At 42.9% G+C, this 144,179-nt stretch overlaps 5 protein-coding genes across 8 annotated transcripts; 3 read left to right on the top strand and 2 right to left on the bottom strand.

The window, feature by feature from the left end:
• Window positions 1-32,978: 32,978 nt before the first annotated feature.
• LOC311146279 (phosducin-like) lies at window positions 32,979-34,239 on the top strand (the record flags this gene model as incomplete). Its single annotated transcript, XM_084182773.1, has 3 exons — window positions 32,979-33,021; window positions 33,266-33,399; window positions 33,718-34,239. The coding sequence occupies 3 exons, from the start codon at window positions 32,979-32,981 to the stop codon at window positions 34,237-34,239; spliced, it is 699 nt and encodes a 232-aa protein (XP_084038899.1).
• Window positions 34,240-45,780: 11,541 nt separating this feature from the next.
• On the top strand, window positions 45,781-46,302 carry LOC311147201 (phosducin-like; the record flags this gene model as incomplete). The annotated part of the gene is made up of 1 exon (XM_084183839.1): window positions 45,781-46,302. The coding sequence occupies one exon, from the start codon at window positions 45,781-45,783 to the stop codon at window positions 46,300-46,302; it is 522 nt and encodes a 173-aa protein (XP_084039965.1).
• Window positions 46,303-66,747: 20,445 nt separating this feature from the next.
• LOC311146873 (nucleoprotein TPR-like) lies at window positions 66,748-99,159 on the top strand. Of its 2 annotated transcripts, none has more exons than XM_084183490.1 (47): window positions 66,748-66,953; window positions 67,995-68,099; window positions 68,210-68,277; window positions 68,401-68,488; window positions 68,620-68,723; window positions 68,921-69,085; window positions 69,324-69,416; window positions 69,505-69,585; window positions 69,780-69,867; window positions 70,079-70,207; window positions 70,374-70,468; window positions 76,923-77,120; window positions 77,485-77,592; window positions 77,772-77,989; window positions 78,136-78,299; window positions 78,561-78,691; window positions 80,601-80,749; window positions 81,020-81,182; window positions 81,350-81,484; window positions 81,786-81,926; window positions 85,043-85,241; window positions 85,410-85,672; window positions 85,859-85,999; window positions 86,177-86,293; window positions 86,522-86,725; window positions 87,023-87,219; window positions 87,602-87,749; window positions 87,839-87,976; window positions 88,792-88,923; window positions 89,525-89,655; window positions 90,973-91,183; window positions 91,384-91,557; window positions 92,827-93,487; window positions 93,765-93,958; window positions 94,133-94,209; window positions 94,338-94,537; window positions 94,900-95,390; window positions 95,507-95,713; window positions 95,939-96,158; window positions 96,418-96,692; window positions 96,863-96,934; window positions 97,150-97,241; window positions 97,401-97,507; window positions 97,658-97,922; window positions 98,018-98,127; window positions 98,279-98,383; window positions 98,879-99,159. In XM_084183490.1, exons 1-47 carry the CDS (start codon window positions 66,803-66,805, stop codon window positions 98,935-98,937), a joined length of 7,764 nt encoding a protein of 2,587 aa, XP_084039616.1. In that variant the 5' UTR covers window positions 66,748-66,802; the 3' UTR covers window positions 98,938-99,159. The 2 variants fall into 2 exon arrangements, with proteins under 2 accessions (XP_084039616.1, XP_084039615.1); XM_084183489.1 differs by having other exon boundaries at window positions 95,924-96,158.
• Window positions 98,510-107,146, bottom strand: prg4a (proteoglycan 4a; the record flags this gene model as incomplete). The annotated part of the gene is made up of 11 exons (XM_084182772.1): window positions 98,510-99,330; window positions 101,701-101,928; window positions 102,046-102,202; window positions 102,326-102,465; window positions 102,655-102,741; window positions 102,971-104,557; window positions 104,830-104,988; window positions 105,223-105,282; window positions 105,868-105,963; window positions 106,784-106,900; window positions 107,071-107,146. The coding sequence occupies 11 exons, from the start codon at window positions 107,144-107,146 to the stop codon at window positions 99,224-99,226; spliced, it is 2,814 nt and encodes a 937-aa protein (XP_084038898.1). The 3' UTR covers window positions 98,510-99,223.
• Window positions 107,147-113,980: 6,834 nt separating this feature from the next.
• Window positions 113,981-143,417, bottom strand: LOC311146189 (retinoic acid receptor RXR-gamma-A-like). 3 transcript variants are annotated; one of them, XM_084182687.1, is made up of 11 exons: window positions 143,279-143,417; window positions 142,785-142,886; window positions 124,708-125,009; window positions 119,630-119,777; window positions 117,365-117,544; window positions 116,750-116,910; window positions 116,447-116,576; window positions 116,034-116,166; window positions 115,546-115,637; window positions 115,184-115,289; window positions 113,981-114,676 (listed from the first exon to the last, which is right to left on the bottom strand). In XM_084182687.1, exons 3-11 carry the CDS (start codon window positions 124,951-124,953, stop codon window positions 114,529-114,531), a joined length of 1,344 nt encoding a protein of 447 aa, XP_084038813.1. In that variant the 5' UTR covers window positions 124,954-125,009; window positions 142,785-142,886; window positions 143,279-143,417; the 3' UTR covers window positions 113,981-114,528. The 3 variants fall into 3 exon arrangements, with proteins under 3 accessions (XP_084038813.1, XP_084038814.1, XP_084038812.1); XM_084182688.1 differs by having other exon boundaries at window positions 142,785-142,873; XM_084182686.1 differs by lacking the exon at window positions 142,785-142,886.
• Between the last annotated feature and the right edge of the window lie 762 nt (window positions 143,418-144,179).

Below are 144,179 nucleotides of genomic sequence, written 5' to 3'. Positions count from 1 at the left end.
AGAAATGTGTAGGCGTAACAGTAGAATGGGTGCAAGATCTGCTTGTACTCTTGCCAACTCCATTGCTGTCATTAACATGACAGTTCCATAAGGAGTTATCAAAAGAGAAACAAACTGGCACCCAGGCTAGCTTAATGGTAGTTTGTACACAACATGCTATAAAAATATGTATTGTGATGATATACTGTATGCATTGTGACATAGGCCTAAAGCCTTGCTACCTGTCACACATTAAGTCACAATGCCCAACTTTCTGGGTATACAAAGAGCAGAACATAGTGTGTTTAATATATTGTCTATGGTATCACCTGATTTGCCCAATTAGTGCTTGCTTTGCGTAATTAGTGCTTGGTTTGTGGATGGTTTTGGATCATGAATTCTCTGCTGACTCAACTGGGAGGCTGCAGACTGCTGCCATCTATTTGTGTGGGCAGCTCAACCTGGTCTCAGAGCATTTCATATTATTCTGTACTTAAATCCGAGATTCTTTTTTTAGTAGGATATGTTACGTTTCATATGGTATGTATTAATTTATGGATGTCGATCACCCATTTTGTATGATATGTTACGAATTGCAATTTGTATTATATGTTACAAATTTGCAAAATGTATGATATGTTACGAATTCTAGCAAGGTGGCTAACATTAGCTAGCTTGCTAATGTTAGCTAGGCTAGGGTTTAGGGTTAGGGTTAAGGTTAGGGGAAGGGTTAACTAACACGCTAAGTAGTTGCAAAGAAGCTAAAAAGTAGTAAATAGTTGAAAAGTTGCTAATTAACTAAAATGCTAATGTTGTCCATGATGAGATTCAAATTCGCAACCTTCGGGTTGCTAAACATTCACGTTATAGGCCCACCCATCCACCCCGACAAACCACCCTACTTTCATTTTGCCTAAAGTAACCATACCAAACGTAACATATCATACTAATTTGAGCGTCCCGGGTTTTCATTTACTATGTTACTTCTAGTCTATGAGACCAGGCTGGGCAGCTGCAGCCACCACTGGTTACTTCTACTATCAGAAGACCCAGAAGGCCATCAGACCCAAGGAAGAGGTCCAGGTGATTTACAATGAGAAAGGTAAGCTGAAGTCAGTTAGTGAATGTGCAGCAGATAAACATTTAATTTTCAAAGGTTGATCTTTACAACTAGAAATTGTTTGGGCCAAATTAGATAATGTAGCTATGGGAAGACTTGAGAGTTCTCTCACAACCAATTAAATTAACTAAACCATGTTTTTAGCTGTGACCCTGACCAATCACAAGGGACTGGCTGTGGCCTGTCTGTGGGTCAACACAGACCTAGGTCAACTAGACCAACAGGAGCCTCCCTCTGCTGTCATCCCAGAGGTAAGTCTTCACACCAGGAGAGAAGTATGGCACCTTCTAGTCTAGAAATATCAATGTTAGTAGACACTCATCCATAATTCCTTATATGGTATGTCCTTTCAGTGTTCCAGGAGGTGGCTTCGCAGGTGGACCGCTGTTGCCATGGCGGTACAGTCCCCTGTACTGTGGACAGGTGCTGCCATGGCAATACAGTCCCCTGTATTATGGGCCTGTGGTGAAGAAGGTAAGACATGTTTTCCTCTCCTAGCTGGTTTCTCCATGTTCTAGAGTAGAATAATGTTGATTGAGATGATGTCATAAAGGAGAGCAGGAAGTCTTTGATTTTGTCTCCATGGAAACTGATTTAGAATCAGTGCCATTCCTGGCATGAAATACTGTATGTGTGTCTGAAATAAGCTCCATCCACTGACTGTTGAGCTCTCTTTCAACCAATCACACTCCTTCTGCCCTCGAGGCAGAGCTGCCCTCAGAATATCCACTGAGAGTCCATTCAAATCATGGCTGTTCAATGTCAATGCAATATATTACGCCATAGAATTAGAATAAGTTGAATGGACACTCCAATTCAAAGCAATGCACCACGAGATGTGGATTGGCGGCAGCCATGTTGGATGGAACATTGCTTCAGTGAGTTTCAGAACATGATGTCTCCCTTCCTCTCCTTCTCAGATTGTGGAGTTCTGATGCACACACAGCTTTTTCCAGTTACAGAGTCTTCTGATGAGTTACATCAGGGGTATCAGGTACTGTATAACAACCTATGTTATAACCTCCTAACTGTATAAATCAGAACACCGTCAGCATTCTATCATATTGCCTCTCTTATCTGTGAATTTGATGTCATTCAAAGGTGAATATTGTCATCTCAGGTCCAGAATCAAGCTCAAGAGGAGGAATGGGAGAAGGTCATGTGGTCTAATGAGACAAAATTAGAGCTTTTTGGTCTAAACTCCACTCGCCGTGTTTGGAGGAAGAAGACGGATGAGTACAACCCCAAGAACACCATCCCAACCGTGAAGCATGGAGGTGGAAACATCATTCTTTGGGGATGCTTTTCTGCAAAGGGGACAGGACGACTGCACCGTATTGAGGGGAGGATGGATGGGGCCATGTATCACGAGATCTTGGCCAACAACCTCCTTCCCTCAGTAAGAGCATTGAAGATGGGTCGTGGCTGGGTCTTCCAGCATGACAACAACCCGAAACACACAGCCAGGGCAACTAAGGAGTGGCTCCGTAAGCAGCATCTCAAGGTCCGGAGTGGCCTAGCCAGTCTCCAGCCCTGAACCCAATAAAAAATCTTTGGAGGGAGCTGAAAGTCTGTATTGCCCAGCGACAGCCCCGAAACCTGAAGGATCTGGAGAAGGTCTGTATGGAGGAGTGGGCCACAATCCCTGCTGCAGTGTGTGCAAACCTGGTCAAGACCTACAGGAAACGTATAATCTCTGTAATTGCAAACAAAGGTTTCTGTACCAAATATTAAGTTCTGCTTTTCTGATGTATCAAATACTTATGTCATGCAATAAAATGCAAATTAATTACTTAAAAGTCAAACAATGTGATCATCTGGATTTTTGTTTTAGATTCCGTCTCTCACAGTTGAAGTGTACATATGATAAAAATTACAGACCTCTACATGCTTTGTAAGTAGGAAAACCTGCAAAATCGGCAGTGTATCAAATACTTGTTCTCCCCACTGTACTTACTATCTACCCCTTATGGACACAGTCAATTTTACAATAATTCTATTATATATATTTTTTTGTTTGTTTTTGCTCCTGAACTTCTTCTACTCTCAACCTCTCCGATCATTTTCATGATGTCCATCCGGTTTGCTTCTATATGCCATATCTTTCTAACTGTGCTCTTTCCCAAAAGCTCCCAACATACAACCTATATACTTATTATGGACACAGTATGCTTACATTATTAACTATCTTTGTTATTATTTGTTGTTATTTGTTATTAGTTCCATCCTTCAACATCTCCCATCTATCTCTTAACACCATCCATATAGGATTTCTATTTGCCATATATATTTCAACCCTACTGTGATGTTTTACAAAAGTTCTGAACCTTTCTATTCTCATTGCTTCAACAGATTGTGAATTAAAAATAAACATTTTTGCTAAAAGTATTATTATATTATTGATCGATTGACTATGACTTTTCAGATCACCCAGTAGTGCTATCTGCAAGGTTAGCTCCAGGTAAATATTGCAATCCTTTAGCCATTCCTGGACCTGTGTCCAAAAACAAGCTACAAATGGACAGAACCAAAACAAATGATCTAATGATTCTGTCTCTTCACAGCAAAATCTGCAGAGCTGGGAAGATTGTATCCCCCATATAAATAACATTCTATTGGTAGCAAGAATTTTATATAATAATTTAAATTGAAAGATTCAAATTTTGGAATCCGGTGTCGTTTTGCGTGTCAGTTCATAAACACTATGCCATGGGATCGGTACGTCAAAAATCTCTTCAACTATTTTGCAATCTATATGGGACGGCTGTCAATCCTTTGGTCCTTAAGTGAAACTGATATACTTTATTTATCACAGTTTTCCTTAACCAATTATGTTCTTTAATGCAAGGCCGACAGACAAGTTCCTTACTTTCTCCCCCTTCCACTTTCCTCTTCCACTTTTGCGGTAAGGCTGCAATTATTTGGTTGTAATTTTGGGTAGAGCAGACATTTCCATATGTTTTTATTAGCTGCATGTGCGACATAACTCCACCAGTCCTACCGATGATATCATTTACGAAGATTATACCTTTTTTAAACATTCTGTCAAAAAATACAGTTTTTTTGTCAATTAGTATATTTGAATTTAACCACAATATTTGTTGCATTATTTGTTCTGTCGTTTCTGGAGGATTATATTGAAATTGCAACCAACTTTCTATGGCTTGTTTTAGAAATAGTGATATTTGGGAGATGATTTCCTTTTCAAATAACTGAAAATGAGTTGTTGTAATCTGAATAAAGGGAAAAAGGCCTTTCTTGAACATTGGGTGAGACAATCTTACTAATTTGCTTGAGAACCAGTTCAGATTTAAGTATAACTTTTGTATGACTGAAGCTTTTAGTGATAGGTCTAATGCTTTAATATTTAATCATTTCTGTTCCCCGAATTCATATTCATTATATAAATATGCCCATTTAATTTTGTCTGGCTTGCCGTTCCAAATAAAATTGAATATTTTTTTCTCATATAAATTAAAAAACTGATCGCTAGGTGTAGGCAAGTCCATAAGCAAATAGGTAAACTGGGATAATACTAAAGAGTTAATCAGGGTGATTTTTCCACAAATTGACAGGTATTTACCTTTCCATGGTAGCAAGATCTTATCTATTTTTGCTAACTTTCTATTAAAATGTATTGGAGTGAGATCATTTATTTCCTTTGGGATATGTATTCCGAGTATATCTACATCACCATCAGACCATTTTATTGGTAAACTACATGGTAATGTAAATTTTTTATTTTTTAGTGATCCAATACGTAATATAGTACATTTGTCATAATATGGTTGTAATCCAGAGCGGTTAGAAAATGTATCTAGATCCTCTATGAGGCTGTGGAGGGATTCTAGTTGTGGATTTCAAAGAAAACATGAATCATCAGCATACAATGACACCTTTGTTTTTAAACCCTGGATTTCTAATCCTCTGATATTATTATTGGATCTGATTTTAATAGCTAACATCTCGCTGGCCACAATAAATAGATATGCCGATAGTGGACAACCTTGTTTCACTCCTCTTGACAGTTTAAAACTTTCTGAGAAATAGCCATTATTTACTATTTTACACCTAGGGTTACTATACAGTGAGGGAAGAAAGTATTTGATCCCCTGCTGATTTTGTACGTTTGCCCACTGACAAAGACATGATCAGTCTATAATTTTAATGGTAGGTTTATTTGAACAGTGAGAGACAGAATAACAACAACAAAATCCAGAAAAACGCATGTCAAAAATAATGGCTGAGGGAAGGAGGTTCTCACCCAAGATTTGACGGTACATGGCCCCGTCCATCATTCCTTTGATGCGGTGAAGTTGTCCTGTCCCCTTAGCAGAAAACCCCCAAAGCATAATGTTTCCACCTCCATGTTTGATGGTGGGGATGGTGTTCTTTGGGTCATAGGCAGCATTCCTCCTCCTTCAAACACGGCGAGTTGAGTTGATGCCAAAGAGCTCTATTTTGGTCTCATCTGAACACAACACTTTCACCCAGTTCTCCTCTGATTCATTCAGATGTTCATTGGAAAACTTCAGACGGGCATGTATATGTGCTTTCTTGAGCAGGGGGACCTTGCGGGCGCTGCAGGATTTCAGTCCTTCACAGCATAGTGTGTTACCAATTGTTTTCTTGGTGACTATGGTCCCAGCTGCCTTGAGATCATTGACAAGATCCTCCCGTGTAGTTCTAGGCTGATTCCTCACCATTCTCATGATCATTGCAACTCCACGAGGTGAGATCTTGCATGGAGCCCCAGGCCGAGGGAGATTGACAGTTATTTTGTGTTTCTTCCATTTGAGAATAATCGCACCAACTGTTGTCACCTTCTCACCAAGCTGCTTGGCGATGGTCTTGTAGCCCATTCCAGCCTTGTGTAGGTCTACAATCTTGTCCCTGACATCCTTGGAGAGCTCTTTGGTCTTGGCCATGGTGGAGAGTTTGGAATCTGATTGATTGATTGCTTCTGTGGACAGGTGTCTTTTATATAGGCAACAAACTGAGATTAGGAGCACTCTCTTTAAGAGTGTGCTCCTAATCTCAGCTCGTTACCTGTATAAAAGACACCTGGGAGCCAGAAATCTTTCTGATTGAGAGGGGGTCAAATACTTATTTCCCTCATTAAAATGCAAATCAATTTATAACATTTTTGACATGCGTCTTTCTGGATTTTTGTTTTGTTATTCTGTCTCTCACTGTTCAAATAAACCTACCATTAAAATTATAGACTGATCATTTCTTTGTCAGTGGGCAAACATACAAAATCAGCAGGGGATCAAATACTTTTTTCCCTCACTGTACATGATTTTGACCCATTTTATAAAGAGATTCTCCAAAATTGAAATGCTCCAGGCATTTATATATAAACCCCAGTCGTACTTTATCAAATGCCTTTTCGAAGTCTGCTATGAATAGCAGGCCTGGTTTCCCATATTTTCCATAGTGTTCTATTGTTTCTAATACTTGCCTTATATTATCTCCAATGTATCTTCCATGTAAAAAACCTGTCTGATTAGAATGAATAATATCCGACAATACCTTTTTAATTCTATGCGCTATACATTTTGCTAGATTTTTTGCATCACAACACTGAAGTGTAAGGGGCCTCCAATTTTGTAAATGGACTGGATCTTTATATTTTCCACTTGTATCCTGTTTCAGTAATAATGAGATCTTCTTCTTGAGTGTCAGATAATCTACCATTTACATAGGAGTGGTTAAAACATGCTAATAACGGTCCTCTTAGTATATAAAAAAGGTTTGGTATTCCTCGACTGGTATGCCATCCAACCCTGGAGTTTTCCCAGACTTAAAGTATTTAATTGCATCCAGAAGTTCCTCCTCTGTAATTTCACCTTCACATGAGTCTTTCTGTATGGCTGTTAATTTGACATTATCAATAGAAAAAAAAATCTCTACAATTAGCTTCAGTTAGACGAGATGGAGGCGACTGACCATACACTCTTATAGGATAACAAACTCTACACAATAAGTCAGGGATGGGCAACTGGCTTATTTATTTTTTTAGGAACTCAGTTGGGGTCTCAAATTACTGTTGAGAGTAAGAATATTAGAATACGCAAGGTGCCATTTCGAAACTTTCTCTTGTTATGTCAGTCACTGACAGTCACTCATTTAGCCCATGTCAGCTAAAACATTTTTGATTGGTAAGTTAGTCTGGCCAGCTATCTAACTTGTAATAATCATGGTTGAATTACAGACCAGGGGGCCCCCATTGATTTGGTTAGTCACTCTCACTCAGATATCATATTAAAAACTGCAAACTTTTTTCTCCACCCTATGGCAAAATGTGTAGAATTATGTGTAGGAAATTAGCTCTAAAACATCATTTTTTTCTCTCCACTGTCAAGAGCGGGGCCGATACAATGTTTTGCTCACAAAATTTCACTTTGGGCCCCCCAAAAGGTTAGGGTGGCTCTGACTGCATGTGTGGGTATGGTTGTGGGTACGCAGACCTGTGAGAGCCACTGCGCCCCTCATGATGAATTCAGATTTTTTGTGGCCCCCACCCCCATCCGTTGCACATCCCTGCCATACGTCAAAGATTTCACTCTTATAGGAGATAACCAACTACACATACCCTAAGAGCAAAGATTTCATTCTTACAGGATAACCAAATCTATGAGGCATTTGATTTATCTGACCTTTAACTCTCCCCACTCACTGATTCCCCTCTGCTGTTTGTTTCTGCAGGGTGTCCCTTATACCAACACTGTGATGTCAGTAACTGCTATCCAGGTGAGATTTCAACTACACTGCGATTTTGCTCTCGTTTCCATTTTAGAATAGTTGGACAAGTTTGTGTGACATTTCCCGCTCTCTGTTTTAGCTTGTGGCCGACCGGGTGAGCCAGATGGTGTCTCACCTGTGCAACAAGGCAGAGGTCACAGTGCCATACACCCAATACATGGTCAATATAACAGTTTATGTTGTAGCTACCCTGTTATGTTACAATAAGTCACCCTCATGGCAGCTGGGTCATAGATGCTCTCGTAGACAGCTACAGTCTTCAACATGTCTTTGTGATGTATGTAGAGATGCTAGGCTTGCCAATATCTCATGTCTAACATAGCATTAGCTGTCACAGCACCACACCGTCTGACAGGTTGGTGTCTTAAACAGAACACAGACGTGTCTGTGACCAGTCTGATAGTAAGAGAAGATGGGAAGCTGATCTCCACTGCTCGTACTAATTCAGGGTCCTACTCCAACATCACCCAGACTCAGACTCGAGTGCTTCAGCCAGAACTAGAGGCAAAGGCAGAGGAAGAGGCTGAGGATGAGTCTGGTTTCGAGTTGGGCTTTTTAGTCTGACGAAGAGTGGGACGAGGGTCTGTGCAGAGTCCCCATGCTCATGTCAGTGTACCCAAACTCCCTCTTATGTTCTCTTCCATATGCGACTCCTACAGTACATGACGCCGTGCTGTGATTTCCTAGTATTCTTCTATGTATTTCATTGTCTCACGACTCAAAGAGCATTGGAAGAAGAGAACTTAAACTGTAAAATATGTTGTTCTGTGACCAACTGTAGTTAAAAGTGAAATGATGGGTCATGACTGACTTAGCTAGCCAACATGGATGGAGTTCAAATATGAAGATTTTCAAGTGACCCTTATGACCCTTATGATCCTTCCTGATGAGTCCTCAGAAATGATCTTTACCCAGCTAACAATTCTAGAGATAAAGAACATTTTTACAATGTTCTTAGAATATACAACAATGTTTTAGACACGTTTCATGAGAACGTTGCAAGAACATTTGTGTGTCCAGTTTTCTGAGGGTTAGGAGAATATTCCACCATGTTCTGTGTATGTTTGGTGGGACGTTGATGGAATATTCTCCTAACCCTCAGAAAACTGGACATGTCTCCAGAAGATGGAGGTGAGGGGCTTTCTGTTTTGTCCGTTATAGGAGAAAGTCACTGATGGAGCGCTGCACTCTGTGAACCATCCTGTCACAGTCCTTGTAGTGGGACAATTTCTCCTTCTCTTTTGTTGTAGACAGATGTCTACATTTCTTGACTCTCATAAAGTGCTTGTCCCAGCATGCACTAAATCAGTACGTTTGCGTCTTCTTGTTTTCAGGAGATACGGAAGGCATTTTTGGATGCTCTCTTCTCCCTGCCTCTGGAGAATTACACCTCCCAGGAGGCACTGGTATTGGAGGTGCACGGTCTGCTAAAGCAGCAAGTAAAACATCTGTAGGAGAACATCAAACTTTCTCCATTGACACCAAAGTCTCCTCTCTTCCTTCTCATTCCTCTATTTTCTTTTTGCCATCCCCCTCATCCTTTCACCAGGCCTGGCGCTTGCCTATTGTGGGCCCCAAGTGAGATTTTTAAAGTTACTTTCCTGCAGTTCTAAATATTTTGCCATGGGGCAGAGAGAAATTGTTGAAATTGTACAACACATTTCATGCAATTCTACTAATTTTGCCATGGGCAGAGAGACAGTTTTGCAGTTTTAAAGCTAATTACCTGCAATTCTACACATTTTGCCATGACTTATGTCATGTTAATAATATCCGAGTGAGAGTGACTAACAAAATCAATGGGTGACCCCTGGAGGTCAGGGCCCCTGGGCCCCTCGGCCATTATTACTACAAGTTTAGATAACTGGCTAGCCTAACTTACAAATCTAAAAACTGTTAGCTGACATGGGATAATTGAGTGACTGTCAGTGACAAAACAAGAGAAAAACTGCTGATGCACAACCACATTTTGAACTTGCAACTTGTGTATTCTACTTTTCTAACTCTCAACAGTAAGTTGAGACCTCAACTGAGTTCCCCCTCAAAAAATGCCTGGAGCTGGCCTTTCACCCTTCTGTCATCAGAAGGCAGCCTAGGAAGGTGGCAGATAGCCTAGCGGAGCATTGGGCAAATAACCGCAAAGGTCACTAGTTTGAATCCCTCAGCCGACAAGGTGATAATTTTTGTTATACATATATATTTTTTATTTTATTTATTTTTATGTATTTTTTTTATAAATCGGTCGATGTGCCCTGGAGCAAGGTACTTAACCCTAATTGCTCCAGGGTAGCTGTTTATAATGGCTGACCCTGGCCGTGACCCCACTCTCCAAGGGTGTTCCAGGGCGAGTTGGGATATGCAAAAAACAATTTCCAATGTGTATAATGTACACTCTGCATTAACTTATTTTTTGCAATGAAAAACTGAATATTTGCTAATGCTTTATGTCTGCAATCATAACTTCCAATCTAAATCCAAACGTCCATTCAAATAGTTGGTGGAAGGCCATGATCATTACTCTGAAATGACATGTTGTTGGCTACTATTTTTTTCAATATTCAATAGGGTTCAATAACGTTGGTTCAACAGGTTAAAGTAGCATAGCCTTGTCGAAAACCAGGCTTCCTAGGCGTGACAACGGCGTGATTTTGGAGGTATGGCTACGCAAGACTAATAGTAGACAAATGGACAAATGAGCGGTCTGTCTGTAATGTATTTTTCGTTGTGTTGGAACCCCTGGAAGACTAGCCTGTAGCTCAGTTGGTAGAGCATGGTGCTTGCAACGCCAGGATTGTGGGTTCGATTCCCACGGGGGGCCAGTATGAAAAATGTATGCACTCACTAACTGTAAGTCGCTCTGGATAAGAGCGTCTGCTAAATGACTAAAATGTAAATGGAATGGGGATCCTAATAAAATAACATCTAAACCAGCAGTGTAAAGCGAAGGAGGGGGACGGGAGTCTTTTTGTACTTTCCCTCGTCTGTGATGCAAAGACAACACTGCGGCACAGGAGAGCGATGTCGGAATGTCAGATGTGCTTCCGAGCACGAAACTGGCTGATACAGGCATGTTGGACTTGAATGGGATGAGTCATGTACTGGAAGCAGCTTTGCAGGGTAGTCATGCCGCCAATAACAGACCTGGAAAAACCCAACTCAATGTGTGTGTGCGTGTGCGTGTCAACAAGCCTCAGTCCACTTGCAGGCACCCTTCTGGGAAAGTTGTACTAAGCATCTCTGAATGCTGGAAGAGGCATTAGGGAGTATATGGAAAGTAGCAGCACCACTGCACCAGTAGCAGCTTTTCAGAAATGACACTCAGCACAAAATGAAATAAGATGATGGCTATCACCATAAACAAACAAACCAAATTAACCTTGGAAATGTATTGTGGTGTACATGAAGGCTACACGTTGCTGTATGTACCCACTGGGCACAGACGTCAATTCAACGTCTATTCCACGTTGGTTCAACATCATTTCATTGAAATGACGTGGAAACAACGTTGATTCAACCAGTGGGTAAGGACCCAGTGCTGGAAGTGTGTAGCCTGTAAAGAGTCGTGGTCCCAATTCAAAGCAAGATAATTACCTTTGAGATTAAATTGAACTATTTTCCAAATGATTCCAAACTATTTTCATAGGTAATTCAATTGTAGGACCATAAAATTCCACGGAATAACATGGTCTCACTGAAGCTGTGGAAAGTTACAGAGGACCTGTTCTGTTTGGAAACCCATCAGCCAAGTAATCTGTAAAGTCTGTATTTAGTAACGGTCCTTTGAGATAAGGTATGCGCTCACATAAATTAAATTAATAATTTACCTAAGACGTTGGAGCCACCTTATCAATGTCATGTATTAAAGGTCTAATGGTTGAGTAGGCCTACCAGCACAGCACATTTAATACAAGAACAGTAGGTTTTGACCACAACACAACGTTTGGAGTAGTTACCAATGCCTCTTTGTTGTAGCTCTCCCATAACATTCATTTAGGATGCTGGAACGCATCCCACTGGGCAAAAACTGGTTGAATCAACGTTGTTTCCACGTCATTTCAACCAAAAAATGAAATGTGATGATGTTGAATCAACGCGGAAAACTGATTAGATTTGTAAAAAGTCATCAATGTAAGGGAATTCAAAAAAAAATTCACCCAACTTTTAACCTAAATTCAAGGACATGGTGCCATATTTTTGCTGATTTCACATTGGATTCACTTTAGTTGGCAACTCAACCAAATGTAAATCAAAACTAGATGTTGAACAGACAACATGACCTACCATGGCACAGACATGTGCAGTCAAAAGACTCTCCTGTCTCTTCTTAAGAACTCCTAAACTGTAAAGGATCTGACTAAGAAAAGGAAATAATCTTCTTAATCTTCAATCAGAAAAACATCCTTTACAGAGGCATGCCTGTGCGCACTGCTTGCGTGCAGACACAATCACACAAATGCGCCTGCCCGCACACACACACACAAAGGGAGTGTGTTCGACACTGCAGCAGACTTTAAAGGCGAGGCAAGCCTGACGAATCTACAAGTCATCTTGCATCATAAATAACTACTCAATATAATATGTAGATCAGTCAGTCAGTCAGAATTTACCCATGATACATCATGGTTTTGGTGCTCTCGAACACGGCCAAAGACTCGCGTGTGAAGGGATAGTCAGGCCTGACTGACTTGGCTAAGAATGGTGATTAGTGGAATGGGAAATTGACTGTCCAGCAACAGTCAAATCAAATGTTATTTGTCACACGCGATGAATAGAACAGGTGTAGACTTTACCATGAAATGCTTTCCCTTCCCAACAATGCAGTGTAAAAAAATAATTGGAACACAAGCGAAATAAAATACACAACAATGAAGCTATATACAGAGAGTACCAGTACCAGATCAATGTGCAGGGGTACGAGGTACTTGAGGTAAATATGTACATAAAGGCAGGGTAAAGTGACTAAACATCAGGTTAGATAATAAGAGTAAAACATGCGCTGTGACTAACATAAGAATAGCGAATAACGGAGGAATTAAAAGATGGAAAGAGTGGTAGCAAAAAAGTTATGTTACAGGAAGAGGGAAAAGGGGATCAAACCTGCTGCACAATACGTCATGAGTCACAGCCTCACACTAAGGCGATAATGGCTATGCAGCTTATATCTCCCAAACTAGGAGCGGCACCATGCAATTCAACAATGTGAATTACACTGAACAAAAATATAAAACGCACCATGCAACAATTTCAAAGATGTTACTGAGTTACATACAGTGCATTTGGAAAGTATTCAGACCACTTTACTTTTCCCCAAAAAAAATTATGTTATAGCCTTATTCTAAAATGGATTAAATAGTTTTTTCGCCTCATCAATCTACACACAATACCCCATAATGAAACTGGTTTAGACATTTTAGCAAATGGATAAAAAATAAATAACAACTGAAATATCACATTTACATAAGTATTCAGACCTTTTACTCAGTACTTTGTTGAAGCATCTTTGGCAGCGATTACAGCCTTAAGTCTTCTTGGGTATGACGCTACAAGCTTGGCACACCTGTATTTGGAGAGTTTATCCCATTCTTCTCTGCAGATCCTCTCAAACTCTGCCAGGTTGGATGGGGAGTGTAACTGCACAGCTATTTTCAGGTCTCTCCAGAGATGTTCGATCAGGTTCAAGTCCTGGCTCTGGCTGGGCCACTCAAGGACATTCAGAGACTTGTCCCGAAGCCACTCCTGCGTTGTCTTGGCTGTGTGCTTAGGGTCGTTGTCCTGTTTGAAGGTGAACCGTCGCCCCAGTCTGAGGTCCTGAGCACTCTGGAGCAGGTTTTCATCAAGGATCTCTGTACTTTGCTCCGTTCATTTCCCCCTCGATCCTGACTAGTCTCCCAGTCCCTACCGCTGAAAAACATCCCCACAGCATGATGCTGCCACCACCATGCTTCACCGTAGGGATGGTGCCAGGTTTCCTCCAGACGTGACGCTTGGCATTTAGGCCAAAGAGTTCAATCTTGGTTTCATCAGACCAAACTCCAAGCGGGCTGTCATGGGCCTTTTACTGAGGAGTGGCTTCCGTCTGGCCGCTCTACTATAAAAGGCCTGATTGGTGGAGTGCTGCAGAGATGGTTGTCCTGGAAGGTTTTCCCATCTCCACAGAGGAACTGGACCTCTTTCAGAGTGACCATCTGGTTCTTGGTCACCTCCCTGACCAAGGCCCTTCTCCCCCGATTGCTCAGTTTGGCCAGGTGGCCAGCTCTAGGAGGAGTCTTGGTGGTTCCAAACTAATTCCAATTAAGAATTATGGAGGCCACTTTGTTCTTGGGGACCTTCAATGCTGCAGACGTTTTTTGGTACCCTTCCCCAGATCAGTGCCTCGACACAATCCTGTCTCTGAACTTTACGGACAATTCCTTCGACCTCATGGCTTGGTTTTTCGCTCTGACATGCACTGTCAACTGTGGGACCTTATATAGACAGGTGTGTGCCTTTCCAAATCAATTGAATTTACCACAGGTGGACTACAATCAAGTTGTAGAAATATCAAGGATGATCAATGGAAACAGGATGCACCTGAGCTCAATTTCGAGTCTCATAGCAAAGGGTCTGAATACTTTTGTAAATAAGGCTTTTCTGTTTTTTATTTTTTATTCATTTGCAAAAATGTCTAAAAAAATTGTTTTCACTGTCATTATGGGATTTTGTTTGTAGATTGATGAGGACTTTTTTTATTTAGTCCATTTTAGAATAAGGCTGTAACGTAACAAAATGTGGAAAAAGTCAAGTAGTCTGAATACTTTCCGAATGCACTGTATAAGGAAATCAGTCCATTGAAATAAATTATTTAGGCCCTAATCTATAGATTTCACATCACTGGGAATACAGATATGCATCTGTTGGTCACAGATCGCTTTTTTTAAATGTAGGGGCGTGGATCAGAAAACCAGTCAGTATCTGGTGTGACCACGATTTGCCTCATGCAGCGCGACATCTCCTTCGCATAGAGTTGATCAGGCTGTTGATTGTGGCCTGTGGAATGTTGTCCCTCTCCTCTTCAATGGCTGTACGAAGTTGCTGGACAGCTTACACTCTTCCAATAAAGAATCAGGAGGCATTCGTACCATTAAGCTGCAAAATCTGGACCCCTACAAAATCAGCTGGGCTAGACAATCTGGACCCTTTCTTTCTAAAACTAGCCGCCGAAATCGTCGCAACCCCTATTACTAGCCTGTTCAACCTCTCTTTCGTAACGTCTGAGATCCCCAGAGATTGGAAAGCTGCCGCGGTCATCCCCCTCTTCAAAGGGGGTGACACTCTAGATCCAAACTGTTACAGACCTATATCCATCCTGCCCTGCCTTTCAAAAGTATTTGAAAGCCAAGTTAACAAACAGATCACCGACCATTTCGAATCCCACCATACCTTCTCCGCTATGCAATCCGGTTTCCGAGCTGGTCATGGGTGCACTTCAGCCACGCTCAAGGTCCTAAACGATATTATAACCGCGATCGATAATAGACAGTACTGTGCAGCCGTCTTCATCGACCTGGCCAAGGCTTTCGAATCTGTCAATCACCGCATTCTTATTGGCAGACTAAATAGCCTTGGTTTCTCAAATGACTGCCTCGCCTGGTTCACCAACTACTTCTCAGATAGAGTTCAATGTGTCAAATCAGAGGGCCTGTTGTCTGGACCTCTGGCAGTCTCTATGGGGGTGCCACAGGGTTAAATTCTTGGGCCGGCTCTTTTCTCCGTGTATATCAATGATGTCGCTCTTGCTGCTGGTGACTCTCAGATCCATCTCTACGCAGACGACACCATTTTGTATACATCTGGCCCTTCATTGGACACTGTGTTAACAAACCTCCAAACGAGCTTCAATGCCATACAACACTCCTTCAGTAGTCTCCAACTGCTCTTAAACACTAGTAAAACTAAATGCATGCTCTTCAATCGAACGCTGCTGGCACCCGCCCACCCGACTAGAATCACTACTTTCGACGGGTCTGACCTAGAGTATGTGGACAACTACAAATACCTAGGTGTCTGGTTAGACTGTAAACTCTCCTTCCAGACTCACATTAAGAATCTCCAATCCAAAGTTAAATCTAGAATCGGCTTCCTATTTCGCAACAAAGCCTCCTTCACTCATGCTGCCAAACATGCCCTCGTAAAACTGACTATCCTACCGATCCTTGACTTCGGCGATGTCATTTACAAAATAGCCTCCAACACTCTACTCAGCAAATTGGATGTAGTCTATCACAGTGCCATCCGTTTTGTCTCCAAAGCCCCATACACTACCCACCACTGTGACCTGTACGCTCTTGTTGGCTGGTCCTCACTACATGTTCGTCGTCAAACCCACTGGCTCCAGGCCATCTATAAATCACTGCTAGGCAAATCCCCGCCTTATCTTAGCTCATTGGTCACCATAGCAGCACCCACCCGTAGTCTGCGCTCCAGCAGGTATATCTCACTGGTCATCCCCAAAGCCAACACCTCCTTTGGCCGCCATTCCTTCCAGTTCTCTGCTGCCAATGACTGGAACGAATTGCAAAAATCTCTGAAGCTGGAGACTCTTATCTCCCTCACTAACTTTAAGCATCAGTTGTCAGAGCACCTTACCGATCACTGCACCTGTACACAGCCCATCTGAAATTAGCCCACCCAACTACCTCATCCCTATGTTATTTATTTTGCTCTTTTGCACCCCAGTATCTCTATTTGCACATAATCTCTTGCACATCTAGCATTCCAGTGTTAATACTAATTGTAATTATTTTGCACTATAGCCCATTTATTGCCTTACCTCCATAACTTGCTACATTTGCACACACTGTATATATATTTTCTGTTGTATTTTTTTACCCCATATGTAACTCTGTGTTGTTGTTTTTAATCGCACTGCTTTGCTATATCTTGGCCAGGTCGCAGTTGTAAATGAGAACTTGTTCTCAACTGGCTTACCTGGTTAAATAAAGGTGAAATAAAAAAATTAAGAATCTTTAGTCTAATATATTTTGTTTGTAAAACTGTAAACAGATACAGAAAGGAGGAAATGTATGAGAAAAAGTCACTATATACATTCACACAAATGGATGCAAATAAAGAACAGCATCTCTATCACGAGTTAGCAACAAGAAAACGAGCCTAGCTAGCCAACATGACTGTGCAGAAATTATGACAATTTACATCACAGGAAAGGGGCCACTAAACATATACACACAATCTAAGTGTCCATATAGCTTAATAACTATGCTTTAGCTCTGTCACAAGAGAAATCTGAACACTTAAAGTAGCTAGATACATCCAAAACCCAAAGAAGCTAAATTCCGTCAGAAAACGATAACATTGTGTATTAGCATGGTAGCTAAGTGAATGGGCAATAGTTAGCGCAATTAGCTTAGCATCATCAGAACTTAGAAAACTACAATAAACATGTAAAAAACAAATATTCTAGAAACACAATTAGAATTAGCAAAAGCATGTTCTAATAACTCGAAAGTACTTATCTTTAACCAAGGCCTAGTAAGATGGAAAAATAGAGCTTGTCTGTCTGTTGTTGTCGCTCAGATTGTTCTGACAGGAAATAGGTCTGACATTTTAGTCATTTAGCAGACGCTCTTATCCAGAGCGACTTACAGTTAGTGAGTGCATACATTTTTTTCATACTGGTCCCCCGTGGGAATCGAACCCAAAACCCTGGCATTGCAAGCGCCATGCTCTACCAACTGAGCTACACAGGACTGGTGAGACTGGTGAGTATGCAGGCAATGGAAGAACTGGGACATTTTCAGCTTCCAGGAATTGTGTACATGGGGCCGTGCATTATCATGATGAAACATGAGGTGATGGCTGCGGATGAATGGCACGACAATGGGCCTCAGGATCTCGTCACGGTATTTCTGTGCATTCAAATTACCATCAATAAAATGCAATTGTGTGCGTTGTCCATAGCTTATGCCTGCCCATACCATAACCCCACAGCCACTATGGGGCACTCTGTTCACAACGTTGACATTGGCAAACCGCTCACCCACACCAGACGATCCCGCAGGTGAAGAAGCCGGATGTGGCGGTCCTGGGCTGGTGTGGTTACACTTGGTCTGCGGTTGTGAGGCCGGTTGGACGTACTGCCAAATTCCCTGAAACGAGGTTGGAGGCGGCTTATGGTAGAGAAATTAACATTCAATTCTCTGGCAACAGCTCTGGTGGACATTCCAGCAGTCAGCATGCCAATTGCACGCTCCCTCAAAACTTGAGACATCTGCGGCAATGTGTTGTGTGACAAAACGTAACATTTTAGAGTGGCCTTTTATTGTCCCCAGCACAAGGTGTACCACCAGTGTAATGATTATGCAACAACATTTTTGTGCGTATGGAACATTTCTGGGATCTTTTATTTCAGCTCATGAAACATGGGACCAACACTTTAGATGTTGTGTTTATATTTTTGTTCAGTATACACCATCCATACACATGCATTATGTAATAATCTAACGAATCAACACTTTCACTCTGATATTATAGATAGTATAGGATACATCAACCAAAACAATTTTAAACTTGGGGCAAATTGTCCGGTTTTCTTTTTGGCATTCTGTACATAACTATTTTTGCTTCTCTCTACTTACATTTAGAATCTCTGCAGTCGAGTTGGATTACCATTGACAGAGAGCAGGGATTCTGGGTTGATGGGTTCAAATCAGGCAGCCTCCAAACCCTCTTGCATTTAATGAAAGTGGAACAAGTTTGTTGACAGTGAGGTCGTTCATCTGAGAAAAAAAATGTGAGCAGTCCAAATGGTTCAGATAATGATTGGATAATGGGAGCGGAAGAATAATTAATTACAAAGTGTCATTGTGGAATGCCAGGTGCCGTGTGCGGTAGACCAGTTTGCCAACTAACATCAGTCAGCACAATGCAGACAGTTGGGGCCAGGGTAGTTGGGGCCAGGTTAAGGGTGGTGAGGAGACCGTGGAGCCAATGTAATGGGGGCAACATTAAGGCAAGCTAGGATAGTGATGGGGCTTGGACCAGAGAAAGAGACTGGGGGTGGTGCTGGGGTACTGCTGAAATTAGGAGCCTGGGAAATGGGTTGGGCCAGGGCCAGTATAGTGCTGAGAATACAGTTGAAGTCAGAAGTTTACATACACCTTAGCCAAATACATTTAAACTCAGTTTTTCACAATTCCTGACATTTAATCCTAATCAAAATTCCCTGTCTTAGGTCAGTTAGGATCACCACTTTATTTTAAAAATCTGAAATGTCAATAATAGTAGAGAGAATGATATATTTCAGCTTTTATTTATTTCATCACATTCCTAGTGGGTCAGAAGTTTACATACACTCAATTAGTATTTGGTAGCATTGCCTTTAAATTGTTTAACTTGGGTCAAACGTTTCAGGGAGCCTTCCACAAGCTTCCCACAATAAGTTGGGTTTGCGACCAAGCTTTAACTTCCTGACTGATGTCTTGAGATGTTGCTTCAATATATCCACATAATTTTCCTTCCTCATGATGCCATCTATTTTGTGCAGTGCACCAGTCCCTCCTGCAGCAAAGCACCCCCACAGCATGATGCTGCCACCCCCGTTCTTCACGGTTGGGATGGTGTTCTTCGGCTTGCAAGCATCCACCTTTTTCCTCCAAACATAATGATGGTCATTATGGGCAAACAGTTCTATTTTTGTTTCATCAGACCAGAGGACATTTCTCCAAAAAGTACAATCTTTGTCCCCATGTGCAGTTGCAAACCGTAGTCTGTCTTTTTTATGGCGGTTTTGGAGCAGTGGCTTCTTCCTTGCTGAGAGGCCTTTCAGGTTATGTTTCGCACCAAAGTACGTTCATCTCTAGGAGACAGAACGCGTCTCCTTCCTGAGTGGTATGCCGGCTGCGTGGTCCCATGGTGTTTATACTTGCGTACTATTGTTTGTACAGATGAACGTGGTACCTTCAGGCGTTTTGAAATTGCTCCCAAGGATGAACCAGACTTGTGGAGGTATACAATTTTTTTTCTGAGGTCTTGGCTGATTTCTTTTGATTTTCCCATGATGTCAAGCAAAGAGGCACTGAGTTTGAAGGTAGGCCTTGAAATACATCCACAGGTACACCTCCAATTGACTCAAATGATGTCAATTAGCCTATCAGAAGCTTCTAAAGCCATGACATCATTTTCTGGAATTTTCCAAGCTGTTTAAAGGCACCGTCAACTTAGTGTATGTAAACTTCTGACCCACTGGAATTGTGATACAGTGAATTATAAGTGAAATAATCTGTCTGTAAACAATTGTTGGAAAAATTACGTGTCATGCACAAAGTAGATGTCCTAACCGACTTGCCAAATCGATAGTTTGTTAACAAGAAATTTGTGGAGTGGTTGAAAAACGAGTTTTAATGACTCCAACCTAAGTGTATGTAAACTTCCGACTTCAACTGTATGGGTTACAGGAGACAGCTGGGTGGAAGAAAGCTAACTTGGTGCTTCCTCACTAGTCCCATTTCACAGTGTACATGGTGATATAATTGCTTGGTCACCTCACCACATTTTAATTTTGGTTGAGTGTGTTACCTGTGTTTGATCTGTTCTAAATCATTTGTAAACATTGAATATAAATTACAGAAGACATGAGAAATAAATTAGATAAAGTTGATTAGTTATGTTGCTTGTCTAAAGCAATACTTACAAACGCTTGTGTGTGAGATCTGTCTTGTAGCATGTGGAGGGGCGGGGCCACCAAGCACGCAGGTGACCATGGTCTGCTCATTAAGAAGGGACACACCATTACTAATTGGGGGGAAAGAGTTTCTGCTCTAGTCCAGCTCTTTAAAAGTATTCTATATATTTTTGTATTATACAGGTTATAGTATCTAAACGGTTATTGTAGAGTTGTTTACTTTGTTAAGTGTTTATTGGCTTAGTTTGATAAAGTGCTTTCTATTAATACAAGTGTTTCCTGTTTCCGGTCACCTGGTCTCTGCCAGGATATATATTCTCTTGTCTCTGCAGGGGTTAGTTAGGGTTGTTCTGAGCCCTAGGGGCTAGTCAGACTGATCTTTACGCTTTATATTCATTTGACACATTTTTTAAAATCAGTTTATTATTTACTTTGAGCCTGGTCCAGCATCTTGTTGGTTGATTTGTATATTTTGTAAATACCTGCATCTGCTCCAAGAGCCTTAAAATCCTTTCACTGGATATTCTGCTTCCTGCCTCTCCGTTCACCAACACCAGACAGACAGTTTGAACCATCCAGGGCAAGTAAGGGGCCTACCATCCACCCTTACACTGAGGTACACATGGGGGTAACTAGATACAGTTGGTCCACAGGCTGAGGTAATAGTTGGACCTAAAAAAGGTTGGAGGTATTGCATAAGCAGTGTGGGGGTGGTAGGTGAGTCATGTCTAACCCAGAGATATGATAAGGAAGACTAGTTCGTTCCATTTAACATCTCTGTCTGGGAATCAGGAACCACGTTGCGTTTCCTTGACGATGGCACACGTTCACAAACCTGACCAATTACTGGAGCTTTCCATGATGACACATTCACTCCCTGACCAATCACCTACATTTCTCAGATTCTCATTAACATGGACACACATTAGAGGAGTGATTAATGTGTTTAAATAACTTTTCACTGTGCCTGTACATGTATATCTAGCTGATTAATGATAGTGATTTAACATTAAATATGAAACCATTATCATTTGATAACACAGCGAGCAATGGTTCTGTGGTTGCCATGGTGCCGTGAGGTCGCCTAGGCAGAGCGCTCCTGTACGTTTTGTAAATATTTAGGGTGCGTTCGTAAATTCGCTCTGGCTATCTACTCCGATTTCAGAGCACTCTCGTCTGAGTGTGCCAGAGCGCAGAAAAACGGATTCATTTACGAACGCTCAACACCCGTTGAATATGGCCGGTATCAGTAAACGTCGGCAAAAAAGTGTAAGTAAATTGTTGCCAGCAGCACAGTTACAGCCACCAACGATCTGGATAACATTAAAATGGTCAGAGTGAGGTGTTCTCTCATTTGTGTCTGGAAGTAGCTAGCAAGCTAGCCAACGTTAGGCAGTTAGCTTGGGTGCTTGACTGCCGTTGTGAGGTCAGAACACTCAGATCAACCCTGCTCCTCCGCCGGAGCGTCCAGTGTGCGCTCTGAACGCTCAGAGAGCGAAACGCTCTAAATTTACGAACGGACAGTCAGACAACGGTCTGAATTTACGAGCGCTCAGAGCGCACTCTGGCACTCCAGATTGAATTTAGGAACACCCTTAATCATTTTTTATACTTTTTTTGTCAAATGTTTTAATCAATACCTTTTTTTGTTGATAACTGTTTTGATCACATAAATATCGTGGTCTTCAATGTAAAAGTTACAAGACTTTGATGTTGAGTCTGTTTGTTTGCCTTGGCTAGCTAGCTAGCTGGATGGCTAATGTTTTCATTTAAATAATACAGCAGCAGCTCCGGCTTTTTAGTTTAATCTGCCGGTTGGAAGGTGGAGACCACTGTGTCTGAGGTATCAGAGAGGCAGATGGACTGTTCCTGACCACTGCTGATGTGTGGTTGAATTTCTGGCGCTTTACTGCAGCTGATGCATCACTCTGTTGGGTCCTACACTGTCGACAGTAGAGGATCAGCTACGGATGAGCGGCTACTAGGAGGAACTGGTAATGCCGGACAAAGCGATGGGCCTTGATGAAGAGCTCCTGGCTTGTCTGACAGACTGACTTTCTCCCTGGCTGTAATGTACAATCGATGCACCCTCCGCAAGTCATACGGACATTTCCAAACTGCCTCAACTCCGTTCGTTTTCCATATTTAATTTGTTGTTCATTGATGAATGGTGTATTTTGTTAACAAGAGGACCACAATGGAAATACGTTTGTAGACTTTGTGTTATCCTCGACTTCAAAATGCATTGTATCCACGTGTGTGATAGTATTGTACATTTCATATAATCTCCCTTATCTCATTCAATGAACTTGAATGTTTCCTCATTTGTAATTCCTGGTGTCACAAGTTATCAAAAGATCTGATGTTATTAGGATAGTACTGTGTCACCATTTATGGTATTTCTGTATTATGTGTGTGACCTTTGATGATTGTTTACATCTGCTAACTTGTGTAAAGAATCTACAGCTCTTCTGGGTGGCACATCTGTGGTTTTCTTACAGGAGACCTGTGGCCTATGTAAATGGTTTGTGAAGTATTCTTATGACATCTATGTAGTGCTTTCGCAGGGTACGGATGCAAACAGGTCAGCTGCCTTATATGGCAGTGGAAGGAAGTAGAGGGAGGTGTGTATCCTGAAAATCACTCAACCAGGAAGTGACAGAATAACTGTATGACATCAGTGTATCAGAAACTTCTGTTGTCCTCGTTCAGGTAGGCTAAAACTGACCCTGACACACAATTTGTTCAGACAGAATAGAGACAGAGAAAAGTATGGTAAGAACTGGTTGGTATCATCAAAGATGGAACAATACTGTTTTTTTATACTGACCACAAGACAACTGTATTCTCTGAGTGTGTGACCCTGATGAGTTTATGTTGCGGGCATAAACAATGGTTGAAAGGGACAAAGATTAGCAACAAGATTACAACCTGTAAGATGTCATGTGTCAGTATACATTTAGTCTCCTCTTCTTTACATCTAATGGATGCCACTCCTTTCAGGAAGTGCAGAGGACAGAGTGACAACCTCAAACAAATACTCAGCTACTGTAATGTAAGCAACATGACATTGAGGGTTGTTATAAGGACAATGAGCTCTTTATTATGCAGAAGTAGGGATTGACATTAAGGGTTGCCTTATTGCCTGGGGAAAGTGAACTGAGCAGTCGCACAAGTTGAGCATGTTCTGAGGTTGCTCCATTGGGCCACTTTTTTTTTTTTTTAAACAACCAAACTGCAAATATTTCCAGTAGCCTAAACAGATCTTTCTCGTTCCTCCCCATTGTTTAAATGAAAGACAGACAATTTATGGTATTTATGGCAGTCGGGCAAGTTGAGCCTGCTCTGAGTTTTTTTTTTTACTGATAACAACCGAAATACAATGAATTCCAGTAGTGATGTTTCTGATTCCTCCCCTATGTGTAAGTGAAATGCAGGCCATATATGCCACTTCTGCCTGTAAAAAGCTAATTTAAATGTTTGGGCAAGTGATCATAATCTTTGGGAAATCCCAAAAATACTGACTTGCCCGATGGTCAAACGGCTTTCAGAATTTAATGTCAATCCCTGAGAAAATCACGTGTTTCCACTAAAATAATATTACGAAGTAGGTAATTTACTCGTTTAACATTGAATTGTAATATAAAACAGTATATAAACAGTTGTGCTTGGCTTCCGATGACAATGTTTGTAACTTTCCACCCTCCTCTTATCCACATCTGTTTCAGATATTATAACAGCAACTTGCCGGAAAGCAATCATCTTTTATGAAAAACATCTGTCAATCTGCCATTCTGTAATGCGTATACAGAAGTATGCCCAAGACAGCATGAAATCATCGCTAGTGTCAGAATGATCAATATTCACACAGCTGTTTTTAATCAATAGATATACCATCTGCTATTGATGTTTGGCAGCAGTATTGGTTTTGAATTGATAGATGCCAAAGATATTTTTTTCTGGGCCTGAGGATTCCGTCTCGTCTTAGTCATGATGTAATCGTCATCGCTTCGACAACCATATACACGTACATCCCTTTCACTATGATAGAGCTGTGTGAGTCACAGAAAATGTGAGGCAAAGGCAAAATGTAAACCAACAGAATCACAAATATTGTAAATATGACTGGGTGGGAGTTAGGAAATACCTGGTATGAATCATGCTGTCTAGGAAGGAAATTCAATCTGAATTCAGATTGAGATTTGTTAAATTCATCATAGAACAGTCTATGCTATTTGTTTTGCCCTGCAATGTATGTGTGATAATGTGATTTCAAGAATTATTGGAAAATCTTTTTCAGAGGCCTATATAGACTGAATATATCATTATATTCTAATAAATAATTAATCTGTTTCCCATGATACACAATAATGTCTAGTCACACTTACACACCCATGCAGTCAATCACAGTCCCAAAGAGAGAACTGCTCTTTTCATTTCAAAATCTTTCCATTATCATTCTCTTCAATAGATTTCAATAGCAAAAGATTAAACAAAAGTCTAGCAGCATCCCTGCACCACTGGTTCCCCTTGACTCGTAGCCATCATGCATCAGTCCAATGCCAGTTATGCCACATGCGCAAATGCAGTCTCATTTTAACCATTCATAACCATTCATAACTTCTGTCACCTTGTTAGGTTATGCTAATCAATAGACTTAAAATAATGATACATTTGGATGGTCTTCTCTTGCTCAGCTTCCCAGATTCAATATGTGTTATGCTTGGAGTTGGGCAGTCTGCTGGCACTATGAGGGGCCCCTAAAATTGCAGGAGTGAAAAGTTCCATGTCGCTTGTTCTGGGAAATCGTTAAAATTGGGAGTGGGGGGTGCGGTTAGAAAACTGAGGTTGCCATGGTGATTGTGTAGCTTTTTGTCATGTTGAACGTGTGAATGAATCAAACTAGATACACTTTAATGAATTACCAGAATGAAAAATCATGGTATTATTTGCCCAAATTCCCCAACATGAAAACGATGGCCAGTAAGAGACTTGTAGTGGGTCTAATCATTGTAGCTTGATCCCAGATCTGTTTGTGCCTTCTGGCCCACCCCTATGGTAAACTCACAATGAACATTGGAGTTGACAAGACAGCACAAACAGTTTTGGGATTATCTTGCCCATGCACTGTCCAGAGAACACTTTTAAGATGTGGTCTGACTGCGTGCATCGCAGATTTTGTTTACCGAATGTTTACTTACTTTACATCAACAGTGATACAGTGACACATCCACAGAGGATTATTTGGTTGTGCATGTTTATCAGATAAAAATAAACTATTGTGACTCATCCAGTCGGGGGCTCTGTTGCTGATATTATGCTTTCGGAACACACTCCTGAGTCTAAACTACGCATATCCTGGTCTTCTATGACTGACCTATGGCACTGGTGGCGAGGTTTCCCTTTCAAGTCCCTGGCAAGTTATGTTATGTCTTGTGTGTATTTATTATTGCCATAGCAACAGGAAATAAATATATAACAAGCCTGAAGAACAAAGTAAAGATATTGACATAACTTAAGTTCCGCTTTACCCCCTGAGCATGCTGTACAGCAGGGACAGGCAACTAGATTCAGCTGCGGGCCTATTTTTTCAGAGCAGATGGCCCAGGGGGGGCCGGAACATAATTATAATAATTTGTACACTGCAAATTGACCACAACTAAGCCCAATGTATATATATTTTTTTAATGTAACCTTTATTTAACTAGGCAAGTCAGTTAAGAACAAATTCTTATTTACAATGACGGCATACCCCGGACGACGCTGGGCCAATTGCGCGCCGCCCTATGAGACTCCCAATCACGGCCGGATTGTGATACAGCCTGGAATAGAACCAGGGTCTGTAGTGACACCTCTAGCACTGAGATGCAGTGCCTTAGACCACTGCGGCATCCGACAAGCTTTGTAATTGTATTTATTAGGGATCCCCATTTGCTGCTGCCAAGGCAGCAGCTACTCTTCCTGGGGTCCAAACATGTTAAAGCACTTACATATAAAACAGTACATCATATGACATTATTACACCACTACCTATCTACAATATAAAATGTTTAATACCACCATACAACAATATCACAATGTGTGCGTATGCATGTGTCTATACCCCTGTGTGTGTCTCTTCACAGTCCCTGTTGTTCCATAAGGTGCATTTTTACCTGGTTTTTAAAATCTGATTCTACTGCTTGCATCAGTTACCTGATGTGGAATAGAGTTCCATGTAGTCATGGCTCTATGTAGTACTGTGCGCCTCCCATAGTCTGTTCTGGACGTGGGGACTGTGAAGAGACCTCTGGTGGCATGTCTTGTGGGGTATGCATGGTTGTCCGAGCTGTGTGCCAGTATTCCAAACAGACAGCTCGGTACATTCAGCTTGTCAACACCTCTTACAAAAACAAGCAGTGATGAAGTCAATCTCTCTTTCACTCTGAGCCAGGAGAGACTGACATGCATGTCATTAATGTTAGCTCTCCGTGTACTTTTAAGGGCCAACCGTGCTGCCCTGTTCTGAGCCAACTGCAATTTTCTCAAGTCCCTCTTTGTGGCACCTGACCACACTACTGAACAGTAGTCTAGGTGCAACAAAACTAGGGCCTGTAGGACCTGCCTTGTTGATAGTGTTGTTAATAAGGCAGAGCAGCGCTTAATTATGGACATACTTCTCCCCATCTTAGCTACTGTTGTATCAGTATGCTTTGACCATGACAATCTACAATCCAGGGTTACTCCAACCACTTTATTCACCTCAACATGCTCAATTTCCACATTATTCATTACGAGATGTAGTTGAGGTTTAGGGTTTAGTGAATGATTTGACCCAAATACAATGCTTTTAGTTTTGGAAATATTCAGGACTAACTTATTCCTTGCCACCCATTCCGAAACTAACTGCAACTCTTTGTTAAGTGTTGCAATTATTTCAGTTGCTGTGGTAGCTGACGTGTATAGTGTTGAGTCATCTGCATACATAGACACACTGGCTTTACTCAAAGCCAGTGGCATGTCGTTAGTAAAGATGGAAAAAAGCAAGGGGCCTAGACAGCTGCCCTGGGGAATTCCTGATTCTACATGGATTATGTTGGAGAGGCTTCCATTAAAGAACACCCTCTGTGTTCTGTTAGATAAGTAACTCTTTATCCACATTATAGCAGGGGGTGTAAAGCCATAACACATACGTTTCTCCAGCAGCAGACTATGATCGATAATGTCAAAAGCCACACTGAAGTCTAACAAAACAGCCCCCACAATCTTTTTATCATCAATTTCTCTCAGCCAATCATCAGTAATTTGTGTAAGTGCTGTGCTTGTTGAATGTCCTTCTTTGTAAGCATGCTGAAAGTTTGTTGTCAATTTGTTTACAGTAAAATATAATTGTATCTGGTCAAACACAATTTTTCCAAAAGTTTACTAAGGGTTGGTAAAGGGGGCTTTACTATTCTTAGGTAGCGTAAATGACTTTTGCTTCCCTCCAAGCCTGGGGGCACACACATTCTAGTAGGCTTAAATTGAAAATATGGCAAATAGGAGTGGCAATATCGTCCGCTACTATCCTCAGCTATTTTCCATCCAAGTTGTCAGAACCCGGTGGCTTGTCATTGTTAATAGACAACAATAATATTTTCACCTCTTCCACACTCGCTTTACGGAATTCAAAATTACAATGCTTGTCTTTCATAATATGGTCAGATATACTTGGATGTAGTGTCAGCAATTGTTGCTGGCATGTCATGCTTAAGTTTGCTAATCTTGCCAATGAAAAAATTATTAAAGTAGTTGGCAATATCAGTTGGTTTTGTGATGAATGAGCCATCTGATTCAATGAATGATGGAGCTGAGTTTGCCTTTTTTCCAAAAATTTCATTTAAGGTGCTCCAAAGCTTTTTACTATCATTCTTTATGTCATGTATCCTTGTTTCATAGTTCGTAAAGATAACAATCATTTCATACCTTGATTACATTGAGACACGATCACATCTCTTTTTTTATTCGTGGGAATACTTGGGAACAGATTTCCTAAATTATATTAATTTTTAGCCGAATTCCTGGTGATTTTAGTCATTTTATACCTAAAAATGAAAAGAGAATCACTCGCCTGTTGCCGACCCATGCTGTACAGGAAAGGAATTTTGTTCAGCTTTTTACCGCAGGCTGATTTGGGTTCAGATTTCCTTTCCCCTATTATCAAGCATTAATGAGTGAAACTGGTCCCTGATCTGGGCAACAGCCAGCAAGCTCTACCTGCAATCATTATTTTTCATATTGTCTTGACGCTATCGCAATCTAGTGGTGAGGTTCGTGGGAAAGGGTGGGGAAGGGTTGGACTCTGCTCATGCAATAACTTCACTTTAGTGGAAATTCGTGGGGCACTGTGATGAACAGTGAAAAATTCCTGACCTGGGAGGGCTGTTTGGATATGGGTTTCTGGTCCCGGCTATGAGGTCATATCCTCCTCATCACATGAATAAAGCATTCCCATACTGTCTGTCAACTTCCCTTTTTAAGCCAGAAGTGGTTGACGAAGAAAGACATGGGGAGATTCCTTTAAAACATCACTGTGTTTCAATTCCTGCTACATCCATAGACTGTCTTATCTTACGCAACTAGTGCTGAGTGATTACTACTTTTTGAGGTCGGTTCGGTTTCGGTTCAGTTATTCAAAAATAATCACGGGTTTCGATTAAATGCACTATGCATTATGTGGGTTGAATGCTGTAACAACACATAATAAAACAATTAATAAAAGTCCCATGATGATAGTGACTGCCCATTACTGCTTATCACTTATTAACCATCATTTATTCACATTACTTTACTTTAATACAATATTTCAGTTGTTGTGTATATTACATGTGTTTTATTTGATGACTATTATTTCATTCCAAGTATCATCTCATCTCATCTCTATAGAGCTGCTACCTATGCTGTCTGACAAATATCACTATTTTGTAGTTCTTCGAATTAAATAAGGCATAATTTTATGACTGCTGAATACCAACTATTAATCACGTAGATAATGTATTTTCAGGTAGAGATATATCGCGAAGCAACAGCTGCTCTCTATTTCACCTCACGATCGCGCATTCTTCTCTCTTCCATAGCAGGCGTAAAAGAAACACAGACCGGACAAGTAGATGTGCAATGGATTATGGTCGTTGTATTGAAATATATTAGTTTTGTGTTTGTATGAAAGGCATGCATTGAAACGGCAACTTGTAATCTACATGCCATGCCTGTGGTATGAGACATTTCACAAAATTCCTACTTGCTTATATAAAAGGTTTGCAACGGAGGCCAGAGAATTTCCCATTTTCCTTTCTAGATATATTCTAGACTGATGGACAAGCTTCCCCCTAGCTAAACGCAACAGAGTTTTACCTCCACCTAGTGCTGACTATTGCACTGCTCATCTGAAATTATTGGTTGCAAATTTTAGTTTAATTTATTTAAAGCTAGAATCCGCAGTTGCTACATCCATATTTGGACTTAATGATATATACGCATTGATTATTGAAGAATAACTTAGAAATGCCCTATGAACTTAGTTTAACTGTCGTACTCCATCAGGGCGGCAGGTAGCTTAGTGGGTAAGAGCGTTGTGCCAGTAACCGAAAGGTCGCTGGTTCTAATCCCCGAGCCGACTAGGTGAAAAATCTGTCGATGTGCCCTTAAGCAAGGCACTTAACCCTAATTGCTCTGGATAAGAACGTCTGCTAAATGACTAAAATGTAAATAAACCTGCTTTCCTCCATTGTTTGCAAATCATATTTTTTTACATTTTTAGTCATTTAGCAGACGCTCTTATCCAGAGCGACTTACAGTTAGTGAATACATATTTTTTTATACTGGCCCCCCGTGGGAATCGAACCCACAACCCTGGCGTTGCAAACGCCATGCTCTATCAACTGAGCTACATCCCTGCCGGCCATTCTCTCCCCTACCCTGGACGACGCTGGGCCAATTGTGCGCCGCCCATGAATCTCCCGGTCGCGGCCGGCTGCGACAGAGCCTCAAAACATGGTTAAAACTACTGTATTTTGGATTTTGATAGGGTATGACAGTTGAACTAACCTAATAAGTCATTTATAAGTTATATTCTTCAAGAATCAATTGATATATAGGCGGGGTGACTGCTTTGTTATTGTTTCAACTGCGGATTCTAATCTGAATGTGCATTGTAATCCCAGAGATATAAATCATGGTCATTACACCTATCAGAACCCAGTGACACACAATACACTGTAAGACCCTATAAGCCTTTAAAACCTATGACTAAAAGCATGCAGCCAATCTGAGGAATCTCCATGAGGTAGTCATGTTCTTGCATGGTGTACAACAGGCCTACATTATGTAATGTTCGCAGATTGAAGCTTTTGAATGGATGTGGTCCATACTGATATACATTTGAATGACAATGGCGGTGTTGCAAATCACATACATTGAGAAAGTGCACATCACATAGGCTGCGTTTACACAGGGAGCCCAATTCTGATATTTTGCCCAATTAATATCTGATTGGTCAGAAGACCAATTACTGGCAAAAATATCAGAATTGGGCTGCCTGTGTAAACGCAGACAATATTGACAAAAAATCTCATCTACACCCCCTCAACATCTGTTAATATAGCTCATCTGTTGCTCTCTCCATGTTTCTCTCTTACACACACACACAGATAATCTTATCTGAGCAGGTCTAATTCCTGAGCCTATTATACACGTCACCATATTACTTGTTAGGAGAGATGTCACTATGATGATATCTCTAATTAATCCCGCACAGCCTTCCCCAGCTGTCCTCAGAAGAAACCCATAGCAGTGACAACCAGCCTGGTCAGGACTCTAAGGAGACTCAGGAAGGAAGTGCAGCTAACCACACAGGTGAGCATGACGGCCTGCTATCATACTGATTAATATTGATTCTACTTGACATAGAGCAGTGAAAGATGTGGTCTAATTCTCCACTGGGATTGAAGAAGAGAAATAAGTAATGAAAGATGTGATCAAATCTAAAGTGATTGTCCATAATGTTAGAAATTACATGTGGAAGATGTTTGGCATTCTCTATGCTGTTTCTGCAGAGTGAGTGAGATTTTAACATTTTAAAGCTAGAATCATTAGTCGCTACATCCATGTTTGGACTTATAAATTAATTATATATTGTATACCCATTGAGTCTTGAAGAATATAACTTATAAATAAATGCCTTATGAGCTTAGTTCAACTGTCGTACCCCATCACAACCCAACATACAAGCCAGTTTTACTCCATTGTTTGTAAACAATGTGATCGTAAACAAACCCTATATAGCCTCAAGACATGGTTCAAAATAAAATGTTGATATCATGGATGGTCAGTCCTTGCACCCATAGCTCTTTCTATTAAATTGAGAGTGGTTCAATTTGTCCAGCAACATCCCTCAAATTTTTACCAAAACAGTGGTGGGTTGCATCTTTGTTATTGTTTGAGTTGCAGATTTCCCCTTTATAGGCTTATATGGTCTTACAGTGTATTGTGCATCACTGGGTTCTGATAGGTATACTAAGGACCATGTTTCATATCTCTGGGATTAGAATGCACATTTTTGGGGGACAAATGAGGGACAGTGCCTAGAACACTGGAACGTCACCTTGGACACAATGTACACATTTAGTAAGAATGTAGTAAGTGGTGTTATCATCAAAGATAAGGTTTTATTTTCAGCTCTGTAGAAAATATAAGTTCATACTGTATTATGGTGGCCCTACGGGGCAAAGTAGTTTTTCAAATTTAGATCAAATGAGAAAGGTTTCAGGTTAAAACAGAGATGTTGTATTGTAGTTGCTGTAACATTGGAGAGAGAGAAGGAGAGATTTTGGGGGGAGGGTGTGTATATCACAAGGATTGGCATGGTCCGGATGAGGAAGGCTTAGGTTTGACGCATTGTTTTGAGCAGGCCTAGGAACGCTGTCATTACTCATGACACAGACTCAGCAGCAGCATGTCTAAACAAGCTGCTGTTGTATGGCCTCTTTAGATGCTCCACCTGAAGAGTTGCATTGGCTCCCCGATCTAATGCCTAAGCTGTGGCTTAGTGGTTTAGGGGTTCTGTACAGGTCATACATACAATACGTGCCACATTGTTATCTTTATATCCCAGCTGCGTCTTACACACGTAGACCCACGCAGACCCATGAATTAACTCGGTTTTAGAAAACCCAGAGTATTAGAAATAATCTTAATCTGATAATACTGCATCAGCCTGGCTCCCTCTGAATGTCTCTGACAGTCTCAACATGCTGCATACAGCACACAAGCCAGGCACACCTATGAACCAATGCGATGCTACAATGCTGCCAAGGCGACAGCTTTGTAACAAGCCAGTCTCTTTGAGAAAATGGTGATAAGAAAACAGTTTTCATTGATAAACTTTATTTTGTCTCTTCAATCAGAAAGTTCAGTATGTCAAGCCCAGATGAAGATGAGGTGCCAGCAATCCAAACAGGTGACAGACAAATCATGAACCAACATCAACCCTTCTAGTGACCTGACTCTCCATAGGTCTACACCGTTTACAATCCAAACCCCACATGAAATGAGAGTGAATTCTGTATAAACCCTCTTTCTGATGCAGACTTTTTTTCTCTGTAAAACTCAGCTCTTGTTTTCACCTATTGATGGACCCCTCTCAACCCATAGAATGACATATAGAACCCTACGTCTCAACTACTCTGTGGTTTATCTACAAGGCCCCAAGGGTGTGATCAATGACTGGAGAAAGTTCAAGTGTGAGGACCAGGACACCCCTCCCAGCAAGAAGGAGCTTCTCAGACAGATGTCCAACCCCCAGAGCGATGACATTTGCGACAGACTCAACCGCAAGGTCAGTCAGTGTTCAACCACAGGCACAAGGTCAGTCAGTGATCAACCACAAGCACAAGGTCAGTCAGTGTTCAACCACAAGCACAAGGTCAGTCAGTGTTCAACCACACGGTCAGACAGTAAGTGACTCGACCACAGAGGGAGACACAAGTGTTACAAGCTCCTGTGAGAATCAAAACGTGTTTACTTGACCTATTTTAATCCATTGAAATAAAATGACTCTCCATTCAAGTCAATTGTATTTCTATGTTTCAGACCCCTATACCTACTAGACATGAGCCTTGACTCAGCTCCCATCACCCCATTTGTCTCCATACAGATGAGTGTCCAGGAGTATGAAATGATCGCAGAGGAGGACGAGAAGTGCCTGCGCAAGTACCGCAAGCAGTGCATGAAGGAGATGCACGAGCGCCTCAGCTTTGGGCCTAAGTTCGACAGTGTGGTGGAGTTGGACAGCGCTGAGGCCTTCCTGGAGGTCATTGAGAAGGAGCACCGGCTCACCCTGGTGATCGTCCACATCTACGAGGATGGGGTCAAAGGTTGCGAGGCGCTCAACTCCTGCTTGGACTGCCTGGCCACCGAGTACCCCAGCATCAAGTTCTGCCGCATCCAGGCGGCTGCAACGGGCGCCGGCGAGCGCTTCTCAGACGACGTGCTGCCCACCATTCTGGTGTACAAGGCAGGCGAGCTGCTAGGGAACTTCCTGTCCATGACACAGCACCTCAGCGAGGAGTTCTTCGCCACCGATATCGAGGGGTTCCTCAGCGAGTACGGCCTGCTGCCCGAGAAGGAGTTTGCGGCCTGTCCTGATGAGGAGGAGGCAGGTGTGGAGGTGGAGTAAGGGGCTTAGTAGGGGGTCAGTGACAGTCAGTGCACATTTCTGGAACTATTAGCCTACTAGGCTACTGTAAATGCTATCTTTTTACCAGTATCCACTATCCAGTCAAGGACGTTTCAGTTTATCACAGGCAGTGTCCATTAACATCGGCAAAGCTACAGATTTCAGACATCAGCTCAATATGTGTGTAACACTATAAAATGCTTTCCTTCTCTTTTTTGTGTTGTCCATTGTATTGGTGTGTGATTGATAAGTGGATGATATTGCAATCTTTGTAAAAGGTTGTATTGGCGTCACAGTATATGATCCTGCAGTTGGAGCAATGAACCCCCTTTTTAGGACTTGGGCTTGTTTATCATTATTGACCCAATGTCATTGCATTTTGTGCTATATTTTCATAATGTTTGAAATCAAAAGGGTTAAAGTGTTAACCCCCAGTCAGTCATTAAAAGCAGTATTTCCCCATGAAGGTGTTGGTCGGTTTCTCTGTCTAATTGTTATAACACTATTAACAAGCCTATAAGGAAATGAATTGTTTTTTTTGGATAAATGCCGAAAATAAGGTCTGTGGTAAACACAGGCTTAGGAGATCTTATACGGTTTGTTCTATGAGATAATCTTCATCAGCTAATGTACCTGAAGCATTTATATCATCAAAACAAGCACATAAAGCACATAAAAGGCTTCATAATTCTTAAAGGTCTTGTTAACTGACTGATATTATCTCACAGAACAAACCCTTTTAAATACTGTATTCTAAGCCTGTGTTAACCTCCAACCTTATTTTCGACATTTATCCCAAAACCCTATTCTTTCCCCATTCATTTCCCCCATAGGAATGGCTGAACGAACCAGAGGTAACTCATTTCTGGTTTTTAGGACTACAAGCTGGCGAGCTCTATACCAAGCATAACCATACAAGACCATACTGTAGGCCTAGGTCATTGCAAAACTCCTGTTTTGAATACCAATGCTCTGAGCACTTCTTATGCATTTCTGTTGTTCGTTGTGTGAGGAGTGGTCCAATACACATGGTTGGCATGAGGCGTGGGTGGCATGAGGTAACATGTCAGGGCAGAGTGGAAAGTTTGTTGTTGGCACACATAAGAATATCTTATGATGGATGAATGAACTGAAAATAACAATTAACAGGTCAATTTTCCCCATTATAATTAATAATATGGAGGGAATTTTAAATATATGCCTCATCATGTTAATTGGACATACACTTACTGTAAGACATTACACCATATGCTATACACGTTTCTCTGGGTATTTTTTATATTTATTTCTCTCTCTCTTATTCTGCTTTACAATTCATATGAAAATAATTATGCTGAATTATCAATAGCAAACATACAGCTAGCAAATGCTTGTATAATAATCATGTAAACTCAATTTCATGAAGATCTAATTAATCAAGCGATTTAGTCACTCCACATAGCACCAGCTGTTGTTGTTGTGTGTGTGTGTGTGTGTGTGTGTCCTGTGTGTGTCCACCATTTGTCACTCAGGTAGAGCAGCGAGGTGCCTGTGGCAACACCTACACAACACAATGGTATCCGGCTGAGTCAAGAGACAGCTCTGCTACATACCTGAGGATGCTGGTTAATAGGTTGGGTTAGGTGTTAGGAATGTCACAAGAGGTGATTAGTGGTTCACATAAACACAATACGATTACCCTAATCTTTTAGTTATTGATACTTCCTGTACATGCCTTTAAATACACATGCTTCAGTCTTTCTCAATAGCTATTGATATATTGTTAACTCATAAATCATGATAGCCAGGGATTTTTCCTGGTCATTCTACCTCCTGAATTCTGAGGAAATGGTTGTTTGAAGAGAGTATTTAAAAGGAAATACCAGCGTAGTACACTATATATACAAAAGTATGTTGACACCCCTTCAAATTAATGGATTCGGCTATTTTAGCCACACCCATTGCTGACAGCTGTATAAAATAGAGCACACAGCCACGCAATCTCCATAGACAATCATTAGCAGTAGAATGGCCTTTCTGAAGAGCTCAATGACTTTCAATATGGCACTGTCATAGGATGCCACCTTTCCAACAAGTCACTTCCTCAACTTTCTGCCATGCTAGAGCTGCCCTGGTCAGGAGGAGCAACAACAGCTCAGCCGCGAAGTGGTAGGCCACACAAGTTCAAAGAACGGGACCGGCGATTGCTGAAGCGCGTAGCGCGTAAAAATGGTCTGTCCTCGGTTGCAACACTCACTACCGAGTTCCAAACTGCCTCTGGAAGCAACGTCAGCACAAGAACTGTTCGTCAGGAGCGTCACGCTTCACCATCTGGCAGTCCGACGGACAAATCTAGGTTTGGCGGATGCCAGGAGGACGCTACCTGCCCCAATGCATAGTGCCAACTGTAAAGTTTGGTGGAGGAGGAATATTGGTCTGGAGCTGCTTTTCATGGTTCGGGCTAGGTCCCTTAGTTCCAGTGAAGGGAAATCTTAATATTACAGCATAGACGATTCTGTGCTTCCAACTTTGTGGCAACAGTTTGGGGAAGGCCCTTTCCTGTTTCAGCGTGACAATGCCCCCGTACAGAAACGGTTTGTCGAGATCGGTGTGGAAGAACTTGAATGGCCTGCACAGAGCCCTGACCTCAACCCCATCGATACATCTGGGATGAATTGGAATGCCGACTGCGAGCAAGGCCTAATTTCCCAACATCAGTGCCCAACCTCACTAATGCTCTTGTGGCTGAATGGAAGCAAGTCTCCGCATCAATGTTCCAACATCTAGTGGAAAGCCTTCCCAGAAGAGTGGAGGCTGTTATTGCAGCAAAGGGGGGACTTTGGAATGAGGTGTACGACGAGCAGGTGTCCACATACTTCTGGTCATGTAGTGTACATTTTGTGGCTTTTGGGGGCTTCAGTGGGATCTTCAGAGGATGTCTTAGGAGGTGCCTCAACAGTAGATTTAGCCTTCAGGTTCTTCTGAACAACCATGTACTCTAGGTCAATCGTAGGAGCTTCAAAATCAGATACATTTTCAACAAACAATGTCACCCTTACAATCAATAGAAGACGAGTAGATGTATGGAAAGTATAGAAAATGTATATTCAAAACTCTACAATGATTTAGGAAGCTAAAACAACTCATATGATATCACTTCTTAACCAACATACCAAGAAAACAATTAGTTTAAAGAATTTCAATTATGAGTAATGACCATTATAAAATGTCTTTCCTCACATGCCTGACTAAATAGAAAGACAGTTGACAAATATGTTTCCATGTTGTCATGCAGGCGAGGAAAGATACATACTTTCAGTGTGATTGTTTGATCTTTCATAAACTATTCACAGGCATGTAGCCTCAGGTTACTGATTGTGACAGTTTCCCTCTGGAAATCCTGTTTCATTCCTCATAGGGAGTAACACACTTCCACAATCGGCTTTATTGACTCAAACCCGGTCATTGGAAGATTACAGTTGATACTGTAGTAGTCTACATTGTCAATACCAAAACAGGGAATACCCACTTCCTGGATCGTGTTTACTATGGTACATTTGTGTTTTGCTATGGAAAAGGAAAATTAGCATTTCTTATTGGTCAAGTTCAGATTGTACCTCCCTGTTTCACTCAGTTTCGAAAAATCATTTTATCAATCAGCTAGCGTAATATTAGTCATTCTTTGAGTTACTTCTAATCCAAATTAAATTAACAGTCATGGCGTACGGCTACGTTGACCCCTGACCCCTGGTTGTCATGGTAACCCACCTAGAAGTGCCTCCTGGGATGTGTCTATGCTGTCCTCGGGCGTGACCAGCATCTCTTTGTGATGGTCGCTCACGTCGGACACGCACTCGTCACAGAACATGTAGTCACACACAAAAACCCATGCCAGGCTAGAAGGCAAAAACTCTGCGAGGGAGCACCAGCTGTAAACCAACTGACCCTGCCGAAGAGAGGAGAGCAGAAAATCATTATGTAAACTCTGCTACTGATTAAAATAGCTGCAGATTTGATAGGAATAAGTATGAGTCATTGTTCAGTATTTGATTTGTTATTGTTTGGGGGAATATATATCAATACTGTAATGCAGGAGATCAGGTAAATAATTGGACAGTGAGTATAGCGACAACCAGTGAATGGTCAACATTGCCACCTTGTGATTGATCTGCATAGCCTGCTAAGTACAGTGACAGTACTGCAGTTCAGTTCTGTAAAGGAATATGAACCATATTTATCTAAAGTCCAATGCTAAAGTACAGAACTAATAATGTACCTTTGTCCTCTTTCTCTATTAAAATATCTTGCAGGAACATCTCCACTCTGCTGGACACTGTGTTGATATCAGTGGTATAAAGTACTTAAGTAAAAATACTTTAAAGTACTACTTAAGTTGTTTATGGGGTATCTGTACTTTACTTTACTATTTATATTTTTGACAACTTAATAATAATGTACTTTTTACTCCATACATTTTCCCTGACACCCAAAAGTACTCGTTACATTTTGAATGCTTAGCAGAACAGGAAAATGGTCCAATTCACACACATCCCTGGTCATCTCTACTGCCTCTTATCTGGGGAACTCACTAAACACAAATGCAATGTTTGTAATTGATGTCTGACTGTAGGAGTGTGCCCCTGGCTAAATAAAAGAAAAAAGACAATTGTATCGTCTGGTTTGCTTAATATAAGGAATTTGAAATGATTTATACTTTTACTTTTGCTACTTAAGTATATTTTAGCAATTACATTTACTTTTGATACTTAAGTATATTTAAAACCAAATACTTTTAGACTTTACTCAAGTCGTATTTTACTTGGTGACATTCACTTTTACTTGAGTCATTTTCTATTAAGGTATATTTACTTTTACTCAAGTATGACAATTGGGTACTTTTTCCACCACTGCTTGATATCTCTCTTGATGACCTATTGCAAAGGCGGCAGGTAGCCTAGCGGTTAGAGCGTTGGGCCAGTAACTGAAAGGTCGCTAGTTAAAATCACCAAACCAACAAGGTGAAGAATCTGCCGATGTGCCCTTGAGCAAGGCACTAACCCCTAATTGCTCCAGGCTCGCCGTTGATAAATTATTATTATTATTTTTATTTTATTTAACCTTTAATTAACCTGGTAAGCCAGTTGAGAACAAGTTCTCATTTACAACTGCGACCTGGCCAAGATAAAGCAAAGCAGTGCGATAAAAACAACAACACAGAGTTACATATGGGGTAAAACAAAACAAAGTCAAAAATACAACAGAAAAATATATATACAGTGTGTGCAAATGTAGCAAGTTATGGAGGTAAGGCAATAAATAGGCTATAGTGCAAAATAATTACAATTATTATTAACACTGGAATGATAGATGTGCAAGAGATGATGTGCAAATAGAGATACTGGGGTACAAATGAGCAAAATAAATAACAATATAGGGATGAGGTAGTTGGGCGGGCTAATTTCAGATGGGCTGTGTACAGGTGCAGTGATCGGTAAGGTGCTCTGACAACTGATGCTTAAAGTTAGTGAGGGAGATAAGTGTCTCCAGCTTCAGAGATTTTTGCAATTTGTTCCAGTCATTGGCAGCAGAGAACTGGAAGGAATGGCGGCCAAAGGAGGTGTTGGCTTTGGGGATGACCAGTGAGATATACCTGCTGGAGCGCATACTACGGGTGGGTGTTGCTATGGTGACCAATGAGCTAAGATAAGGCGGGGATTTGCCTAGCAGTGATTTATAGATGGCCTGGAGCCAGTGGGTTTGGCGACGAATATGTAGTGAGGACCAGCCAACAAGAGCGTACAGGTCACAGTGGTGGGTAGTATATGGGGCTTTGGAGACAAAACGGATGGCACTGTGATAGACTACATCCAATTTGCTGAGTAGAGTGTTGGAGGCTATTTTGTAAATGACATCGCCGAAGTCAAGGATCGGTAGGATAGTCCGTTTTACGAGGGCATGTTTGGCAGCATGAGTGAAGGAGGCTTTGTTGCGAAATAGGAAACCGATTCTAGATTTAACTTTGGATTGGAGATTCTTAATGTGAGTCTGGAAGGAGAGTTTACAGTCTAACCAGACACCTAGGTATTTGTAGTTGTCCACATACTCTAGGTCAGACCCGTCGAGAATAGTGATTCTAGTCGGGTGGGCGGGTGCAAGCAGCGTTCGGTTGAAGAGCATGCATTTAGTTTTACTTGTGTTTAAGAGCAGTTGGAGGCTACTGAAGGAGTGTTGTATGGCATTGAAGCTCGTTTGGAGGTTTGTTAACACAGTGTCCAATGAAGGGCCAGATGTATACAAAATGGTGTCGTCTGCGTAGAGGTGGATCTGAGAGTCACCAGCAGCAAGAGCGACATCATTGATATACACAGAGAAAAGAGTCGGCCCAAGAATTGAACCCTGTGGCACCCCCATAGAGACTGCCATAGGTCCAGACAACAGGCCCTCCGATTTGACACATTGAACTCTATCTGAGAAGTAGTTGGTGAACCAGGCGAGGCAGTCATTTGAGAAACCAAGGCTATTTAGTCTGCCAATAAGAATGCGGTGGTTGACAGAGTCGAAAGCCTTGGCCAGGTCAATGAAAACGGCTGCACAGTACTGTCTATTATCGATCGCGGTTATAATATCGTTTAGGACCTTGAGCGTGGCTGAAGTGCACCCATGACCAGCTCGGAAACCGGATTGCATAGCGGAGAAGGTACGGTGGGATTCGAAATGGTCGGTGATCTGTTTGTTAACTTGGCTTTCAAAAACTTTTGAAAGGCAGGGCAGGATGGATATGGGTCTGTAACAGTTTGGATCTAGAGTGTCACCCCCTTTGAAGAGGGGGATGACCACGGCAGCTTTCCAATCTCTGGGGATCTCAGACGTTACGAAAGAGAAGTTGAACAGGCTAGTAATAGGGGTTGCGACAATTTCGGCGGCTAGTTTTAGAAAGAAAGGGTCCAGATTGTCTAGCCCAGATGATTTGTAGGGGTCCAGATTTTGCAGCTCTTTCAGAACATCAGCTGTCTGGATTTGTGTGAAGGAGAAGCGGGGGGGCATGGGCAAGTTGCAGCGGAGGGTGCAGAGCTGGTGGCCGGGGTAGTGGTAGCCAGGTGGAAAGCATGGCCAGCCGTAGCAAAATGCTTGTTGAAATTCTCGATTATTGTAGATTTATCGGTGGTGATAGTGTTTCCTAGCCTCAGTGCAGTGGGCAGCTGGGAGGAAGTGCTCTTATTCTCCATGGACTTTACAACTTTACAGTATCCCAAAACTTTTTGGAGTTAGTGCTACAGGATGCAAATTTCTGTTTGAAAAAGTTAGCCTTTGCTTTCCTAACTGCTTGTGTATATTGGTTCCTAACTTCCCTGAAAAGTTGCATATCGCGGGGGCTATTTGTTGCTAATGCAGTACGCCACAGGATGTTTTTGTGCTGGTCAAGGGCAGTCAAGTCTGAGGAGAAACAGGGGCTATATCTGTTCTTAGTTCTGTATTTTTTGAATGGGGCATGTTTATTTAAGATTGAGAGGAAATTACTTTTAAAGAACAACCAGGCATCTTCTACTGACGGAATGAGATCTATATCCATCCAGGATACCTGGGCCAGGTCAATTAGGAAGGCCTGCTTGCTGAAGTGTTTTTGGGAGCGTTTGACAGTAATGAGGGGTGGTCGTTTGACCGCAGACCCGTTACGGACGCAGGCAATAAGGCAGTGATCGCTGAGATCCTGGTTGAAGACAGCGGAGGTGTATTTAGAGGGTAAGTTAGTCAAAATGATATCTATGAGGGTACCCATGTTTACGGATTTAGGGTTGTACCTGGTAGGTTCGTTGATAATTTGTGTGAGATTGAGGGCATCTAGTTTAGATTGTAGGATGGCCGGGGTGTTAAGCATATCCCAGTTTAATTGCTGACCCTGGCTGACCCTGGCCTGTTTTTCTGCAAAGGGACCAGGACGACTGATCCATGTAAAGGAAAGAATGAATGGGGCCATGTATCGTGAGATTTTGAGTGAAAACCTCCTTCCATCAGCAAGGGCATTGAAGATGAAACGTGGCTGGGTCTTTCAGCATGACAATGATCCCAAACACACCACCCGGGCAACGAAGGAGTGGCTTCGTAAGAAGCATTTCAAGGTCCTGGAGTGGCCTAGCCAGTCTCCAGATCTCAACCCCATAGAAAATCTTTGGAGGGAGTTGAAAGTCTGTGTTGCCCAGCGACAGCCCCAAAACATCACTGCTCTAGAGGAGATCTGCATGGAGGAATGGGCCAAAATACCAGCAACAGTGTGTGAAAACCTTGTGAAGACTTACAGAAAACGTTTGACCTGTGTCATTGCCAACAAAGGGTATATAACAAAGTATTGAGAAACTTTTGTTATTGACCAAATACTTATTTTCCACCATAATTTGCAAATAAATTCATTAAAAATCCTACAATGTGATTTTCTGGATTTTTTTTCTCATTTTGTCTGTCATAGTTGACGTGTACCTATGATGAAAATTACAGGCCTCTCTCATCTTTTTAAGTGGGAGAACTTGCACAATTGGTGGCTGACTAAATACGTTTTTTTCCCCACTGTAAGCCCTGCAGTGTACCATTCCGTTCAGGGTGAGAGACCCACTGCACACCTTCACAGACGCTGTCGACCTCTGCTCTGACAGGGGGTCCACCTGAGGGAGAGATGAACAGATATTATATACACACCATATAATTAATAGAACGGGCTTGGAACCTCTAACCCTGGCAATATGACTTGTAAACATATGGTTACACTTGCAATGGCTGCCCAGTATTGTGATGTAATCATTTCCGTGGTAATTTGGAATGTTCTATCAACTGATGCTGGATTTCCATGGTAATGTAGAATGTTCATTCAAATGATGCTAACTGATGTGGCTCATGCAATGGAATACATTTTTTGTAATGTCAGTTGAGTTGACTCAACAGATCTCAGCACAGATTGAAGGGCACACTTCCTGGTTTTTACACACAATGGCTGCCAGTCCACCCACAATGCCACCATGTCTTTAATTGGCATTACCGTTCTATTCATTCTATTTCTATGATACACACACACACGAAATCAGGCACCAACTCACAAAAGCATAACACACACACAGTACACAAACATGCACGCACACATACAAATTAACTTCAGCAAGAAAAACTCTGAGCCCTTGCTATAGGCTACAAAAAAACTCCCTACTCATGACATTCTTAACAATAGGATGATGATCTGGGCTCGGAACGTCTGCTAAACAGCCTTTACGTTATTTTTCTGAACAGAAAAACATTGACTTGTAATAAGCAGTAATACGCTTCTATGAACTACAGTACCAGTCAAAAGTTTGGACACACCTGCTCATTCTAGGGTTTTTCTTTATTTTTACTATTTTCTACATTGTATAATAATAGTGAAGACATCAAAACTATTTAATAACACATATGGAATCATGTAGTAACCAAAAAAGTGTTAAACAAATCAAAATCAAAATATATTTTATATTTGAGATTCTTCAAATAGCCACCCTTTGCCTTGATGACAGCTTTGCAAACTCTTGGCATTTTCTCAACCAGTTTCATGAGGAATGCATTTCAATTAACAGGTGTGCCTTCTTAAAAGTTAATTTGTGGAATTTCTTTCCTTCTTAATGCATTTGAGCCAATCAGTTGTGTTGTGTCAAGGAATTTTATACAGAAGATAGCCCTATTTGGTAAAAGACCAAGTCCATATTATGGCAAGAACAGCTCAAATAAGCAAAGAGAAACGACAGTCCGTCATTACTTTCAGAGGTGAAGGTAAGTCAATACGGAAAATGTCAAGAACTTTGAAAGTTTCTTCAAGTGCAGTCGCAAAAACCATCAAGCGCTATGATGAAACTGGCTCTCATGAGGACCGCCACAGGAATGGAAGACCCAGAGTTACCTCTGCTGCAGAGGATGCGTTCATCAGAGTTACCAGCCTCAGAAATTGTAGCCCAAATAAATGCTTCACATGGTTCAAGTCACAGACACATCTCAACATCAACTGTTCAGAGGGAACTGTGTGAATCAGGCCTTCATGGTCGAAACCACTACTAAAGGACACCAATAAGAAGAAGATACCTGCTTGGGGCAAGAAACACAAGCAATGGTCATTGCTGTAGCTCAGTTGGTAGAGCATGGCGCTTGCAACGCCAGGGTTGTGGGTTTGTTTCCCACGGGGGGCCAGTATGAAAATGTATGCACTCACTAACTGTAAGTTGCTCTGGATAAGAGCATCTGCTAAATTACTAAAATGTAAATGTCATTAGACCGGTGGAAATGTGTCTTTTGGTCTGGAGTCCAAGTTGGAGATTTTTGGTCCCAACCACCATGTCTTTGTGAGATGCAGTTTAGGTGAATGGATGATCTCCGCATGTGTAGTTCCCACGTAAAGAATGTAGGAGGAGGTGTTATGGTGATTTGCTGGTGACACTCTCTGTGATTTATTTAGATTCAAGGCACACTTACCCAGCAAGGCTACCACAGCATTCTGCAGCAATACGCCATCCCATCTGGTTTGGGCTTAGTGGGACTATCATTTGTTTTTTAACAGCACATGACCCAACACACCTCCAGGCTGTGTAAGGGCTATTTTACCAAGAAGGAGAGTGATGAAGTGCTGCATCAGATGACCTGGCCTCCACAATCCCCCGATCTCAACCCAATTGAGATGGTTTGGGATGAGTCGGATGGCAGAGTGAAGGAAAAGCAGCCAACAAGTGCTTGGCATATGTGGAAACTCCTTCAAGACTGTTGGAAAAGCATTCCAGGTGAAGCTGGTTGAGAGAATGCCAAGAGTGTGCAAAGCTGTCATCAAGGCAAAGGGTGGCTATTTGAAGAATCTCAAATAAAAAATATATTTGGATTTGTTTAACACTTTTTTGGTTACTACATGATTCCATATGTGTTATTTCATAGTTTTGATGTCTTCACTATTATTCTACAATGTAGAAAATAGTAAAAGTAAAGAAAAACCCTTGAATGAGTAGGTGTGTCCAAACTTTAGACTGGTACTGTAAATACAGTGCTATGAAAAAGTATTTGCCCCCTTTCTAATTTTCTCTACTTTTGCATATTTGTGATACTGAATGTTATCAGATCTTCAACCAAAACCTAATATTAGATAAAGGGAACATAAGTGAACAAATAACACAACAATTACATATTTACTTCATTTATTTCATAAACAAAGTTATGCAACACCCAATTCCCCTGTGTGAAAAAGTAATTGCCCCCTTACACTCAATAACTGGTTGTGCCACCTTTTGCTGCAATGACTCCAACTAAATGCTTCCTGTAGTTGTTAATCAGTCTCTCACGTCGCTGTGGTTCAACCACACGGTCAGACAGTAAGTGACTCGACCACAGAGGGAGACACAAGTGTTACAAGCTCCTGTGAGAATCAAAACGTGTTTACTTGACCTATTTTAATCCATTGAAATAAAATGACTAGACCCTCCATTCAAGTCAATTGTATTTCTATGTTTCAGACCCCTATACCTACTAGACATGAGCCTTGACTCAGCTCCCATCACCCCATTTGTCTCCATACAGATGAGTGTCCAGGAGTATGAAATGATCGCAGAGGAGGACGAAAAGTGCCTGCGCAAGTACCGCAAGCAGTGCATGAAGGAGATGCACGAGCGCCTCAGCTTTGGGCCTAAATTGGACAGCGTGGTGGAGTTGGACAGCGCCAAGGCCTTCCTGGAGGTCATTGAGAAGGAGCACCGGCTCACCCTGGTGATCGTCCACATCTACGAGGACGGGGTCAAAGGTTGCGAGGCGCTCAACTCCTGCTTGGACTGCCTGGCCACCGAGTACCCCAGCATCAAGTTCTGCCGCATCCAGGCGGCTGCAACGGGCGCCGGCGAGCGCTTCTCAGACGACGTGCTGCCCACCATTCTGGTGTACAAGGCAGGCGAGCTGCTAGGGAACTTCCTGTCCATGACACAGCACCTCAGCGAGGAGTTCTTCGCCACCGATATTGAGGGGTTCCTCAGCGAGTACGGCCTCCTGCCCGAGAAGGAGTTTGCGGCCTGTCCTGATGAGGAGGAGGCAGGTGTGGAGGTGGAGTAAGGGGCTTAGTAGGGGGTCAGTGACAGTCAGTGCACATTTCTGGAACTATTAGCCTACTAGGCTACTGTAAATGCTATCTTTTTAACAGTATCCACTATCCAGTCAAGGACGTTTCAGTTTCACAGGCAGTGTCCATTAACATCGGCAAAGCTACAGATTTCAGACATCAGCTCAATATGTGTGTAACACTATAAAATGCTTTCCTTCTCTTTTTGTGTTGTCCATTGTATTGGTGTGTGATTGATAAGTGGATGATATTGCAATCTTTGTAAAAGGTTGTATTGGCGTCACAGTATATGATCCTGCAGTTGGAGCAATGAACCCCCTTTTTAGGGCTTGGGCTTGTTTATCATTATTGACCCAATGTCATTGCATTTTGTGCTATATTTTCATAATGTTTGAAATCAAAAGGGTTAAAGTGTTAACCCCCAGTCAGTCATTAAAAGCAGTATTTCCCCATGAAGGTGTTGGTCGGTTTCTCTGTCTAATTGTTATAACACTATTAACAAGCCTATAAGGAAATGAATGTTTTTTTTTTGATAAATGCCGAAAATAAGGTCTGTGGTAAACACAGGCTTAGGAGATCTTATACGGTTTGTTCTATGAGATAATCTTCATCAGCTAATGTACCTGAAGCATTTATATCATCAAAACAAGCACATAAAGCACATAAAAGGTCTTGTTAAATGACTGATATTATCTCACAGAACAAAACGTTTTAAATACTGTATTCTAAGCCTGTGTTAACCTCAAACCTTATTTTCGACATTTATCCCAAAACCCCATTCTTTCCTCATTCATTTCCCCCATAGGAATGGCTGAACGAACCAGAGGTAACTCATTTCTGGTTTTTAGGACTACAAGCTGGCGAGCTCTATACCAAGCATAACCATACAAGACCATACTGTAGGCCTAGGTCATTGCAAAACTCCTGTTTTGAATACCAATGCTCTGAGCACTTCTGATGCATTTCTGTTGTTCGTTGTGTGAGGAGTGGTCCAATACACATGGTTGGCATGAGGCGTGGGTGGCATGAGGTAACATGTCAGGGCAGAGTGGAAAGTTTGTTGTTGGCACACATAAGAATATCTTATGATGGATGAATGAACTGAAAATAACAATTAACAGGTCAATTTTCCCCATTATAATTAATAATATGGAGGGAATTTTAAATATATGCCTCATCATGTTAATTGGACATACACTTACTGTAAGACATTACACCATATGCTATACACGTTTCTCTGGGTATTTTTTATATTTATTTCTCTCTCTCTTATTCTGCTTTACAATTCATATGAAAATAATTATGCTGAATTATCAATAGCAAACATACAGCTAGCAAATGCTTGTATAATAATCATGTAAACTCAATTTCATGAAGATCTAATTAATCAAGCGATTTAGTCACTCCACATAGCACCAGCTGTTGTTGTTGTGTGTGTGTGTGTGTGTGTGTGTGTGTGTGTGTGTGTGTGTGTGTGTGTGTGTCCACCATTTGTCACTCAGGTAGAGCAGCGAGGTGCCTGTGGCAACACCTACACAACACAATGGTATCCGGCTGAGTCAAGAGACAGCTCTGCTACATACCTGAGGATGCTGGTTAATAGGTTGGGTTAGGTGTTAGGAATGTCACAAGAGGTGATTAGTGGTTCACATAAACACAATACGATTACCCTAATCTTTTAGTTATTGATACTTCCTGTACATGCCTTTAAATACACATGCTTCAGTCTTTCTCAATAGCTATTGATATATTGTTAACTCATAAATCATGATAGCCAGGGATTTTTCCTGGTCATTCTACCTCCTGAATTCTGAGGAAATGGTTGTTTGAAGAGAGTATTTAAAAGGAAATACCAGCGTAGTACACTATATATACAAAAGTATGTTGACACCCCTTCAAATTAATGGATTCGGCTATTTTAGCCACACCCGTTGCTGACAGCTGTATAAAATAGAGCACACAGCCACACAATCTCCATAGACAATCATTGGCAGTAGAATGGCCTTACTGAAGAGCTCAGTGACTTTCAACATGGCACTGTCATAGGATGCCACCTTTCCAACAAGTCACTTCCTCAACTTTCTGCCATGCTAGAGCTGCCCTGGTCAGGGGGAGCAACAACAGCTCAGCCGCGAAGTGGTAGGCCACACAAGTTCAAAGAACGGGACCGCCGAGTGCTGAAGCGCGTAGCGCGTAAAAATGGTCTGTCCTCGGTTGCAACACTCACTACCGAGTTCCAAACTGCCTCTGGAAGCAACGTCAGCACAAGAACTGTTCGTCGGGAGCGTCACGCTTCACCATCTGGCAGTCCGACGGACAAATCTAGGTTTGGCGGATGCCAGGAGAACGCTACCTGCCCCAATGCATAGTGCCAACTGTAAAGTTTGGTGGAGGAGGAATATTGGTCTGGAGCTGCTTTTCATGGTTCGGGCTAGGTCCCTTAGTTCCAGTGAAGGGAAATCTTAATATTACAGCATAGACGATTCTGTGCTTCCAACTTTGTGGCAACAGTTTGGGGAAGGCCCTTTCCTGTTTCAGCATGACAATGCCCCCGTACAGAAACGGTTTGTCGAGATCGGTGTGGAAGAACTTGAATGGCCTGCACAGAGCCCTGACCTCAACCCCATCGATACCTCTGGGATGAATTGTATGATATATATAAAATGTATGCACTCACTAACTGTAATTCGCTCTGGATAAGAGCGTCTGCTAAATGACTAAAATGTAAAAATGTAAATGTAAATTGGAATGCCGACTGCGAGCAAGGCCTAATTTCCCAACATCAGTGCCCAACCTCACTAATGCTCTTGTGGCTGAATGGAAGCAAGTCTCCGCATCAATGTTCCAACATCTAGTGGAAAGCCTTCCCAGAAGAGTGGAGGCTGTTATTGCAGCAAAGGGGGGACTTTGGAATGAGGTGTATGACGAGCAGGTGTCCACATACTTCTGGTCATGTAGTGTACATTTTGTGGCTTTTGGGGGCTTCAGTGGGATCTTCAGAGGATGTCTTAGGAGGTGCCTCAACAGTAGATTTAGCCTTCAGGTTCTTCTGAACAACCATGTACTCTAGGTCAATCGTAGGAGCTTCAAAATCAGATACATTTTCAACAAACAATGTCACCCTTACAATCAATAGAAGACGAGTAGATCTATGGAAAGTATAGAAAATGTATATTCAAAACTCTACAATGATTTAGGAAGCTAAAACAACTCATATGATATCACTTCTTAACCAACATACCAAGAAAACAATTAGTTTAAAGAATTTCAATTATGAGTAATGACCATCATAAAATGTCTTTCCTCACATGCCTGACTAAATAGAAAGACAGTTGACAAATATGTTTCCATGTTGTCATGCAGGCGAGGAAAGATACATACTTTCAGTGTGATTGTTTGATCTTTCATAAACTATTCACAGGCATGTAGCCTCAGGTTACTGATTGTGACAGTTTCCCTCTGGAAATCCTGTTTCATTCCTCATAGGGAGTAACACACTTCCACAATCGGCTTTATTGACTCAAACCCGGTCATTGGAAGATTACAGTTGATACTGTAGTAGTCTACATTGTCAATACCAAAACAGGGAATACCCACTTCCTGGATCGTGTTTACTATGGTACATTTGTGTTTTGCTATGGAAAAGGAAAATTAGCATTTCTTATTGGTCAAGTTCAGATAGTACCTCCCTGTTTCACTCAGTTTCGAAAAATCATTTTATCAATCAGCTAGCGTAATATTAGTCATTCTTTGAGTTACTTCTAATCCAAATTAAATTAACAGTCATGGCGTACGGCTACGTTGACCCCTGACCCCTGGTTGTCATGGTAACCCACCTAGAAGTGCCTCCTGGGATGTGTCTATGCTGTCCTCGGGCGTGACCAGCATCTCTTTGTGATGGTCGCTCACGTCGGACACGCACTCGTCACAGAACATGTAGTCACACACAAAAACCCATGCCAGGCTAGAAGGCAAAAACTCTGCGAGGGAGCACCAGCTGTAAACCAACTGACCCTGCCGAAGAGAGGAGAGCAGAAAATCATTATGTAAACTCTGCTACTGATTAAAATAGCTGCAGATTTGATAGGAATAAGTATGAGTCATTGTTCAGTATTTGATTTGTTATTGTTTGGGGGAATATATATCAATACTGTAATGCAGGAGAACAGGTAAATGATTGGACAGTGAGTATAGCGACAACCAGTGAATGGTCAACATTGCCACCTTGTGATTGATCTGCATAGCCTGCTAAGTACAGTGACAGTACTGCAGTTCAGTTCTGTAAAGGAATATGAACCATATTTATCTAAAGTCCAATGCTAAAGTACAGAACTAATAATGTACCTTTGTCCTCTTTCTCTATTAAAATATCTTGCAGGAACATCTCCACTCTGCTGGACACTGTGTTGATATCAGTGGTATAAAGTATTTAAGTAAAAATACTTTAAAGTACTACTTAAGTTGTTTATGGGGTATCTGTACTTTACTTTACTATTTATATTTTTGACAACTTAATAATAATGTACTTTTTACTCCATACATTTTCCCTGACACCCAAAAGTACTCGTTACATTTTGAATGCTTAGCAGAACAGGAAAATGGTCCAATTCACACACATCCCTGGTCATCTCTACTGCCTCTTATCTGGGGAACTCACTAAACACAAATGCAATGTTTGTAATTGATGTCTGACTGTAGGAGTGTGCCCCTGGCTAAATAAAAGAAAAAAGACAATTGTATCGTCTGGTTTGCTTAATATAAGGAATTTGAAATGATTTATACTTTTACTTTGGCTACTTAAGTATATTTTAGCAATTACATTTACTTTTGATACTTAAGTATATTTAAAACCAAATACTTTTAGACTTTTACTCAAGTCGTATTTTACTTGGTGACTTTCACTTTTACTTGAGTCATTTTCTATTAAGGTATATTTACTTTTACTCAAGTATGACAATTGGGTACTTTTTCCACCACTGCTTGATATCTCTCTTGATGACCTATTGCAAAGGCGGCAGGTAGCCTAGCGGTTAGAGCGTTGGGCCAGTAACTGAAAGGTCGCTAGTTAAAATCACCAAACCAACAAGGTGAAGAATCTGCCGATGTGCCCTTGAGCAAGGCACTAACCCCTAATTGCTCCAGGCTCGCCGTTGATCATTACTGACCCTGGCCATGACCCCACTCTCCGAGGGTGTCTCAGGGGGAGTTGGGATTTGCTAAAAACACATTTTGAAATAGCACAAATATAAGCACCCACCTAATTATTATTATTATCAGGCATGAGAAAAATATGAAAGATATATTTTTTTTAAACGGATTTCCAATTAACCTTTAGTTGCTAAGAGCTGGATGGTGTGCAAGTTCTGGTTTATAGCAAGTTGCCAATGTACTGTATGTATGTGACTACTGTGTGTGTGTTGTGCAGTACTGTACCTCTGTAGCGTGCTTGGCTCAGGGTTTGTTGCTGTAGAGGTACAGTGGGGGAAAAAAGTATTTAGTCAGCCACCAATTGTGCATGTTCTCCCACTTAAAAAGATGAGAGAGGCCTGTACTTTTCATCATAGGTACACGTCAACTATGACAGACAAATTGAGGGGAAAAAATCCAGAAAATCACATTGTAGGATTTTTAATGAAATTATTTGCAAATTATGGTGGAAAATAAGTATTTGGTCACCCACAAACAAGCAATATTTCTGGCTCTCACAGACCTGTAACTTCTTCTTTAAGAGGCTCCTCTGTCCTCCACTCGTTACCTGTATTAATGGCTCCTGTTTGAACTTGTTATCAGTATAAAAGACACCTGTCCACAACCTCAAACAGTCACACTACAAACTCCACTATGGCCAAGTCCAAAGAGCTGTGAAAGGACACCAGAAACAAAATTGTAGACCTGCACCAGGCTGGGAAGACTGAATCTGCAATAGGTAAGCAGCTTGGTTTGAAGAAATCAACTGTGGGAGCAATTATTAGGAAATGGAAGACATACAAGACCACTGATAATCTCCCTCGATCTGGGGCTCCACGCAAGATCTCACCCCGTGGGGTCAAAATGATCACAAGAACGGTGAGCAAAAATCCCAGAACCACACGGGGGGACCTAGTGAATGACCTGCAGAGACCTGGGACCAAAGTAACAAAGCCTACCATCAGTAACACACTACGCCGCCAGGGACTCAAATCCTGCAGTGAAAGACGTGTCCCCCTGTTTAAGCCAGTACATGTCCAGGCCCGTCTGAAGTTTGCTAGAGTGCATTTGGATGATCCAGAAGAGGATTGGGAGAATGTCCATATGGTCAGATGAAACCAAAATAGAACTTTTTGGTAAAAACTCAACTCGTCGTGTTTGGAGGACAAAGAATGCTGAGTTGCATCCAAAGAACACCATACCTACTGTGAAGCATGGGGGTGGAAACATCATGCTTTGGGACTGTTTTTCTGCAAAGGGACCAGGACGACTGATCCGTGTAAAGGAAAGAATGAATGGGGCCATGTATCGTGAGATTTTGAGTGAAAACCTCCCTCCATCAGCAAGGGCATTGAAGATGAAACGTGGCTGGGTCTTTCAGCATGACAATGATCCCAAACACACCACCCGGGCAACGAAGGAGTGGCTTCGTAAGAAGCATTTCAAGGTCCTGGAGTGGCCTAGCCAGTCTCCAGATCTCAACCCCATAGAAAATCTTTGGAGGGAGTTGAAAGTCTGTGTTGCCCAGCGACAGCCCCAAAACATCACTGCTCTAGAGGAGATCTGCATGGAGGAATGGGCCAAAATACCAGCAACAGTGTGTGAAAACCTTGTGAAGACTTACAGAAAACGTTTGACCTGTGTCATTGCCAACAAAGGGTATATAACAAAGTATTGAGAAACTTTTGTTATTGACCAAATACTTATTTTCCACCATAATTTGCAAATAAATTCATTAAAAATCCTACAATGTGATTTTCTGGATTTTTTTTCTCATTTTGTCTGTCATAGTTGACGTGTACCTATGATGAAAATTACAGGCCTCTCTCATCTTTTTAAGTGGGAGAACTTGCACAATTGGTGGCTGACTAAATACTTTTCCCCCCCACTGTAAGCCCTGCAGTGTACCATTCCGTTCAGGGTGAGAGACCCACTGCACACCTTCACAGACGCTGTCGACCTCTGCTCTGACAGGGAGTCCACCTGAGGGAGAGATGAACAGACATTATAAACACACCATATAATTAATAGAACGGGCTTGGAACCTCTAACCCTGGCAATATGACTTGTAAACATATTGTTACACTTGCAATGGCTGCCCAGTATTGTGATGTAATCATTTCCATGGTAATTTGGAATGTTCTATCAACTGATGCTGGATTTCCATGGTAATGTAGAATGTTCATTCAAATGATGCTAACTGATGTGGCTCATGCAATGGAATACATTTTTTGTAATGTCAGTTGAGTTGACTCAACAGATCACAGCACAGATTGAAGGGCACACTTCCTGGTTTTTACACACAATGGCTGCCAGTCCACCCACAATGCCACCATGTCTTTAATTGGCATGCCTGTTCTATTCATTCTATTTTTATGATACACACACACACTAAATCCGGCACCAACTCACAAAAGCATAACACACACACACGAACGCGCAGGCACACAAACATGCACGCACACATACAAATTAACTTCAGCAAGAAAAACTCTGAGCCCTTGCTATAGGCTACAAAAAAACTCCCTACTCATGACATTCTTAACAATAGGATGATGATCTGGGCTCGGAACGTCTGCTAAACAGCCTTTACGTTATTTTTCTGAACAGAAAAACATTGACTTGTAATAAGCAGTAATACGCTTCTATGAACTACAGTACCAGTCAAAAGTTTGGACACACCTACTCCTTCTAGGGTTTTTCTTTATTTTTACTATTTTCTACATTGTATAATAATAGGGAAGACATCAAAACTATTTAATAACACATATGGAATCATGTAGTAACCAAAAAAGTGTTAAACAAATCAAAATCAAAATATATTTTATATTTGAGATTCTTCAAATAGCCACCCTTTGCCTTGATGACAGCTTTGCAAACTCTTGGCATTTTCTCAACCAGTTTCATGAGGAATGCATTTCAATTAACAGGTGTGCCTTCTTAAAAGTTAATTTGTGGAATTTCTTTCCTTCTTAATGCATTTGAGCCAATCAGTTGTGTTGTGTCAAGGAATTTTATACAGAAGATAGCCCTATTTGGTAAAAGACCAAGTCCATATTATGGCAAGAACAGCTCAAATAAGCAAAGAGAAACGACAGTCCGTCATTACTTTCAGAGGTGAAGGTAAGTCAATACGGAAAATGTCAAGAACTTTGAAAGTTTCTTAAAGTGCAGTCGCAAAAACCATCAAGCGCTATGATGAAACTGGCTCTCATGAGGACCGCCACAGGAATGGAAGACCCAGAGTTACCTCTGCTGCAGAGGATGTGTTCATCAGAGTTACCAGCCTCAGAAATTGTAGCCCAAATAAATGCTTCACATGGTTCAAGTCACAGACACATCTCAACATCAACTGTTCAGAGGGAACTGTGTGAATCAGGCCTTCATGGTCGAAACCACTACTAAAGGACACCAATAAGAAGAAGAGACCTGCTTGGGGCAAGAAACACAAGCAATGGTCATTGCTGTAGCTCAGTTGGTAGAGCATGGCGCTTGCAACGCCAGGGTTGTGGGTTCGTTTCCCACGGGGGGCCAGTATGAAAATGTATGCACTCACTAACTGTAAGTTGCTCTGGATAAGTGCGTCTGCTAAATTACTAAAATGTAAATGTCATTAGACCGGTGGAAATGTGTCCTTTGGTCTGGAGTCCAAGTTGGAGATTTTTGGTCCCAACCACCATGTCTTTGTGAGATGCAGTTTAGGTGAATGGATGATCTCCGCATGTGTAGTTCCCACGTAAAGAATGTAGGAGGAGGTGTTATGGTGCTTTGCTGGTGACACTCTCTGTGATTTATTTAGATTCAAGGCACACTTACCCAACAAGGCTACCACAGCATTCTACAGCAATACGCCATCCCATCTGGTTTGGGCTTAGTGGGACTATCATTTGTTTTTTGACAGCACAATGACCCAACACACCTCCAGGCTGTGTAAGGGCTATTTTACCAAGAAGGAGACTGATGAAGTGCTGCATCAGATGACCTGGCCTCCACAATCCCCCGATCTCAACCCAATTGAGATGGTTTGGGATGAGTCGGATGGCAGAGTGAAGGAAAAGCAGCCAACAAGTGCTTGGCATATGTGGGAATTCCTTCAAGACTGTTGGAAAAGCATTCCAGGTGAAGCTGGTTGAGAGAATGCCAAGAGTGTGCAAAGCTGTCATCAAGGCAAAGGGTGGCTATTTGAAGAATCTCAAATATAAAATATATTTTGATTTTGTTTAACACTTTTTTGGTTACTACATGATTCCATATGTGTTATTTCATAGTTTTGATGTCTTCACTATTATTCTACAATGTAGAAAATAGTAAAAGTAAAGAAAAACCCTTGAATGAGTAGGTGTGTCCAAACTTTAGACTGGTACTGTAAATACAGTGCTATGAAAAAGTATTTGCCCCCTTTCTAATTTTCTCTACTTTTGCATATTTGTGATACTGAATGTTATCAGATCTTCAACCAAAACCTAATATTAGATAAAGGGAACATAAGTGAACAAATAACACAACAATTACATATTTACTTCATTTATTTCATAAACAAAGTTATGCAACACCCAATTCCCCTGTGTGAAAAAGTAATTGCCCCCTTACACTCAATAACTGGTTGTGCCACCTTTTGCTGCAATGACTCCAACTAAATGCTTCCTGTAGTTGTTGATCAGTCTCTCACGTCGCTGTGGAGGAATTTTGGCCCACTCTTCCATGCAGAACTGCTTTAACTCAGTGACGTGTGAGTTTTCAAGCATGAACTGCTCGTTTCAAGTCCTGCCACAACATCTCAATTGGGATTAGGTCTGGACTTTGACTAGGCCATTCCAAAACTTCCAATTTGTTGCTTTTTAGCAATTTTTATGTAGACTTGATTGTGTGTTTTGGATCATTGTCTTGCTGCATGACCCAGCTGTGCTTCAGCTTCAGCTCACAGACGGATGGTCTGACATTCTCCTGTAGAATTCTCTGATACAGAACAGAATTCATGGTTCCTTCTATTAAGGCAAGTCGTCCAGGTCCTGAGGCAGCAAAGCATCCCCAAACCATCACACCACCACCACCATGCTTGACCTTTGGTATGATGTTCTTACTGTGGAATGCAGTGTTTGGTTTTCGCCAGGCATAATGGGACCCAACTCGTCCAAAAAGTTGACTCAAGTTTGCCAAAAAAGCACCTGGATGATCATCAAGACTCTTGTAAGAATGTTCTATGGACAGATGTTTCAAAAGTATAACATTTTGGACGACATGGTTCCAGTAATGCCTGGCGAAAACCAAACTCTGCATTCCAAAGTAAGACATCATACCAAAGGTCAAGCATGGTGGTGGTGTGATGGTTTGAGAATGCTTTACCTAGGCAAGTCAGTTAAGAACAAATTCTTATTTACAATGACGGCCTACACCGGCCAAACCCGGACGACGCTGGGCCAATTGTGTGCCGCCCTATGGGACTCCCAATCACGGCCGGTTGTGATACAGCCTGGAATCGAACCAGGGGGTCTGTTGTGACGCCTCAAGCACTGAGATGCAGTGCCATGGAATAGGTACGTAAAAAATCTTTTACTAACTATTTTGCAATCTATATAGCACGCTGTCAATTTTTTGGTCCTTAAATGAAACTGGTAAATATTTTTTTCATTATCACAATTTTCTTTACCCAATTATGGTCTTTAATGCAGGGCCGACAGACAAGTTTCTTACTTTTTCCGCACTTCCACTTTTCCTCTTTCATTTTTGCGGTACTGTTGCAATTAGTTGGTTGCAATTTTGGATTGAGCAGACATTTCCATATGTTTTTGTTAGCTGCATGTGTGACATAACTCCACCAGTCCTACCTATGATATAATTTATATTTACATTTTAGTAATTTAGCAGACGCTCTTATCCAGAGCGACTTACAGTTAGTGAGTGCATACATTTTATTTATTTTTCATACTGGCCCCCCGTGGGAATCGAACCCACAACCCTGGCGTTGCAAGTGCCATGCTCTACCAACTGAGCATTATACAATTTTTTTGTATTATTAAAAAATATATAGTTTTTTATCAATTAGTATATTTGAGTTTAACCATAATATTTGTTGCATTCTTTGTTCTGTCCTTTCTGGTGGATTAAATTGAAATTGCAACCAACTTTCTATGGCTTGTTTTAAAAATAGCGATATTTGGGAGATTATTTCCTTTTCAAATAACTGAAAGTGAGAGGTTGTAATCTGAATAAAGGGAAAAAGTGGTCCTCTGTAGCTCAATTGGTAGAGCATGGTGCTTGTAATGCCAGGGTAGTGGGTTCGATCCCCGGGACCACCCATACCTAAAAAAAAATATTTATGCATGCATGACTGTAAATCGCTTTGGATAAAAGCGTCTGCTAAATGGCATATTAAAAAGGGCATTCTTGAACATAGGGTGAGACATTCTTACTAATTTGCTAGAGAACCAGTTCAGATTTAAGTATGACTGAAGCCTTTAGTGAGAGGTCTAATGCTTTAATATTTAATAATTTCTGCCCTCCGAATTCATATTCATTATATAAATAGCCCCGTTGAATTATGTCTGACTTGCCGTTCCAAATAAAAAGGAATCTTTTTTTCTCATATAATTAAAAAAACTGTTTGCTAGATGTAGGCAAGACCATAAGAAAATAGGTAAACTGGGATATTACTAAAGAGTTAAATCAGGGTGATTTTTCCACAAATAGACAGGTATTTACCTTTCCATGGTAGCAAGATCTTATCTATTTTTGCTAACTTTATATTAAAATGTATTGGAGTGAGATAATTTATTTATTTTCGGGATATGTATACAGAGTATCACCATCAGACCATTTTACATTTTATTGGTAAACTACACGGTAATGTAAATTATGTATTTTTTTGTGATCCAATACGTAATATAGTACACTTATCATAATTTGGTTGTAATCCAGACAGGTTAGAAAAACTATCTAGATCCTCTATGAGGCTGTGGAGGGATCCAAGGTGTCGATTTAAAAGAAAACATGAATCATCAGCGTACAATGACACCTTTGTTTTTAAACCCTGGATTTCCAATCCCTTGATATTATTGTTGGATCTGATTTTAATAGCTAACATTTTGATGGCCATAATAAATAGATATGCCGATAGTGGACAACCTTGTTTTACTCCTCTTGACAGTTTAAAACTTTCTGAGAAATAGCCATTATTTACTATTTTACACCTAGGGTTACTATACATTATTTTAACCCATTTTAGAAGAGATCCTCCAAAATTGAAATGTTCCAGGTATTTATATATAAACTCCAGTCGCACTTTATCAAAAGCCTTTTCAAAGTCAGCTGTGAATAGCAGGCCTGGTTTCCCAGATTTTTCATAGTATTCTATTGTTTCCAGTACTTGCCTTATATTATCTCCAATGTATCGTCCATGTAAAAAACCTGTCTGATTAGAATTAATAATGTCAGACAATACCTTTTTAATTCTATGCGCTATACATTTTGCTAGAATTTTTGCATCACAACACTAAAGTGTAAGGGGCCTCCAATTTTTTTAATGGACTGGATCTTTATAAGTTTCAGTAATAATGAAATCAGACCTTCTTGTTGAGTGTCTGATAATATACCATTTACATAAGAGTGGTTAAAACATGCTAATAACGGTCCTCTGAGTATATAAAAAAACCTCAACTGGTATGCGGGGAGGTAGGGCAGAGGAGAGGGGGGTAGGACAGAGAGGGGGGGTAGGGCAGAGGAGTAGGGCAGAGGAGAGAGAGGGGGTCGGGCAGAGATGAGAGGGGGTAGGGCAGAGAAGAGGGGGGGTAGGGCAGAGGAGAGAGAGGGGGTAGGGCAGAGATGAGGGGGGGTAGGGCAGAGAAGAGGGGGGGGGGGGGTAGGGCAGAGGAGGGGGAGGTAGGGCAGAGAAGAGTAGTCCCCTGTAGCTCAGTTGGTAGAGCATGGCGCTTGCAACGCCAGGGTTGTGGGTTTGTTTCCCACGGGGGGCCAGTATGAAAATGTATGCACTCACTAACTGTAAGTCGCTCTGGATAAGAGCGTCTGCTAAATGACTAAAATGTCAATGTAAATGTAATGTATGCCATCCAGCCCTGGAGTTTTCCCGGACTTAAAGGCTTTAATTACATCAAGAAGCTCATCCTCTGTAATTTCGCCTTCACATGAATCTTTCTGTACGGCTGTTAATTTTACATTATCAATAGAAAAAAAATCCATACAATTAGCTTCAGTTAGAGGAGATGGAGGAGACTGAAACAAAAACATATGCTTAAAGTACTTTGCCCACATAACAGACTTTATGTGGGCAAATAAAACTCATAGAATAAAAACGAATGTTTTATATCTCCCCAAGTATGAGGGTGGTTTTAACCTCCCAGACTTGGAATTGTATCAACTCGCAGTGGTGTGTATTCATGGATGCCAAGGGAAGCCAGGCTTCCCCGAAAAACTGACAAAAAACAAACAAGAAAACATATAAAATAATGTATCTTTCGTCTCTCTGTGTTTCATAATTTTCCTTCAATTTGCGTAGAGGCTGAATGTATCGCATTCGAGCGAGTGAAACAGCGCCCCACTGTCTCAGTATGTGTAGGCCATCTATCTGATGCTCCTCTGGTCAAAAAGAGTATGACATTGTTGCCGCCTGTAGCATTGAATGCAAGGGAAGCCAGCAAGTATTTGGCCTCCCTAGATTACAAAAAGTATAAAATAATAGCCAATCAGCTAAACTGAGTAAGCTAAACTGTGAATGGTCCTGGCGCACTAAAAAAAAGTGTCAAGGGAAGCCAGTTTGGATATGGCTTCACTCCTATCACTTGGCATCGAGAGCATACGTCATTGGGGATCATACTTAAGTAGCCTGGTTGCCTACCTTAGTTGTAGGATCTTGACTCGTGTTTGGCTTGTTAGTGTGTAGCCATTGTTTGAGCTTCACGTTATGTTGCTTTGTTGTTTTGTCAAGTGTTTATCTTCATTAATAAATATGTATGCATACCACGCTGCACCTTGGTCTGACCCGTCTCTCAACGATCGTGACACAATCCTTGGATAGCTTTTCAGAATTCACCAATAAACTGGTCCACATAGAAAAAACTAAAGGCATAAAAACCGTAAATGACTTGGTAATAGGAAATGCAATTATTTCCATGACAGAATTAAAAAGAAATGTTGGACTGACCAATGTAGATATTTCCAAATACATGTAACTTAAAAGTTTAATACCACGAAATGTCGATTTGAAATCTTTTGGACATCAGAGCAATTTTGAGGGAATCCTATTTGAGTCCGAAAATTATACTAATATAATAGATAAGATACAGTTGAAGTCGGAAGTTTACATACACTTAGGTTGGAGTCATTAAAACTCGTTTTTCAACCACTCCACAAATGTCTTGTTAACAAACTATCGTTTTGGCAAGTTGGTTAGGACATCTACTTTGTGCATGACACAAGTAATTTTTCCAACAATTGTTTACAGACAGATTATTTCACTTATAATTCACTGTATCACAATTCCAGTGGGTCAGAAGTTTACATACACTAAGTTGACGGTGCCTTTAAACAGCTTGGAAAATTCCAGAAAATGATGTAATTGCTTTAGAAGCTTCTGATAGGCTAATTGACATCATTTGAGTCAATTGGAGGTGTACCTGTGGATGTATTTCAAGGCCTACCTTCAAACTCAGTGCCTCTTTGCTTGACATGGGAAAATCAAAAGAAATCAGCCAAGACCTCAGAAAAGAAATTGTAGACCTCCACAAGTCTGGTTCATCCTTGGGAGCAATTTCCAAACGCCTGAAGGTACCACATTCATCTGTACAAACAATAGTACGCAAGTATAAACACCATGGGACCACGCAGCCGTCATACCGCTCAGGAAGGAGATGCGTTCTGTCTCCTAGAGATGAACGTACTTTGGTGCGAAAAGTGCTAATCAATCCCAGGACAACAGCAAAGGACCTTGTGAAGATGCTGGAGGAAACAGGTACAAAAGTATCTATATCCACAGTAAAACAAGTCCTATATCGACATAACCTGAAAGGCCGCTCAGCAAGGAAGAAGCTGCTCCAAAACCGCCATAAAAAAGCCAGACTACGGTTTGCAACTGCACATGGGGACAAAGATCATAGTTTTTGGAGAAATGGTCTGATGAAACAAAAATAGAACTGTTTGGCCATAATGACCATCGTTATGTTTGGAGGAAAAAGGGGGCCGCTTGCAAGCCCAAGAACACCATCCCAACCGTGCAGCACGGGGTGGCAGCATCATGCTGTGGGGGTGCTTTGCTGCAGGAGGGACTGGTGCACTTCACAAAATAGATGGCATCATGAGGAAGGAAAAATATGTGGATATCTTGAAGCAACATCTCAAGACATCAGTCAGGAAGTTAAAGCTTGGTCGCAAATGGGTCTTCCAAATGGACAATGACCCCAAGCATACTTCCAAAGTTGTGGCAAAATGGCTTAAGGACAACAAAGTCAAGGTATTGGAGTGGCCATTACAAAGCCCTGACCTCAATCCTATAGAACATTTGTGGGCAGAACTGAAAAAGCGTGTGCGAGCAAGGAGGCCTACAAACCTGACTCAGTTACACAAGCTCTGTCAGGAGGAATGGGCCAACATTCACCCAACTTATTGTGGGAAGCTTGTGGAAGGCTACCCGAAACGTTTGACCCAAGTTACACAATTTAAAGGCAATGCTACCAAATACTAATTGAGTGTATGTAAACTTCTGACCCACTGGGAATGTGATGAAAGAAATAAAAGCTGAAATAAATAATTCTCTCTACTATTATTCTGACATTTCACATTCTTAAAATAAAGTGGTGATCCTAACTGACCTAAGACAGGGAATTTTTATTAGGATTAAATGTCAGGAATTGTGAAAAACTGAGTTTAAATGTATTTGGCTAAGGTGTATGTAAACTTCTGACTTCAACTGTATACAAAACCTTGCAGAGAGCCTATTTTACTGGCAATCTCTTAGGAAAAAATAGAAACTAATGGAACCAAGAATGAAAAATAACAGATATTGATTGGCACAAGATGGAGGGAGTGTGGGCCTCCCGAGTGGTGCAGTGGTCTAAGGCACTGCATCCTGGTTCGAGTCCAGGCTCAGTCGCAGCCGGACGCGACCGGGAGACGCATGGGGCGGCGCACAATTGGCCCAGCGTCGTCCAGGGTCGGGGAGGGTTTGGCTGGCAGGGATGTTCTTGTCCCATCGCGCACTAGCGACTCCTGTGGCGGGCCGGGCGCAGTGCACGCTGACTCGGTCGCCAGGTGTACGGTGTTTCCTCCGACACATTGGTGCGGCTGGCTTCCGGGTTAAGCGGGCACTGTGTCAAGAAGCAGTGCGGACAAGTTGGGTTGTGTTTCAGATCACGCACGACTCCGTACGGGAGTTGCAGCGATGGGACAAGACTGTAACTACCAATTGGATACCACGAAATTGGGGAGAAAAAGGGTGTAAAATACCAAAAAAACAACAACAAAAAGATGGAGGGAGTGTTGGAACATAACTAACGAAATTACAGTTAACGAAAATGTACACTTAATCCAGTATAAACGAATGTATAAAATGTATTCTACAAGAGAACAACATTCACAAATTATACAGCACAATGGCAGAGTCATGTCTTAAGTGTAAAACTAAGAATTACTTAATAATTCATGCCTTCTGGGAGTGCTATAAAGTCAAGCGGGGTAAGAAAATTGGCTGTCAGAAAAATTGAATAGCGCAATTGGAGGCCATATGGCATAGTGTTACAAGCACTGGAAACGCCCAAGGTATGAAGAATGAGAGGGAATGTTGGAGTGAGAGAAACGGGATGGGTGTGATGCCATTGATGTTTGTTGGAATTTGTGTGCGCCTGTCTATTGTATTCTGTCTATGTATGTTTTCTGATGTAAAATAAGACATTTCTCCACGACACCCTCCACTATGTAGCCTCTGCCCATTCTGACTACAGGAGAAAGGCAGTGAGAGAACATTAGCTTTCTCTTCAATCATGAAGGCCGTTTCAAGTGATGCCCTGCAAGTCATATATTCAGAAGCTGTGAAACACGACATTTTCCAAAATATCACTGTAGATTATTTCAGATAACTAATGGACAGAAGATAATTTTCAGCAGAAGTTAACGTTATAGTTAGTTAGCTAGCTCAGTCTGGCATAACACGTTACGATAGTGGTTTTCTAACAAACACAAATCCGCTAGAGGTTTGACAACCGCACGGTGGTGTAAAATTGTATCCTTATGTATGAGTTCAGCCTACATTTATTAAAATGTAGGCCTACATTTGTTTTTATACCGTTAACGAGTGGTTACTTCACGAACAGTTCCAGCAGCAAATTAATGTGGTCGTCACAAATTAACACAGCCACAAAAACAGTCATAATTATGGCTAAACCCCGCCCATTTCTACAATTTATCTTCTTAAAATCTAATTTTAAACCTAACCTTAACCACATTGCTACACTTATGCCTAACCTTAAATTAGGACAAAAAGCCTCATTTTTTGGGGCCAATTTTGACTTTGTGGCTGTGTTACCTAGTGGAAACCAGAGAGGACAGACGAAGCGAGAGGGCTTACTCCACCCAAAATCTGTCTACGAAAATTAGACCACGAAGTGAGGAATTTTTGTATGAAAGTCAATGGGAGAGTGTCGAATTTGGTCAACAAAATGTCATTGCTAATTTGCTATTGTGAGGCTTATTTGATCAAATAGAAGTTTAGTTATGGTTAGGTTGTTACAAATACACTGATATAAATGGACGCACGTGGCATTTCGGCAACTTTGGGGAAAAAAACGACTTTAAATAAGAGTAATGCCTGTTGTTCATCTGTCCACTCATTGGCTAGAATGGTCCCACCTGATCTCTCCTCCGGCAATCGAATTACCGCCCACTGTGTCTGTTGCCTGTACGTTGTCAATGGGCCGCGCGGTGCAATCTGGGTACACTCCGACAAGGAGTCTCAATTCAATTGAAAGGGCTTTATTGGCCAGGAGTTCTCTCCTTCAAGGAGTCAATTGTGCGCTAGCACAAAACCCCAACATGAGCATGAATTACGTAAACAAGAAGCTCAACATTACAAATATTTTCCAGGATTTGAGATAACTAACTTGTTACGGTTTTGAAATCGTGACATGAAGTACTTTCTAGGAAAATAGGCAGGTTTCTCTACACGTGGTGCTTTCAAGACAACTGGTGCCGCGTTCAAAACAACTAGCAACTCGGAAATCTCCGACTTCCGACGTCAGTGCATTCAAAACATCTGGGAACTGAAAAAAACGAGCTCCGACTGGGAAAAATCGATTTGAACGGTCATCCAACTCGGGAGCTCCGACCTGACGATCGGACGTATTTTTTTTCGACAGACTAGTTGTTTTGAACGCTCAGAAGTCGGAGATTTCCCAGTTGTTTTGAACGCGTAAATAACCTGACTTTTATAAGGGATTGTGTAACGATTAGCTTAACAACCGCGTGACGTATACTGACAACGTGAACGCGATTGGTTAATAGTCTGTTGGGTGGGGCCTTATACTTTTCCCATTAATTGGCCATTGAGATTCCTATCGCCTCTAAATTGTATCTGGTGTTATAATACCTTAAACACTAACCCTGTCCGTTACCCCTAACCCTTACCATAACTCATACCTTTACTTTAACTTTTACTCTTCTTACCTAACCTTAACCCAAACCGTACCGTAACCGTTTACATTTAAATGGGGTGACGTCCCAAGGATCCCGTTTAGACGTTTCAAACACAGATAGAACAATGAGGCAGATCTTTCACCGGATGTATAAATGTGAGGTTTCGAGAGGAAGCCCAGTGGCCGGCAGTGGGAGAAGATGGAACGAGATGGATTTTGGACGACATTTTCTCGTCGATGAAACATTTGATCTCAATACCGTTTTCTGTTCACAAAACTAAAATATGTCACGAACAGAGTAGACTAATTTTTGTGGACTTTACCCTTTGCCAAAAAAAATAATGGCGTTGTTTAGAAGGAGTGCAAAGGCGAATGTAGTTAATCCACACGTGCGCTTCACAGAGTAGGCGTTCCCTTACGGAAATATGCTAATTATACTAGAACACGCCAATAGGATCTCGCTAAGTCGTACTTGGCTCTGCCCACCTCTTTGCTTGTTCTGCCACTATGACTCATTTGTTCCCATTTGAAACGATGGGCTGTGGTCTATCTTGGTTTAGTTATTTAAAAAGCTTTGGTTGATACACAGAACAACGTGTTCGTTCTAAAAAATATTTGGTTGATACGTGTGGCAGCAACTGTTTTAGATGCCATTCCTTCAGGTGTTGCTTTATTTTTCAGGAACGTGTCAAGACCTGACTTTCAGAACATACCTACGATTAACCCTGTTGACTCATCAGTAGGAAATATTTGTTTTTCTTTTGGTCCATTCAACAACAATAGAGTTATACGAGCCTTGTTTCAGAAGGATGTTGTATCTATTCCTTATGTCATGCCTTATTGGAACGGTTTTATTGATAATATCTGTTTGAAAAAAGTTTGGATGTTGCCACACACATACCTACTTATTAACAAAATTAAGGTAGTTTCTTAAAAAATTATTCATAAGTATTATCCTGCCAACCACTATATGAATGTATAAAAAACATACATTCAAATCGTACCTTTTGTAATGACCACCCAGAAACGGTGTTGCATCTTTTTTGGCATTGTATTCATGTAAGGAATCTGTGGCAAGACATCAGTAGATTTATAATTGAGCACATTTATGAAGATTTTACATTATTATGGAGAGATGTACTGCTTGGATTCTTTATCTACAATAGAAATAAGTTGAAACAATTTTATGTAATTTCATTATTCTTTTGGCCAAATTTCATTTCACAAATATACATTTACAAACAAAACACCACATTTTCTTACTTACAAAAAGAAATTGAACTATATTTTAAGATAATTAAATATACCAACAAAAGAGCTGTTCGAATTATAAGTGTGTGTATGTCGCTTAAAGTCCTTGTATAATGTGATATTGTACCCCCTAGCCCAATTGTCCTTTGTATATGCTATATATATACTTGTGTTCCCTCATGTACTTTTTGTATTGATTTGTTGTTAATAAAAATAAAAATAAAGATACGTGTGGCATCGCTTAAATAAACGTCACTGCATCCGAGAAAGACGATTGGACAATATACTAAATCTCCCGTGATGCTCCGCGGTTAACGTTATCTGTCGCTTATTGACAACGTAGGTTATGCCACTCGAGGTTAATTTTTCTGATAGCTAGCTAGCCCAACGAAGTTACTTTGCGCTGTTTCGGACTGGTGGGGAGATGGCGGCTGTTCTGCTCCAAGTCTTGGAGCGTACAGAGCTTAATAAACTCCCTAAAGCTGCTCAAAATAAACTAGAAAAGTTCCTTACTGACCAGAAAAATGAAATCGAATCCCTCAAAACGCAACACGAGCGGTTCAAAGCGGACTGTGGTAAGTGGTGCACTGGCTAGCTAGCGTTAGTTAGCTATTTATGTCAACCAATATAACTTTAGTAGCTGGCTGGTTATATTTACTAGTTAGTTAATAGTCTATGAAGCTGGCCTTGTTTATAAGCTACCACAACAGTATAGCCTGAGCTGGCAGTAGTACAGACCCTACTGTAGCTGGTTGAGTGCAATGCTTGTTTTGCAAGTGCGTTATAAGTGAAGTGAGTACGCTAACATTAGCTAGCCAGCTAGCTACAGCTACCTTCTAGGTAGGGGTGACTAAACTGACACTGATCACGTTTCATTCAATGTCCCATCCTCAAATTCTTATACGTTTCTCATTAATATTTCCAGTGTTGCTCATTCTTGTCTAGAATACTAGCGTTAGATACACCAGCTAGCTACATCATATTATTGCCTCCCATGTCAATGTGTTGTACCTACATTGTATCGCTAGCCCTTGATCATGACTCCGTTCCATTACATAAGATTCATTCGATGAAGGCGTCTTCTATACAGGGATTTTTGTTACGTTTTGAACAGTAACACGCGTCGCTTGCAGTATGGTTTTGAAAGCATAAGGACCTTATCTTTAATATCAGCGAGAAATAATCAAAATAAAGATTAAATTGATACACAGGGTTGGGTTAATGTTCCCACACGCCGGCCAATCAAGAGGCGACCACCTTTGCTATCTAGCATGATTCGAACGCCTGTGTGTAAGCTAACTCGAGAAGTGTAGTTTCGTCGGCTGGAGGCACTTTATGGATCTGTGCAAAAATGCTACAGTAAGTGTATAAGGATTCTTTCTCGCTGATGAAAGATAAGGGCCATATGTTTTGAAAGCCATATTGCAAGCAATGAATATTTACATTTCTAAATGTTAAAACACTGCGTAGAGATTGTAGTTCACATGCGGTAGGCATGGGCGAAGCTAATGGCTGACAATTGTAGGGAGAAGGCAGAATGCCGCCTATAGTGTTTGAGAGCTAGCCTATCGCCTGACCATGTGTGACATATCCCCCATGCCTTACTACACCTACAGAGCAGCAATACTTTGACGTTGAGAAGAGGTTGGCAGAGAGTCAGGAGCAGATTGTCTCTCACACCCGGGATTACCAGACTCTCAAAGAGGAGAATACCAAACTCAGTAAGTAGTCCGTTGTTTTCCACACTACCAATGTTGACATGCCACCTGTCACACAGTCCAAGTCCAGAAGGTTAGATAAAGGCTAAGTGTTATATTCTCTTTCTCTGTAGTCGAAGAGCTGAACAATCTGAAAGGTGTGGATGTGGAATCATCAGAGGAGAAGGAATCACAGCAGCCGGTGAGAATATGCATAACTTTCTTTGTCCACATGACCATTATGCATGCAGAAAGACAACTTTCTCAGCAAACTTCAGGGAATGGAAGGGCTTGAGCATTAACATGTATCATATCTCTATCTCAGAGCAAAGCCAAATATGAGATTGAGGCCGAAAGGCGGGAACTGGCTCGTCTGCTTGAGAAGAGAACTCAAGAAGTGGAAAATCTCACCGGTAAGACATGGACTCGGCACATGCGAGTTGTTCTCATTGTAAATTATTTGTTTGTCTTACTAACCTGATATTGTGCCATATGATAAGTGTGTATGTTTGTAAGTAAAAGTATGTTAATTTGTTTTCCACAGAGGATGTCAAGCGGTTCAATGACAAGCTGGTGGAGACCAACACAGCCAAAATAGATCTCCAGCTCAAACTGGATGAGATTCAGTCCTCTGAGGTCTCTATTCAGGTGAGTAAATCCAGAGCCTCAGATCATGCTAGCCTTTAACTTTTTATTAGCTACATTGCCACCATAACAAGTTTGTATTTGAAGCACTTTGAGAAGCAGATTGAGATGGGGTGCCTCTGAGAATGCACCTGTCTGATCATCCCTATGTTGTATTGATTACAATGGTTGCTTAATGACTTCACACATTGTATTTCCAGCACCGTGAGAAACGTATGGAGCAGGAGAAGGAGCTGCTGCAGAACCAGAACACGTGGCTGAACTCTGAATTGAAGACCAAGACAGAGGAGTTGCTGTCAGTCTCCAGGGAGAAGGGCAAGGAGATCCTGGAGCTCAAGTGCAGCCTAGAGGGCAAGAAGGACGAGGTACTGTACCACAAGGCCCACTGGTTTTATATATGCTTGAATTTTACCAGGCAGTTCTGTAATTGTATGATCTGGTTTAGGATAGCAGTATACAAAAGCAATAGACTTAGAAAAAGTCAATATAACTCTTAGCAATAATCATGTGGTGAGCATTACCTTTCTTTGGTATGAATGTTGTGACCATATAGAGCAGTCAGTTATCACCTTACACCCTGTGGCTTCCACCCACTCTCTTCAGGTCACAAGGCTTCAAACCCAAGTCACCAATCTGAAGAAGAGCAGTGAGAACCTGCAGAAGCGAGTAGAGGACCTGATGACAAAACTGAAAGAGGTTTGTTGCAAATTCAACTGATTTATAAATGGGATTATTGATAAGGAACTATACTGTTATCAATGCATCTTCACTATATGTACTGTAGGCTAAAGACCAACAGAGCAACATGGAGGAGAAGTACCGCAATGAACTGAATGCCCACATCAAGCTCTCCAACTTGTACAAGGTAATTATCTGGCTATTCTTCGAATGTACTATGCTGGAGTATGTATGAGCACTGTTTTTTAGTATTCATGGGTGTGTTTTAGCACTGTTTTGCATTATGTACAATATTTAGTGTGAACATTTAGGCATATAAGGCATTCATAGTAGTACAATGGTAGCTCGCCAATGGTCCGTTTTTCTGTGTGGTCTCTTTAGGGGTCAGCGTCAGACGCAGAGTCCAAGAACGAGGAGCTGAACAGGGCCGTGGAGGAGCTGCACAAGCTGGTGAAGGATGCTGGTGATGGTGAGATAGTTACACAAAATCAGTTCACTCTAGTGTTTCCAATTCCCAATGGTTGTTGTGTAAACATCGATACATTATATCTAAATAATGATATCACATTTAGAAAAGACCCAAATGTTATAGGAAAATGTAACTTTGGTCTGGCTGAAATCTAATAGAAAAATGTTTAATATACCGTTTATAATTATGTCATGGCTCTTCCTTCCAACAGCGAGACAGAACATGGAGAAGAAGCTGGCAGACATGGAGGGGTCAAAGGGCAAACAGGAGGCTGACCTGAAGGAGAAGATCAAGAAGATGGAGCTGGAGAACGCCAATCTGCGCGCCTCAGATAAGAGACGTATGGGACAATACTGTTTATCTGTATTGTCTGGAATTTTCCTTTAGCTACAATCTGGATCTGTAGACATTGGACTCCTCAGTCCTTTTTTCACTTGAAATTGCTTATTTGAGAAATTATCTCATACTGCAAGACAAGGTGTCTAACTATGTGTTTATTTCCTCAGGCATGCCAGTGCTCACAGAGGAGGAGTTGGACTCCATGTGTCCGACCGCAGCTGCTGTGGCCAAGATTGTCAAGCCTGGAATGAAGTTCATGGAGGTAAAATGACCTATTTTAACATATTGTGCTGAAGCATTGAAATGAAACAGATTGAAAGGTCCAAAAGTCTGGAAGATACCGTGCCTTCAGAAAGTATTCATACCTCTTGACTTATTCCACATTTTGTTGTGTTCCAGCCTGAATTCAAAAGGTATTAAATATATATTTTTCCTCACCCATCTACACACAATTCCCCATAATGACAGTGAAAACATGCTTTTAGATATTTTAGCAAATTTATTGAAAATGAAATACATAACTCTTAAGTATTCACACCCCTGAGTCAATACTTTGTAGAAGCACCATTGGCGACGATTACAGCTTTGTCGTCTTGGGTATATCTGCATCAGCTTTGCACATCTGGATTTCGGGTTTTCTCCCATTTCTTCTTTGCAGATTTTCTCAAGCTCTGTTAAGTTAGATGGGGAGCGACGGTGAACAGCAATCTTCAAGTCTTTCCACAGATTTTCAATGGGATTCAAGTCTGGCCTTTGGCTGGACCACTAAATGACTTTCACATTCTTGTTCTGAAGCCATTCCAGGGCTGCTTTGGCTGTATGCTTGGGGTCATTGTCCTGTTGGAAATTAAATCTTTGCCCCAGTCTAAAGGCGTCCGCATGCTTCCCAGCCGAAACAGTTTGCAGGAGTTTGTGCATATATTATGAGGACATTTTGTGACGTTTTGGACTTTGGCCCAAAAAAAAAAAATCTGTAGGCAAGCCGAGGTCTACGCCCCTTCGTCAGTGATTGGTCAACAGTAGGGATTCTTCAATAGTCTTTGTTGTTATTTAACAGGAGACTCGTTTTCATGCACATTTCTTCATTGAGAAATACTGCATCAAACATCTTACGTGTAAAATTGTGCGACTAAGATCTCTGCAAAAACGTCAATTAATGACAGATTTCTTGAGTTATCTTGGATTAATTCTAACTTTTGAGGAAGTGTATACTGGCTAAGGCGTCTCAAAATGGACAAACAGTACTATTTATTTCTCATTTTTCAAGCGAAGGACTTTTATGGGAGTATGCAAGCACACTGGCTAGGCGCCAGCCAACTGAAGTGTGCTGACGCCTTAGTCTTTTGCACTCTGAAGCAGGTTCTCATCAAGGATTTGCCTGTATTTGGCTCCATTCCTTGTTCCTTCTATCCTTACCAGTCTCCCAATCCCTGCCGCTGAAAAGCATCCCCATAGCATGATGCTGCCACCACCATGCTTTACGGTAGGGATGGTGTTAGACCTGTGATGAGCTGCGCCCTAGTTTTCTCCCTACATAGTGGTTTGCGATCAGGCCAAATAGTTCAATTTTTGTCTCATCAGACCACAGAATCTTTTGCCTTATGATTAGTCTTTCACTTGCATTTTTGCAAACTCCAGGCGTGCTGTCGTGTTTTTTCACGGGAGTGGCTTCCGTCTGGCCACTCTCCCATAAAGCCCAGATTGGTGAAGCGCTGTAGAGACTGGTGTCCTTCTGGCAGGTTCTTGCATCTCAGCCAAGGAACTCTGTAGTTCTGTCTGAGTGGTCATTGGGTTCTTAGTCAACTCCCTGACCAAGGTCCTTCTTGCCCGGTTGCTCAGTTTGGTCGCATGACCAGAGTCTAGGTAGTTCCATATTTTTTCAATTTCCAATGATGGAGACCACTGTGCTCTTGGAAACTGTGCTCTATACCCTTGCCCTGATATGTCTCATCACAATTATATCTCTGAGATCTATGGACAGTTCCCTGGACTTCATGGTATACAGTTTCATGATTGTATTAAGAATTGTCCACCACCCAAAGGATATTTAGCCAACTTGACACCACTGTGGGAAGCATTTGGTATTTTATTAGGATACCCGTTAGCTGTTGCAAAAGCAGTAGCTACTCTTCCTGGGGTCCATATTGGAGTCAACATGGGCCAGCATCCCTGTGGAACGCTTTCGACACCTTGTAGAGTCCCTGCCCCGATGAATTGAGGCTGTTCTGACGGCAAAAGAGGGTGCAACTCAATATTATGAAGGTGTCCTTAATGCTTTGTACACTCAGTGTGCATTAACGTGGGTAAAACAGTATGTAAACATTATTAAAGTGACCAGGGTTCAATGACTATGTACACAGGGCAGCAGTCTCTAAGGTGCAGGGTTGAGTACCGGGTGACTAAAGTTCAAGGCAGGGTTATGGGCGGAAGCCTGCTAGTGGGGACTATTTAACTGATGTCCTGTAGAGAGAAGTCTCTTGGTCCCAGCTTTGATGCACCTGTACCGTCTTTGCCTAGTAGATTGTAGCAGGGTGAACAGGCCGTGGCTGAGGTCCTTGATGATCTTCTTGGCCTTCCTGTGACACCGGGTGCTGTAGATGTCCTGGAGGGCAGGCAGTGTGCCCCCGCTGATGCATTGAGTTGACCGCACCACCCTCTAAAGAGCCCTGCGGTTGTGGACAGGGCAGTTACCGTACCAAGCGGTGATACAGCCCAACAGGATGCTCTCAATTGTGCATCTGTAGAAGTTTGTGAGGGTCTTTCTTCAGCCTCTTGAGGTTGATGAGGCGCTGTTGCGCCGCCTTCACCACACTGTCTGTGTGGATGGACCATTTCATGTTGTCAATGATGTGCACACCGAGGAACTTAACTTTTCACCCTCTCCATTGCGGACCCGTCTGTGGATGGGGGTGTGCTCCCTCTGCTGTCTCCTGAAGTCCACGATCAGCTCCTTCATTTTGTTGACTTTGAGGGAGAGGTTATTTTCCTGGCACCACTCTGCCAAGGCCCTCACTTCCTCCCTGAAGCTGTCTCATCATTGTTGGTAATCAGACCTACCACTGTTGTCGTCTGCAAACTTGATGATTGAGTTGGAGACGTGCATTGCCACACAGTCATAGGTGAACAGGGAGTACAGGAGGGGGCTGAGCATGCACCCTTGTGGGGACCCCGTGTAGAGTATCAGCGTAGCGGAGGTGTTGTTGCCTACCATCACCTCCTGGGGTCCGACCATCAGGAAGTCCAGGACCCACAGGGCAGTGTTCAGACACAAGCTTAGTGAAGAGGACCTTGTAGCCGTCCCGGAAGGGTAGTAGTAATGGTCAATAATTATTGATGAGAGAGTAGCGCAAGCGAAGTGTTGATAAAACTTCAGCACTTTCCTCAGATTTGCTTTATTAACCCCCTAGAGTTGATGTCTGTGCCCCTGCGGAAATCTAATTAGTATAATAAAAAAGCAAGAGATGTTTTTTAGCATTGGATGCATCTCAATCCACCGATGTCGCACTTCCGCATCTGCAGTGAAAGGGGACAGAACTAGACCATGAGACATCCCGAAAATGGGTTTTCTCACAATCGTCTGTAGCGTCCAAACTATTGTGACCCCTCTGTGGAAAGATGAGACTCTCACAAACACGATGGCGTTCTCCGTTTTGCACCACGGCCCCCACAAGCGTCTTGGGACTCATCTGAAGTCGGCACAGCCGATCTGCCAACTTCTGTCTGTAACGTCCTAACAGTTTGGGGTACACACTATGACCCTTCTGTGGAAAGGTGAGAGTCTCACAAACACGTACATGTCAGTTGTTTTTTTCTAGGACGCCCACAGGCCTCACAAGACCCGTCTAAAAGTCCCCCAGTACCAGTTGAAATGCTTTTCCAGCAGTCTTGAAGGAGTTCCCACATATGCTGAGCACTTGTTGGCTGCTTTTCCTTCACTCTGTGGTCCGACTCATCCCAAACCATCTCAATTGGGTTGAGGTCGGGGGATTGTGGAGGCCAGGTCATCTGATGTAGCACTCATCACTCTCCTTCTTGGTCAAATAGCCCTTACACAGCCTGGAGGTGTGTTGGGTCATTGTCCTGTTGAAAAACAAATGATAGTCCCACTAAGCCCAATGCTGTTGTAGCCATGAAGGTTAAGTGTGCCTTGAATTCTAAATAAATCACAGTGTCACCAGCAAAGCACCCCCACACCATAACACCACCTGCTCCATGCTTTACGGTGGGAAATAAACATGCAGAGATCTTCCGTTCACCCACACCACATCTCATAAAGACACGGCGGTTGAAAAAAAAAAAATCAAATTTGGACTCCAGACCAAAGGACAAATTTCCACCGGTCTAATGTTCATTGCTCGTGTTTCTTGGCCCAAGCAAGTCTCTTATTATTATTGGTGTCCTTTAGTAGTGGTTTTTTTGCAGAAATTCGACCATGAAGGCCTGACTCACACAGTCTCCTCTGAACAGTTGATGTTGAGATGTTTCTGTTACTTGAACTCTGTGAAGCATTTATTTGGGCTGCAATTTCTGAGGCTGGAAACTCTAATGAACTTATCCTCTGCAGCAGAGGTAACTCTGGGTCTTCCATTCCTGTGGCGGTCCTCATAAGAGCCAGTTTCATCATAGCGCTTTATGGTTTTTGCGACTGCACTTTTACATTTTTAGTAATTTAGCAGACACTCTTATCCAGAGCGACTTACAGTTAGTGAAGGCATACATTTTCATACTGGCCCCCCGTGGGAAACGAACCCACAACCCTGGCGTTGCAAGTGCCATGCTCTACCAACTGAGCTACAGGGGACCCACTTGAAGAAACTTTAAAAGTTCTTGAAATGTTCCGTATTGACTGGCCTTCATATCTGAAAGTAATGATGGACTGTCATTTCTCTTTGCTTATTTGAGCAGTTCTTGCCATAATATGGATTTGGTCTTTTACCAAATAGGGCTATATTCTGTATACCCCCCGTACCTTGTCACAACACAACTGATTGACTCAAATGCATTAATTCCACAAATTAACTTTTAACAAGGCACACCTGTTAATTGAAATACATTCCAGGTGACTACCTCCATGAAGCTGGTTGAGAGAATGCCAAGAGTGTGCAAAGCTGTCATCAAGGCAAAGGGTGGCTATTTGAAGGATCTCTAATATAAACTATATTTTGATTTGTTTAAGACTTTTTTGGTTACTACATGATTCCATATGTGTTATTTCATAGTTTTGATGTCTTCACTATTATTCTACAATGTAGAAAATAGTAAATATAAAGAAAAACCCTTGAGTGAGTAGGTGTTCTAAAACTTTTGACCGGTGATGGAGAATGTTTAGTGCCAAAAATAAGGGGTTAAATACATGTACAAAAAAACAAATAATAATAATGTTTCTTTCTTATATCTCTCAGATATAGGACAGACCCTTCAGAACAAACTTATTTTTGATATGTTTTTGGTGGGCACTATCTGTCTATCTATCGGTCCATGTAGTGAATCTGTTGTTCAATGTGTTTGTATGGGCTAATAGCAGTAAGGCCCCCCCCCCCCCCAAATATATTTTTTTCAAGGGGTCTTCAAATTTAAAATCAAATAGCTAAATGATCCTTGGTATGACCTTCTTAAAACAATTCCATATAGCTTAGTAGACCCCCCCCCCCCCCCTCCACGGGCTTAGACAGTGCTTAGACTTGTATTGGTTAAAGTCCCCTTCTACAATAAATGCGGCCTCAGGATATGCAGTTTCCAGTTTACACAAAGTTCAGTGTAGTTCCTTGAGAGCCGTTGCGTTGTCGGCTTGAGGGGGAATATATACGGCCGTGACGATGACCGAAAGATAATTCTCTCTGAAGGTTATTAGGTCGGCATTTGATAGTGAGGTATTCCATATCGGGGGAACAAAAGGACTCGAGTTCCTGTACGTTACCACAATCACACCATGAGTAGGTAGTCATGAAACATACACCGCTGCCCTTTTGCCCGGATAGTTATTTCTTCCTGTCCGCGTGATGTACGGAGAACCCCGCTAGCTGTATAAACGGGGACAGTATATCCGGAGAGCGCCATGATGCCGTAAAACAGTTAGTACCTGATGTTTCTCTGGAAGGAGATCCTCACCCTGAGCTCATCTACTTTATTGTGGGGGGGTACGAACAAAGGATCCAATTCAGGAAATTCATTTCTGGTCGAAATGCTGGTGAATGACTGCCGATCTAATATCCAAAAGTTATTTTCGTCAGTAGGTAATAATGCAAAAAACATTCTGAGCAAATAGTGTAAGAAATAACAAAAAATACTGCAAAATTGTCTAGGAGTTAGGAACAGGGCAACCATGTCTGTCGGCGCCATCTTGTCTCACAGGTGTGGACTCCAATGAAGTTGTAGTGACATCTCAAGGATAATCAAAGGAAATTGGATGCACCTGACCTCAATTTGGAGTGTCATAGCAAAGGGGTGTGAATACTTACGTAAATTAGATTTCTGTATTTCATTTTCAATATATTTGCAAACATTTCTAAAAAAACATGTTTTCACTTTGTTTATTATGGGGTATTGTCTGTAGATGATGGGGGGGGGGATAATTTAATCAATTTTTAATTCAATAACACAACAAAATGTAGAATAAGTCAAGGGGTATGAATACTTTCTGAAGGCAAATGTTTAGTCATGAATAATGAGTAAACATAATACAATTTTTTTTTTTTTTTTTTATCCCACTCTCTTAGCTGTACAACGCATTCGTGGACGTCCAGGACCAGTTGCTCGTAGAGAAGCAGGAGAACCGGCGTGTGACGCGCGTGCTGGATGAGATTGTGCAGGAGGTGGAGGAGAAGGCGCCCATCCTAAAGCGCCAGCGGGAGGAGTATGAGAGCATGCAGAGGTCCATGAACAGCCTCTGTGCCAAACTGGAACAGGCCAGGATGGTGAGCGGAAGAGGGGGATGGAGAGATGGATTGGAGGGAGAGAGTGGCAAGACATGAGGAGAGAGGATCGATAGGAGGTGGGGGAGAGGAAAAGAGAAACTGACAGGAAGAAGCTGGGTCGTGTTGAAGATGGGTCGTGTTCATTAGGCACCAAACAGAAGAAAACGGACAGAAAAAAAGGGAGGGACTACTTAGACATAAGAAAAGCTCATTTTAGTTTTGAAACGTTTTCCATTGCATGAGCAAAATCCAGATACATGAAATAGAAGAGGGGAGAGGATACAAAGCTGAAATATAGACATGTCAGTGCTAATGTCTGAGTTGAGGCTTGGATTGACCAATCTCCATCTCTTGTAATCTTCAGGAGATCCACAGACTGCAGAAGGAGACAGACGAGGCCAAAAAGCTCTGCTCCACCCTGGAGAAGGACAGCCAGCACTCTGAGAGACAGCTGGAGGACATGTCCCAGCAGGTATACCATTTAGTGTCTACCATGACCTTAGTAATATAACTTGGTGGCTATCAAAGTGTCTTGGTTTTCCTTGCCTTAACAAAATCAAGAGAAGCTCCTCCAGGATAAAAAAATAGGAGCCACTGCCCTTAATAATTTGCTCTCCTATCGTTTTTACTCCTTTTCTTCGCCCCCTCTAGGTGCGCGTCCTGCTAGTGGAGCTGGAGGAGGCACGTGGCAACCCGGTGGTCCGCGAGGAGACTATGAACGTGAGCAGCAGCTCTGAGATCATCAACCCGCGCCAGGTTTCCTTCCGCAGTGTGGAGGAGCTGCAGCGGCAGAACCAGAGCATGCTAGCACGCCTCCGGGAGCTGGGAGAGCAGATGGAGAGGGAGCAGACTGATGCCAAGTCTGCACGGTAGGGAACGTTTATCAACCCCTTGACACTATACTTCCTCACCCTTAGCCATACAGTCAATCAGATTTCATTATTTGCTTAGCGCGTTTTACAAAATAATTATTTCTGAAAACTAACTCTATTCATCCTGTCCTGTGTATATGTAGTGTGACCCAGCTGGAGCAGCAGCTGGAGAAGGTCCAGAAGGAGCTAGAGATTATAAAGGAGCAGAGGAACCAGCAAAAGCAGCTGGCTGACTCCAACGGCCGCCAGAGAGACATGTACCGCATCCTGCTGTCCCAGAGCACCGGCTTCAACCTCCCACCACAAGGTGAACCTCTCAGCAACCATATAACAACCTAACCCCAACCTACGCCCTGTAAACACTCATTAACTTAAACCTAACCTCAACCACCGCAGTATAACCACCCCTCAACCTAACCCTAACCACGACAATGATATGTGCATTGAGCCTACCTTCACACACAACAAAAAAAGACATGGACATGTTTATTTATTGGGCCTTTGGAGCTTTAGATAAATTAATTGATCTTTGATATGCTGACAGGATTATAAATGTTCTTATTCCCAGGTCCTACACAGGAGGCAGCCCCCCAGATGTACACCCCCAGCCGGCCCTCCTTCCCCCCTCCCACCAGGTCCACCCCCATGAGGGCTTCAGCCGCTGAGTCTTCCCAGGCCACCAAGGCTGCTCTCAAACAGGTCAGACGCATACCAGGGAGACTGAGAGGGAGAGGCAGTCGGACAACATCCAAGTTTACGCTTTAATTGATTCTATGTTATCATTTGCTTTACTTACCTCGCGTTGGTCAGCGTGCGGTTTGACTAGGTTACTGTTATTGCCTGGGGTTGTCCAGCACGCATGCAAAATTACTTGTAGATCAATCACTGTCAACGCAGTTACATGCAGTTCGACACTGAAAGAGAGGACGCATCATTTGTTACAAAATATTCTGTATTTTGATATAATAACCATCATATCGAAGTTAACTTGGAGTCACGTGATGATATATGTTTTACTACCACTATGACGTAGGAAAGCATTAAGAGTTTATAGGCAGATCAAATAAGTTATCATGAACTTCATGGTGGTGATGGACGGTGGTGAGCTTCATGCAAATTTACTATAAAATATTTAGAATATTATTTGAATGTTGGTGACATATGATGATACTCTTGTGGTCCTCTGTAGCTCAGCTGGTAGAGCACGGCGCTTGTAACGCCAAGGTAGTGGGTTCGATCCCCGGGACCACCCATACACAAAAATGTATGCACGCACGACTGTAAGTCGCTTTGGATAAAAGCGTCTGCTAAATGGCATATTATTATTATTATTATTATTATGATGATCGATGGTTGGCTGCCAATTATCAGTTTTTATATTGCTCTTATCCATATCTCATCATATAACATACCCTGTCCACTTGTTCAGTGAACTGTCTAGAGAGCGTGCGCCAAAACCAGATTGAGAAAGTTTGCGATTTATTGCAACAGTTTTTGTGACAAAACAATCTGTAGAGTTGAAAATGCGATGGAAACCCATTTAACTTACACTCAGTGATCAAAAGGGAACCATCGCACTCTCACACTGTGGCCAGTTTATTAGGTACACTACCCCGTTCACAAAAATGGTTTCCTCCTACAGGCAGTGAGTCATGTGGCCGTGGCTTGCTATATAAAGCAGGCAGACAGGCATCGATGCATTCAGATACTGTTTGATTGAACGTTAGAATGGGCAAAACGAGGACCGAGTTTGGGAAACGCTGATCTAGGGTTTACTGAGAATCGTGCGACAAACAAACGTCCAGTCAGCGGCAGTCCTGTGGGCGAAAACAGCTCGTTGATGAGAGGTCGAAGGAGAATGGCAAGAATCGTGCAAGCTAACAGGCGGGCCACACACAGACAAATAACGGCGCAGTACAACAGTGATGTGCAGAACGGCATCTCGGAACGCACAACTCGTCAGTCCTTGTCACGGATGGGCTATTGCAGCAGACGACCACACTGGGTTACACTCCTATCAGCTAAAAACAAGAAGAAGTGGCTCCAGTGGGCACGCGATCACCAACACTGGACAATTAAGGAGTGGAAAAACATTGCCTGGTCCGACGGATCGCGGTTCCTGTTGCGTCGTGCTGATGGCAGAGTCAGGATTTGGCGTAAGCAGCATGAGTCCATGGCCCCATCCTGCCTTATGTCAACGGTACAGGATGGTGGCGGTGGTGTAATGGTATGGGGAATGTTTTCCTCGCACATGTTAGGTCCCTTGATACCAATTGAGCAACGTTTGAACGCCACACCTTGTAGAATCCATGCCCCGAAGAATTCAGGCTGTTCTGGAGGCAAAGGGGGTCTGACCCGGTACTAGATGTATGCACTCACTAACTGTAAGTCGCTCTGGATAAGAGCATCTGCTAAATGACTAAAATGTAGATGGGTGTACCTAAAACTGGCCACTGAGTGTATAGAATGTATTTTATTGCATATAATTTGTATGCAGGTTTTTGCATTTTCACATGAACATCTGTCTTCAATTGTGTGAGCTAGTGACTAAACTTGTAACTTTTTAAGATGGACTAAACTAAATATGTTTAAACTGTGTCCCTTCCAGTTGAACGACTCCTTCACCACGTACAAGAAGGAGAAGGCGGAGAACGACAGGATGCTGAACCAGCAGAACGACAAGATACAGGAGCAGCTGTCTGAGGTCCGCTCCCAGAAGGCCAAGCTCTCCACACAGCTGGAGTTCGCCTCCAAGAGGTAAGTTAATATAACTTCAACAAAAACCAAGTAGTTGGCTAATTCCAACGACAATACTGATGTGTATGTCCAGCATTGCTTTTTTATACTTCACCTTCATTTTGACAATTCTGAGATAATAGATTTTTGTTTCATTGATAATTTTGGCTATTGATCATTTTCGACTTCCGTTTTCGAAATGCTCTGAACAAACACATCTCATACGTCTTTTTGGGGGCAGAAGTGTCCATCTGCTGAAGGAAATCAATCCATGTTTGGTGTCTCTGTCAGGTATGAGATGCTGCAGGAGAACGTAAACGGCTACAGGCGGGAGATCGCTGCGCTGCACGAGAAGAGCCAGAAGATGGCCGCCACGGCTCAGAAACACGAGCAGATCATCCACACCATGACCCAGGACCTTCGGGCAGCCAATGAGAAGCTGGCATTGGCAGAGGTAAGGAGTCGTAGGTTAGGAGGTTGAAGTTGGCCCAGGTGTTGCTAGTAAAGTTGCGATGGGGTAGGTACGTTTATTAATTTCTCTCCTTCTCCCCTCTTCCCTTCTCTCTCCATTTCCTCTTTCTATCTCTGTCCCCCCCCCCCCCCTCTCTCTCTCTCCATCAGGTGCGTGGTGAGAACCTGAAGAAGGAGAGCGACATGCTGAAGTCAGCTGAGTCCAGACTGAAGCAGGAGAAGGAGGCCGTGATGTCTGAGCAGCGCAACCAGAACCTCCTGCTCACCAACCTCAAGTCCATCCAGGTACACACACACACACTGCTCTTACATATGTCAACCAGTTACACAAACACATTGCACAATTGCTGAGGCCTATCCTGACAGACTCCTCACAGTGTGCCCCTAGTAATTGAAAATGCCTCAAAGGACAAATCTGTGGTTGGCTTTACCCTCATGGCTACTGCCATTAACCCTGTGGGATATCACTGCAAATGCAGCTTTACTATAGTCCAGTCACACTACTCTGGTGTGGAAAAGATCTATGCACACGTCCTGTATTTTGGTTGAATGACCATCACCTCCCTGCCTTACTCTTGTCCCCTAGCTGACGATGGAGCGTACGGAGACCGAGACCAGGCAGCGTCTGAACAGCCAGATAGAGAGACTGGAGAGAGAGCTCACCCAGTTTAAGAAGAAACTGGCTGAAGAGGTGGAGCAGAGGCACGCGCTGGGCCGCAACCAAGACGTTCGTATACACTCAAACTTTCCCTCTTACTTTACTTCCCTTCCTCTTTCTTTCTGATTTGCTCTGTCTGACGCTGGTTGTCTTTTCTTCTGTCTCCTTCATCCCCTCTTTCTTCCCCCAACACTTACGTTCTGTCCTCTCTTTTAATGCCCTGCTCTCCCAAAAAATACCTAGAGCCCTCAAACTGAACTCTGGAACTCGAAGCCAATTCCACTGCTTTGTTTCCCTCTAATCAGGCACTTTAGCTCTACCCACATGTACATACAGTTGAAGTCAGAAGTTTACATACACTTAGGTTGGAGTCATTAAAACTTGTTTTTCAACCACACAAATTTCTTGTTAACAAACTATAGTTTTGGCAAGTTGGTTAGGACATCTACTTTGTGCATGACAAGTAATTTTCCCAACAATTATTTACAGACAGATTATTTCACTTATAATTCACTGTATCACAATTCCAGTGGGTCAGAAGTATACATACACTAAGTTGACTGTGCCTTTAAACAGCTTGGAAAATTCCAGAAAATGATGTCAAGGCTTTAGAAGCTTCTGATAGGCTAATTGATATCATTTGAGTCAATTGGAGGTGTACCTATGGATGTATTTCAAGGCCTACCTTCAAACTCAGTGCCTCTTTGCTTGACATCATGGGAAAATCAAAATAAATCAGCCTCCACAAGACCTCCACAAGTCTGGTTCATCCTTGGGAGAAATTTCCAAATGCCTGAAGGTACCACGTTCATCTGTACAAACAATAGTACGCAAGTATAAACGCCATGGGACCACGCAGCCGTCATACCGCTCAGGAAGGAGATGTGTTCTGTCTCCTAGAGATGAACATGAGTGCAACATTACCTCCTGAGTGGCGCAGTGGTCTAAGGCACTGCTTTGCAGTGCTAACTGTGCCACTAGAGATCCTGGTTCGAATCCAGGCTCTGTCGCAGCCGGCCGCGACCGGGAGACTCATGGACGGCGCACAATTGGCCCAGCGTCGTCCAGGGTAGGGGAGGGAATGGCCGGCAGGGATGTAGCTCAGTTGATAGAGCATGGCGTTTGCAACGCCAGGGTTGTGGGTTCGATTCCCACGGGGGGCCAGTATAAAAAATAAAATAAAAAGTATTCACTAACTGTAAGTCGCTCTGGATAAGAGCGTCTGCTAAATGACTAAAATGTAATGTAAATGTAAACATACTTTGGTGCGAAAAGTGCAAATCAAGCCCAGAACAACAGCAGGGCACCTTGTGAAGATGCTGAAGGAAACAGGTACAAAAGTATCTATATCCACAGTAAAACGAGTCCTATATCGACATAACCTGAAAGGCCGCTCGGCAAGGAAGAAGCCACTGTTCCAAAACCGCCATTAAAAAAGCCAGACTACGGTTTGCAACTGCACATGGGGACAGAGATCGTACTTTTTGGAGAAATGTCCTCTGGTCGGATGAAACAAAAATAGAACTGTTTGCCCATAATGACCATCGTTATGTTTGGAGGAAAAAGGGGGCTGCTTGCAAGCCGAAGAACACCATCCCAACCGTGAAGTACGGGGGTGGCAGCATCATGCTGTGGGGGTGCTTTGCTGAAGGAGGGACTGGTGCACTGCACAAAATAGATGGCATCATGAGGAAGGAAAATTATGTGGATATATTGAAGCAACATCTCATGACGTCAGTCAGGAAGTTGAAGCTTGGTCGCAAATGGGTCTTCCAAATGGACAATGACCCCAAGCATACTTCCAAAGTTGTGGCAAAATGGCTTAAGGACAACAAAGGTCAAGGTATTGGAGTGGCCATCACAAAGCCCTGACCTCAACCCTATAGAACATTTGGGCAGAACTGAAAAAGCATGTGCGAGCAAGGAGGCCTACAAACCTGACTCAGTTACACTAGCTCTGTCAGGAGGAATGGGCCAAAATTCACCCAACTTATTGTGGGAAGCTTGTGGAAGGCACCCAAAATATTTGACCCAAGTTAAACAATTTAAAGGCGATGCTACCAAATACTAATTGAGTGTATGTAAACTTCTAACCCACTGGGAATGTGTTGAAAGAAATGAAAGCTGAAAGAAATAATTCTCTCTATTATTCTGACATTTCACATTTTTTAAAATAAAGTGGTGATCCTAACTGACCTAAGACAGGGATTTCTTTACTAGGATTAAATGTCAGGAATTGTGAAAAACTGAGTTTAAATGTATTTGGCCAAGGTGTATGTTAACTTCCGACTTCAACTGTATTACCTCGACTAACCTGTGCCCCCGCACATTGACTCTGTACCGGTACCCCCTGTTTATAGCCTCGCTACTGTTATTTTACTGCTGCCCTTTAATTATTTGTACTATTTAAAAAAATAAAAATAATGTTTATTTAAACGTATATATTTTTTACTTAACACTTATTATTCTTAAAACTAAACTGCATTGTTGGTTAAGGGCTTGTAAGTAAGCATTTCACTGTAAAGTCTACACCTGTTGTATTCGGCGCATGTGACAAATAACATTTGATTTGATTTAGACCTGGGATACCAGGTGTGTGTAATTAATGATCAGGTAGAACAGAAAACCAGCAGGCTCCAGACCTCGTAGGGTAAGAGTTGAATACCCCTGACCTAGAGAATATTAGACCTTCAGTGGCTTTTACCATATCATCACTTAAGCCTTCCGCATGCTTCTGTTCAGCTGGATGAGTGGATACTCCCGTTAAAGACCTTCACTTTAAAAAATGAGAGAAGCGGCAATAGTACTGTTTGTCTGCCTTTTAGATGCCGTAGCCAGTATACACTTCGTCAAAATATTTAGAATTCATCGAAGATAACTGTCATTCATTTTGACGTTTTTGCCAAGGAGATCTTAGTCATTCAATTTTACATCTAACTAAGATGTTTGGTGCAAAAAGTGAAGAAATGTGCATTAAAACGATTAGTCTCTCGTTGAATGTACTTCATTGAAGAATCCCTACTGTTGACCAATCACTGACAAAGGGGCGTAGACTTCGGCTTCCGAATAGACCAAAAACTTAATATGTTGTCTTATGCACTAACTGTTTCGGATGGGAAGCATGCAGACACTTTTAGGCCCCCTCTCCTTCCTCCACCAATTTTTATTTTAATACACTCCCTCAGGCTCAACTGCTGGAGGCCAAGAAGCAGCTGGAGGCCCAGTGTGCCCTGCACCAGAAGACCAAGGAGCTGTTGAAGAATGCTGAGCAACAGGCTAACCTACTGAGACAGCAGCTCAGCCATGCTGAGAGCCAGAACCAGGGTTCAGGTTTAGGCCAGGGCCAGACCAACCCCCGGGCACCCATTAGAGCACCACTAAGAGGTAGGCTTTCATCCAAAGTGGCAGTACGGATGTCCTCTGGGAATTTGACAGGAGACGTTGCAATGTATTGCGTAAAAGCATTGGAAATGGTGGCATTGGACCAGAACTGTTGGCATATTTTGGAAAACACTAAATTCCAGTCACTATCTGTTTGTGCTGTGTTTTTAGCTCCATCTCAGACCCTAGCTCAGTCTCAGGCCCAGTCCCAGGCTTCCCAGCAGTCCCAGGCTTCCCAGCAGGCCCAGTCCCAGGCTTCCCAGGAGGCCCAGGCCAAACTCCAGGCAGAACTAGAGGAGGTGCGCGGGCGTCTGCAGCAGGCCGAGAAGCTGATCAGTGATCTGCAGGAGCGCCTGCAGAACGCCAGCACCAATGTGGAGCAGTACCGCACCATGGTGCTCAGTCTGGAGGAGTCCCTCAGCAAGGAGAAACAGGTACAAGTGTTGAGAATTAGCACAAGAAAAGGGTACAAGTACTTATTATCCTACAATGACTTATCAATCTTCCATCCTTGTAGTAATTGGCGCTACCAGCGGAGTTCAAACTCACTTTGAACCCCAATTTGATGTAACTTCTTTGATGCCTAACTTCCCCTCTGTCTCTCTGTCTGTACCTCTCAGGCTCGTTCTCCTGTGGAGACTCGTCTGAAGGAGGCTCAGGAGTTCCAGCGTGGGCTGGAGAAGAAGCTGGTGGAGGCTGAGAAGGAGAAACAGGAGCTCCGTGAGGAGAAGAGGAAGGCCGTGGACATTGTGGAGAAACAGGTAAGATGGCCATTGAACCAAATACTTCTACAAAGCATCATGAGCCACAGCTGTGGCTAAATGTAGCAATGTATTGACTCCTCTTAAAGTTGGATGCCTGGAGCTGACATGTTAGTCCTGGGGCCAACAAGGCTCTCCTCTGTCATCCTCCACTCATGCCCTCTCCTTCTTTCCCAGATGAATGAGCTGAAGAGGACCATGAAGAACATGCAATCAGAGCTGCAGGAGGCGGAGGAGAGGAAGGCTGCAGCTGTCACCCAGGAACAGAAGGCCATGCAGGAAAGCCTGCAGCAGGTAGACCTCCAGTTAATGCCAGGCTACATGTTCTCAGTGAAAAAGTTGATAATTAAGGGGCAAGTTGCCCTAGATGTTGCTTGCTTCAGGTCCTTTGTGCTTCACCTGTAATTAAAAACTAGGTGAAACACTAGAAAGTATGACTCTGAGAACAAGATGAAGACTATTGGCATAACAGTGTCTAGGCATGGATTTGTCAAACTCAACTCTATTTTTCTCCCCTCACAGGGCAAGCTGGCAGTGGAGGCCCAGAACAAGTACGAGAGGGAGTTGATGCTGCATGCGGCCGATGTGGAGGCGCTGCAGGCGGTCAAGAGACAAGGCCTGCAGGGGAACCAGAGCAGGAAGCAGCTGGAGGACAAGGCCAAACAGACCACCACCCAGCTACAGGAGGCTCGCACCAACTGGAACCAGCTGGAGAAGAAACTCAAGGTTGGTGGTTGGTTGGGGTGAATGTGGCCTAAGGATTGGAAGAGATGACAAAGCTAGGTGGAGGTGTGGTGTGACGTGTGAACATTGTTGTAAGAGTAATGCAGGTCTTTTTATCAGACAATGTGGTAAAGATATATTAGATTTGGTCAGGATGTAGCAGGTTACTGAAACTGAATATTGTCAAGTTTCATGGTTCCATCAGTTGCTTGCTGGTGATGAGTTGGACACACCGTTCTTCACACCCCAGCTTCCAAGGCCTTACTTGACTGATTATTATCCTCTACCCTCTCCCCCCAGGAGGACCTGTCCAAGCAGCAGAAGCGGGCAGACGAGCTGCAGAAGCAGAATGGCCTGCTGCACCAGCAGATGGAGAGCCTGGGAGCCAAAATGGCTGCCACAGTACAGCTACAGCAACAGTCCAATAGGGGGAGCAGCCTCAACCTGTCCTTCAGCGAGGAGGGCAAGTCCCAGGAACAGATCCTGGAGATCCTCAGGTAGTACAAAGGGATATGACTTTGCTTACTGTGCCAATTATTTTATATTACCTGTATTGCTGACCTGCAAAATATCCATTTAGTATAACACCTCTACTAAATCTGCGGTCACCTGAATTTCCTGATTGTAAAACTAAGATCACACTAATACATTTTTACACTAGGGAACGGTTACCCAGACCAGATTAAGCCTAGTTCTAGACACAAAAAGCACCATTCTACCTTAAGCATGCTTTTAAGTCCAAGACTGGGCTTAATCTGTGTCTGGAAAACTGAGCCTACAAGAACTGATGGAGATCCACTAAAGCTGTTCCTAACCAGTACTTTAGTGAATAAGCAGTTTGTTAAGCCTGCTCTGACCTGTTGTCTTTCCCTCCTGCAGGTTTGTGCGTCGCGAGAAGGAGATTGTGGAGACACAGTTTGAGGTGGCCGAGGTTGAGACACTGCGCTACAAACAGCAAGTTGAACACCAGGACCGAGAGCTGAAGGAACTACAAGAGAGCCTCAATGCTGAGAGAGAGAAACTACAGGTAGAACTAGAAAGTTCTTAACCTTTCAGAGCATCCTTTCCTGTGTTATAGCCTGCCAAGGGTTCATATATCTACTGTCTGCCCCCCAGCTGACAGCGAAGACTATGGCCCAGCACGATGAGAAGATGAAGAGGATGGAGAACATGAACATGCTGGTGGAGACCAACAAGATGCTGAAGGAGGAGAGGGAGAGGCTGGAGCAGGAGCTGCACCAGACCCAGGCTAAAGTAAGAACTCTATTGAGTGTAGGGGAAACGGGACGGAATAACAGATTCCAGACATTAAAACGGAATGTATGGAACTTATTAGGAAATCAACTAAATGTTTTGAACTTGTTAGAAAATGCATTAATTTGCTACTTTCTGAAACAACACACGAATGCCCCTGTGTGTGTGCGGTGCGCGCGTATGTACACACTTTGTGTAGCCGTTAGCGATTATGCTAATGATGACCGTAAACACGTAGATGGAAAAGCTTTCCCAAAAACCTCAATTAAATGTTAACTACAAAGTAGCCTATGCCTACCTGGCAGAATGAAATCATGAATATTTGCATCAATCCAGTAGTCATTTGTTTAGCAAACTCTGCAATCACATGAGTGCTACAGAAACACTGCTTACCATACAATGGTCTCTTCTTGGTGCATGATTTGGAGAGCGAAAACTTGAAAAAGAAATGGAGAAAAAACTAACAGAATCAGGCTAAAACATTTAGGAATTTTATAAGGCCCTATGTGTGTTAAAAGCGTCACTATTAATAATTGGTACTAGCTACATGATTTCTTTCTAAAGATGTTTGTCAGCTGCAGTAATACTCTTAAATGTTTAGGAGGCATCTTAATGTTGAATTCTGAGCCAGTCTGTTGCCTATTGGCCACATCCCCTGTATGATGAGACTGAATATGTGACATTTTTAATATTTCTGTAGAACTCCGTTGCTTTGATGCTATACACCAATAACCCTGGTCTCTATACACATACTGCCAGTGCTCTTTTCCTCATGTGAATTACCACTACCTCCTTTCTCTTTCTGTCTCTCCCAGGTGCGTAAGCTGGAGACAGACATCACTCCCCTGCAGGACTCCACCTCTGAGCTGAGTGAGAAGAATGGCATGCTGCAGGCTGAGAAGAAACTGTTGGAGGAGGACATCAAACGCTGGAAGGCCCGCACACAGGTCAGAGGTCAACTTCAGTGTGTGTGTGTGTGAGCGAGAGAGAGCGAGAGATAGATAATGTACGTGTGTGTGATAATGTATGGTTATGGGTGCGTTCGTAAATTCACTTTGGCGATCTACTCCGATTTCAGAGCACTCATCTGAGTGTGCCATAATAACGGATTAATTTACAAACCCGTTGAATATGGCCGGTGTCAGTAAACGTCGGCAAAAAAGCGTAATTTAATCGTTGCCAGCAGCGCAGTTAGTCACCAATGATCTGGATAACATGAAAACAGCCTAACCAGCTCTGCTAGGGCGAGTAAAATGGTCAGAGTGAGGTGTTCTCTCATTTGTGTCTGGAAGTAGCTAGCAAGCTAGCCAACGTTAGCCAGTTAGCTTGGGTGCTTGACTGCTGTTGTGAGGTCAGAACGCTCGGATCAACCCTACTCCTCGGCCAGAGCGTCCAGTGTGCGCTCTGAACACTCCAAGTGCGAAACGCTCTGAATTTACGAACGGACCATCTGACAACGCTCTGAATTTGCGAACTCCCAGAGCGCACTCTGGCACTCCAGAGTGAATTTGTGAACACACTGTGTGTGTGTGTGTTTGTGTCCCTCAGCAACTGGTGAGCCAGCAGAAGGACACAGACCAGGAGGAGAACAAGAAGCTGCACTCGGAGAGAGAGGCGCACCTCAAACGCATCCAGCAGCTCTCTGAGGAGACTGGGAGACTCAAGGCTGAGGTGGCCAGGTCAGTACACGCACACACACCTTACTCGAAATATACTCATCACAATTTCTATGCTATTCTTTATTTTAATTTATATAAAAAAGGCAAAAACCTACACTTATCAAAATTACTATACCTACCAATTTCCTATCCTATATTATTTGGTCTCATCTTGTCTTACTATTACTACTACAAATACATGGGAGATCAGAGAAGCCCCATCTCTGCAACCTCAACACACCCCCCCCGAAATGGCTTCTAGTTTCTTCATTAGAAAATATCCACTGGTCACCTGAGCTCACACGCTACTCATAGAACTCCCTCGTCACTCTCCTGTAAACTCCACCTTGCACCTCATCTCCATGTGCTTGTGGAACAGACATTGTTTCTCCTGCTCAGGCAGGTGTCGGTTTTGGTAGCGGAAGCTGGTTTAGGGACCGGGACTTTTTTAATTGTGATATCATCATTTTTAAATGTAAGTGTATTCTTTTGAATAGAATCACCATGGTAAAGAAATAAAAATGGATTTCAAATCAACACTGTTGCCCCCCCCTCAACCAAACATTTGAACTTTAAATATTCCACCAACTTTGCTTTGCTTGATTTATTTGTATGATTCAGAATTGCCATGACAATAAAAGAGTGGAATTTATGGATGTACTCTGTGTGGATCATATAAAATCAGTTTCACATTCAACCTGGCAGAGTTAAATCAATAAATCTATGCCATTTAGCAGACGCTTTTATCCAAAGCGACTTAGTCATGCGTGCATAACATTTTCATATAGGTGGTCCTAGTGGGAATCGAACCCACACTCCTGGCATTGCAAGAGCAGTGATCTACTAACTGAGCCACAGAAGAGTTGAAATTCACTTTAACACAGAAATGCACCAATCACCCAGGGGTGTAATCATTTCTTCCAAACAGTTTTGCAACTAAAACGAGAGTATCTATTGAACAAATTCAGGTATGTCCCTGCCCGTTCCGTTCGCTTCCGTTTTTTAAGAAACGTTTTGCAACAAAATCAGCGTAATGAATACCCCCCTGATATGTTGTGACATGAAATTTGCCACTCACTCTGATTCTATGCAGCATTGTAGAATTATAAAACACACATGGACACTTGCACACACATACACACACACACACACACCAGGGTTGGGGACAATTCATTTCCAATTCAATAAATTCAGAAACTGAATCAAAATGTAATACTACAGTATGCTCAACTCAAATATAAACTGTACAAGAGATTTGTGTCCAAAATATTTTTATTCATTATGGTCTAATCCACATTTCTTTACACTTGACTCTGTACATACTCCTGTCCTCCATAGGACCCATGCGTCAGTGACCACAGTCCAGAGCCAGGTGCAGAACCTGAGGGAGACTCTGGGCAAGGTGACCACCGAGAGGGATGTGACCAAGAAGGAGCTGGACGCCAAGAACCTGGACATCCAGGAGAAGTCCAAGACCATCACGCAGGTCAAGAAGATCGGCCGCCGTTACAAGACCCAGTATGAGGAGCTCAAAGTGCAGCACGACAAGGTGTGTGTGAGGGTGTGGTGGGGGGTTGTGTGTGTATATTTGCTGGTCATGCATGTTTAAAGTTGTTTTAAGCTGTACCTGCACATGTTTGCACCTACAGCTACAGTGACAGGGCCAGTCAAACTTTTACTGACTGACTGTTAATTCTGTTCCATTCTAACACTCTGCTCCTCTTTCCCCTCTTCTGTCCCCTTTGGTAGCTGGTGGCGGAGGCAGCAGCCAAGCCAGCCCAGGAGGAGATGCAGCAGGCCCAGCAGCAGGCCCAGCAGCAGGCCCAGCAGCAGGCCCAGGAGATCCAGGGCCTGAAGGACTCCCTCAGCCAGGCTGAGACCAAGGTCAAAGACCTGGAGGGACAACTGAAAAACGTACAGGAGGTAGGTGTACTGCATGTGTATGGAGCTAGTGCTGTAGATGCTTAGCATAAGTAGACCTTTAGAAAAGCAGTTTTGTGCAGGTGGGTATTGGCACCTTGTCAGTATCATAAACCAGATTTCCATCCTACCATTTCATGCGGCTGAAGTACCTGATGCATTAAAAAAAAGTCCCGACAGGGCTTATGGAAACAGGAAATGTCGGTACAATTTCATAAATGTCGAAAGACAATTTGTTTGTTCGACATGGTGGGATCTTTTTGTCTGTATAAAGAATTATGCGTGAAATGGCGGTGGAAACGCCTTTATGCGCAAATATTAACATAATAACCATCATATCGAAGTGAACTTGGAGCAAATAATATGGGCCTACCGCGATGACGTGGAAAGCATGAAAAGTGTATAGACAGATGAAATAAGTTATGATGAACTTCAACTGGTGGTGAAGTGCACGGTGATCATGCACATTTCCAATATGCTAAATATTGAGGGTAGGCTGTTATTTGAACGCTGGTGACATGATGATCGGTGCTTGGCTGCCAATTATCAATTAAGATCTTGCTCTTATCCATAATCTCATAATATAACCCCCTGTCCACTATCAGTGAAGTCTTGTCTAGAGGGCATGCGCCGAAACCAGACTGCAAGTTTGCTATTTATCGCAACAGTTTTTGACAAAACCATCAACCGAAAAATACATGTTTATGTACACTACCTCATCACGCACAGCCTTTTATCACCAACAAGGCAGTTTGATGGAAACTCACCGCTGGTGGGAAAATCTGGTGCAGATTGTTTTTATGCAGATTTTTGAATATTCGCCTGAAAATCTGTCACCATTTGGATGGAAACCTAGCTATTGATTAGAAATTATTAACCTTTGATTGTATTTGAATTTCAACAAATGAGGTAGTTTTTCCAGAGAAGAGGCATGATTGTTTGGACAGAGAATACGTTGCCTTTCTTCCTTGTCCACCCATGATCCTTTTCCCTGGTTCTGGAGGACCTATCTATTCCCTTTCCTGTACTTCCTTCACCATACATCTTTACAAAACCCCTCAAACCATTGACCCCCAAACCTCTCTAATGATAGCAGGAGACACATTTCCGTCTCGTATGGATTAATATAGTATTCTTCTCCCCCCACCCCCCCCCCCATAAAAAAAAAAAGTGGTTGTCCCACTGGCTATCATAAGTTGAATGCACCAATTTGTAAGTCGCTCTGGATAAGAGCGTCTGCTAAATGATGTGAATGTAAAATCACCCTGTCAGACAGTGAGTGAGCGCGACACAGAGATGGGGCGTCTGAGACAGGAGCTGACCCGCCTCCAGGAACAGTCTACCCAGGCCCAGGGGACCCAGAGTGAAGTGACCCGGCTGAAACAGGAGCTGACCCGCCTCCAGGAACAGTCTACCCAGGCCCAGGGGACCCAGAGTGAAGTGACCCGGCTGAAACAGGAGTTGACCCGCCTTCAGGAACAGTCTACCCAGGCCCAGGGGACCCAGAGTGAAGTGACCCGGCTGAAACAGGAGTTGACCCGCCTTCAGGAACAGTCTACCCAGGCCCAGGGGACCCAGAGTGAAGTGACCCGGCTGAAACAGGAGTTGACCCGCCTCCAGGAACAGTCTACCCAGGCCCAGGGGACCCAGAGTGAAGTGACCCGGCTGAAACAGGAGCTGACCCGCCTCCAGGAACAGTCTACCCAGGCCCAGGGGACCCAGAGTGAAGTGACCCGGCTGAAACAGGAGCTGACCCGCCTCCAGGAACAGTCTACCCAGGCCCAGGGGACCCAGAGTGAAGTGACCCGGCTGAGACAGGAGCTGCAGGAGAAAACTGCTCAGGAGGAGTCACTACGGCAACAGATGGCCGACAAGGAGGAGAAGACCAAGAAGGTCTTCATGGGCGCCAAGCAGAAGATCAACCAGCTCAACAGTAAGTCCCATAGCTAGCTGTTTGTTTATTTATGCACATCATATAGTGGTAGTAATAAACTATTTTGGCACATTTGTCCATTTATGCAATGCTATGACTATATAAGGCATTCATTAGTGTCAGTCTCCTCAAACATGGCCATCTGTGTGTGAATGTGTGTTAATGTCTCATGTTTTTGTAGCCCAGATTTTAAAGGAATGATTTAAGTGATATGAGAACTATCTGGGGTTTGTACTCATCATGGATTCAAATGAAGTATTCTGTGTGTGTGTCCCAGTTGCGAAGGAGCAGCTGGCCAAGGAGGTGGAGGAGCTGAAGCAGCAGCGGGAGGAGCAGGAGGTGCGTCTGAGTGCTCTCAAGTCCCAGTATGAGGGCCGTCTGCACCGACAGGACCGAGAGATCAGGGAGCTCAGAGACCACCGTGACGAACAACCTCAGAGAGACGAGTCCCAGGACCAGGGTAAAAATAAGGTACATGCGCGCACACACACACTCAAGCACTTTTTCCCATAGATCAAAGACCAGAGAGGGAGTACAGTACACTGGATTTGGGATAAATTACATTTAAATTCAGTCGATCCAGGAGATTAATTGAAATTCCAATTCAATGATTTGTGATGGACACTTCCTCCTTTCTTCTTCCAGAGCCAGGAGCAGCAGCAGAGAGCTCCAGAACAGAGGCAGATCAGCCAAAGGACTACCCAAGCTGCAGACAGGGGAAGGTATAACTATGTCTGAATCATGCACACTGAAAATAAATACTGGTTTGAAATCAAAGTAACTGATGGTTCCTCGTCCTGGGACTCTTAACACCATTTCTGTCTTGTTTTTCCCGTTTCTTACCAAACAGTGGTTCTTCTGGCTCTTCAGAGCAGCCCCCCACTGCCAACATTAAACCCACCACGGTATCAGGCGGTGCCCCCAGTAAACCTTCTCCCATCCCCGGGAACAAGTCCACCCCCAGGGCCAGCATCCGACCCATGGTGCCCATAACCATGCCCACCCCCACGGCCACTGTCATGCCCCATACACAGTCTGACAGCCAGGAAGGTGAGAGAAGTGGCTCTGTATTATAGGATCGGCATAAGATAGGATACTGTCCCCCAGGGCAGCAATAGATAGGATACTGTCCCCCAGGGCAGCAATAGATAGGATACTGTCCCCCAGGGCAGCAATAGATAGGATACTGTCCCCCAGGGCAGCAATAGATAGGATACTGTCCCCCAGGGCAGCAATAGATAGGATACTGTCCCCCAGGGCAGCAATAGATAGGATACTGTCCCCCAGGGCAGCAATAGATAGGATACTGTCCCCCAGGGCAGCAATAGATAGGATACTGTCCCCCAGGGCAGCAATAGATGGTATACTTTTGACCTGACCTTTTAACCCTGTGTGTGTGTTAACCCCTGCAGCGCTGCAGTCCTCTGAGGGTGGAACCCCCGTGGAACACGTGTCTGTGTTTGGCAGCACCAGCGGCTCGGTCCGCTCCACCAGCCCTAGCGTCCAGAACATCACGCACACTCAGTTTCAGCCAATCAGCAGCCAGGCCACCGCCTTTGTCCAGCCCACCCAGCAACAGCAGGCCCCGCCCATCGCCGAGCCGGCCAGTCAGGAGGCAGAGGCGGGCCCTAGTGGTCAGGTGGAGAGGCCCTCCACGTCTACGGCCGTATTTGGCTCCGGTATGGCCACAGGGTGCTCTGCGGGGCCAAAGCGTGCCCGCGAGGTGGAGCAGGAACCTCGGGCAGAGAGCGCCGACACGGCCCTGGAGGACCCAGACGAAACACCCATCCCGAAGAAGCTCCGTATCATCCAGAGAGTGGGCCTGGAGGAGGAGAGTGAAGAGGGCACTGATGGAGAAGCTGAGGGGTCAGGGGAGAACCAGAAGACTCCAGATGGCAGCCAGGTAAACCTTAAGACATAAGAGGGTGTTCTCGCACAGGCCCTGTATGTGTAAGGGTGCATGTATTCATCATCATATGAGTCTCGTTGCATAACCCTATCTAACTGTGTGTGGGGTAGGAGCTACCAGACGTGTCCTTTCCTGTATTGGGCGAGGTGGAGGAAGAGGACGACGGGGTGTCCCAGTCTGTCCCCTCAGACCACCAGGTGACCCCCCAGCCCTCTGACACCCAGGACTCCAGCGAGGAGCGCCAGCCTGACGTCATCATCATCGATACGGACAGCTCCAGTCGAGACGAAGAGGAGGAGGAGGAGGAGGTAGAGCAGGTGAGGGTTTCAGTATATGTTGAAGTCAAAATGTATTCAGTGTTTATTGAATGTTTGCTGAATCTGATCTGTTGATCTCTATTTAGGTGTTTAATTTTAAGAAATGATCTTTCAGCATTTCACGCTAGATTATTTTATCTCTGTAAAAGCACTTTGTGACAACTGCTAATGTATACCATCTTTATGTGCATTTGATTATTCAAGCAATAGTTTTTTTCTCCCCAGTATGAGGAAGAGGTGGAGGAAGAGAAGGATGATGAAGATGATGACCAGGGGATGGGAAGAGAGGAGAGCAACGAGGCGAGTGGAGACGCTAACGAGCCGAACGAAGGAGAAGGAGAAGGAGACGAGACGGGCCCTGAGACCTCGGAGCCTGCCTCGGAGAACGAGGAGAGCATGGGTGCTATAGACTCCACCTCCCAGAAACAGGCTGACTCACAGAGCGGTGAGAGAGCGAGAGACTGTTTTGTACGCCATTTGTATTAAGAAATCCCTTAGTTGGCATTTGAAACACTGACGACTGAGGTAGTATTGTCTGACAATTGAGGAACTTCCTAATATGGATGTCGTATTTTGGAAGTAAAATTAATGCGGTAAATAACATTAAAACGGATAGTATAGAAGTGAGTACAAACTTCAGGCAGATGTGACTTTGCGCCTGCCGTATCATAGTCTGAGACATTAACCCTTTCCTCTGCTTCCAGGTGGTGGGAGCAGCAGCACCACAGAGTCCTTCCCCTTGGCCATGTCTGATCCCCCCAGAGAACTGCTACAGCCTTCCCCTAGTACTACCACCACCTTCTCCTTCTCTACCTCCCCCTTCTCCCCCTCCACCACCCCCAGCCTCAGCCTGGACCCCCGTCAGGTCCCCCTGCGCCTGCCCCAGTCCGTCCCACGCCGACCCCCACACCCCCTGCCCCCACGCCTCTACATCCAGCCGCCCGGCCCTGAGCTGGGCCTGGGACCTCCACCCACACAGGTCAGGACCTGATCCAGACACATGCATGCTTTCAGACGTAAATACAGATATTCAGATGTAACTTGTACTAACGTACTCCTGGGTTCAATTATACAATCCTCACTATGTACTCTGAGTCAGCTGTGCAAAAAGAGTATAGTTTAACGCCCTTGTGGTTGTTTGTCCCACAGAGGCTGTCTGCACCAATCCGCCGGCAGTCTGTAGGCAGAGGACCCCAGCTCACCCCTGGGATAGGCAACATGGTAAGGGAGGAAGTGCCTGTGTGCTGTATGTTTAGACATGGTTTCCCGGACACAGATTAGTGTTACCAAGCTTATTCCTGTACTAAAGGCTTCTTGGTCTAGGCATAATTTGGGTCCAGGAGTATTTCAATGACCATGTAACCTAACCAAGTCATGTCTTGCACAGTTTCATAGTTCTCTCTCCTCTCTCACCATCTCTGTTCTCCATCCCTTAGCAACACTTCTTTGATGACGATGACAGGATGGTCCCCAGTACGCCCACGCTGGTGGTGCCCCACCGGACGGATGGCTTCGCTGAGGCCATCCAGTACGTCTCTCACACACACACACACAAACTTGTATGGACCCTTAAATGAATGTTGTGATGTGGTATTGATTGACTGGACCCAGTCTCTTGTGTCCATTGGCCATTGGTTTTTCATTGATATTATTATCGGTGTCTGTCCCATGTCCGTCTGTCTCTCAGTTCTCCCCAGGTAGCAGGAGTTCCCAGGTTCAGGTTTGGTCCTCCTGAAGACATGCCTCAGGCCAGCTCGTCCCACTCTGACCTCGGACAGCTTGCCTCACAAGGAGGTACAACACAAACACCAAGTAGCACTGAGCGAATGCGGTTCTCTGTACTGTCTTTTTCCTCTATAGAGAAAATATCTCTGTCGTGAAATTGATGTCATGGTAATGAGTGTCAGCTTCAACTGCCTGAACCCTGTAATTGTGTCTGTGTAGGTCTAGGGATGTACGAGAGTCCTCTGTTCCTGGCCGCTCACGAAGAGGAGTCTGGAGGGAGGAGTGTTCCTACCACGCCCTTACAGGTTGCTGCCCCGGTGACGCTCTTCAATGAGTCCCACCCCTCTGATGCCCAGGACATGGCGTCCCAGTCTGTTCCCATGGTGACGACATCCACGAGTCACCACGGGCTGGCAGTGCCCGGCGGAGAGGCTGTCCCAGGAGATGACGGGGACGAGGTGTTCATGGAGGCAGACAGTGAAGGGTGAGAAATGGTGGTTGTGTGTGTGTGTGGGGGGGAGGGAGGGTGTATCCGTGTGTGTATTTGTGTTGCTCATTCACACTTTTCTTTCCTCTTAGTACGAGTGGTGAAGCGTCCATGGAGAGCCAGGCTGAGATGGACTCTGCTCAGCCGTCAGACGATGCCAGTCTGCCCTCCACAAGCCAGGAGCCCACCTCCAGCTCCGCCGGTCTGTACAGCTGTCCCTCTCTCACGCGTTCTCTGTCTCACTGTCTCTCTTGTTGTTCTCTACACCTCAACCTTCTCTCATCCCTGGTTATAACCTCTTTGTCTCTCTCTTTCTTCTCTCATTCTATCGCTCCCTCTCTCTCTTTTCACAGACACCAGCAGTGGTGTGCAGCCCAAGCCCTCAGGCCGCCCCATGGCCCAGCACCCTCTGCCCATGAGGACAGCCAACAGGGGCAGGGCACTCATCCGCAGAGGAGGTGAGCTTTCATCTACATTGAATGGCCACTTAACCCAGAACAACATGTTATAAGTCCATTCAACTAAAGCAGTGGCTTTGCTACCATACTGTTGCATCAGTGTAGAAACACACCACACAACTAAGTAGATGAGAACCATTTTTATTAGTTTGATAAGCAAGAGAAAGTAGGTGACACAAATTGTAGACTTTTGTTTGGCATGTTGGAGTACATGTGATACAAGTATGGTTGGAGCAGGGTTGCTGTCATGCAAGTGATATTTAAGCCTTCAGGTATGGTTTTACCTTGGGGTCTTGTCAAATGTTTTAGCTTATTTTTGAGCTTAGCACTGACAGTTTGGAGAGGTAATTATTTCAATGCACATCAAAACAACCTTCAAAGAAGCTATAGTGACCCAAACTAAAGCAACACAACAGAGTTATAAACTTCATGAAGTGGCCATTTTGGATGATGGCTAAGATGGAACCTTGTCTCTTTTCGCCCCCTCCATTCAAGGTATGGGCTTCCTTCGAGCAGGAAGAGGCCCCTTCGGTAGAGGAAACCTACCCCGCTAATGATGCCATCATGCACTGCTCCATCCCCCTTCCTTCCTCCAAAGTATCAATCATAGTGTCTTGGTCTACTTAAAAAATCCAACCAATTTGTGGTTGAGTTTTCTTCCCTAACTTTGTATCAGTGGATACCATGTGCTTTAAAAAGGTTAATTTTAGTTGTTTTGTATTTGTTTCAAAAATAGTAATTGTTCCGTTGCTTTTGTTTTGCTAATAAACTTTGAGAAAAATCAAATGTTTGTCGTATTCGTGCTTTGTGCGTTGTTGGTGGTCCATCCATAGGGTTGCTCTAGGCACACTTGAGCCAGTTCTTGATGGAGTTCTGGCTGGGATCAGGGTTGTCTGGTTTGGCCAGAGCAGGCAGGTCACCAGATATCTTGATGTTGAAGTAGAGCGCTAAAAGGGATTTGAGTTCATGTTAGTATGTTGATTTAATAACTACCTTTCCAACAGAATAACAGGGCCTTTTTGCATTTGCTTTTAGATGAGCATTTTGACATTTTAGTATTTGTTTTATCCCGTGTGACAGGTCATTTACACATAGCATATTCTGTTTCTCTCCAAGTCAGGGGTGTCAAACTCATTTTCCCCGCAGGCCGCATTCGGTCTTCACTGAAGTCCGAAGGGTGACACTTAAAATGTATTATATTTCCTCGCCGTCAATAATAATGGCTGGAATGGAGTGGTGGTTTCCATGTGTTCTCCCCAATTAAGGTGCCACTGGCTGCATGTGGTTCAAAGGCACTTCAATCCTTTGTCTTGCCCATTCACCGTCTGAATGGCACACATACAATCAATGTCTCAAGGCTTACATATTTTTCTTTAACTTGTCTCCTCCCCTTCATAAACACTGTCTGAAGTGGATTTAACAAGTGACATCAATAAGGGTTCATAGCTTTCACCTGGTCAGTTTGTAATGGAAAGAGCAGGTGTTTTTAATGTTTTATACACTGTCAAACGCAGCATCAGCGTAAGAATATAATACATTTCTTAAATGTGTATATGTATACAGTACATTGTGGTCCTCTGTAGCTCAGCTGGTAGAGCATGGCGCTTGTAACGCCAAGGTAGTGGGTTCGATCCCCGGGACCACCCATACACAAAAATGTATGCACGCATGACTAAGTCGCTTTGGATAAAAGCGTCTGCTAAATGGCATATTATATTATATATTATATACATTAAGGCGCTGTCTTTTGAACTGTAATAACCCTATTTCCATGATATAACCGAGATATCAGATGTACATTACATAATGATACTGCCTGTACATAATGTCCATTTTCAACATGTCCCTGACTGAGTCTGTAATACCAACATGTTTCAAGCAGACCACCATAGTCCCTGTGCTCAAGGACACTAAGATAACCTGCCTAAATGACTACCGACCGGTAGCACTCACGTCTGCAGCCATGAAGTGCTTTGAAAGGCTGGTCATGGCTCACATCAACACCATTATCCCAGAAACCCTAGACCCACTCCAATTTGCGTACTGCCCCAACAGATCCACAGATGATGCAATCTCTATTGCACTCCATACTGCCCTTTCCCACCTGGACAAGAGGAACACCTACGTGAGAATGCTATTCATTGACTACAGCTCAGCGTTCAACACCATAGTGCCCTCAAAGCTCATCACTAAGCTAAAGACCCTGGGACTAAACACCTCCCTCTGCAACTGGATCCTGGACTTCCTGATGGGTCGCCCCCAGGTGGTAAGGGTAGGTAACAACACATCTGCCACGATGAGACAGCCTATAGGGAGGAGGTCAGAGACCTGGCCGTGTGGTGCCAGGGTAACAACCTCTCCCTCAACGTGATCAAGACAAAGGAGATGATTGTGGACTACAGGAAAAGAAGGACCGAGCATGCCCCCATTCTCATCGACGGGGCTGTAGTGGAACAGGTTGAGAGCTTCAAGTTCCTTGGTGTCCACATCACCAACAAATTATCATGGTCCAAACACACCAAGACAGTCGTGAAGAGGGCACGACAAAGCCTATTCCCCCTCAGGAGACTGAAAAGATTTGGCATGGGTCCTCAGATCCTCAAAGTTCTACATCTGCACCATCGAGAGCATCCTGACTGGTTGCATCACCGCTTGGTATGGCAACTGCTCGGCCTCCAACCTCAAGGCACTATAGAGGGTAGTGCGTACGGCCCAGTACATCACTGGGGCCAAGCTTCCTGCCATCCAGGACCTCTATACCAGGCGGTGTCAGATGAAGGCCCTAAAAATGGTCAGACTCCAGCCACCCTAGTCATAGACTGTTCTCTCTGTTACCGCACGGAAAGCGGTACTGGAGCGCCAAGTCTAGGTCCAAAATGCTTCTTAACAGCTTCTACCTCCGAGTCATAAGACTCCTGAACAGCTAATCATGGCTACCCGGACTATCCACCCCTTCTTTTACGCTGCTGCTACTCTGTTTATTATCTATGCATAGTCACTTTAACTCTACCCACATGTAAATATTACCTAAATTACCTCGACTAACCGGTGCCCCCGCACATTGACTCTGTACCGGTACCCCCTGTATATAGCCTCCCTACTGTTATTTTATTTTACTGCTGCTCTTTAATTATTTGCTATTTAAATTTTTTACTTACCTATTTTTTACTTAACACTCTTTCTTATTTTCATAAAACTGCATTATTGGTTAAGGGCTTGAAAAGTAAGCATTTCACTGTAAGGTCTACACCTGTTGTATTCGGAGCATGTGGCAAATAACATTTGATTTGATTTACAATACATTGACCAAGACTTACGTCCAGCGAAGAGGAAATATTCGTATCCGTCAGCCTTCTTGGGGCTGGGGACAGACACAGCTGAGGTCACTGAGGAGGGGAAGCCTTTCAGAGACAGCTTGATGTTGATCTCTCCTCCCAAACGCACCTCTGCTTGCCGAGCGTGGCGTTTCTTTGCACTGGACTTGGATTTCTTGCCACAGACAGGGCTGCTTCCAGCAGGGTAGGAGTATTTCTGCATGGTGCCTCCTGTGAGAGAAATAAATTGTCAATTAGGATTGAGTAAAGCAAGCACATTGGTGTGACTCATCATGTAACGCAATGGGAGTAGGTTAGGTAGTGGTAAACCTCAAAGCTCTCCCTAACCTTTCTTGAAGAAGTAGACAGACTCAGGCCTTCTCCTGGTAGCAGGCACAGACAGGGCTGCAGTGATGGTGCCAGTCAGACCATCAAAACCAGAGGCAACAGATTTGGGGTAACCAGGCTCCATCTTGCCGTTGTCCATCCTCCAGTAGCCATCACCCTGACATGGAAAAGAGATGGGGACATTAAGTGTTGCCATTAGGTTCCACCAAGGCATCTCTACTGCCCCAACCCTCTGAACTTCTCTCAGGTTCTAGGTTTTTCCTCTGGAGTTCTACAGTACCTTGATGATGTAGCTCTTGCCCTGGCAGTTGGTGCGGGTGAAGGCACTGTCGATAGGGGACGGAATGCCCAACTCCTCTGTGATGTTGCGGGCTGGGCCAAGGGCCTTGGTGCTGGGGTCCATCGTCCAGAAGAAATGACCTGGTTGGGGGAAACAGAACAACAATCATTAGGAGATAATGTATCAAGTATATATATATATTTTTTTTATGCTGCTTTGGAAAAGCTACATGACCTTCATAAATATTTAATCACTAAGTAATAAGTGAGATGGGAGAGCGCTGTGTAGGACAGTGCTGGGCATGAGCTAGATCACTATGCTCTACACACCCTTGAAAATGAGAATGGTTCCGTTGGCCAGAGTGGTCAGTCCGTTGATGGGCAGGTCACTGCAGAGGTCTGGGTTACTGTTGGCATCTAGAGGAAAGAGGATACAGCCGTGTAGGTAGAAGCCAATATTTAGGTGTTGTCATTTATTGTATTAAATAATACATATAGCTTACTGTATAATAGCTAAATATCTACTTGACACTGATTGCATATTTATTTTAATCAATTGACGCTGTACTATACATCACAACAGAGCAGACATCCCAAATGTGAATGACGGAGATACATTACATAGTATCTAATCTGAGATCCCTACCTGGTAGACCTTTGTTGTGTTTTTTTGGGTTGTTGACCTCCAAGGCCTTGGCTATGTCTGCCAGAGTGATGGGTTTGTTGGGGTCATTGAGCCCCAAGGCCTTAGCTATATCTGCCAGAATGTTGGGGCTGTTGAGGTTTTGGGGTTTCTTAGGGTCATTGGGGTTTTTGACCCCCAAAGCCTTGACTATGCCTGCCAGAGTGCTGGGGTCATTGAGCCCCAAAGCCTTGGCTATGTCTGCCAGAGTGATGGGTTTGTTGGGGTCGTTGAGCCCCAAGGCCTTGGCTATGTCTGCCAGAGTGTTGGGGTTTTGAGGGGGTTTAGGGTTGTTTAATCCCAAAGCCTTGGCTATGTCTGCCAGAGTTATGGGTTTGTTGGGGTTCTTGACCCCCAAGGCCTCGGCTAAGTCTGCCAAAGTGCTGGGATCATTCAACCCCATGGCCTTGGCTATGTCTGCCAGGTTGATGGGTTTGTTGGGGTTGTTCAGGCCCAAGGTCTTGGCTATGTTTGCCAAAGTGATTGGGTCATTGGGGCTGTTGAGCCCTAAGGCCTTGGCTATGTCTGCCAGAGAGTTGGGGCTTTGGGGGGGTTTAGGGTCATTGGGGTATTTGAAGCCTAAGGCCTTAGCTATGTCTGCCAGAGTGCTGGGGTCATTGAGCCCCAAGACCTTGGCTATGTTTGCCAAAGTGATGGGGTCTTTGTTTTTTTTTAGCCCTAAGGCCTTTGCTATGTCTTCCAGAGTGATGGGGCTGTTGGGGGTTTTGAGCCCTAAGGCCTTGGCAATGTCTGCCAAAGTGATGGGTTCGTTGGAGTATTGGGGGGTTTTAGGAATGTTGGGGTCGTTCAGCCCCAAGGCCTTGGCTATGTTTGCCAAAGTGATTGGGTAGTTGGGGCTGTTGAGCCCTAAGGCCTTGGCTATGTCTGCCAGAGAGCTGGGGTTGTTGGGGTTTTGGGGGAGTTTAGGATAGTTGGGGTTCTTGAACCCCAAGGCTTTGGCTATGTTTACCAAGGTGATGGGGTCATCGGGACTATTTAGCCCTAAGGCCTTGGCTATGTCTGCCAGAGAGTTGGGGTTTGGGGGGGGGTTAGGATAGTTGGGGTTCTTGAACCCCAATGCCTTGGCTATGTTTGCCAAAGTGATGGGGTCATTGGGGGAGTTAAGCCCCATGACCTTGGCTATGTCTGCCAGAGAGCTGGGGTTGTTGTGGTTTTGGGGGGGGTTTGGGTCGTTGGAGTTGTTGAACCCCAAGGCCTTAGCTATGTTTGCCAAAGTGATGGGGTCGTTGGGAGTGTTGACCCCCAAGGCCTTGGCTATGTCTGCCAAAGTGATGGGGTTGTTGAGCCCCAAGGCCTTGGTGATATCTGCCAAAGTGGGGAGCAGGGGAGCTCCAGACGACGGGTCCCCGGGGCCAGCATTACTCGCCATGGGGCCACCCTGGCTGGGCCAGGGCGAGCCAGAGGATGGGAACTTAGCAGCTCCAGGGAGCTGACCGATGAGGGAAGGCAGGGCAAAGGGAGTGGCAGCCATGGGTGTAGGGAGAATGGGGGAGATGTCCTCCAAGAGACTGGTGGCTGCATCACTCAAGGCTTCACAGGAGATAAGGGGGCAAGATGGTGGACGTTAGTACATACAAACAAACAAACACAAGCAGGTATACAATAGACTACACAATGCATCAGCACTCAGAGAAAACATGGGACTCCTCCTGAGCCTACTGAGATGCATAAAGTGCTTTGCCCTTGTCGCTCTTGACTACCTCAAAACATAAACAATAACTAGCCGTTCTGTCACTTTCTCAGACAATACTTTCATCAAACACTTGACCATACAGTATGTTTCACAACTGTCTAACTCTCACCATCCATGACAGTGTCTGGGGCTGTGGAGGAGGGGCCATTGAAGCTGTCAGTCAGAAGGTAAAAGCCAGGTTTCAAAGGGGAAGCTGGGTCCTCAGAGAAAGGAGATATGTCACTCTGGCTCTTAGAGCTGCTGGATCCAGGGTAAGGGCTGTTGGTGTCTGTGAGAAACACACATACAGGTTACAGGAATCCACAGGGTAGGCTACCATAAAAAAACTCTAAAGCATGAAAATGACTGACTGATTCTAGCATGTAGTTGTAATTCTTAATCAATTGTTGCCCAGCATAAGCTCCTTGTATGTTGACAAAGTCCTCAATCTCTACATTTCTCAGCTGCGGTGTTCTGATAGTGTCAATGATGGACAAGAGCACCCCCAATACGCTAAACTTACCATAGTCCTGAGTCTCAGGGAAGAGGTCGGACGGAGAGGGGTATGTGGGCTTGCTCTGGTCTGAAAGCACAACAGAAATACCAGAAATGATCAACTTTTGTGTTCTGAGACCCAGAGGGCAGACAGACCGTCTCAGCCCCTGGAAACTGTTGCATGTTACAGTACAGTTATTGCTTTCATCTCATCTGACCTCCATACATCGATAGCTTATAGAGGCCTATTATGGGTTGGATTATCACATGCAGTCAGTCGGTCACTGATCAACACATAACCAGATGAAGGCTAGCTGCTCTTCCAGTCAACAAGCATTGCTTTGGTTTGAATTAGTTGATAGCCACTGCCTATTATCCCTCAGCCTATTGTAGGATTCTGAAACCTTTATATTTACATTTACATTTTAGTAATTTAGCAGACGCTCTTATCCAGAGTGACTTAGTTAGTGAGTGCATACATTATTATTATTATTATTATTATTATTGTTTATTTTTTCATACTTGCCCCCCGTGGGAATCGAACCCACAACCCTGGCGTTACAAACGTGGGTGTTATCCCACAGCCCTTGGAAAGACATAACTGAGGCCTTGAGTTTTTAGGAAAAACTCAGGGCCCCACCTATAACACACAACCAGGCAGGTACACACGTACCTTGGCTGCCTTCCTCACTCTTGCTGTTTGAAGGTTTCTTGGGAAATGTGGGACTCGTCAGTTCTGTCTTGCTGGAGGATTTGTTCTTGGCCGGCGCTAAACAGAATTCATTTGAATGAGATAAAGTTTATACTGTTTAAAATGACACTCTAACCTAGCATTGAGACAGTTTGGCCTATGATCAGGGTAGACAAGCTCTGTTGATCAATGCAGTTACTTTGCTACAAAGACAGTAACTGAACCTGTTGGCTTTTTCTTGGCATCCTGCTTGATCCTCTGGGTTGGTGTTGGAATTGTAGTGGCATCTAAAACGGAAGAAAGTTTGATATGGTGATATTAGTGCACATATTTTCAAAAACGATTAGTATATGATTAGTAAATGGTCCGACCCATCACTCTATTAAACTCACTATACATCATTAACTACATAGGCATTGTTCTTTAGACATGTTCTATGTGGGACAGATGGGTTTAATGGATTACTGATTACTGGTTGTATTGTCTTGGTTAAGTTGAACTAACTATCAGATATCATGACGAAGTGTTGTAATGAGTCTTCATAAAAATAGCTGTTGGTCGTACCGCAGTGGTTCTGGTAGTCGCGGCAGCAGGTGTCGTAGTGGACACAGCCCGGGTCACACTCACAAAGCCTGCCTCGTCTGAACGATTCACCACACCTACCACTGCACGAATCGCCAGCATGAGAAGAAATAGACCCTGAAATTCACCAACACACAGACTTTGGTCCTGTCTACTACACCATTGATGGATGACTTGGCCTGTCACATAGTGTGAGTTTCAGGTACATCAACACATGTTTACATTCATGCATATATACAGACTGTTTGATGAATAACCATCCTAATGACTTTGAAATAATGACATAGTAATGACATGGTAATAGCATCAGTCTTACCGGAAGTGCAGAGAGCCTCGAAGTCCTTGCAGCACTCGTCATGAGCGAGGCAGCTGGCGTCACACAGGCAGGGCTGGCCACGAGCAAACGGCTCACCACATCTAGCACTGCAACTGGCTGCAGGTTGGAACCACAGGAATAGGGAGAGATTAGCTCAAAAACAACAAGTACTGTACATTTAATGCTACTATAAAAACTGTCCAAAGCAACTTACAGAACTGTTGACATTAACAGTGTCACATATTCAGCATATAATGTGTCCCCTGTACCAGACAATGGGTTCTTACCTTGAGCAGCAGAGAATGGCAGAAGAGCAGCACAGGTCGCCACCACGAGGGCAGACAACAGCGATGATGCAGTCATCATGCGTTTGTCTCAACTAGAATAGAGAAACAAGACCATGAAATACCTTTTGTCCAACTCAGTAGGATGAACTGGAAAAAGCATCTTCCTCTTTGGTTTTATCCATAAAGGAGTGTTACAAAGTTACATTCAAATGATCAAACCATAACTAATTATCAACGTTCTCAATGCCATGCTTGGTAGGTCCCTGAAACACAGAGAAAGATATCCTAAAAGAAAGCCAATCACCTTCACACAAGTCAACTCCAGTCAGCTCACCTTGCTCTCCCTAACTCCCTATAGGCTTTATATAGTGTGAATAGGGCTGGTTTTGGAGTGACAGCTAGGCCAGGACATTTTTATTAGTCCAAATACAGCCCCAATTAAAACCACAAATGATGCAGAGTCCTCCTACGCACTCACAGGAAGTAGAACTAAACTGGCCAGGCCAGGCGTGGAATAAGAAACTGGAAGAGCATCTGTGGGCATAGACACTGATGACATCACAGCGAGGTGGCGACCTTGCTTTTACAAGGTTCCCCAAAAAACACTATGTTCTTTATTTTAACCAGACCTGCATGGTTGTTCCCGCAACTCTGTGTAGACTCAAACAACGACACACTGATTGGTTTTTATCATCTTTATTAACGTCTGCCTTACAACCTCAGATGGTTAAAATGTTGAATTGTTCTCATGTGATTCACAATGTGGTGCTGGTGACTCTCAGATCCACCTCTACGCAGACGACACCATTTTGTATACATCTGGCCCTTCATTGGACACTGTGTTAACAAACCTCCAAACGAGCTTCAATGCCATACAACAATCCTTCAGTAGCCTCCAACTGCTCTTAAACACTAGTAAAACTAAATGCATGCTTTTCAATCGAACGCTGCTGGCACCCGCCCACCCGACTAGAATCACCACTCTCGACGGGTCTGACCTAGAGTATGTGGACAACTACAAATACCTAGGTGTCTGGTTAGACTGTAAACTCAACTTCCAGACTCACATAAAGAATCTCCAATCCAAAGTTAAATCTAGAATCGGCTTCCTATTTCGCAACAAAGCCTCCTTCACTCATGCTGCCAAACATGCCCTCGTAAAACTGACTATCCTACCGATCCTTGACTTCGGCGATGTCATTTACAAAATAGCCTCCAACACTCTACTCAGCAAATTGGATGTAGTATATCACAGTTCCAATCCGTTTTGTCTCCAAAGCCCCATACACTACCCACCACTGTGACCCGTACGCTCTTGTTGGCTGGTCCTCACTACATGTTCGTCGTCAAACCCACTGGCTCCAGGCCATCTATAAATCACTGCTAGGCAAATCCCCGCCTTATCTTAGCTCATTGGTCACCATAGCAGCACCCACCCGTAGTCTGCGCTCCAGCAGGTATATCTCACTGGTCATTCCCAAAGCCAACACCTCCTTTGGCCGCCATTCCTTCCAGTTCTCTGCTGCCAATGACTGGAACGAATTGCAAAAATCTCTGAAGCTGGAGACTCTTATCTCCCTCAATAACTTTAAGCATCAGTTGTCAGAGCACCTTACCGATCACTGCACCTGTACACAGCCCATCTGAAATTAGCCCACCCAACTACCTCATCCCTATATTGTTATTTATTTTGCTCTTTTGCACCCCAGTATCTCTATTTGCACATAATCTCTTGCACATCTAGCATTCCAGTGTTAATACTATTGTAATTATTCTGCACTATAGCCTATTTATTGCCTTACCTCCATAACTTGCTACATTTGCACACACTGTATATATATTTTCTGTTGTATTTTTGACTTTATGTTTTTTACCCCATATGTAACTCTGTGTTGTTTTTATTGCACTGCTTTGCTTTATCTTGGCCAGGTCGCAGTTGTAAATGAGAACCTGTTCTCAACTGGCTTACCTGGTTAAATAAAGGTGAAATAAAAATAAATTAAAAAAAGTGGTCGGACCACAGTGTATGGTCAATCTTTCACTCTCAGGGCCCAAACTTCTAACCAATATAATAGTACTGTATTACAAAACAAAAAAAACTGATTATTTAAATGTGATATTTTAACTACATTCTTTGACTGTAGTGTTCCTTACAGTAAGTTAGTGGAACATGGTCAATCATGAATAAACTAATCCAATTAATCTATAACCAGGAATAACTGGGATAGTGCCAATATAATAGGTTATCTCTGGCTAGTACTTGGGCTCTTAAAGATTTTCCCTTGTCAGGTCATGTGGTCAGGAAAATCTCCGGACCCAAGTGATAATGTAGCAACTGCAATGTTTTGAATGTACAATGCCTTTGGAAAGTATTCAGACCCCTTGACTTTTTCCAAGTTTGGTACATTACAGCCTTATTCTAAAATTGATTAAATAAAAACAAATCCTCAGCAATTTGGAAAGGCACACACCTGTCTAATAAGGTCCCATAGTTGACAGTGCATGTCAGAGCAAAAACCATGACATGAGGTCGAGGGAATTGTCCGTAGAGCGCCGAGACAGGATTGTGTTGAGGCACAGATCTGGGGAAGGTTACCAAAAAATGTCTGCAGCATTGAAGGTCACCAAGAACACAGTGGCCTCCATCATAAATGGAAGACGTTTGGAACCACCAAGACTCTTCCTAGAGCTGGCAGCCCGGCCAAACTGAGCAATCGGGGGAGAAGGGCCTTGGTCAGGGAGGTGACCAAGAACCCGATGGTCACTCTGACAGAGCTCTAGAGTTCCTCTGTGGAGATGGGAGAACCTTCCAGAAGGACAACCATCTCTGCAACACTCCACCAATCAGGCCTTAATGGTAGTGGCCAAACGGGAGCCACTCCTCAGTAAAAGGCACATGACAGCCAACTTGGAGTTTGCCAAAAGGCACCTGAAAACTCTCGGACCATGAGAAACAAGATTCTCTGGTCTGATGAAACCAAGATTGAACTCTTTGGCCTGAATGCCAAGCGTCACGTCTGGAGGAAACCTGGCACCATCCCTACGGTGAAGCATGGTGGTGGCAGAATCATGCCGTGGGGATGTTTTTCAGCGGCAGGGAATGAGGGACAAGTCAAAATCGAGGCAAAGATGAACGGATCTAAGTACAGAGAGATCCTTGATGAAAACCTACTCCAGAGCTCTCAGGACCAACGACCCTAAGCACACAGCCAAGACAACGCAGGAGTGGCTTCAGGACACATCTCTGAATGTCCTTGAGTGGCAAAGCCAGAGCCCGGACTTAAACTTGATCGAATATCTCTGGAGAGACCTGAAAATAGCTGTGGAGCAACGCTCCCCATCCAAGCTGACAGAGCTTGAGAGGATCTGCAGAGAAGAATGGGAGAAACTCCCCAAATACAGGTGTGCCAAGCTTGTAGCGTCATACACAAGCAGACTCGAGGCTGTAATCGCTGCCAAAGGTGATTCAACAAAGTACTGAGTAAAGGGTCTGAATACTTATGTACATGTGATTTTTCCGTTTTTTCTTAAAACCTGTTTTGTCATTATGGGGTGTTGTGTGTAGATTGATGAGGGAAAAAAAACCTATTTAATACATTTTAGAATAAGGCTGTAACCTAACAAAATGTGGAAAAAGTCGAGAGGTCTGAATACTTTCCAAAGTCTCTGTATATCATTCAACAAACCTTTATTGTGGCGTTCATCTCTCTCAGAGTAGGTCTATGTACAACACGAGGGGTATACTACAAAGCAGGTTCAATGTGTTAGCAAGCTAATTTGCCTAAATATATTTTTTTTTGTGGGGGGGGGGGGGGGGAGTTGAAATGGGCATGGTCTAAATGACTCAACAACCAAAAACACATCTCTACGTTTAGCCTTCTTAATGAACCAGAAAATCAATATTTATTTCTGGTTGTTTATCAAAGTTACCTGGCTAACTCATTGATCCTACTTTGTAGAATATCCTGAGATCTTCCAGTGATTTCATCTTGCTAAAATAACAATGAGGCGCACCTTAACACAGCACTTAGTCTAACTACCATTCATGATTTAAAAAAACAAGTGTTAACTGCTGCTTTTTTGGGGAAATTTAGTTTTTTTGTGAGGTGGCAGGACCTGTTCATACATTTTGAGTGGTTGGAACAAAAGAGACCATTCAAGAAAGAACAGTCTCTCCTGGTTCTGTTCTAAGGTAATTTCTTCTACCCCTCCTACGAACATGTAGGTATTATTCAAACCGTCTCTCCGAGGCCATATGTTTTAAGAATGAAAAAAGTGAGTGCTTCAAAGAGCACTCTTAAACACACATGCTCTTTACTTCACATGAACACCCTCTTTGAATAATAATCTTACATCAGAATTTTACATGAGTTCATTAGATCAAAAAAGTCTAGCGCCACATTTACAAGACGTTCTTATCCAGAGTGACTTACAGGAGCAATTAGGGTTAAGTGCCTTGCTCAAGGGCACACCGACAGATTTTCCCCCTAGTCGGCTCGGGGATTCAAACTAGCGACCCTTCGGGTACTGGCCCAACGCTCTTAACCACTAGGCTACCTGCCAGCAGGTTAAAATATGGAAGACGCTGAATGTTACAGAAGGTTGATGCCTACAAAGGGACTGACTGAGGCGACTCCCTGCTCTATGAACCCAGATTCTTTCTCAGTTCTGTGAACATTATGTTCTTGTTCTTGATTTCAGAGTCTTGTAAAAGGTGGTTTGTAGGAGCTGTGTTGGAGGGCTTATTAGGCTGGTAACTACCCAACTGCCAGCCTACAGACCACAGGAACACTAGCTGGCAAGACTTCCATAGCTAGTCATGACCTTTGTCTCTCTCTGCCTCTGGACTGGACTCTCCGTGGGTGACGAGAATGATCCGGTTACAGTCTGATCCGCCCAGAGTTCCTATAAACTAACCCATGATCTGCTATACTGTACGCCATCATTTAGTGTGGAACTCAAGCCAGGTACTATGGATAGGGCCAGGGGTTTTTCTTGGCCTTGAGATCTGGCCATATTAAATCTCTGGGCACTGAGATATAGGCCGACAGATAGCCTAGCAGTTAGAGCGTTGGGCCAGCAACCAAAAAGTTGCTAGTTATGGTTGAATCAGTACGGTTGAAATATATATGGCAAATAGAAATCCTATATGGATGGTGTTAAAAGATAGATGGGAGGTGTTGAATGGAGTTGAAGGATGGGACTAATAACAAATGACAATAAATAATAACAAGATAACTAATAATGTAAGCATACTGTGTCCATAATAAGTATATAGGTTGTATGTTGGGAGCTTTTGGGAAAGAGCACAGTTAGAAAGATATGGCATATAGAAGCAAACCGGATGGACATCATGAAAATGATCGGAGAGGTTGAGAGTAGAAGAAGTTCAGGAGCAAAAACAAATAAAATTGAATTCTTGTAAAATTGAATGTGACCATAAGGTGTAGATAGTAAGTATAGGCTGGAAGTAAAGGCCTGGCCATTATTGTTCACTAATTTACCCCAAGTAGGGAAAGGATGGCGGGGTTGAAATGTAATAAAGGGGAGTATATATGTATAAAAACATGGGGGATTGGAAGTGATGCAGACAATTACATTGATGGAAGTTACAATCTATCTGCAATATTAAGCTGATCTACCCCCCCCCCCCCCCCCCCCCCCCCCCCCCATTTTTTATTTGTTTTATTGCTAGTTCGAAGCCCTGAGCCAACAAGGTGAAAAATCAGTTAATGTGCCCTTGAGCAAGGCACTTAATCCTAATTGTTCCAGGGTAGCGGTTGATAATGGCAGACCATGGCTGTGACCCTACTCTGAGGGTGCAAAAAATTAATTTCCAATTCACGCATGTGTATTAATATATGGGACAAATATAAGCACCCACCAAATTATTATAGCCTATAACTTGGGCCCAGAGTTTTTCCTAGTCAGGTCACATAGTCAGGAAGAACTCCTGGCCCAATTTGAGTATCATTGCTGTAAAAGATGGCTGGTATTGGAATAAGTGAATGAAAATCAGACCTCAGTTGCTCTTTTTGCTCAAACACTTGAATGGACACTTATAATAAATAGTACATATGAATGTGTCATACAGTATACTCTACTCTACAATGGAGATGAGCAATGACTTGTTGGGATGAAATATAATGTGTTATACAGAGATTATGTAGCTACCGTACCCATTTGCATATTTTGTAACTTAAAAGAGCAATACTCGAGACACACATCAACTTTGTGTGTAACCTAGACGTTTTATGAGGTAAGTCTTGTAGTGTATTAAGATTATGACTTTCTTAATGGAACCAGAGGGGATGTTTATCTTAGTTCAAAAGTAGCCATTTGTAGGGTGACGCCCCAGGGGAGACAGGTGATTGGACAGCAGAGGGAGCAACCCATATTTTTGCATTGTTTATAAGTATATGCTGGACGAAGAAGAGGTTAGAGCAGCCATTGCAATCTGGGACGTTGCTCTCCGGGTGATCTTGACACCTGTAACTCATGCTGAAAGCTTGTGATATGAATAAACTTATGATCAAGGTTCAGTATGAGCAGACTCCTTTGTTTATCAGCAATGACTAGCAACTTTTACTCGATACTACAGTCTCTAATTTCAAGAGAATAATTAGCTAGTATTTCACAGTTTTACTAACGCAACACAAAAGGAGGAATGGCAAGTGGGAGAGCTGTTGGTTGGTCCACTGACATTATAAAATCAACTGTGGTTTCATGTCTTACTACTGTTTAGGATTTCCACGCATTTCCCATACTTAGGCTTTCCAACGCTGCTTGTGCTCTCTCTTTATAGGTTACTTCACATATGCAAAGGAGATTACAATAAGATACAGAACATGATGTTACCACATACCATTGAGTTTATTGCAAGTTTATAGCATAACAAACTGACTGGGTGAGGTTCTGTTCAAAAGCTTTGCTAGGTTTCTTCTCTCATCCTACACATACTGTATTTACATACTGTATGTTTATAGAATGTGAGTTATTTTAGTAGTGTCCTGTTTTGTAGCCGCAATTTAAATAAAAATCTAATTGAGGTTGAGAATAAAGGTTGAGAGCGAGATACAATGAATTGACCAGACTTGAAGCAAATTATTACATTAAAAGTTGTCTTTTTTATTTGCACAGATATTCTATTCTGGTGACATTGTATTTCATACCGTTCATCATTGAATGAAATAAGACTTCATGTTGCATTCAGTTGTTGCTAGATCTGATAATTAATACTCTTCTTTTTACAAAAAAAACAAAATCTTTAAAATTCACCTTTGACAGTGTTGCATTTCTTAAAATACCAATATAAACTTTTTATTTTCACATTATTAATTGTGCTTGGTACAATATATGCAAGTTAAGAACTAAAGTTTGACTTCATAGCAGTTGTACTCCGGGGTAGGGGATCTGGGAATTGGGTTCAGGGGGTATTTACAATGGGTAAGACTTGTGTCATGTGATCTGGTGCGGCGCTTCGAGCATTTCCATAAGGAAGGTGTCTATGGGCGTATCGCCTATCAGCTTGAAGAAGAATAGGTGCTCCAGACACTTGAGGCCGATGGAGCGCAGTGCAGGCAGACGCAGCAACAGCTTGGCAAATCTGACCAGGAGAGAGGAGATAAGAGGTAGGATTGATTACTCTTGTCTGAGGTGTCATTTTAAAGCCTTTTCATGATGTGTAATGGCATACGCAAACCATAAAGATGAATTATGACTTATCGTCCTTAAATCAGACTTAGTGGAGAAGGAATATGGGGGAAATTAGAGCCTATATGGGTAGGGTAGAGTGTTATATGTTTAAAGAGCTGCAGTGTCATACAGTAGGAAAAGCCTTTGAGTCAGACACATGAGACTGTTGAATGACTGGACATTAGTGTGTATGAGTGTGTAATTTACCGAGACTAGGGTTTGGATTAAATCCGTATCGTGGAAGATCCATGTTATAGCTCAATTTAAATTTAAAGGCAATGTTCCCGCGTTCGCAAAGACTGCACTCACATTTTAGCGTGGATCTTCTGTGATACTTCCACAATACGGATTGAATGCCGCCCCAAAATAAGATGAAATTGTAAAAGACTGAAGGAGAGTGTGACTGTGAGAGACTGACCTGCCAGGCTGCTCTGGATATCTGTGTTTAGTGTAGGACTCCAGTGAGGCGTAGACCTTCTCTCTCAGGGCCTCCACCTCTGTAGGATTAGACAGGCCCTTGGCATCTGGAAGCAAAGAACATTCATAGACAGGAACTTATTCTTGTGCACACAGTATACAGTATGTGAAATATATTTCTTAAAATGTATTTGTAATGTATTTCTAAATTCTAATATATGGTGGCTGGTGAGTTAAAAACTTGAAATGATAAACAATATAAGCTAATTGGACAACAATTTTTAATGCTAAAATGAATGAGGATGACCATCCTCCTCTTCCTCCCTGGACGAGCCGCCTCTATTGTATGATGATGGTAGTTACCTGGGTTGAAGAGGACGATGGCTCTGAGGCAGCCCAGCTCAGTCTTGTCCATCTGCATGTCTTTCATCTTAGACACCAGCTCCGTCAGCACCCTGGAGACCACAACACAGCAAGAAAAGACATTGACACGGTAATACTTTATTTTGAGAGTTCATCTATAGATGCTCAACAAACTATTATTATAGACATTTCTACTGCTGTAGAAATACCAGGGCTACATTTCTAGCCGTGTTACATAAGAGAAAGCTATAGTGTAGGCCACAGGAGGCTGCTGAGGGGAGGACGGCTCATTATAATGGCAGGAATGGAGTGAATGGAAAGGTATCGAACAAATGGAAACGTGTTTGCTGTGTTTGATACCATTCAATTTATTTTGTTCCAGCCATTACTATGAGCCTGTCCTCCACAATGAAGGCTATGCGTTACTGTGATATCCATATTACACATGTCAAGGAGTAATACTGTTCACAAAATAATTTTTCTCTGACCTGTCAAAGATGGAGCCCACCCCGGCACTGTGGGCGCTGCTGCGGTGGACGTGGAGCCCCGTGGCCAGCAGGATCCCATCCTTCACTGTCACAGAGCGATGGGAGAACGAGGCGATGAGCAGCTCATTCCAGCCTGACAGAGAGAGAGACAAATACACTGTGGTTAACTGGTGAGTTTAACTTGAATTGTGACTATGTTGTTGAGACTAGAACTACCTACGTGTCCAGAGGGGTAAGGGTGTGTCTCTGTTGGGCTGTGTGTGTTAGTGAAACAGCTCTGTGCAAAAAAAGACTGTGTTGTTCTACCACCACAACTCATAGTAAATATTTATATCAATACAGTAGATTAATCAATAGGTGTCTATGGTGTGTGAACAAGCATGGTGATCTGTTGTGCTGTAGCTGGAGCCTACCTGCTCGTAATAAGATGACCTGGTCGTCCAGGGGCAGCTCAGAGAAGTGGGGGATCCTCTTGGCCCACTCCACCAGGGTGAACAGCTGCTTGTCTGCTGCCTGGCAGATGTTGGTGACCGGGTCGTTCTTCTGACAGACAGACAGAGACATACATGGCATATTCAATAATCAGCGATGAAAGAGGACACTGAGTATAGAACAAATAGACGTGTAGAGGGACCTCAAGCAATCAGAAAAAATGAATATGATTTGACAGAGAGAGAGAGAGGGACAGAAGGATGGACAGACAGAGGTTTGCTTACAGAGTTGCCTGCGCTGGCCTCCATGTAGGCTTCAGTCTTGGGTTCGATAGCCAGCTCCGCATCCAGTATCTTCTCAACGGGCATGTCCTCGTTGAAACTACTGGTGGACTCCACCTCGTTATCACTTTTCTCCCGGCCCCGCTGACGCTCCTCCTGCACCGCTGCACAGAGGAACACACAGGGGAGTCACACACACACACACACACACACACACACACACAATAGAATACAGTATACAGTCCACACACATACACATACACACACCTGCATGCACGCATAGAGAAACACACATGCATGTACACATGCATGTACGCACAGGGGAGTCACACACACACACACACACACACACACACACACACACACACACACACACACACACACACACACACACACACACACACACACACACACAATAGAATACAGTATACAGTCCACACATACACATACACACACCTGCATGCACGCATAGAGAAACACACATGCATGTACACATGCATGTACGCACAGGGGAGTCACACACACACACACACACACAGAGACACACACCTGCATGCATTCATTGAGAAACACACATGCACATACGCACAGGGGAGTCACACAGACAGACACACACACCTTCTCTCTTCATGCCCATGGCCAGACACTTCTGGTAGCGGCAGTACTGGCAGCGGTTGCGCTGGCGCTTGTCGATCAGACACTGCTTGCTGTCTCGACACGTGTAGCTGAGGTCCTTCCTGATGGTTCTCTTGAAGAAGCCCTTGCAGCCTTCACAGCTGTACACGCCGTAGTGTTTCCCTGGAAGAACATAGAATATATAGAATATCAATAATGTATCAATCAGATCACCTCCTACTGTATATGAACTGCTGTTGTGGGGTGGTATTCTGTGTTGGCGTGGATGTTATGCTTAGACGAGGAGCTACCATCTCTCTGGATGAAATCATTCTGTTAATGCTGTTAGTGAGGGGATATAATATGATGTAGCATTTCTTTGGAAACGTTGTTTTGGCTTAGTTATCCTGTAGGTATGTTGATGAAGGGCATATGGTATACTAGTAGTAGTGACAGAAGTTCTTCCTGATCATGTAACCTATCAAGGGAAAAACTCTGGTACCCAGTTACAGTATAGTATGGTCTAGTCTGGTAACCAGCTACAGTATAGTATGGTCTAGTCTGGTAACCAGCTACAGTATAGTATGGTCTAGTCTGGTAACCAGCTACAATATAGTATGGTCTAGTCTGGTAACCAGCTACAGTATAGTATGGTCTAGTCTGGTAACCAGCTACAGTATAGTATGGTCTAGTCTGGTAACCAGCTACAGTATAGTATGGTCTAGTCTGGTAACCAGCTACAGTATAGTATGGTCTAGTCTGGTAACCAGCTACAATATAGTATGGTCTAGTCTGGTAACCAGCTACAGTATAGTATGGTCTAGTCTGGTAACCAGCTACAATATAGTATGGTCTAGTCTGGTAACCAGCTACAGTATAGTATGGTCTAGTCTGGTAACCAGCTACAATATAGTATGGTCTAGTCTGGTAACCAGCTATAGTATAGTATGGTCTAGTCTGGTAACCAGCTACAGTATAGTATGGTGTAGTCTGGTAACCAGCTACAGTATAGTATGGTCTAGTCTGGTAACCAGCTACAGTATAGTATGGTCTAGTCTGGTAACCAGCTACAGTATAGTATGGTCTAGTCTGGTAACCAGCTACAGTATAGTATGGTCTAGTCTGGTAACCAGCTACAGTATAGTATGGTCTAGTCTGGTAACCAGCTACAGTATAGTATGGTCTAGTCTGGTAACCAGCTACAGTATAGTATGGTCTAGTCTGGTAACCAGCTACAATATAGTATGGTCTAGTCTGGTAACCAGCTACAGTATAGTATGGTCTAGTCTGGTAACCAGCTACAGTATAGTATGGTCTAGTCTGGTAACAAGCTACAGTATAGTATGGTCTAGTCTGGTAACCAGCTACAGTATAGTATGGTCTAGTCTGGTAACCAGCTACAGTATAGTATGGTCTAGTCTGGTAACCAGCTACAGTATAGTATGGTCTAGTCTGGTAACCAGCTACAATATAGTATGGTCTAGTCTGGTAACCAGCTACAGTATAGTATGGTCTAGTCTGGTAACCAGCTACAATATAGTATGGTCTAGTCTGGTAACCAGCTATAGTATAGTATGGTCTAGTCTGGTAACCAGCTACAGTATAGTATGGTGTAGTCTGGTAACCAGCTACAGTATAGTATGGTCTAGTCTGGTAACCAGCTACAGTATAGTATGGTCTAGTCTGGTAACCAGCTACAGTATAGTATGGTCTAGTCTGGTAACCAGCTACAGTATAGTATGGTCTAGTCTGGTAACCAGCTACAGTATAGTATGGTCTAGTCTGGTAACCAGCTACAGTATAGTATGGTCTAGTCTGGTAACCAGCTACAGTATAGTATGGTCTAGTCTGGTAACCAGCTACAATATAGTATGGTCTAGTCTGGTAACCAGCTACAGTATAGTATGGTCTAGTCTGGTAACCAGCTACAGTATAGTATGGTCTAGTCTGGTAACAAGCTACAGTATAGTATGGTATAGTCTGGTAACCAGCTACAGTATAGTATGGTCTAGTCTGGTAACCAGCTACAATATAGTATGGTCTAGTCTGGTAACCAGCTACAGTATAGTATGGTCTAGTCTGGTAACCAGCTACAGTATAGTATGGTCTAGTCTGGTAACCAGCTACAGTATAGTATGGTCTAGTCTGGTAACCAGCTACAGTATAGTATGGTCTAGTCTGGTAACCAGCTACAGTATAGTATGGTCTAGTCTGGTAACCAGCTACAGTATAGTATGGTGTAGTCTGGGGCCTGTTGTGGTGTTTTACCTGAGGATCGGTCCCCACAGATGGCACATATGTGCTTGGACATGGACCCTGGGCTCATGCAGCCATAGCTGTTCATGTGACCCAGTCCAGCTAGTCCTGGAGGAGGCTTGATGTCCTCACTGCTGCTCACACTGTTCAGAGAATTCATCTACAGAGAGCGGGGACAGAGACAGGAAAGAGGGGGTTAATGGGGGATGTGTGTGTGGGTGTCTCACTTTCGCCAACTGGCCACTATATCACAAAAGGCAAAAGTCACCGACTCGCAGCTTTCAATTTTTGTTGAAAACAGAACCCAGCACTTCCGAGTTCAGCGTAGATCACAGTGAGTGATATGTCATGTCAGTCTTTCGATGACAACATACTTATTTCAACCATGCATTAGCTATACAGTCAGTGCCTTCTTCAGTGTATATGTGTGTGTGTGTGTCAATCAATGTGCACCATTCAAACATAATAGCCCACAGGTGTGCTAAAGTGCATTTGTATTCACTCCTCCCTTGTTCTTTCTGCCTCCCCCTCCCACCTTACAACCTTATTGGAAGTGTTTTCCTTTGTCATGTGACCTGTTCCCTCTAGGTGAGGAAGTAGCAGTTTACTTTGAATGTTTACTCTCATTAATTAAACACCCACAGTCAACATTGACACAAGGTTCTCAAGGAAGGGCACAAAATTATAACTGCTGATACCAGTTCGAATTCTAATCGAACTCAACTGAATACACTCAATTGAACTGATAAAGCCTGTTACATGCAGTTCCACAGGAGAGCAGTAGAGGGAGGTAGTTGGTCATTAAAGAGCGACTGCCTTTAAAAAGCAACTAATCCCTTTGAAAATGGCCTATGTGGTATCGATATGAGTCAAAAACAGTTATTATAGTCTCAAAATTGACAACAAAGTCTAAATAGGGTAATTTCGGTCTCATCTAAAACGGAGTTTGGAACATTTGTGTGTTACAAAGGGTAAATGAAGGTTGGGTTTTGATTTGACGATGTCCCTTTCTCCACTTAAATGGGGTGAACAGCTGCGGTGATTGCACTCTATCCAATAGCATAGACAGTAAGGCAGACCTGCTCAGCAGCTCCGACTGTTTACATAAGACAACACGTCGTTCATTTTTTTACTTGAGAAATATTGCACCAAGCACCTTAGTTAGATATAAAATCCCGCAACTAAAATATCCTCGGCAAAAACGTCAAAATTAATTACAGATTTATTGAGTTATCTTAGATTCATTTTGGGGATTTTGAGGAAGTGAAATAGGCTTCCGCGTCTACAGTGTCTCATGGGGGCCAAACATCATTAACCAAACGCGGAATTGGTCAGGAAACACACCTCCAAGACTGAAATCTCGTTTTTCAAATGAGCAACAGAAAAACACACGTGCCAATCGGCGTGCTCAGTTGTTCTGTAAGGAAACTTTATAAGCTACTCTGGGCCATCTAAAGGTCTATTAGGGAATGGAAATGTGTTTTTTTGCATATCCCTCAGAGAGTGGGGGCACAGCCAGGGATCAGCCATTATTGATGCTGACCCTGGAGCAATTAAGGTTAAGTGCCTTGCTTTTTCACCTAGTCGGCTCTGGGATTCAAACTAGCAACCTTTCGGTTACTGGCCCAACGCTCTAACCGCTAGGCTACCTGCCAATCATTATCAGACCATAAAGTATTTGTGTTCTTTCAAATACTTTGAGATTGATTGAGCCTGTCTAGAGTGCCAGAAGGGCGTGGTTTACACTTTAAGGACTATTCCATTGGTTCCATTGTGCCAGATAAGCTCAATCAAGCACAGCTAAAGTATAAGAAATAGAACAAATACTATTTGAACCACACAGTGGATAATGAAGAACCACACAGTGGATTCCAAAGTTATGAGAACATCCTTCTAATAACGCATTATCCTGACAGTGAGGGTAAGTATGTGCTGTACTATACAGGCATGCTGTGTTCACAAACACAGGTCAAGGGACTATTGCCCTTGGAGTGAGACCAGCCTAGGTCTAGTGTGTTTGGGTAGTCACACAGCTTCCTGTGTCTGCACTCTACTGTACTGTACTGTAGACTAAAAGGGGACAGGGCCAGGTCGACACACATACTCACATGAACGCGCGCACATACACAAAGGCAACATATGCACGGGCAATACACTCACACACATTCACTCACACAGATGACCTACATAGTTAGTCTACACACCACATCCCATATCTCTCACTCCACACATATCAGCCATGGGGCCCTTGTTGAATACTTCATATAGCCTATACATTATTCACAGTGCTCTTAATGCTACTGACCTTTTTATACACATTTCTCTGTTATTTGACTCATTGAAAGTGCCGGGCATTGCAATGAACTAAAATGTAAACATTCTGTCTACTTCTTTGAGACCAAAAGGGAGCTCATATTGGTTGTGTGGCAATAAATGGATCTGAATCTGACTATTGCATATGTGACCCTATTTGCTTACAGAAGCCTGTTGGCACAGCTGTCATTAGATTACTTCCGTTTGTGTTCTCTTTTCTGCTAGGTAGCTAGCCTCCAAGGCTTTAGCTTAGCTTAGCAGGCTGGGTCAATGATATCTCCCTCTGACTCACTAGTCATCACGCCTCATTAGCTTAGCTCAGTTAGCTCAGAGTGGGACAGCCAAATACAATTGGCTCATCCCCTCTAGGGCAGGCAGAGACCCAGCCAGTGGTAAAGGCAGGGACTGGGCAAAAAAAAAGGTCAGAAAAGGAGACATTCTAGATTCTACTTAATGCAGGACAGAATGTCAATGTTTTTTTTTTTCAACTAACTGAATAAAATGTTAACTTTTAAATTCACAAGAGTAAGTGGACAAGAGTAAGCCTCTATTTTCCCCATTTGTTATCTATTTGGGACTTGGATTCTGAGTAAGTGGAAGCGTTGTTTCACTAATGGAGTGAGGACCAGTGAAGTGAGCAGCAGAATAGAATGAGGTTCTATGTCTACGGCAGTGGTAGCCCTGATTCAGTTGTATTCTGTGGACATGAATGAGTCTGGGTCAGGCTAACCTAATGTAGCAGGCTTAAAAGAAACGCCTGATAAGCGTTTCTTCCTATCTGGTCCCGACGAGAGAAAAAAAACAGTCAGGGGAGGTTTTCTTCTGCACTGGTCAACCAATCCAGTAAATGTGGAGGAGATGTTAAGATCGAGTGTTGCCTTGTTAACATCCAAAAGCGGAAGTTGTGTCTCAGGGTTTTTTAATTTCCCCTGAAAACCGGATACATCCGGTTGTTGGCGACACCACTAAGGGTAGGGTCAGGCTAGCCTTCTAGGTTCTGTTAGAACAGTGGTCACCAACCAACTGGTCGATATCCAAGGTCACCAACCAACTGGTCGATATCCAAGGCATTCCTAGTTGATCCCAAACATTTTTGTATAAAACCCAACTATTTATTTATTTGTCTCGCGCTGTTGGAGGTAGGTGCACCTGATTCAGCTGCCCTGCACGCCTGGTAGGCAAAGTATTCCGATTTAGAACAATTTCATGTGTCTGAAGGTACAAACTCTGCTTTCCTGGTGGGCCCGGAGAGAAATTAAAGTGCCTAGGCCTACCACTGGCCAATCGGATGTCTCAAATTACCGGGTCTGCAGTAACGTAGCAGGTATAAAAGAAAGCTAAAGCAAAGTTAATACTGTGAGATTTCAAAAATGTTTCAACCATGACTAGAGAGACTGTCAACGAATACAGCAAAGAGCTGCTGTTTTTATGATTGAGTTCATGTTTAAGGTTTTACTCAGCACTGTCAACACTTTATATTGAACACTTTTATAGGCTATTAAAATGCACATTCTTCCTACTTCCACTCACGCTACAACCAGCACTGCAGCTGTAATGAATGAGTAGAAAAGTGTATAGATAGGCTTGCGTTATTATTAGCGGCTTGGGTCTTCTTTAATATCGAGGAATATTTCACTTTCTCTGTTCCTAGGAGTAACAACATTAATTTGTGCATGAGGCAGAAATAATGCGGTGCGACTCGAGCTTCACTATCAGCTGGAAGACGGTGTCCCTTTTTGGCCAGTGTCAGTGGAGGAAAGGGAGAGCAGAGGGACGTTAGGAGGCAGACCCTCAGTCTGCTGCGCTCTCTCTCCGCTGCAACTGACCATCAGATGCAGGCACCATCAGCCCAGTAAAATACATTTTAATAATTCGCTTTTTATTTTTATGTTAACACAGCTGTGCCTCACGTAATACAACAACTGATCTATTACCGGTGTGATCATATAGCCCACCTTAAATCGTTTAATATAATATTTTAAAAAATTGTCTGAACAACAATGCATTGGCAGGGCAATTAAAGCAAAGCCAATATGCGGTGATAATGTACTGGGACTGTAGCCTACTACATACACCTCATTGCTACAGTACTGTTTTTAATAGGTTAATGTTGCATTGGCTTACATTTTTTAAGTCATGTTAAAAACAAATCTGAGCGGTCAATCTCGGCTTGCATTTTGACTCAGAAAGTGATCTTGACTCAGATAAGGTTGGTGACCACTGTGTTAGAAGGATGCAGAGTGAGCACTAAGATACAATGTCTGAGACTACTGTAGGATCTGCTCTGAGAGAGAGAAACCGTTAGAAATATAACAGTCCAGGAAAGGCTAGTCAGCTGGGTGAAGAGTAGTCTCCTTCAATTGGCATGGGTTTGAGACAGAGCCTCAAAGCTTGGCATGCAAGGCTAGGGCATCGAGAGACTCATATGAGTGATAACAATGTATCCCATGCAGTAGTTCCTAAGCTACTTTGGTGGGTCGACTCGCCTACTGTACGGCCTCTCATATTTTTTGTGTGTGCGTGTTTATCAAGTGTGTATGTATATGCGCGTGCATGCATAAGTGTCTGGGTGGCAGGTAGCCTAGCGGTTAAGCGTGTTGGTCCAGTAACCGGAAGGTCACTGGTTCTATTCCCCGAGCCGACTAGGTGAAAAATCTGTCGATGTGTCCTTGAGAAAGGCACTTAACCCTAATTTCTCCAGGGTTGTTGTCAATAATGGCTGATCCCTGGCTGTGACCACTGTCTGCATGCCTGTGTGTGAATACATTGACCCTTACCTGTGGGCTGGAGAGCGTGCTGAAGCTCATGGCGGTATTAGGGGGGATGGAGACACCTGGGGAGCCCAGAGAGGACGAGGTGATGACGGAGTACGGCAAGCCGCCCTGCCCGTTGAATGGCGAGCCAAGGGTGCTCATGGGAGACGGGAGGGGCTGCCCGGGGTTGACAGAGGCACTGATGACGGAGGGGTGGTGATGATGATGATGGTGGTGGTGATGATGGGGGTGGTGAGGGGGCCCCACCATGGTGCTGAGGGACTGAGACGGGGTGGAGCTCAGGTGGGAGACCTGCACAGAAGAACCTGTAATCAGAGCAAAAAACAGCCAATCAGAGAGGAGAATGAAGGAGTTAGGAGACACGGCAATCATTGAAATAACAGAATGGTACACAGCAGGGTTTTATTCATTAGAGCACACCGTATAGAAACTTGCTACAACTGAAAACAAGCATTTCTTATTGGACCAGTTCATGTAGTTGGTGCCTAATGAATACGACCGTGATCTATATAAACTGTATTGTTCTCAAAGAGGATAACCGTTTTCATAGGGATCAATAGAGAGAAACGTTCAGATGTTGCAGCTAGAAATTTACAACACTCTAACCTATTCTAGTCTATTCCATATGACAATAAAATGTTCATGACTGTTCTATACATTATATTTATATCTGAGTTGCTCACCCTACAGCAAAAGCCCCTGGTTCTGGTTCACAGATGGTGTGATGAGCAATCAGACCAGAGAATAACAACTAGACCTAACTAGACCCACATCAGCAACCTTTCACAGCAAAACAAGGTGCTTGAGTAGTTACGTGACAGTCAGGGGTCCAAAATGTCCATCTCTCCATTTAATCTTATCACTAATTCAGCTGGTAATGCACTGTGATGGACCTGATGTAGCCTGATATAGCTGGTTGCCTGGGGGTCAGTGCATGGGGAAAACCTGCATAAGGCACTTCCATATATCACCAGAATAGCCCAAAAGGTCAGTGCAGAGACAGGCTACACTGATCTGATCATTCATAGGAGCTTAATAAGGTCATAAGAGCCTTGCACATTCACATTATGCATCAACATGAGGAAATGTCAGGGGGATGTTACAAGGACGCTAGAGGGATGTTAGGGCAACATCATAGAGCTTTTCTGGCCTGTTGGACTAATGTTTGCCTAAATAACGACAAACATTAGCCTACATAAGGAAAGTGGGACTTTAATACTGCAAGAAGGCAAACCAAACAGACTAAAACCCCCATTATAAACCTACGTCATCAAAAAACCATAATGACAACACCAATCCAATAGAAACATAATGCAACAGAGAGGGCTTTATCAACAATCAAATCTATTTACATGTACAGTTGAAGTCGGAAGTTTACATACACTTAGGTTGGAGTCATTAAAACTTGTTTTTCAACCACTCCACAAATGTCTTGTTAACAAATTATAGTTTTGGCAAGTCGGTTAGGGCATCTACTTTGTGCATGACACAAGTCATTTTTCCAACAATTGTTTGCAGACAGATTATTTCACTTATAATTCAGTGTATCACAATTCCAGTGGGTCAGAAGTTTACATACACTAAATTGACCGTGCCTTTAAACAGCTTGGAAAATTCCAGAAAATGATGTCATGGCTTTAGAAGCTTCTGATAGGCTAATTGACATCATATGAGTCAATTGGAGGTGTACCTGTGGCTGTATTTCAAGGCCTACCTTCAAACTCAGTGCCTCTTTCCTTGACCATCGTTATGTTTGGAAGAAAAAGGGGGTGCTTGCATGCCAAAGAACAGCATCCCAACCATGAAGCACGGGGGTGGCAGCATCATACTGTGGGGTTGCTTTACAGCAGGAGGGACTGGTGCACTTCACAAAATAGATGGCATCATGAGGAAGGAAAATTATGTGGATATATTGAAGCAACATCTCAAGACATCAGTCAGGAAGTTAAAATGGGTCTTCCAAATGGACAATGACCCCAAGCATACTTGCAAAATGGCTTAAGGACGACAACAGTCAAGGTATTGGAGTGGCCATCACAAAGCCCTGACCTCAATCCTGTAGAAAATGTGTGGGCAGAACTGAAAAAGCGTGTGCGAGCAAGGAGGCCTACAAACCTGACTCAGTTACACCAGCTCTGTCAGGTGGAATGGGCCAAAATTCACCCAACTTAATGTGGGAAGCTTGTGGAAGGCTACCTGAAACATTTGACCCAAGTTAAACAATTTAAAGGCAATACTAGCAAATACTAATTGAGTGTATGTAAACGTCTGACCCACTGGGAATGTGATGAAATAAATAAAAGTCCTTAAAATAAAGTGGTGATCCTAACTGACCTAAAACAGGGAATTTTTACTAGGATTAAATGTCAGGAATTGTGAAAAACTGAGTTTAAATGTATTTGGCTAAGGTGTATGTAAACCTCCGACTTCAACTGTATGTACATTGTATCGGGGCCAGGGTCTTCTTTCTGTCTGGAATATAGAATGACAGGTTGACATTTCAGGCCCCAACAATTTAAGGTTGGGCTGTTGGGTAGAGCTGTGTGTCACAGGGTTAATGGGGGGTGGCATTTGCATGGGCATGGTTTCAGGGTCGCCGTAATCAGTCCTGGGTACAGGGATCTCTCTCATGTTACACAGAACAGAGTTGGATAGGTCAGCCAGACCAGCAGAGCTAGTGGAAGAGCTCGTACGCCAGTCTACAGTAGTCTGATACTAGCATGTGTTAGTGGGGTTGGGACATTCTGTGTGGCAGTGTAAAATGACTACTTGATTTTCATGCACACAGAAAGTCTTTCACACACACACACACACACACACACACACACACACACACACACACACACACACATACACACACACACACAGTATTGTACAGCTAACCTTGTGGGGACACACAATTCAGTCCTATTCAAAATACTATTTTCCCTAACCCCTAAACCTAACCCTAACCCGTACTCTTACCCTAACCATAACCATAACCCTAACCGGAACCCAAAAACCTAACCCTAGCTCCTAACACTAACCCTAATTCTAACCCTAACACTAATTCTAACCTTAAACCTAAACCCCCTAGAAATAGCATTTGACCTTGTGGGGACTAACAAAATGTTTGTTAGTTTACTATTCTTGTGGGGACTTCTGGTCCCCACAAGAATAGTTAAACATGTCCACACACACTCACACACGATCATAGCCACACATGCTTCACACCATACTCCACGCATTACAATAAACATCACACTCACACAAGTATAAGAAAGTTATATCTATAAAAGTAGCAAGTCTAAAACAAGCTAAAGGCGGACAAAGGTTATTCCTCATATTGTGTAGTAACAGCTGTAGATATAGCAGTTTCTCTGCCAAACCAGACGCAGGAAACACCAATGTATATTTAGACAGGTTGAACAGAATCTAGAAAATAAATGTGTGTATGTGTGTGTGTGTACTTCTGATCACACACACCCTTTCACCAACTGCCTACTGTGTCACAAAGGTCAAAAGACACCAACTCACAGCTTTCCATTTTTGTTGAAAACAGAATCCAGCACCTCGTGTTCAGCAAAGATCACAGTGAGTGCTATATCATGTCAGTCAGCCATTCTATGCCAACAAATACATGCCCACATACTTCATTTAATTAATGTATTAGGTACTGTACATAGCATACAGTCAGTGCCTACCAAGTCAAAGTATATATAACCCTGAACTACACTACCAGTCACAAGTTTTAGAACACCTACTCATTCAAGGGTTTTTCTTTATTCTTACTATTTTCTACATTGTAGAATAATAGTGAAGTCATCAAAACTATGAAATAACACATATGGAATCATGTCGTAACCAAAAAAGTCTTAAACAAATCAAAATATATTTGAGATTTGAGATTCTTCAAATAGCCACCCTTTGCCTTGATGACAGCTTTGCATACTCTTGGCATTCTCTCAACCAGCTACACCTGGAATGCTTTTACAACAGTATTGAAGGAGTTACCACATATGCTGGTAACCATCTCAATTTGGTTGAGGTTGGGAGATTGTGGAGGCCAGGTCATCTGATGCAGCACTCCATCACTCTCTTTCTTGGTCAAATAGCCCTTACACAGCCTGGAGGTGTGTTGGGTCATTGTCCTGTTGAAAAACAAATGATAGTCCCACTAAGCCCAAACCAGATGGGATGGCATATCGCTGCAGAATGCTGTGGTAGACATGCTGGTTAAGTGTGCCTTGAATTCTAAATAAATCACAGACAGTGTCACCAGCAAAGCACCCCCACACCATAACACCTCCTCCTCTATGCTTTACGGTGGGAAATACACATGCAGAGATCATCCGTTCACCCACACCGCGTCTCACAAAGACACGGCGGTTGGAACCAAAAATCTCAAATATGGACCAAAGGACAAATTTCCACCGGTTTAATGTCCATTGCTCGTGTTTCTTGGCCCAAGCAAGTCTTCGTCTTATTGGTGTCCTTTAGTAGTGGTTTCTTTGCATCAATTCAACCATGAAGGCCTGATTCACATAGTCCCCTCTGAACAGTTGAGATGTGTCTGTTACTTGAACTCTGTGAAGCATGTATTTGGGCTGCAATTCCTGAGGCTGGTAACTCTAATAAATGTATCCTCTGCAGCAGAGGTAACTCTGGGTCTTCCATTCCTGTGGCGGTCCTCATGAGAGCCAGTTTCATCATAGCGCTTGATGGTTTTTGCGACTGCACTTGAAGAAACCTTCAAAGTTCTTGAAAATGTCCGTATTGACTGACCTTCGTGTCATAAAGTAATGATGGACTGTCGTTTCTCTTTGCTTATTTGAGCTGTTCTTGCCATAATTTGGACTTGGTATTTTACCAAACAGGGCTATCTTCTGTATACCCCCCCTACCTTGTCACAACCCAACTGATTGGCTCAAACGCATTAAGAAGGAAAGAAATTCCACAAATTAACTTTTAAGAAGGCACACCTGTTAATTGAAATGCATTCCAGGTGACTACCTAATGAAGCTGGTTGAGAGAATGCCAAGAGTGTGCAAAGCTGTCATCAAGGCAAAGGGTGGCTATTTGAAGAATCTCAAATATAAAATATATTTTGATTTGTTTAACACTTTTTTGGTTACTACATGATTCCATATGTGTTATTTCATAGTTTTGATGTCTTCACTATTATCCTACAATGTAGAAAATAGTAAAAAATAAAGAAAAACCCTTGAATGAGTAGGTGTTCTAAAACTTTGCTCCCACAATATCTATGTTACTCACTGTCAAAGTCAGGAAGGCGCATCAGGGGCTGGTAGTTTACGTACATATCCAACTCTGATTGGCTAATGTCTATTAAGTCGCTTTCCTCTTTTCCTCCGGAATCTCCGACACCTGCTATGATTCTCATGTCTGCAGGCGATACCTCTGAGGTTCTGCAGGGGGCTTGACCCTTCCAACGCAGGCAGTGGGCTGGCAGCCCCCGATCATGTGTGTGTGTGTGTTACAAGCAGCTGTAGAGTGGCACACACACACACACACTCTCTCTCACTTGGCACAGCTCCTCCTGTGATATTAATGCCTGCTAAATGTCAAATTCCAACAGGAAAGAGCCCCACACACGTACAAACACGTACACACACATTAATAGGCATATTTGAGCAACACACACATACACATAAGCATGTACTTGAGTATGGCACCATACAAACATCATCTGGGTTAAGTGGTTTTGAAGTGTTTTCAAATGATTTTTCATTGACTTTTGTATCATCATAATCAATCATTTTTATCAGTGAGGTCCTTAGCTTAATCATGTAAAAAGCAGGCCTGTAGCCTTCTGGCCTGGTCTGGTCAAGGGATATTCACAAAGCCTCTCAGTAGGAGTGCTGATCTAGGATCAGGTCTCCCCTGTCGTATTCATTATGATCGGAGAGCCAAAACTGATCCTAGAAAAGCCTTGGCCTGGTGTGTGGAGACAGAGCCCACTCATTCCTGTCTAAATGAAGATGATGTCTGATCAATCAGGGACCGTATAATCCTATTAGCCCCTGTAAGCATCTCCAACCTGGTTATTTACCGCCCGTCCGTGTGTGTGTGTGTGTGTGTGTGTGTGTGTGCGTGTGTGTGTGTGTGTGTGTGTGTAGGGAAGGGATGGGGTGTATTTTAGAGGTAGTGGGCTGGAAGCTGTTGAGTAGGGGCTTGTCTACACGAGAGCGTGCAGCATGCTGAGGCACTGGAGGAAACACTTCCCAGTTGCTCTTCACATGACCAACACACACACACACACATACATTCACACGTGCAGTCTCTATCGCTGTTCCATATGTCTAAAGGGATTTGGCCTAGAAAAGGAGAGAATTCTATCCTGTCTGTCGGGTGGGCTCTCTCAAATACCCAGTGGGGGATTGGATTACTTTTTCATTAAAGATGTCCCTTCTCTCTTGCAGACTTGTTCCTTTTTCCTGTTGAAATGACAGAAGATGCGCCGAGCAGACATCATTAACTTGATTGGCTTAAGTATGAGAGGAGAGTGAAGTGATATAGAGAGTCCATTCAGTCCAACTCAAAGCTTCACATTCATTGGTAAAACACTTCAGTATTACATGGGAAGATACAGTAACTTTGCTAATGGTTACTAATGGTTATATAGATTCAACTACTGATATACTGTATTCGTAAGAGCTTGGGACCACTGGTGAATGGATGCACAGTGGTGTAAAGTACTTAAGTAAAAATATTTGAAAGTACTACTTAAGTAGTTTTTTGGAGTATCTGTACTTTATTTTACTATTTATATTTTTGACAACTTTTACTTTTACTCCACTACATTCCTAAAGAACATTTTTATTCAATACATCTTTCCTGACACCCAAAAGTACTCATTACATTTTTAATGCTTAGCGGGACAGGAAAATGGTCTAATTCACACACTTATCAAGAGAACATCCCTGGTCATCCCTACTGTCTCTGATCTGGCGGACTCACTAAACACATGCTTCATTTGTAAATGATGTCTGAGTGTTGGAGCGTGCCCCTGGCTATCCGTAAATAAAAAATAAAAAAATAAAATGGCGCCGTCTGGTTTGCTTAATATTAGGAATTTGAAATGATTTATACTTTTACTTACTAAGTATATTTGAGCAATTACATTTAGTTTTGATACTTAAGTATATTTAAAACCAAATACTTTTAGACTTTTACTCATGTAGAATTTTACTGGGTGACTTTCACTTTTACTTGAGTCATTTTCTATTAAGGTATCTTTACTTTTACTCAAGTATGACAATTGGGTACTTTTTCCACCACTGTGGATGCGTGCACTAAGCCAGATATGCAGAGTTGGCACTTTTTCCTTGTTCACTTATCAGTAAATCACACTGTATCGATTCCTATGGCAGAGGACATCTATTTCCAAGATGATTGTTCAATGTTGGTCTGACCAATTGGAATCTATGCTTCAAGATTGTTTTGATCACGCGGACTGGAAAATGTTTCGGGTTGACGTATACACTGACATCAGGAAGTGCTAGAGGATGTTGTTCCCATTGTGACGATTAGAACTTATCCAAACCACAAACCGTGGATAGATGGCAGCATTCGCCCACAAAACTGAAAAGCGCGAACCACCACATTTAACAACGACCAGCTATGAACTCCGTAAGGCAATCAAAGAGGCAAACCCCAGTACAGGGACAAAATGGAGTCAACGGCTCAGACACAAGACGTATGTGGCAGGGACTCCAGACAATCATGGATTAAAAAGGGAAATCCAGCGGACACCAACGCCTCGCTCCCGGACAAGCTAAACCCCTTCTTTGCCCACTGAGGAAAACAACATTGAGCTGCCGACGTGGGCCCCCTCCGCTCACGATGACTGTGGGCTCTCGTTCTCCGTGGCCGACGTGAGTAAGGCATTTAAGAGTGTTAACCCTCGCAAGGCTGCCGGCCCAGACGGCATCCCAAGCTGCGTCCTCAGAGCATGTGCAGACCAGCTGGCTGGAGTGTTTAGGGACATATTCAATCTCTCCCTATCCCAGTCTGTTGTCCCCACTTGCTTTATGATGTCCACCATTGTTCCTGTACCCAAGAAAGTGAAGGTAACTGAACTAAATGACTATCGCCCAATAGCACTCACTTCTGTCATCATGAAGTGCTTTGAGAGGCTAGTTAAGGACCATATCACCTCCATCTTACCTGTCACCCTAGACCCACTACAGGTTGCATACTGCCCCAACAGATCCACGGACAACGCAATCGCCATTGCACTGCACACTTCCCTATCCCACATGGACAAGATAAATACCTATGTAAGAATGCTGTTCATCGACTACAGCTCAGCCTTCAACACCATAGTGCCCTCCAACCTCATCACTAAGCTCAGGGCCCTGGGTCTGAACCCCACCCTGTGCAACTGAGTCCTAGACTTCCTGATGGGCCGACCCCAGATGGTGAAGGTAGGCAACAACACCTCCGCCATGCTGATCCTCAACACTGGGGCCCCACAAGGGTGCGTGCTCAGACCCCTCCTATACTCCCTGTTCATCCATGACTGTGTGGCCACGCATGTCTCCAACTCAATCATCAAGCTTGCTGACGACACAGCAGTGGTAGGCCTGATTACCAACAACAACGAGACAGCCTACAGGGAGGAGGTGAGAGCCATGGCGGAGTGGTGGCAAGAAAATAACCTCTCCCTCAACGTCAACAAAATGAACGAGCTGATCGTGGACTTCAGGAGACAGCAGAGAGACCATGCCCCATTCACATCGACAGGGCCACAGTGGAGAGGGTTAAAAGCTTCAAGTTCCTCTGCATGCACATTACTGAGGACCTGAAATGGTCCCTCCACACCGACAGCGTGGTGAAGAAGGCGCAACAGCGACTCTTGAACCTCACAAACTTCTACAGATGAAGCATTATGTTGGGCTGTATCAGTATGAAACTGTAAGTCGCTCTGGATAAGAGCGTCTGCTAAATGACTAAAATGTAAATGTATCACTGCCTGGTATGGCAACTGCACCGCCTGCAACCGCAGGGCTCTCCAGAGGGTGGTGCGGTCAGCCTAACACATCACCGGGGTCACCGTGCCTGCCCTCCAGGACATCTACAGCACCCGGTGTCACAGGAAGGCCAAGAAGATCATCAAGAACCTCAGCCACCCGAGCCACAGCCTGTTCACCCCGCTATCATCCAGAAAGTGGACAGTACAGGTGTACTGTCTATACACACCATTTTATACACTGAGTATACCAAACATTAGGAACACCTTCTATATATTGAGTTGGCTGGATGTTCTTTGGGTGGTGGACCATTCTTGATACACACGGGAAACTGTGTGTCCGGTGTGCCTGGCACCTACTACCATACCCTGTTCAAAGGCACTTAAATGTTTTGTCTTGCCCATTCACCCTCTCAATGGCACACTTACACAATCAATGTCTCAATTGTCTCAATGCTTAAAAATTCTTCTTTAACCTGTCTCCTCCCCTTCATCTACACTGATTGAAGTGGATTTAACAAGTGACATCTATAAGGGATCACCTGGATTCACCTTTTCAGTCTATGCCATAGAAAGAGCAGGGGTTCTTAATGTTTTGTACACTCAGTGTATATATTCTGTCTCATATGATACATAATGTACTGTAACCAAGACAGAGTACCTCTCTCATATAGCTACACACCAAACTGCACCATTTGACTGTTATCATAATACTTACAGTACATTGTGGTTTGACTCTTTAATAATGCAACTCTGTTACATTTAGAAATGTCAACTCTGTTACATTTAGAAATGTCAACTCTGTTTCATTTAGAAATGTCAACTTGGTTACATTTATATCCGAATCCAGGCTCTGTTGTAGCCGGCCGCGACCTGGAGACCCATGGGGCGGCACACAATTGGCCCAGTGTCGTCCAGGGTATGGGGAGGGAATGGCCGGCAGGGATGTAGCTCAGTTGGTAGAGCATGGCGTTTGCAACGCCAGGGTTGTGGGTTCAATTCCCACGGGGGGCCAGTGTGAAAAATTAAAAAATAATGTATGCACTCACTAACTGTAAGTCGCTCTGGATAAGAGCGTCTGCTAAATGACTAAAATGTAAATTTAGAAATGTCAACTCTGTTTCATTTAGAAATGTCAACTCTGTTTCATTTAGAAATGTCAACTCTGTTTCATTTAGAAATGTCAACTCTGTTTCATTTAGAAATGTCAACTCTGTTTCATTTAGAAATGTCAACTCTGTTTCATTTAGAAATGTCAAACCTGTTTCATTTAGAAATGTCAACTCTGTTACATTTAGAAATGTCAACTCTGTTACATTTAGAAATGTCAACTCTGTTACATTCAGAAATATAAACTCTGTTACATTTACTAATGTCAACTCTGTTACATCTGTTATACCAATCTAAATTGGTGATTTGTATAACTGTTTTGACTTTTCAGCAACACTGTCATTATAACATCATGATAAAAGACACAACACATGTTACATTCAACTGTTTATGTATTCACACAAACAGCCTTGGACATGTGACAGTGACATAAGACCATTACAAATGCATGTGGTAACAGCCGTTCAATTAACCATACATGTTCACCATCATTCCATGCATGCTGTTTTCTAAGCATTTTGTAACATCAGATACAATGAATAAAGTCATTAACCACATTCTGAGTGGGTTCCTACTGTATATAGAAACCCTGATCTCTCTCTCTCGCTCTCTCTCTCTCTCTGAGGTTCACATTTCCATCCTGGTGTCTATTTCATGTACTGATTAACAGAGGTGGGGGGGGGGGGGGGGGGGGGCGCAGTCATATGCCATGTGGCCAGGGGGTAGCAGGGAAGGGGCTCACCGTCTGTGGAGTTTAGAGAGGGAGTGTGTACGTGTATGTGTGCTTGCGTAAGTGTGTGTTACGCACATGTGTGTGTGCGAGTATTGCGTAGAGGGGGGTGGGGTGGAGGGGGGTGGGGTGGGGGTGGAGGGGGGTGGGGTGGGTGGGGGGGGCAGTTGTTGCAGGATTAAAGGGGATTATATTGGGATGGGTCCTGCTGGAGGAGATGGTATATTAATGCAGCTCTATAGAGCTGTTGGGCAGGGGAGGAACCCAGAACATGGTGCTACTGTACAGAAAACAACTGGAGTTTCTCCAAGGCTAGAAGCTTTTCCATACTGTGCCTTCACTGATCTTTGTCTCTAAGAAACTGGCCACTATCTCTGACCACAATTGAACTCACGCAACAAAAACAAATTCACAAGAAGCTGATAAACATCGACATTGAGACGTTATGTACAAGCAGTTACTGTATGTTCCTGTATGGTATAGAAATAGAATCACTATTTATGTACATGCTCTATAGGCTATTCTATTAAATTCCCCAATAATCCTACAAGAGACTACAAAGTTCTGAAGTTTACATAGAGAGTAAAGCCAACCTCGAGCCCCTCTCTATCTGTGGAGCTGCACTGCACTCCTATTCTATTGAAGCACTAGCATTGGCTACCCAGACTGGGCCCACTACAACTGGGGCAGAAAAATGACCAATTAGATAAGGGAGCTGATTCACAATCCCAAGCCTGCCAGGATACACCACAGAGCACCATGCCTGGCCCTGACTAAATGTTATCTAATGGCTGGGCCTGCCTGCCCTGTATGCTGACGCCATTTCTATCTCTGCTATTTCTGAGTTTCGTCCATACAAAGAGAGACAGAGAATCAGAACAAATGACAATAAAATGACAGAATGAAGAACAGAGCGGTGTATAGAGGATGATGGGTATAGCATCGAAGCACAATGAGTCGGGTACAAAAGAGTAGCACACGGCAACAAGCGCGGTTGAAACCAGAGAGCATGGCAGCAATAAGGGTATGATGACAAGACAGACAGGGACCTGAGATTGATCCTATAGGTTGGATCTGATCTGGACATAGCCGAGTTTCTCTCAACTCCACGATGTACATCACATTACAGTTTTTCTCAATTGCTAAAACACTAAAACCCATTGGCTGAACAAAGTTCTCAGTTGCCTGGACTCATTTAGCTAATTATGCAGTCTGTTGTCAATACCTTAAACCATTTCACATGGTAAAACACAATTTGCAGATCTCACTTAGACTTTTCAGCAAAACTCTAAACACATTCTCAGTCTCAAAACACATTCTGCACTCTAATGCACATGTCATCCATACTGGTAAACACAAGTGGCAACAATCAAATACAAATAGAGAACATATGTCATTGATTGAACACAACCACTCAAAATTGATTTAACCTGTTTCAAATGATGCGACACAACTAATATAAGCCAGTTCAGAGAGCAAACAGGTTGTTGAAGGAGAAAGTCTGAGAATGGATAGAAGAAACAATGTGAGAGGACGAGGACGAGTGCGTATGCGAGGTGGGCGACGAGGAAGAAGAGGAGGAGGAGGGCAAGAAAGAGGAAGAGGAGGACGAAGAGGAAGACAAAGAGTGGAAATATCTGATGAAATTCGAGCAACAGTCATAGACCATGTTCTTGTCCATGGACTGACAATGAGGGAAGCAGGACTTAGAGTGCAACCCAATTTGAGCCGATTTTCTGTGTCCACCATAGTAAGGACATTCAGAGAAGAGAACAGGTACAGTATACTTCTGTATTTTTGTAATTGCAAATTTACTGTACTACACTATATGCAGCTGTTTCAATAGACATTTGTAAAGTTAATCACTGTATGTATTGTACTGCATGAATATGTTTTGTAACTGCACAACTACTTTTTGTAGAATTGCAAGGCTGCCACATGCAGGTGGAAGGACAGCTATATTCACTCGGGAGCAAGAGGCCGTTATAGCTGGCATGGTCCTTCAAGATAATGCAATATGAATCAGAAAAATCCAGGAACGAGTGATACAAGACAACACACACTTCCAGGGAATCGACAGTGTGAGCATTTCCACAATTGACCATGTCCTCCATCGTAACAGGATGCGAATGAAACAAGTATACAGAGTACCTTTTGAGCGCAACTCACCAAGGGTGAAAGAACTGCGAGCTCAGTATGTGCAAGTAAGTGTACATTCAGAAACATTTACTGTAATCCAGATTGTCTACAGTACTAACACATACTATGTGAATGACATTACTCTTCAGTACATATAATATATGTGAATCAGAAGTGCATACAGTAGGCCTAATTGTACTCTACAGTAGAGCACTGTCTCTGTACGACTTACAAAATCCTACATACAGTATATTGTATTTCTACACAGACAATATTTCACTTGGAATCCTTGGACAGACCCCATGAGTTAATCTTTGTCGATGAAGCAGGCTTCAATCTAACAAAGAGGAGAAGGAGAGGCCGAAACATGATTGGACAGCGGGCCATTGTTGAAGTCCCTGGTCAACGAGGTGGCAATGTCACAATCTGTGCTGCTATCAGCAACCATGGTGTTCTACATCACCATGTTACACTCGGGCCATATAACACCCAGCACCTTCTAAGATTTATTGCCAATCTAAGAGATATTTTATTTGAGCAGCAGGTTCAAGAGCAGCAGGGTCAAGAGCTAAATGAGAATCCCATTCCCACCTATGTGATAGTGTGGGACAATGTCAGTTTCCACCAAGCTGCTCAAGTAAGGGAATGGTTTAACATCAATGGGCAGTTTATGAACTTGTACCTCCCTCCATACTCGCCTTTCCTGAATCCGATTGAGGATTTTTTCCCCTCTTGGAGATAGAACAACCCTACATCAGAATAAATCTGCTGCAAGCCATGGATTTAGCCTGTGGTGATATAGGTGAGGAATCATGTCAGGGACAATATTGCTTGTGATGTCGACGAAGTGCTCTGGCCTGACCCAGCCCAAAGACAAGAAGAAGCACATTGATCACATATTTACTCCTTTGATTTTTGTCCCTTTTAATAATGTATACTGTAGTACAGTGCATTGTAGGCTGTATACTGTACAATGGACAAATTGTATGGCCCTGAACATTGTGCTTTCCATTTGTTAACAGTACTGACTGCTCAATAGATTTTGACTGGTTGCAGGTTCATATCAACAAAGAACAAGAATTACAGTATCACAGAGACAAAGGACAAGTTTGTGAGATGCAGGGTACAGTACTGTAAAAATAGGGGTACAAGGAAGAGGAAGAACAAAAAACTAAATTGCAAAGAGCAAAGCAGAGTAGTAATTTCTGATCAATTTTGAGCTACTATGATAGAACATGTTTTCGTTCATCAAAAGACAATGACGGAAAAATATGAAATTTGTTTTGAGATTAAAAATGTACTTCTCCCTGAGAACTGTATGTTTTGAACAATGTGTTTTCTATTTTTCGGTGTATTGTTTACTGACTGCTTGAGAATGTATATCATTTTGATCACTTTGTTTATGATTTGAGAGCAGTGTTTGATTTTGAACACAGGTAAAACTGTTTTGAGGCGAATGTTTCATTTTGCGAGAGGAGTCAGAGGTTTTGTAAATAGTGCTTGAAGATGAGGTTTTGTGTTGAATGTTTTCAGGAAATGGAGCAAGGTTTCAGAAATTGTGTTTTAGCAATTGAGAAAAACTGTAATGGAGTTGAGCGGAGACGACTGTGGGCGGTCTGAAGCTACAACTACATAGAGGGTCCTGAGTAATCAAATTAGATACAGACACACATAAGACATAGACAGACAAATACACAGACAGGTACACAACACACACAACTACAGAATGTTCACACACATGCGCACACACACACACACTTGACAAGTACCAAGCTACATACTAATAGCTGTCTTGTTGAATGCCGAGAGAGAGAGAGAGAGAGAGAGAGAGAGAGAGAGAGAGAGAGAGAGAGAGAGAGAGAGAGAGAGAGAGAGAGAGAGAGAGAGAGAGAGAGAGAGAGAGAGAGAGAGAGAGAGAGAGAGAGAGAGAGAGAGAGAGAGAGAGAGAGAGAGAGAGAGAGAGAGAGAGAGAGAGAGAGAGAGAGAGAGAGAGAGAGAGAGAGAGAGAGAGAGAGAGTTAATTTTATATTGTTTATTTCACTTTTGTTTATTATCTATTACACTTGCTTTGGCATTGTAAACATATGTTTCCCATGCCAATAAAGCGCTTAAATTGAATTGAGAGAGAGAGAGAAAAAGAGAGAGAGATGCAGCTCATCTCTCAGTAGGTCTTCCGGGTAGAAGACACAGAAGTGGATAGTCACCCTTTTGAGCACTGCTTATGCTGCAGACCCTGTACATGCTATAGCACTGATTAAATCAACATTAGTTTATGTGGCTTCACCCCAGACAGATAGCCTTAACTTGGTCTATCTGTCTTTTACTGTATATCAGTCGGTCTATCTATCCATCTACATGTCTGTCTGCCTGTCTGTCTGCTTGTCAATCAGCTTACCCGTCTGCCTGTCTGTCTGTGTTGTGAGGCCCCATATGAACTGATGGTGATTTATTCAGTGATATCAGGAAGTCTCAACACTGACATTGATTATAATGAGTACTACAGAGAACACTAGTAGTTAAATCAGACTGCCATCCCAGTTCTATACAGTATGTGGGCAATTATGAGGGAGTGAGTTGGAAGGAAGCATGCTAGTGTTAATGAATAATTAACAAAGTATAACTAGGGAGACTTTTGGGGGGATTTGAGGAATCTGAGTATTTTTCACATCCTCTTCTTGTTCTACTGCTGATTAATATAATACAGCAACATCTGTTCCCAAACCTGCGTCTAAATGTCATCTTAATACAACATAGTTTTTTTGTTACTTTTAAACAGACATTTACGTAACAACCTTTTCATGACCAAATATGGTCAGCGTTGAGAATTATGTCAATGGTGTAATAACACATGAAAAATACATGTCTATTAGCAGTTTTATTAGCAGGTTTAGAGTTGCTGATTTACCTGATGGATTGCAGACAGGGGGAAACCAGTCTGTCAAACTATAGTATGGAGACTGAACTGAAAGTAGGCCAACTAGTGTACTGAAGTTCATTGATCTTTGGCTGACACCAGTGGAGAGTCTGTAGACCCAGGATGCTGCTCGTGTTGACTTACCCCGTCTACAGACAAACGAAAACACAGCATGGTACCATATATAAAAAAGATCAGATTAACTCTCGCTTTTCATTTCCAAAAAGCCTCAGCTGAAATGGGTCATTGTCTTCTAGTCCTGCTGTTCCAACACCGACAGTATTGTCCTATTTTGGCTGAGAGAAAATAAAGTAGCTTATAAACTGGGTGGCTCGAGCCCTGAATGCTGATTGGCAGATAGCTGTGGTATATCAGACTGTATACCACGGGTATGACAAAACATTTCTTTTTACTGCTCTAATTACATTGGTAACCAGTTTATAAGAGCAATAAGGCACCTCCTCAGGCCTTATTGCTTAAATATAGTGAAGTTATCCTCACATAGCCTGGCATGAGATAACATGTACAGTAGCTTAAATACACCATCAAACCCTTTGAAATGCATGAATGGTGCTACTGAACGCAGTTTGTCAGTAATCGTATAGCCTCGAACCGTTCTCTCGCATATCTGAGAGGCTCAGTCAGTGGACGAGAGTGTTAGTAGGCTTGTGTTGTCAAGGGTCCGTGCTAGCCGCGATCCTTGGGACGTCTCTACCCCATTGAAGTTGAAATTTAAAATGGTTAAGTTTAGGGTTAGGCAAGGGTAGGGGTTAGGGTTAGGGTAGGGACATCCCAAGGATTCCGGATAGCACTGGCCATAGTCAATAGGACTGATCCCAAGTCAGCCATCCTAATCACCCTTGGCAGTGAAAACCCTAATGACTTGGCCACTCATTCTCTTTGACTGCTTCCTGCAGGAAGAGAACATGGCACTCACAGCCGTGACCATAGCGTCATATGGCTGGCTCTTACTCAACTAATCTATGTTCTGCCATTGCGTTGGTGTATTGCAGCATGTGTTACTAGTTGTTTAATCAATTAAATACATCTATCAGTTCACGCTTTGCTTTTAAAAGGTATTTTTTTTAAAGTCAACTTCCACTGTGAGCTGCTAAATATCTTTCACATTTCCAGTTTGGTTGTTCTATTTAGGCACCTAGAAAGTGAGATAGACACAGTAGATATTTTCCTCTTCACTGATACACACACCCCACTGGGCACAGACGTCATTTCAACATCTAGTTTTGATTTACTTTTGATTTAATTACTAATGTGAATTCAATGTGAAATCAACAAGAATTTGAAACGTGTCATGTGATTTAGGTTAAAATTCCTTTATGTTGATGACTTTTTGCAAATCCAATCAGTTTTCCATGTTGATTCAATGTCATCACATACATGTTGTTGTTTTTTATGACGTGGAAACAACATTGATCTAACCAGTTTGTGCCCAGTGGGATCAGAGCAGAAGTCAGACCATGCCAAAGTTCAAATAAAACAAAGTCCACTGCTGCAGAGGAGAGGAACCCATACAGATGAACTTGCCCAACACTCATTTGTTCACGTAACTAAACCCTAGAGAGATAGAAGAGAGAGAAATAGAAAGAGAGAGAGAAAGAAAGAGAAGTAAAAATAGACCAAGATGTCTCAGATTCCTGGGCCAATGTGGGATAATGTCCTCTGTAGCAATATGAGCATGTGATTACACAAACATAAAATGCTGAGGAAATAATGGATTTGAGTCCTTCAGAATCCTTTCTATAACAGTATCATTTCATGTATGCATGGATTCATGTTTGTTCTGGTAATAATCCCCTAAACTGATTCAGCGACATTAATTGCTGTCACACTTTGTGTGTTTAAAAAAAACATTTTTTTTATTGACAATAGCTGGTGTTATAGTAGTGTAATGACCTATACTTTTACACTAAAATCGAAATATGAACAGGGAAATGATACAATCGCCTAGGCTGTATGGAAATGTAATAGAATAGAATAGAATAGAATAGATAATATGCATTTCCAATACAAAGATAGAAAAGGTATTTGGGTTCACAGGACTGCTTATTCCTGGTTTGTGGTGTGGCCTAATTGTCGTTCTTTGATTGAAAAAAAATGATGATGATTCAATTATAGAACAATTTCAGCCAATTAAGAGTTGCCTACTAAAGAGAAGTAGAGCTCGCAGTGAAAAAAAAGTCATATAGGCCTACCCTCTCAATGAGTTCTTCTTGGACGAACTTTCCTCGAGAACAGCGGTGAGGTGAGTGAATGTACGTCTGTCGAATGGATAAGCGCTTCTCTGCCAAGCCAGACTCATAAATAAGAAGAAGGCAGCGAACAGTTTAACAAGAGGCCATAAAGAGGTTAGAAAGGCCATAAATTACATAACCGCAATTAAAGTGCCAACCCCTGACCCTGACTGAGGAGCAGAATCACTATCAGCTGACTTGAGCATTGGCACTGCCTTCTTGTCAATCAATACACATTAGGCGCGGGACAAGTGTTAACTACATAGATAACATTGCCACGCGGGATTTATTGCCATCCTTGTAAAGTTGGCTGTGCAGAGGGAATTCGGTTTATCAAACGCCACATTATTGCGAGAAACTAAACAAACACAACACAGAGAACTGCACGAGCAGCCTATGCAGGATAAACCGCCCGCGTCCCAAGACTTTATAGAGAAACGGAAAAACATACTTACTTAGATGTAGATACGAGTCATTATTATCCATAACTGTATGGACGTTTTTATTATTGTACGTTTTTTCTCTCCACGATGAATGTTCTTGTTTAGCGTTCATAGGGAAGCATCTCTGAACGCCGTCCGTGTCTTGACTGAGTTCTCTTCTTACTGTTGCCTGACTGGGCTACCACACACGTAGGGGCCCAGCGGAGGGGGTGACGAAATCAGGGATCCCACTAGGCAAAAACTGGTTGAATCAACGTTGTTTCCATGTCATAAAAAAAAAAATGCAATGTCATGATACTGAATCAATGTAAAAAACTGATTGGATTTGCAAAAAGCCATCAACATAAGGGTATTTCGTATTTCGTTACCCTACTTTTAACCTAACATGGTGATTTTTTAAAATTCCACATTGAATTCAGGTTAGTTTACAACTCAACCAAATCTATATCAAACTAGATGTTGAAATTACATTTGTGTCTAGTAGGATTCTCCCAAAATAGAACATTCTTTGTTTAATTTACAAATAATATCCATTTACAAATAAAATCTAGTACATTATAGGCATGCCAAATCAGGATGTGTCTGCAAAAAGTTTTTTTTTTTTCACAGCAAAATATTTCATCAGATCAAGTCAATTAGTAGGCCAATATGCTATTTACTTAATTGAGGAGTGGAAATTCCTCAAATTCCAAGGGGATGCTACAGGTTGTTTGACTACTAGTGGAAGGTCTGAAGACCCCCTGTGACTCCCCCCTTTCAGAGTGAGGGGTCATTTAAGGGTGAGCACCCACTACCTCAGGAGGTTATTCAGAAGTCACCGGCATTCACAGTCTTGAACTCTCGTTTAAGGGGGACGGGGACGCTCCGCGAGCACCGCGGCTGACCACTCCACCACTCCTTCAGTCCAGCCGCT

The sequence above is a fragment of the Coregonus lavaretus genome (assembly GCF_964263955.1).
Source record: "Coregonus lavaretus genome assembly, chromosome: 19".
NCBI lineage: Eukaryota > Metazoa > Chordata > Actinopteri > Salmoniformes > Salmonidae > Coregonus > Coregonus lavaretus.
This window is presented reverse-complemented; position numbering and strand designations above follow the sequence as displayed.

Coding starts and splice junctions, on each gene's coding strand:
- LOC311146873 (XM_084183489.1), top strand. CDS start 66,803: ATGGCGGCTGTTCTGCTCCAAGTCTTGGAGCGTACAGAGCTTAATAAA. Junction 78,300..78,560: donor CTTCAACCTCCCACCACAAG/GTGAACCTCTCA, acceptor TCTTATTCCCAG/GTCCTACACAGGAGGCAGCC. Junction 97,923..98,017: donor ATGGAGGCAGACAGTGAAGG/GTGAGAAATGGT, acceptor CTTTCCTCTTAG/TACGAGTGGTGAAGCGTCCA.
- LOC311146189 (XM_084182686.1), bottom strand. CDS start 143,378: ATGAACGCTAAACAAGAACATTCATCGTGGAGAGAAAAAACGTACAAT. Junction 117,545..119,629: donor CTGTGGGGACCGATCCTCAG/GTAAAACACCAC, acceptor ATGTTCTTCCAG/GGAAACACTACGGCGTGTAC. Junction 116,167..116,446: donor GGTCATCTTATTACGAGCAG/GTAGGCTCCAGC, acceptor TCTCTCTGTCAG/GCTGGAATGAGCTGCTCATC.